The 126,538-nt window shown below is 35.6% G+C and overlaps 10 protein-coding genes, 1 non-coding gene and 2 pseudogenes across 12 annotated transcripts; 4 read left to right on the top strand and 9 right to left on the bottom strand.

Annotated features, from left to right (window-relative positions):
• Positions 1–12,325: 12,325 nt before the first annotated feature.
• On the bottom strand, positions 12,326–14,620 carry LOC116121054 (pentatricopeptide repeat-containing protein At5g47360-like). 2 transcript variants are annotated; one of them, XM_031407007.1, is made up of 3 exons: positions 14,314–14,620; positions 12,778–14,271; positions 12,326–12,363 (listed from the first exon to the last, which is right to left on the bottom strand). In XM_031407007.1, the coding sequence occupies exons 1-2, from the start codon at positions 14,543–14,545 to the stop codon at positions 13,046–13,048; spliced, it is 1,458 nt and encodes a 485-aa protein (XP_031262867.1). In that variant the 5' UTR covers positions 14,546–14,620; the 3' UTR covers positions 12,326–12,363; positions 12,778–13,045. The 2 variants fall into 2 exon arrangements, with proteins under 2 accessions (XP_031262867.1, XP_031262866.1); XM_031407006.1 differs by having other exon boundaries at positions 12,778–14,620.
• A 27,395-nt stretch (positions 14,621–42,015) lies between these two features.
• On the bottom strand, positions 42,016–42,423 carry LOC116121052. The gene is made up of 2 exons (XM_031407004.1): positions 42,259–42,423; positions 42,016–42,207 (listed from the first exon to the last, which is right to left on the bottom strand). The coding sequence occupies exons 1-2, from the start codon at positions 42,421–42,423 to the stop codon at positions 42,016–42,018; spliced, it is 357 nt and encodes a 118-aa protein (XP_031262864.1).
• A 14,046-nt stretch (positions 42,424–56,469) lies between these two features.
• On the top strand, positions 56,470–56,594 carry LOC116121059. The gene has a single exon (XR_004126646.1). It is a non-coding gene; the product is annotated as a small nucleolar RNA snoR77 (small nucleolar RNA).
• A 467-nt stretch (positions 56,595–57,061) lies between these two features.
• Positions 57,062–58,280, bottom strand: LOC116121057 (glycosyltransferase family protein 64 C3-like). The gene has a single exon (XM_031407009.1). The coding sequence runs from the start codon at positions 58,270–58,272 to the stop codon at positions 57,253–57,255; it is 1,020 nt and encodes a 339-aa protein (XP_031262869.1). The 5' UTR covers positions 58,273–58,280; the 3' UTR covers positions 57,062–57,252.
• LOC116121058 lies at positions 58,161–59,294 on the top strand. Its single transcript, XM_031407010.1, has 3 exons — positions 58,161–58,638; positions 58,727–58,858; positions 58,949–59,294. The coding sequence occupies exons 1-3, from the start codon at positions 58,486–58,488 to the stop codon at positions 59,033–59,035; spliced, it is 372 nt and encodes a 123-aa protein (XP_031262870.1). The 5' UTR covers positions 58,161–58,485; the 3' UTR covers positions 59,036–59,294.
• Positions 59,295–62,713: 3,419 nt separating this feature from the next.
• LOC116121047 (auxin-responsive protein SAUR72-like) lies at positions 62,714–63,342 on the bottom strand. Its single transcript, XM_031407000.1, has one exon. The coding sequence runs from the start codon at positions 63,314–63,316 to the stop codon at positions 62,714–62,716; it is 603 nt and encodes a 200-aa protein (XP_031262860.1). The 5' UTR covers positions 63,317–63,342.
• A 10,542-nt stretch (positions 63,343–73,884) lies between these two features.
• LOC116121056 lies at positions 73,885–76,332 on the top strand. Its single transcript, XM_031407008.1, has 3 exons — positions 73,885–73,997; positions 74,716–74,945; positions 75,705–76,332. The coding sequence occupies exons 2-3, from the start codon at positions 74,778–74,780 to the stop codon at positions 76,242–76,244; spliced, it is 708 nt and encodes a 235-aa protein (XP_031262868.1). The 5' UTR covers positions 73,885–73,997; positions 74,716–74,777; the 3' UTR covers positions 76,245–76,332.
• Positions 76,333–80,788: 4,456 nt separating this feature from the next.
• LOC116121053 (basic leucine zipper 9) lies at positions 80,789–82,334 on the top strand. The gene is made up of 4 exons (XM_031407005.1): positions 80,789–81,094; positions 81,353–81,639; positions 81,715–81,790; positions 81,876–82,334. The coding sequence occupies exons 1-4, from the start codon at positions 80,831–80,833 to the stop codon at positions 82,302–82,304; spliced, it is 1,056 nt and encodes a 351-aa protein (XP_031262865.1). The 5' UTR covers positions 80,789–80,830; the 3' UTR covers positions 82,305–82,334.
• Positions 82,335–82,467: 133 nt separating this feature from the next.
• On the bottom strand, positions 82,468–83,254 carry LOC116121046 (calmodulin-like protein 2). Its single transcript, XM_031406999.1, has one exon. It carries the CDS (start codon positions 83,199–83,201, stop codon positions 82,668–82,670), a length of 534 nt encoding a protein of 177 aa, XP_031262859.1. The 5' UTR covers positions 83,202–83,254; the 3' UTR covers positions 82,468–82,667.
• Positions 83,255–84,228: 974 nt separating this feature from the next.
• LOC116121051 lies at positions 84,229–92,324 on the bottom strand (annotated as a pseudogene).
• Positions 92,325–96,027: 3,703 nt separating this feature from the next.
• On the bottom strand, positions 96,028–105,657 carry LOC116121050 (annotated as a pseudogene).
• A 6,270-nt stretch (positions 105,658–111,927) lies between these two features.
• LOC116121049 (protochlorophyllide-dependent translocon component 52, chloroplastic-like) lies at positions 111,928–115,496 on the bottom strand. The gene is made up of 7 exons (XM_031407003.1): positions 114,990–115,496; positions 113,774–113,961; positions 113,589–113,678; positions 113,147–113,351; positions 112,855–113,043; positions 112,438–112,628; positions 111,928–112,346 (listed from the first exon to the last, which is right to left on the bottom strand). The coding sequence occupies exons 1-7, from the start codon at positions 115,494–115,496 to the stop codon at positions 112,091–112,093; spliced, it is 1,626 nt and encodes a 541-aa protein (XP_031262863.1). The 3' UTR covers positions 111,928–112,090.
• Positions 115,497–116,903: 1,407 nt separating this feature from the next.
• On the bottom strand, positions 116,904–120,933 carry LOC116121048 (protochlorophyllide-dependent translocon component 52, chloroplastic-like). Its single transcript, XM_031407002.1, has 7 exons — positions 120,430–120,933; positions 118,991–119,178; positions 118,699–118,784; positions 118,433–118,611; positions 118,132–118,317; positions 117,495–117,682; positions 116,904–117,246 (listed from the first exon to the last, which is right to left on the bottom strand). Exons 1-7 carry the CDS (start codon positions 120,931–120,933, stop codon positions 116,991–116,993), a joined length of 1,587 nt encoding a protein of 528 aa, XP_031262862.1. The 3' UTR covers positions 116,904–116,990.
• Positions 120,934–126,538: the final 5,605 nt, after the last annotated feature.

Genomic DNA, 126,538 nt, shown 5'->3' with positions numbered 1-126,538 from the left:
TTTGTTTTTTTTTTTTTTTTGGGATTTTTGGAAGACTGCGAAAAGGGGGAGAAAGAAACGGAGTGGAAGCAAAATGGGGGAAGAAAAAAATATTTTGAGTCAAGTGGAGTTCATTTATAATTTCTTTTTAACTGTTATTTTTTTACTAGAGGGCAAATAAGTAAATTGCTATTTACATTAAATAAAATTGTATTTATCTTCTAATAAATAAAATTTAAATTATAAAGTTATAACATTTGCAAAAAAAAAATCATATTATAAAGTTTTATATTTTATAATAATACACATTCTGATTTATCGTTGTTATAGAGATTTTTGTTATTTTAAAAACTTTATAAAGATTTACGTAATTAAATAAAATTAGAGAGTTTACAGGTTTCGTGTTCGATATTATAAATTTGTCGTTCCATGTTTCTAGTCAAATGTAACTTCCACAACTACCAACCCATTAACTAATTTTTTTCTTTCTTTTTCCTAATCTGCTTATCTTGTTTCTTCCTAGCATCGACATCTTCTTCTTTATTAATAATTGGTCAATGTTAGTTTTATGATTGAAGCCGTAGTCAAAGTTTTGGTATTTTTTTGTCCTATTGCATCGAAGAATTGCTTGATTTTTTAATATCGAAAATAAATAAATAAAAATGAGTCAAAATAAAATATCTTTACAAGAATATTCCCACGAGATCTCAAATTGTAATATCGAAATCTAATCATAGATTGAGAATTCAATATATATCTCAAATATATTAATATTAATAAAAACAAATAAATACATTATTATGAGATGAAGAAAAAATTATAGGCTATGAAAATATACCACAAATGTCACACTCAAATCAACCCATGGGCCTGGTCAAAGTCCATCACAAGTGGAACTTAATCAATCCATGGGCCTAGTCAAAGTCCATCATAACTGGACCATAATCAACCCGTGGACCTGCCCTAAGTATACCACTAGTGAATCTTAACAAGCCCATGGGCCTGAAAGAGTCCACCATAACTGAATCTTGATTAACCCATGGGCCTGGTCAAAGTCCATCATAACTGGACCATAATCAACCCATGGGCCTGGTCAAAGTCCATCATAACTGGACCAAAATCAACCCGTGGACCTGGCAAAAGTATACCACGAGTGAATCTTAACAAGCCGATAGGCCTGAAAGAGTCCACCATAACTGAATCTTGATCAACCCATAGAAAATTTATACAAATGATTTATTATTATTCGTATACATAAATTATTTTGGGTAATACTATACTTACAACCTAAAATCATAAACTTTTTCTCATAACCTCGATATGGCAGCTCGTAATACGTCATGTCTGCTCAACAATGGGTTCCACCTGCCCAATTGTGAGCTACTATGTCGGGATTATAAAAAAAAGTTTCTAAGTTTAGATTGTGATTCAATCTTTATTGAATTGTTTTTATTAAATGTAACTTCAATCTCTTAAAATATATTTATCCATAATTCAACTTCAAAATACTCCCAAAGGTTTGGTTTAGTGTAAGAGAGCTCATTCAACTTTGGCAAAGTCCTAATATAATATGATCTAGAGTTACCTATTACAAAGTTGCAATAATGAATCATAAAAACTAGGGGTGTTCAAAAGAACCCATTGGAACTGGAATCGGTGGGTACCTAGGGTTTGGTTACGTTTCCTACCCGAAACAGGCCGTCAACGGGTAGGTTCCTGTTCCGAATTTTTGGAACTGTTACTATGCGGTTCCGGTTCTTATAGTTAGGAATCGAAACCGAAACTGAAACCGGGAACCGAGACTAATATAAAATAAAATTAAAGAGTAGGGGGTTAATAAAAAATTTTATAAAAAAAAATAATGTGAATATATTTATATTTATATTTCATAACATTTAAAATAAGTTGGTTTGACTTTTGAGAATCCATCTTTATAAAGTAATGGAGTTTGTAATTTTGAATTTATAATTTGTGATTTTATTTTTGTTAACAAGTTTCAGGGGGGTATTTGTAAGTTTTTAAGGGTTTTTTTGCTATTTTAAAAACTTTTTCGAGATCATTGTAATTTTATAGGGTACCCAAAACCGGAATTGGAACCATTGTTACAGGTTTTGATTATGGGTACCTAGGAACTGGAGCCATCAGTTCCGATTCCGATTCCAAATGTAACGATCAGCATGGTGGTCCACTACTAACCGGCCACGGAGTTCACACAGCTCCCTACTAGCCTGATGGTACTCACCGTACTTCCCAATTGACTATAGTCCATTGGTATTGGGTTCGAGTGGTGAGGAAGGCGAAAGAAATCTCCTTAAAGGGGGGAAAGATATCCTGCCATGCTGTGTGATCATGGCCGGTCACCTATGTGGGGCCGTTACACCAAATTTCAAGGAACTGTCGGTTTCGGTTCCTTAAAAAAATGTAGGGTACACAGAACCAAACACTCCTACTAAAAACCATAAATCTAACAATATTATACTCCATCCCCCTTTGATCTATTTAATTTGTTGAATATCACAATTTCACCCTAAATTTTTTGTCAATTTTATTGTAATTCTTCGTTGTATTTACACATTAACGTAAAATTTATAATCTCATAATCAGGGGCATAGCCAAAGTGTGATCAATGAGGTCAAGTAACCCCATTGAAATTCTAAAATTAATAAAAATAAGTATATATTATATAGTAATTAACAATTCCAGTTCTTCCCCCTTTATTTGGATTAATCAATGAAGAAAATTACCCATATTTGATTGTAAAATTTTCAGAATATAAAAAATCATCGATAACAATTATAAAATTGATAATTTGATATGTAAAACTTTTAAAATTATATTTTTATTCTTATTACTTCGATATATATTTTAGAGTAAACGACATATTTCCACCCAAGGTTTGACGAAATCCCAGTTGGTACCTCAAGTTTTATTTATTCCAGATTCTCACCCTTAAAATAACACTGTTAACATTTTTTGGGATAGTAAGGGTTCAATTACCATAATGCCCTTAACCCTAAATTAATAAATTATGTTTTAACCCCTAAATTACTAAAATTATAATTAACCATCTTATTTTGAAATTACTTAAATTACACCCTCAGTGACTGCGCACAGTCTCGGTTTTCACCGGATCTGGGCTATTTCCGATGGCGGCGAAACCCTTGGTCACCTCCATCAACTTCCCCATCGTCCATCGTCCAAAACCCCTCTGGTTCCCGATTCATTGGGCCCTCCAATCGCCGGCGCCGTCAGGCTTAGGTTTTCGTCATTCTTCGCTGGATTCCGGTCGATTTCTACGATGAAAATCTAATTCGACGTCACCACTGCAACCAGCATCTCCTAATCTATAAAACCCCTATGTCCTAGCACCCATTTAGTGGCCATTCACCGGTGGAGACCAATGAAAACCAATAGCATGTGGCGGCTGTCATGGCTAGCGATCGACGAGTGATGAGGGGTTGTCAAGGGTAAGGTTTTATAGATGGGAGGATGGGGGTTCGAATGATGGTGACAATGGTGATTTTGAGTGGAAGAATCGCTGGAAAAGGGCAAAAACGTTGGCGGTGAGATTGGCTAACATGCACTGGAGCTTTGTTAGGGGCGGCGATCTGTTAATGTGCGTCTCCTTTGTGAAATGACCAATTTACCCTTGAGCTGTTATATCTAACAATTTTTTGTTACTTTAATGGTAAAAATATGGAATAAATGAAACTTGGGTACCAACTTAGGATTTCGTAAAACTTTGGGTACGACTACGTCGTTTACTCTATATTTTATTATATATATATTCATTAAAATACAAAAGTATTAAGTGGGCACAACAAAACCAGTCACGTGGACCGCCGAAGCACTAACTCCCATTCACATTCAAATGGTTTTATCAAAAGCATTTAAGACGGGTTGGTTTTTGTCTTTTTTTAATGCATCATGCAGAACGTGTTTTTTGTTGACCTTATCTTAAGTTGATCATGATAGAGACTCCCCCACTCAAATTTATCAAAGTTAGAAGAAAAAGATAAAATGTTTTTAATTTTTTTTTTTAAACTCCAAATTATTTAAAATTATTAATTATTATTAAATTAAATACATGTATTGACTTATGATTCCATATTAACGTTAATAATCACTTTATATATTTTGGTTTTTAAAATATTAGTACAAGAACTAAAATATCAATTTAATAATATAATTCTATGTGAAAATTAATCGATACGTATTTCTAGAATCCATACAATATTATCAAAGTGTTGACCGCATTAAAAGATAAAATTTTAGTAAAAAAAAATTTCGCATTAGAAATGTTGGATGAATTAAAAAATAAATATTGCCATTATAATAAGAGCAACCTTATTTATGATTATTTAAAATCAAATATAGATATATGATAAATATTATAAACTTATAATATCTTGAAATTAAATTTGTTTTTTATAACCAAGGTGTCTGACAGTCAAGAGACTCAAGATTAGTACGATAATCCACAAAGTCATTGTCTTTCACTTAAATCGTAGATATTCAAATGAGGAATCGAGTCTGAGATTATATGTCTATCCGCGTTATTATTAATTCACTCTAATAATTTAGACTATCCACGAATGCTAATAGATATTATTTTAAAAAAAAAAAAAGATTGGGACAAAGTATTTGGCTTTTTTTTTTTAATTAAATCCTACAACCCACATGCAATATTCTCCAAATAAAGAATAAATTTCTTTTAAAAGTTTTAAAGAGTGTGTGTGTCACCGAAGCACTTAGAAAATTGTGCCTTGTCAACTTTGGACCACATTACACGCCACCAATAAAACAAATTAAAGATAAAAAATAAAAACAATTATAAAATATTTAATTATATAAAAAGAAAAATATTATTTTATTTATTTTAATATAATTATGCATGGCAAATGTGAGATGGTTGCATATTAGTTTAGGTGTGGGCCATTCTCAGGTGAAAGAATGGGAGCTGTCACTTGAGCCAAAAGGCCGCATGGGCGGTGGTGAGATTTAAGAAAACAATGTGCTATAAATTAATTATTTAATAATTCTGATTATAATATTATTAAATTAATATATTTGATTTAACATATATTATTTTAGTTTACAACATGTTATAAGATTCCGCCGAATACGTGATTTAATAGATAAATTTAATTTAATTAATTATCACAAGGAATTATTTTATTCATTTTAACTTTAATTTTATAGGTTTTTTTTTTTTTTTGTGGAAAAGGTTTTGGTAGAATTAAAAATGCATAAATATTTAGTTAGTATCTTATAAATAGGACACAATGCTTGGATTATGGATAGTGTCCACATCCACAACGTAATGAAAGTAGTTTTGAGGGTTATGCGTGTTTGGCACCCCAAAAGCAAAAATAAGTTGTAAAGAGGGGTTAAAATGACAAACGTTTACTTGGTTACACTCGGTGTGTGTACCAAAAGGTATCAAACAAAGTTACTTCGATGTATAATGTGACCAAATCACTAGGGCAAGGGCAGAAGTAGGGGGGGGGGGGGGGGTTTTTTTTGGGGGGTTTTTGTGGGGTTTTTTTTGTTTTTTTTTTTTTTTTTTTTTGGGGGGGGGGGGGGGGGGGGGGGGGGAAGGAGGTGGGAAATTTATTACACAATAAAAGACAAAAGTGAGGTTTCATAAAACTCCTTAATTTGAATGATCCCTGTTTTAATAAGAGTGTCAATAGGATTGACAGTTCTACGTCTCTCGGGATTATTGAGGTGGTACAGTTGATCCACACCGTTGATATAAAAAAAAAAAAATGCACCAATTAAATCGAATGTAAGTACATATTATATTATAGAATTGGATCTACCCTCAGTGCATGAGTGAATGAATGGACTAAAAAGTATTATCTGAACTCTATAATATGCTCTTGTAATATTATTACAAAACTTGTAAGGCTGGTAGTGAAAATTTAATAAGAGCCACCAACAGTTAGGACCACCTATATATTTTATGAAAATAATTTAAATAAATAATTTCATGATATTATATTATATTCATGATGTGTGCTTGTCTACTAAAAATACAAATAAGAAAATTGTAAGAATAGATGTGAATTAATAGAGAAATTAAATTGAATTAGATTAATTTTGTAATGAAACGAACGAATTTTTTTCTACTACTTTTAGTTTCAAAAACTAACAATATCACCACCTTTCTCAGATAAACTTTAACATTGACCTGTTTATGACACCAAGAAAGGTTCTGTCATCTTTATGTTAAATATGAAAACTTACTAATTATTATGACATAAAATAATAAAATTATAGTGAAATTTACTTGTATGCTAATATTTTACATTGTTTTTAAAACTTAGATATTGCAGTTTATCAATATGTATGAATTAAAGCTTGATTAAGTCAAAATTTAAGTTACCATGCGTGGATGCTGGATCATATGTATCAATAACCCGAAACCAAGTCAAGGTCAAATTTGTCTTTTTAAAATTCAAAAATTGACAATGTCTCCCAATTTCTAAATAAGAGAAAAAGTTAACCAAAAAAAAGGGGTAATAATTTAATATATGAAAGCTAGAGGGGGTAGGGTAATTATGACAAGTAAGGGGTAAAAAATAATTTTATACCACCGCGCCAAAACTCAATTCAACCTGGCAGAACTTACGACAAACAAAATAATAAAAAAACTCAAAACGCCACGAGCCCACGATTTTCCTGGTGAACGGTTCACTCACCAGTCACAACTAACAAGATAAAAGTTTCACGATTCCCGCACGTGTCGGCTCAGCGTCAATAAACGCCCCCAAGCTTTCACACATACGAAAACCACATCTTAAAGTTGGCGGACGCACGTGGTTCCTCACCGCGCAAATCCCGGTCGCAAACGGATCACCCGGTCACTTAGAACTTTAATAATCGACGGTCCACATCTTCCATGTGATAAATAAGTCAAATTTCTCAAATCACATTTTAAATATTCCTCCTTTTCAGCTTCGTCTTTTCTTCTTTCTCTGTCCACTGAAACGAATTATTTTTCTTTCTTCGTTGAATCAAATGCGTACGTCGTCGTTTTGTTTTGAGATGGGAGAGAGTTTTCTCGGGTTGGGCTCTAAGAATTCTCCGCTTACTGTGAAAGAAGAGGCCTTGACGGCGCTAAGGAGTCAGGTAGCTTATATGTTTTCGTATATTCACTGAATTTCTGGATGTCATCTCCAGTTGATGTAAATTTCTTCGTTTTCTCTGTAACAAACATATGGTAAGGAACATCAAAATTGATGTAGAAGCTGCTCCGGTTGGTGTGATTTTTAACAAACTAAACTTGAGAAAGAAAATTAATATTTCTTAATTTTCTCTGAAACAAACAGAAAATAACAGAAAGGAAAGGACGAAAATATAGAATCATACTTTGTTCGAACAATTCAAATGTCTGAATTTACTTTAGGTTAAACAAACAAACAGACTTGAGGTAGAATTAAAGCATTGTTTTTTATCTTTTACTGTGGAATTTTTTTTTACTGTCGAAGTTAGTAGTAGGTTAGTAAATATTCAAGATTTGCACATTCTTTTAAAAAAAAATTACTTATGGAGGGATTCTAACGTGCGCTTTGAGTGCGGGGTACACCGAAGGTCAAATGGTCAAAGCCTCGGTTGCGAAAACGTTGTAAATATTTTATTGATGACAGGTTTTTGGTTTGGTAATGGCGAAGGGGTTGGAATTTCAGTGTCAATTTTAATGTGTCATGTTGAGTGCTTTTGATTAAATGAATTAAAAAGAGAAAATGTGTAATAATGTGTTGAAGAGAAGTTGCCAGCCTGTTGCAAATAAGCTTAAGTGTGATAATAAGTTGAAAACTAAGAAAGGAGGGAAGTGCAAATGGCAAGTGAAATAAGATATTAATGTGAGATGTATGAGTTTAAGTATAGTAATAAATAAATGAATAGTATTGTCTAGATTGCGGTAGCACCTACACTTTTATTATAAATATGTTGAAATAGTATATGTAATAAGTTGAGGAATTGTATAGAATTGGCCTCAACATCAGGGCCAAGAGCTCAAAGTTATGCCATTGATTGGCTCTAAAGGGCATTATATAAGGGTTAATATAACCGGGCGTTGGATCACTTTACCTTGATCTTGTAGACGAAATATATTATAAAAAAATAAACCATCAAAAGTTTGCTTGTGACTAGACAATTACATTGGATGCCTTAAATATATGAATATATGTTTTGAGAATGCTACTCAATATTGTACATGAGGATTCTTCTTGGTGGCCTTAAACCAAAAGCTTGTTAATTACTGTTTAGCGTTTAGTTTAATATAAAAGCAATTTGGATGGATTTGGTAATTTTTTTTTTTTTTTTTTTTTTTTTTTTTTTTTTTTTAATGACATTAGATCTCAAGTTTAGGGGACTTTGATTATGGACTGTACTAAATGAGCATCTTGTTACTGTGTAGCATCAGTGAGAGTTCAGGGATGCATTTGTCTTTCCAAACAAGGTTTTGCCGTTCCTCAGTTTCTGTCTTTCAAGGCTCCTCAAGAAGACAGGTCAAGAAAATGGCTCATGATTCCTAGTCTCATCTGGATTATGTCTGTATCTACCGCTGACGCTTTTGATTGCAACAGAAACCTTATTCTGCACAGTCCAGGTTTGTTTCTCTGCAATTTGTAGTTCCTGGTGTGAGACGTCAGCATTGATTGATACTTGAATACGTTATATTTACCTGTATTTGACATGCTTTGTGTAAACTGAATTTTTTCCCTTCCTTTTGGATTATCTATCGTAGAAAAATACAATTCTGATAAGGGGGAAACCACTATGTGATGTTGTGTGCAAACCAAGTTCAAAGGCCTCAGGAAATGAGGATGTTCCCAATCTCCAGCAAACCAACCAAACAATTGCTGTTTCTATGACCACTCCAGTTCTTACTCCACCTTACCTCACTGGACAGAGTGTGGCTGGTAATACGTTAACCCGAAACCTCTTGGAGGAGTTTCAATCATCCCTGTTTCTGTTCTTCCCCACAAGTTCATCATGGTACCACTGATCTTAGGTATCTTTATTTCTTAGAAGGCAAATTTTACTGAACGTTTGATAGATGTTTTTGGATGAAACAAGAGATGGCTAAAATGAAATTGAATTTTTGTGTAGGAAGCTTCCAAACCTAATGGGGCACTGCTCAGTTGACCATCTTCTATAATGGTTCTGTGTGCGTCTATGATGATGTGTCACCTCAGAAGGTATAGATATATATCTGCTTTTACCTTTTTTTCTCCTTTCTGCCCCTTTGTTGAACATAAGTGGACTTTTTACTTGTTCTCTGTCCAGGCTCAGGCTATCATGTTTGGCTGGAAACGGGTCCTCTCTGACTAATAATAAGACACTTCCTGCTGCACAGATGCAACACATCTATCCCGGGTCATCTGTAGGTGATGGTTATATTGGGAAAAATTCCCATATTACATCACCCTGCCCAGGCTTCCAGGCACTATTTCTATGACCTCCCATGTGCCTCGCAGTCGTGGAGGACCAGTACACTAAAGAATAACAAGGTGAAACCAATATCAGTTCTGGCTTCTAATAACCAACCGGAGCCTGCCAAAGCAATTAGTTCAGTGGGATCTGCAGCTCCATCTCTTCATTCAAAGGTAATTAATTGTGCATTTTACTTCAGCTTCTTCTAAGTGTTATTATTATTATTTTTTTTGATGAGAGTGATTGGTATGTTTTAATTGTTGGATGTCATGTAACAAAATCATTGTTCTCCTTGTAGTGGCTGTGCCTCAGGCTCGTAAAGCATCCTGGCACGATTTTGGAGAAGCGCAAAGAAAGGTATGTACCATTGTTCTTAACTTGGTGATGGTTATTTTACTTTGTATAGTGTGTCTGTCTATTGAGAGTTGGCTGTGTATTACACTACAACTAGGATGGGTAATAGAGTTCAAGAAACACTTTGTGAATTTAAATTTATGGGAAAACACTTAGTTGATAAGGTATCCTTTAGGTGTACAAAAGGAATCTGATATAAATCCACTCACACTCAGGCATGGAATAAGTTCAGTATTGCATGCATACGAAACAATCATTCAACTGCTATTCATTTCATGTAAACCACTTGTGTGCCTGGGATCCTTTCCTGTTGTGATTGTGATGTCTTGTATTACTTGTGCCCAAAGACCTACATATGCACACCAAAAAACCTACTGTAAACTGATTAATTCGAATTCAGATAGAGCGGGCATTAAAACTTAAAAAAAAAAAACCATGAAGTCTTAGTCTGTTTTCCTTCATGCAGTCTGATCTCCCATCTGTCGCTTCATTTCTTGTGTTTATTTGTGTATCTTATTAATAGAACAATGATAATAAATGAAGAGAAACATGTGGTTTATGGACATGCTAAACTTGTCTTTATGGTGTCGCAAAATTAACTATCTCAGCATAAACTTTTTCTGTACATTCAGGGTGGTTGAGCACCTCGCATATAAAATGTCAACAGGAAATCTCCAGAATGCAGCCCTGGATATCAGGGGTTAAGTTTGTCAGCAATTCTTGGGTCTTGTCTTCTTTCGCCCATAATTAGCCGTAAAGAACCAACACGGGCATGACATGGGAGACCAAAATCGAACACCAAATGTAAGGAGAAGAAGCCTCAAAATTATTTTTGCTCGACTATAAGCTCAATTCTTTCTACTTCATTAAATTTTTAGTTCCATAGGTACATGGTATATTTTTGTTTGTTCGTTTTTTATTCTGCTCGGAGTTGTTTCTTCCGACAACATTATGAAACCCTTACCATAATATGCTGTAAAAGTACTTCAAACACATTAGAATTATATTTTCATTTTCACAGTCTCCCTGTATTTAATTTTTGTAGGCCCTTTGACAGTCAAATAAAACCGGTTGTAGAAATGCCATTTGATACATACTTTTGTTGATGCTGTTTTGTATCAAATGTTGTATGTAATGAGCATTCTGTGAGCAATTTCTTTTACAATAATAAGCAATGAAACAAAGCTGGCAAAAGCTCTATCTCCTCTTTCCTCCTCAAAACAACTCACCTCTCTAGATGGCCAAGAATGGAGCCTTCTAAACTTTGCCTTCTGAGCTGCCGGGCGAGTCACCACCGGAAGCAGTTTCGAGTCCTTGTGGGGTGGCTTGGGAGAGTTTGCAGAAGAAGGGTCTTCATGGGGTTAATGATGTAAGGAGAAAGGCATTCATGTCTACGGTGTGTTGGGAGTTTTTTAGTTGAAATGTGAACCTTCTCTCGCAAGGTGGTTTGGAGAGGACTGTGCTTCATGTTAGCAGCATAAGATCTTAGTCATTATAGCTGTAATAAAAAGGTTTATTTCTGGCTATCGTTGCAAGAAATTATTTCTAATTGAAGCTAGCAATGAAGAAGATGTTATTACGGAGCAATTTTGGAAGTTTCCAATGAGGTACCTGAGATCTCTTCGCATGTTATCTCTAGTGCAAGATCATCAGTAACCATGGGTGTAAGGGGTCAAATTGGGGGACTAAAAACAATTGTTTTGGTTAACTCTAAGCGCAATCATAATTTTATAAGTGAAGAATTTGCCAAAAAAGTGGGCTTAGAATCGAAAGGAGGAGGGAGAATTGAGATTGTAGCTCTGTTTTAAAAACCGGACTAGACCAATCCGGCCGAGACTCGACAGCTTTTTCGATCCTGTTCAGGTCTTAGGGAGGTTTTTGTAATATTTCAAAATTATAAGGGTTAACTGTAATTTTATAAGGGTGTTTTGAAGATATATCAAAAGTTTAAAGATTTATTGGTTATTTTTTGGGGTATTTCAAAATAAATAAAAAATTTAGGGACTAATTTAAACTCTTTAGGAGAATTTTTGTAACATATTAAAATTTAAAGGATCAATAGCACTTTTTAAAAAATAAAATTATCGCTGACATCTTCGATCCAACCGGTTGGACCCGTGACCCAAGCAGCAAAACAGGTTGCCCTCCGGTCCAGGTTGTAGTAGACTCTAGTGAAAAACTCCCAAGTCAAGGTAAATGCTCCGACATACTGGCTCGAGCAAAAGTAAAAATTTGAACTTGAACTGTATTTACAAGACAAAATTCAACTTGAAAAATACTGGGTGATAAATAAATCGCTTGAGCAACTCAAAAGTAAAAAATTTGAACCAAGTTCGACGTTGCTGTGACTACATTTGTTTATGGTCAAGTATGTTCATCAGTCTCATCAATCATCCAAAATTGTGAACCAAGATAGCAATGTCGTTGCTACATTTGTTCATAGTCAAGTGTGTTCATAGTCGATCATCTAATTTGACACCATACAAGATGAAACTCAAATGGAAGATTTTACCAACAATTGCATTCATCTGACACATTCTCAAAGAATCTCGGCCAGCTATTGGGACAATATTCAGAAGTCTACCTACAGAAGGAAGTGCCAATAAGAGAAAAGAATACAGTATAATGTACTAAATAAGAACAGTAACTTTTAAATTTAGCATCCCCAAGATCTGTGTAAAGATTTAACGAATAATCAACTTAAAAAAAAACAACAACGAGAGGTGGGTGGTAGAGGTTTCTCACATATTCTTTTCCAACTTGGTAGAGGTTATTTCAGGATATGTCACCTGAGTCATATTTACAGAAATTTTAATTGACAAACAGAGCTCTACACTTTTTTTGTCCTACTCCCCAGAATAAACAAGTAGTAAAAGATCAAAAATATAATTTGAAAGGTAGCAATAAAGAATAATTTCAAAACAAAAAATCATTAACTGATTTGCCTGAGCAGTCTTAAGAATAGGTAAGTTGAGGGGAAAAAGAAAGAGTTACCTCAAAGCAGGCTCCAAACTGAAAGACATGCCCGGGTAGGAATCTCATTTAGACCTGGATCATGAGTTTTAGGCCAATTTATATTCAGATTGGAATGGCAACACTATTTCACTTCTGCTCCAAGTTACACATTTTTAATGCTAATCTGGAAGTGACTTAGTAGTCCACGAAACTCTACAGACTAAAACTGAGTAAGTTCTTAATTCAAAAGTTTCAGACTTTACTATCACAACCCTGTTCTCAGACAGCAAAGAGGAGCCCCCCAACGCTAACAATTTTTTTTGTTTGCATAACACCCCCCTCCAATCCTAGTGAGATGTGTAATTAGATCCTTGTCTCTAGATTTCTTCAAGTGTTTGAGTATTTTATCAACATATGGAGCTTGCAGCCGAATTCTTTTTTCCAGCATAAATCTTGCAAGCTTTGAAGCTTCCAACGAATGGCTTTCTTGACAAAGCCCATCTAAGAGGATAGAATGAATGTCAGAGTCAATTGTAGATAAGCATCCAAGCTTCTCAATTTCCTCGTATAAGTAGAAACCATCCACTACTTGTCCCTTTAAACAAAGTTCTTTAATCATAACACTACATACCAAACCATCAGGTTTCATACCACTAGCTAACATCTTCCTAAAGAGCTTATCAGCTTCATTAAGTCTTTTAATCCTAACCAGTGCAAACACTAGAGAACTGTAGCAATCTCCGTATGAAACACTACCCCCTGCAACAACTTTATCAATGAACTTATATGCTTCCTCTATATTGCCGTCAAGGCAAAGACCCATAATCAAAGGATTTATTGTGACACGACTAGGAGCACAACCATAAGCTTCCATTCTATCCAAAACCCTCAATCCCTCCATTACCATACCCCTTTCGCAAAATCTCTGAATGACAGATGTATAAGTGATAACATTAGGACTCCAATTCCCACCTTCTTTCTCCATTTCCCCTAACAATTCCAATGCCTTCTGCATTCTCCCTAACTTAAAAATTCCATCAAGAAGAGTTGAATATGCAACTGTATTGGGAGGACAACCATGTCCTCTCATGGCCTTAAGCAACGCACAAGCATCCTCTAACCTATCTACATTGCAAAACCCTTTAATCATTGACACATTTGTGATCATATCGGGGTAAAGATCAATCAAACCCATCTCTTTCATCAAGTTATCAGCCATAACCATATCACCCTTTTCACAAAACAACCTGATAACCATATTATACATCACAGTATCAGCTCTTAAATTGAATTCAGGCAGTTTCCTCAATACCCACAAAGCCTCGTTAGCAAGCCTAGCTTTTTTACATAAATTTAAAAGCACTTTCATCGTCTTCACGCTGACAACACACTCTTCTTTCTTATAAGCTTCAATAACATCAATAATAATTCTAGAGTTCTGCTTAATTTTTAGCAATTTACAAGCTTTTTCATACATGAACGAACTGTGACGATAACTAGATTGAAGACCAGCCCATATGAAGAAACGAATACCTAATTGAGATTGACGGGAAGCCCTTATGAAGAAACGAATACCTAATTGAGATTGACGGGGAAGACACCTTTGTAACACGTCATTCACACAAGTGGGGTCCAATTTCGCCTTGACGGTGGGTAGGGTTTTCTCAATGTTGTTAGGGTTGTTTTGCAAGTGAAGGTAGAACTTATCAGCTGATCTAGCAGTAGTAGTGAAGTGCAAAGTTAAGATTTTGGATTTCTGAGCATGGATTGGAAGTAATAAAAAGCGAGAAAGAGAAAATCGTGTCATGGATTTTGTGCAGGGTTTTAGGATTTTGTGTGTAAAAATAGAGAAAACCCCTAACTTTAGAAGTGTACCTGTTTGAAATAAATATAGCTGAGTGCCTGAGGCTGAGGCTGAGGGAGTGAGATCGGAGTCCGTTCCAACCGACTGAGCCGCTTCGGCGCTTCCTGTCGACTGAGTAAGACTGCCCCGGGTCAAGTTGGGGAGGGTTTACAGGATGGAATTGGACTATTTTTTTAACAGCAATGTTATAGACACCGGTGTTTTTACACCGAAATTTTGTACCGGCTGATGTGTGTGCTGACTCAACCATCCAACGTATTTTGGCGTTATTAAATTTGATCTAATGAACGGCCATCCATAAGTTCACTCATATGGACCCCCGTCCATATAATATGGACGGGGGTCCATTTACTACGGACGGACGTCCTGATTTAGGGGACGCCCGTCCATTGCTAAATAAAAATAAAAAATATTAAAAAAAATTAGGGACGGTCGTTCACAGGTCATGACCGGCCGTCCATAAACATTGGATGGGCGTTCATATGTTAATGGACGTCTGTCCTTTAATTTTGGATGGTTTTTAAAATATAAAAAATTAAAAAAAATCTGGGATGCTCGTCCACAAATTGTGGACGGGCGTCCCTAATGTGTGGACGGGCGTCCGTATAGAATGGACGCCCGTCCACAATTTTGTTTAAAAATTTAAAAAAAAATATTTGGACGGTCGTCCCATTCCTTAGGGACAGGCGTCCCTTAAGTATGGATGGCCGTCCATAATTAAGGGATGCCCGTCCAATCCTTAGGGACGGGCCATACTTAAGGGACGCCCGTCCCTAAGGAATGGGACGACCGTCCCACCTCTAATTAAAATAAAAAAAAAGAAATTAAAAAGTTTTGGGTTTATTTAAAACTTTTAAAATCAAAAATTAGAATTAAAAAAGTTTTAGGTTTATTTAAAACTTTTTGGGAAAGCGTTTGAAAAAAAAGGGGCAGCGGTCTTCTTCTTCTTTCTTCCATCTGAGCTCTGGTTCGTCGGGTTCTTCATCCCATCTGCGCGCTCTGGTTCATCGTCTTCTTCATCTCAAAAAAACAAATCAGCCGCGGTAATAAGATACTTCCNTAAACTCTTGAATCTTCTCATGCACTCTATCCACTGTTCTATACTCTGCTTCAAACAACCTTGTAAACTCTCCCCAAGTCATAGCAACAATATCATGAGTATCTTCCATCAATTCCCACCAAATTCGGGCATCACCCCGAAACAAGAAACTAGCATACCAGATCTTCTCCCGGTCAGTCATAGGAAACAATGCTGTCGTGCGCTCAACGGACCTAAGCCACTCTTCTGCCACTAGAGGGTATGTTGTCCCCCTAAATTCTGATGGCTAATGTTGACTTGGCAACCCATATATAGGCTCAATACGGGTCTGCCTTGTCGGGGGTATCGACCTCTCTCTTTCTCCTCTAGTGACCGGTACATGGGTTGGGGTTTCCTCTCTTTTGGGCTCAACTCTTCCCCGGTTCTCACCTAACACTTGTTGTATAATATCCCGAATTCTTGCTTCATTAAGGGTAGGCGGAGTAGGGTCTGGCGGATTGGAAGATTCTCCTATGCTCCTCATATTCCTACCTCTTGCTCGGGTTCCACATCTTATCTACAACAATAACATTTTACATCAACTCACATAATCCTTCTACTAAAAGTAAGGAAAGAAATAACTTACAATGGTCGGCTTTGAAACTTTAATGAGGCAGAAGAGGCACACTGTCAACTAAAACCCCCAAAATCGTTACTATGATACCAAAAATGTACTCAAAAATAAGTAGAAAACTGACTGAAGAAGCTATATAATAGATATATAAATACAAATCTTTGAGTACAAAATATGGGCCCATTTCCTTCTATACAAAAACTTTCGTAAAGTTTCTCAAAAGTGTTGATAGTGTGGGCACTTCCTCCACTCCTTGACACTCTTTCCGACCGTTCCTCACCTTCTACTTGCAAAACATTGAAAACAATGGGGTGAGCACTAATTGCTCAGTAAGTAAACCCTCTACGCTAACCCAATCTACCTCCGTTGTCCATATATTAAAATTCTTTCCTTACCACACATTTCTTTCTCTTTTTCCCTTTTCTACTCTTTTTCTGCTCTTTTTTCTGTCTCTCTGTTCTTTCTCGGTTTTGTTCCTCACTTACTAACAAGTAAGCATAAACAGAGAACTAATTCTGAATGATATGAATGCCATGATACATATGCATAAATGCATAAAGAATGGAGTTTCTTTTCTGTTTTCTGTTTCTCCTCTTTCTTTCTATTATGTTCTTTCTATTCTACTCTTTCTGTTCTATGCTTTCTGTTCTATTCTTTTTATTCTATTCTGTTCTTTTTGTTCTATTCTTTTTGTTCTATTCTTTCTATTCTATTCTATGCCGATCGGACTCGGTTGAGGCATAAACAGAGAACCCTGGCTAACAAGTAAGCATAAACAGAGAACTAATTCTGAATGATATGAATGCCATGATGCATATGCATAAATGCATAAAGAATGGAGTTTCTTTTCTGTTTTCTATTTCTCCTCTTTCTTTCTATTATGTTCTTTCTATTCTACTCTTTCTGTTCTACGCTTTCTGTTTTATTCTTTTTATTCTATTCTGTTCTTTTTGTTCTATTCTTTCTGTTCTATTCTTTCTATTCTATTCTATGCCGATCGGACTCGGTTGAGGCATGGGCTTGGAACCCTGGCTAATGAGTGGGCACAATCCCCATCTACATGCACCGCTGTCAGACTATACATTTTTCTTTCTAATTCTGTGGCCACTCGCTGAAGGTGGCATGCATGTAGGGCTATTCTGTTGGTATAGTTCTCATCCACATACACTTCTGTCAAACTGCATTCTTATTTCTTTCTAATTATGGGGCATCTCACTAATGGTGGCGTGTATGTGAGACTATTCTTTCTATCACTCACGGGTCCCCATCACAACAACCTATTTTGTTTTCTTTCTATTCTTCTTTAATAGCTTTCTTTCTTTCTCCTTATTCTTTAATGCCATTTACTACTCTTTAATGTTTTTGTGAGTATGTATGCATGTAAATGGCTCATGTAGCTTATTCTTTCTATGTAGATGTAACAATGCAATGTAGCATAAAAGTAAATTTCTCTCTAACATCTACCATTACATCTCACAACATCAAGTAAAAACAACATATAAGTATGCATGCATTTCTCTTGGGCATTTCATCAAACAACTTGCATGCATTCACTCATTCTACATAAGCTACATTTCTATTACTTTCTCAAACTACCAAACTGGAGCAAACTTCTCCAAAATCAACATCAAAACCTGGCCAAACATTACACTTCGTAATACTACTCAAATCCATGCCCAATCCAACCAATCTCCATCAATCACCACAAAGGCAAAACTCATGGCTGAATTTACACTTATCACTGAACTTTAATCTCATGAAAATATCTCAAAAACATAAGCACCTAGTTACACATCCAAATCTCTACAAACTTTCTCAAATCAAGATTAGGGTTGGGTTTACTTACCTTGAAAGTGGACAACTCAACCCTTTGGTCTTCTTTTAGCACAATAATCTACCTCTTACACCTTAACAACAACAACAAGAAGTTTCAACACCTTAACTAGCATTAAAAATTCAAATCTTGGTGTAAGAGACTTACCTTGGGGCTTAAAAGTGGAGATCCACCTAATTGAGACCAAGATCTATTAAATTCCTTGAAATTGGATTGAAGGAATTTGAGAGGAATGTGTAGAGAGTGGCGCGAGGGCTGAAGAAAATGGGTAGGGTTTCTTCATTGCACTCTTCATATTAATGAAATTTATGTATAGTTTCCCATTTTACCCTTACACTTTTATGAAAGTTCCATCTATGTCCCCTAGGCAGTGACCATAATGACCTCATATCCAAGCATTCTCCATGAACTTTTATGACTTTTCACTCCCCACATGTCCAATTAATTCTGGGTGGAAAGACCATTTTGCCCTTAAGCAAGTTTGTCCCCAAAATTCACTAAACAAAATTCTGTCTCCTTCGCCACGGCTAAAAATTACCGAGAGAACGTCGCCCCGGCGAAGAACTTCCTTCGCCGCGGCGAAGTCTGTAACTCTTTCATTCCTAGATTTTCATGCATTATAAAGACATACCAACTAAAGAACATAAGGAAAAAGTCACATACCTCTATGTGGGTGTTACACTTTCCCTATAAAGTAGTATAACACATTAATAATCCAGTAAATATTACTATAAACTAAAGTAAATAATGTTTAAAAAACAAATATCATGTCAGAATGGGTGTATAACTCATACCAAGTCTTTGTTTTCGCAATTTTTTATTTTTAGCCCTACGTACAATTTTGTCAACCTTCGGTTGCTTTCTTCTGCATGGAGGATGACCTTTGCTGCGAGCTACCCATGGACTAATAATTAGACTATTCCCCTATTTCGGAGGATTGTCCCCCTTTTTACTACCAAGCCCTCCCTCACTTTCCTTCTGCTCCAACTGATTTTTCATGCCAGTCATCAATTCTATCAACATGTTATAGTCTTCCTCATTGTTTGATGCCATATCAGCTACTTTCAGCATTAGATTAGACAACTTCTCAAAACGCTGTCCTCCAATGTTTGTGCTCCACCTATTATAACTTACCTTGATTTTTGTATGACATCTTTTTATGTTTTTCCTCCAACACCATAGAATGTACTTATCTAGAATGTGTGAAACCCTTTTATGAATCAACACAATAATGGCATGTCTGCATAAAATCCCTTTGAACTCAAACAAATGACAATTACAATGAACATCACATGAACTTTCTTCAAAGTATACCAGAAAGGGAACACGCCGATTACTATCTCCAAACCAAACATCTTCTAAAACTTGATACTCCTCATACGAATCAGACTTTTTCACAAAAGATAATTCACAATAAATCTTCCTCTCAATCTCTTCTTGAAACTCTTTAAATTTTGCAGTTGTGTATGCATTTTGAAATTGTTTCTTAATAGGGTAATTAGTTATGCATGGTATCCAAGACTTGAAAGATCTAAAATCAGCCTCCCTTTCTTTTTCCACTTTATCTCCCAATGCATTATCATATTGTTCCACAAATTGTTTCAATGTTGTTTTGGAATTTACAAATCCATCGAAAAATGCATGCATACTTTCACTACGTTAGGTAGTAGACATACCTGCCCAGAAAGTATCTTTAAGAAATGCAGGCACCCAACGTACTCTTTCTTTATACAATCCAGAAAACCATTCATTCTCATGAAGGCTATACACATCAATGAATTTGTTCCACCGTTCTTCGAACTCTTCACTTGTCAACGAATCATACACAATATTTTTTAACGTAAACTTTATAGTTTCATATTAGTTATACCCTCTTAACTTCTCAAACAGTTTCTTCATTATATGCCACAAACACCACCTATGTCTTGTACCGGGGAAAACAATCTCAATTGCATTTTGCATGGCCTTATCTTGATTAGTAATAATTACATTAGGAGCAACATCCATGCATTCAAGCCAAGAACGAAATAGCCATACAAATGTCTTTGTGTCCTCATGTAAAATTAACCCATAACCTAACAATGTCGAATTTCCATGATGATCAACCCCCACAAAAGCAGCAAATGGCATATCATACTTGTTCGTTAGATACATTGTGTCAAAGGTCACAACGTCACCAAAATATTTATATGTGGCCTTACATCTAGCATCAACCCATAGCACATTCTTTAATCAACTCTCTTCATCTACATCAATCATGTTGTAATGACTTCTTTCTACTATCATATTCATATAATATATTAATAGAAATACAAGTATACTTATCAAAATAGTTGGGCCCAAAAAAAAATTTCTTTACTTAATATATACATTCTTTACATAGTACAATATCATTTGTACAAAAAGACTCTCAAAACAGTGGACAGTGTAGCCAAGTCTCCCCGCTTGCCGACGTCCATCCAACCACGTCCTCACCTATGCCCTGCAAAAACATAGAAAACAATGGGGTGAGCACAAAGATACTCAGTAAGTAAATCCTCTACTCCACTATCCTCGTGTATCACTCTTCAATTCTTTCCGTACTCTTGTCACTTTCTCTTATTCAATCTCTCTTGTTCTTTCTCTGTTTCTTATTCTCACTGTTCTTTTCTTTCTTTCTATTCTTTCTTTCTCTCGGCTCTTTCTTTCTTTCTACTCTTTCTTTCTCTCTATTCTCATCACCCATGAGAGATATCATGATAACATTCATGGATGAGATGCATATGCACTAATGCAAAGCAATGCATTTTCTCTCTCGTCTTTTCTTTCTATTCTTTTCTTATTCTTTTCTCATGTTTTCTCATTCTTTCTCATTCTTATTCTTTACCAATCGGTCTTGGTTGATGCATGGATTCGGAACCCTTGGCCATGTGTGTGTACTCTCTCTCGTGTATAGCCCTCATCCGTATGTATTCTTACGGGCTATACGAATTTTTTTCTCATTCTCATTCCGCTCTCTCATGGAGGAGACCGCTCTCTCATGGCACATGCGGGTAATTCTACACTCACAGGTTCCCCATCGCACAACCTATTCTCTTTTCTCTTCTTTAGCACTTTTTATTCATTTTATTCTCTAGTGCTAATTCTTTCTTTCTCTTTATTCTAAGAGAATTAGTTCTTTTCTTTATCTTTATTCTTAGAGTGTTTCTTTCTCATTACTCATATTTCTTTCTTTGATGATTACACATATAAACATATGCATATGGATGGCTCATGCCTAGAATCTTTCTTATATGCACTCATGAAATGCAAATATGCTATGTTGCATAAAGTAAGGTTCTCTACTTCTACTCATGCTTCTCTTAGGCATTTCATCAAACAATATGTGTGCATACATAAACTCTACTCTAACTATAATTGCCTCAAACTAAAACAATTGGAGTAAACTTCTCCAAAATAACATCAAAACCTGGCCAACATTACATTTCATAATACTACTCAATCCATACCATCAACCATCTCATTAATCACCACAAAGGCAAAACTCATGGCTGAATTTACACTTATCACTGAACTTTAATCTCATGAAAATATCTCAAAAACATAAGCACTAGTTACACATCCAAATCTCTACAAACTTGCTCAAATCAAGCTTAGGTTGGGTTTACTTACCTTGAAAGTGGACAACTCAACCCTTTGGTCTTCTTTTAGCACAATAATACTACCTCTACACCTTAACAACAACAAAAGAAGTTTCAACATTTAACTAGCATTAAAAATTCAAATCTTGGTGAAAAGACTTACCTTGGGGCTTAAAAGTGGAGGTCCACCCAATTGAGACCAAGATCTATTAAATTCCTTGAAATTGGATTGAAGGAATTTGAGAGAGATCTGTAGAGAGTGGCGGTGAGGGCTGAAAAGAAAAATGGGTAGGTTTCTTCATTGAACTTTCATATTAATGAAATTCATGTTAGTTTCCATTTTACCCTTACATTTTATGGAAATTCCATCTATTCCCCTAGGCAATGACCATAATGACCTCATATCCAAGCATTCTCCATGAACTTTTATGACTTTTCACTCCCATATGTCCAACTAATTCTAGGTGGAAAACCATTTGCCCTTAAGCAAGTTGTCCCCAAAATTCACTAAACAAAATTTTTCTCCTTCGCCCGCGAGAACTCCTTCGCCGCGCAAAGTCTGTAACTCTTTCTTCCTACATTTTCATGCATTTCACTACATAAAGACATACCAACTAAAGAACATAAGGAAAAAGTCACATACCTTATGTGGGTGTTACAATTCCCTCCCCCTTCTTACGAGAATTTTGTCCCCGAAATTTAGGTGAATAATTCAGGAGGTGGTCTGCATATTCTGTTCTATTCCCATGTTGCTTTTTCTACCTTATGATTCCTCCGTAAGACTTTCACAAGTGGGATACTCTTATTCCGGAGCTCTTTAATCTTTCATCCAATATCTGAACTGATCGCTCCTATACCCCAATTGTCTTCTACTTCCACATCTTCTACTCTCAATATATGTGAGGGATCATTAACATACTTTCGAAGCATCGAAATATGGAAAACATTGTGCACCCTGTCCATACTAAGAGGTAAGGCCAATTATAAGCCACATTCCCTACTCGTTGTAACACTTCAAAAGGTCAATATCTTGGTGCCAATTTTCCTTTACCACCAAACCACATCACTCTCTTGTAGGGGAAACTTTAACAAATACTTTATCACCCACTTCGAACTCACATCCTCTCTTCAAATCTGCATAACTTTTTTGGCTATCTGAGCTGCTTCATTCTGTGTCGGATTAATTAAATATCTTCTATTATTTTCTATGTAAGTCTGCCTAAGTGCCATATTCAACTCATCCTTCCTTCTACTTCATCCCATGCAGTAGAGATCTACATCGTCTACCATACAAGGCCTCGTAAGGAGCCATATTAATCGTAGAGGTAGCTATTGTTATAAGAAAACTCCATTAAGGGAAATCTCGTGCCAGGATTGTCTATAATCCATGCAACAAACTCTCAACATATCCTCGAGCACTTGATTCGTTCTCTTAGTCTGGCCATCTGTCTGAGGATGATAGGCGGTAAACTAGTCAAGAAAGCTGAGACAAATCTCACATCTCTGCCTGATACTATGGCCTTGGGTACTCCATGCAACCTTACCACTTCCTGATATAAATCTGGGCTAGTTGATCAGAAGTATGCTCTCCTTGACTGGAAGAAATAGGCTGATTTAGTTAATCTGTCTACTATCACCCATATTGCATTATAACTTCTTTGAACCCGTGGAAGGCTTATAATGAAATCCATGGAAATATTTCCCATTCTATTCAGGAATGCTTAGAGGCTGAAGCAAACATGATGGCCTCTGATGTTCAGCTTTCACCTGTTGCAAATCAAACATTTAGCCACATAATCACCAATGTCTTTCTTCATACCTGGCCACCAATAACCTTTCTTTGGCATCTTGATACATCTTGGTTCCTCCAGGATGAGCAGTATATGGTATCTCATTGCCTCCACAAGAATCTTCTCTTCAACTCAGTATCTTAGGATACATAACCGATTCCGAAAACGAAGGACACCGTCCAACAAGTGAAATTCTGATGTCTTGCCTTCCATCACTTGCTGCCTTATCTTTGACACCACTCTCATCAGTTTGTTTCCCTTTAATCTCTCCCATAAGTTGACTGACTCTCCAATCTAGCAGTCTTCCACCGGTACCCTCATTTGCTCTTTACACAATTCCTCTATCAATTCTTTTGGTTTGGTGAGTTGTGACAAGTAGGCCTTTCTACTCAAAGCATCGGTTACAACATTGGCCTTTCTAGGCTGATATTTAATCTCATAATCATAATCTTTAACCAGCTCTAACCACCTCCTTGTCTCATATTTAGCTCCTTTGAGTGAAAAAGTACTTCAAACTCTTATGATCAGTGTAGATATTACTTTTGCCACCATAAAGATAATGCCTCTATATCTTTAATGCAAGACTACAGCAGCCAACTCTAAATCATGCATTGGGTATCTTGTCTCGTATTCTTTTAACTGTCGAGACGTATAAGCTATCGCCCTACCCGACTACATCAATCACGCACCCGCTGTTAATGAGGCATCTATAAAAATATAATATCTACACCCTCTTGTGGTAGCACAAGGATAGGAACTGTGGCCATCTGCTCTTAAGCTTCTGAAACTTTCTTCACAGGCACCCGACCATATAAAAGGAGTTTTTCTGCTTTGTTAGAGTTGTAAGCAGCTTAGCTAACTGAGAAACCTGCTCACAAACACTTGTAGTAGCCTACTAACCCCAAGAAACTTCTGATCTTCCTTTACTGTCTTTCGCCTTTGCCATTCTAAAATTGCTTCACTTTACTCGGATCCACTGAGATACCATCCCTAGAAATTGTATGCCCTAGGAAGATAACTTGATTCAACCAAAACTCACACTTAGAAAATTTTGCATACAGCTTCCTCTTTCTCAATCGCTGTAGCACAAATTTTAAGTGTTGCTCATGCTCTTAGCTGTCTTAGAATAAACAAAAATGTCATCAATGAACACTACTATATATCGATCAAGACAATCCTAGAATACTCGGTTCATCAAGTCCATAACACTGCTGGGGCATTCGTTAACCCAAAAGGCATCACCACAATCTCGTAGTGCCCACATCTGGTTCGGAAAGCAGTCTTACTAATATTATGTTCTTGCAACACTCATTTGATGGTAACCCGACCTCAAATCAATCTTGGAAAACACAACTGCCCCTTTAAATGATCAAACAAATCATCTATGCAAGGTATATGTACTTATTCTTATGTACTTTATTCAGCTCTCTGTAATCGATACACATCCATAGGATCCATCTTTCTTTACAAACACAATCGGAGCACCCAGAAGAATGGCTAAGGTGATAAAACCTTGTCTAAAAGCTCCTGAAACCGCTTCTTCAATTCCTGTAGTTCGGCTGGGCCATTAATATGGGGCTTTCAAAATTGGTGTTTGTCCCTAGTGCCAATTCTATGCTAAACTCAACTTCTCTTTCTGGAGGAAACCAAGCAAATCTTTGGAAACACATCTAGAAATTCCCAGACTACTGGTACCTTCTAAATCTCTGTTTGTGGGACCTCACTACGATGCACCACGTGGGCAATATACCCCGAGCACCCTTTCTCAACATCTTTCTAGCCTTAAAATACTAATCAACATACTAAGTTGGTGGCCCTCACTGAAACTAAACTTGTCGCCACCCTCTAAATTAAATCTTGCTTTCTCTTCGGCAATCAATCTGTACTCCATTTCTCCCAAGGAATTCCATGCCTAAAATGACATCAAAGTCAGGCACATCAAATACTATCAATTCTACTGGTATTCCCTTCCCTGGATCACTATGAACTCAGCTGGTAGATCTCCCTAAGTCACCAAGTAAACCCCCTCCAGCAGGTATCCTTTGAATACCCTCAAAGAGAATCCCGAGGATACATGTCTGGAGAAGAGTTGTATTTAGAAAAAATCTGTATAAGGATAATATAATAATATCCAAAACATGCATATAAAATTCACGCAGGATCCAAATTATAATTTACAAACTTTAAGAATTACACAATCAAAACATATTTATAGGGTGGAAGCTTCCAGACGTATTTCACAAATATTTATCATTTACATATTTATATCAAGATAAAAACATCTAGAGCAATAAATCATTTCCCCTCCGTGTAGTCCCGCTGTCTCTAGCATCCTCGCTTCTAGTCTACCTGCAAGCAAGCAACAATGAAAGGGTGGCGGCTAACGCTCAGTAAGGAAGATATGTTTCATTAATGTACTATTTGATCTTTATTTAACATATTTGTTAACACACCAATTACCTTTTACATCTAGGTGTGCTTCCCTTCTTTCTAATTCTTATGCTTTCATCATTTATCCATGGCTATATAAACATCAATGTGTACACGTACAAATGAGTATGTAACATAGTACACACACATCACATATCTGACATAACATCTAAAATCATCTCATGATGTAAATAATATCATAACTCCTGTAATGCAACTAAATGCATATGAAACATTTAACGTCTTAGCCGATCGGACTTTTCTTAGCATCTTAAGCACTTCATATCATCTTGCCTCAGTTCATCTAGAGTTTCATATCATTGGGAGGCGGCTGCTTATGTGTATTTAACATCTAAAGCATTTATTTATCTTTTCTCTCATCAAGCCTCAAATTCATCTAGAGCTCATATCATCGGGAGGCATGCTTACGCGTTATTTAGCATCTAAGCATATGTTCATCATTCCTAATCAGATACGAGGATATGCTAACGCGTAATTAGCATCTAAAGCATATTCATCAGCTCAAATTCATCTAGAGCTCATATCATCGAGAGGCACGCTTACACGTTATTTAGCATCTAAGCATATGTTCATCATTCCTCAATCAGAATACGAGGATATGCTAACGCGTTAATTGCATCTAAAGCATATTCATCTAGCCTCAAATTCATCTAGAGCTCATATCTCGAGAGGTGTTACACGTTTTTAGCATCTAAAGCATATGTTCATCATTCCTCAATCAGAATACGAGGATATGCTAACGGTTAATTAGCATCTAAAGCATATATTCATCTAGCCTCAATTCATTAAGTCATATCATCGAGAGGCATGCTTACACGTTTATTAGCATCTAAACATATGTTCATCATTCCTCAATCAGAATACGAGGATATGCAACGCGTTAATTAGCATTAAAGCATATATTCATCTAGCCAAATTATCTAGAGCTCAATCATCGAGAGGCATGCTATGCGTTATTTGGCCTCTAAAGCATATATTCATCTTTCCTCAACCAGTATACGAGGATATGCTTACGTGTTTTCCATCATGTCTATAGCATCTCTATCATGTCTATTTGCATCTCTAACATCTTGTGGCATTAATACATATTTTGGTGAGCTTAATACTTTTAATTCATCTATGGATATCAATCCATTTACATTACTCTTGCTCACATACATCATCTTAAACATGTATTACATTGCAACTTCATGCCATTTCATAACATTAATCAGTTATTAACATCATGACATGTATATCTTCAAATATCATCTAACTGATGGGTAAACATTAGTACATGGCATACTTACAATAATACATAATAATCAATTCTAATCATAGAATTGATTATGTTAAATCTTAAACTTTAATAACAGTTTATGCTTCAGGCCATTTTCCATCCTTTTCTCAACGAATGGCTCTTGGCATAAACATAAAGTTATAGGTCTGGTCTTTAGATTTCTAATTCTTCAAGAATCATCTCATTTCGATTTATAACTCAAGTTATGGTCAAAATACTGAAGCAGGGTTAACAAACCCCTAGCCACTAAATCCGAATTTCATATTTACTATGCCACATCAATTCCTATTAACATTAACCAATAGGTTAACTTATGGGTCAAATAAACCTCCCCTTAATAGGCTTTAACATCTTAAAGGAGTGTAAAATCTCATTCCCATAATCATCCATTATTGCTATAACATTGTAAGCTAATGCAAACAACACATCACACTTCTAATAGCAACCATTCAACACATGTGGCCTCCATACTACAAGTTTTGCCACAATAGCCATCTACACTTCATTTTCTTCAATCAAAATAACACTCATAAAACATAAATAGCCATAACTTCATGTATTTGATTCAAGGCAATAAGTAGAAAAATAAGTTCAACTACACTTGCCATCAACTAATTCTATGCCTTAAGTTTAATTTAAGGTTTCATAAAAATCACAAACCTAGCATAAACCCTAAAGTCATGGGGTTCTTCCTTACCTTTTTAAAGACTTCTCCAACAAATCCTTTGCTTTGACTTCTTTTACACCTTAATCCTACATATATAACATTATACCTCAACTATACTTCAAATCTTCAAATCACATCAAAACTAAGTTTTTAATCCTTACCTTAAACCCTTCTAATTGAAGATCCAAGGCTCCTATCTTGTTTCTCTTGAAAAATATGCAAAAACTCCTTGAAAACCTAGAGAAGAAAGCTTGTTTCATGGAAGATTTGAGAGAAAATGAGAAGAAATGTTGAAGAAAGGCTCTCTCCTTTGGCTTGAACGAATTTCATCTCATTTACAGGAAAATATTTCATTTATTTTCCAAAATTATGCATTGGCCCAATATTTTAATTGTATAACTCATAAGTCCTTAATTCTTCATATAAGGGCATTTTGGTCATTTCACACTAGACATAATTATTACTTAATGAATGCCATTAAAGCAATGAAGCCTACTCATTCTTGACTTTTTCAATGCTTTCCATAGGCAAAATAACCATTTTGCCCCTAAGCCTCTCTATGGATAATTGATTCATTCCGTTCCAAATGAATTGACTATTTGCCCTTAATTAGATTTTATGCTTTTTAACATAAAATTAACATCTAAAGGACTAATTTGAGTTAGGAACATACCTTTGATCTTGGGTATTACATTTCCTCCCCCCTTACAATAATTTCGTCCTCGAAATTATAGAAACAGCTTGGATATCGACTTCTCATATCTTGCTTCATTTCTAAGCAGTCTTCTATTTTGTGATTCCTCCAAAGCACTTTAACAGTGGAATTGCTGTTTCTAAGCTTTTAACTTTCTGTCAAGGATTGAATTGGGCAATCATCAACGCCAAATTATCCTGTAATTCCACTTCCTCCATCTGAAGCACAGTGAAGGATCACTAACATACTTAGCAACAAGAGACATGGAAACATTATGGACTCTTTCCATGCTCATTGGCAGTGCAAGTCTATAAGCTACTTTGCCTAACCTTTCCAATACTCAAAGGTCTAACGTAACGTGGAGAGAGCTTGCCTTTCTTTCCAAATCTCATATATGTTTATAAGGCACAACTTTTACAAAACTTTGTCGCCCACTGGAATTCCACTTCTTTTCTTTTTAGTAGCATAGCTCTTTTGTTGGTCTTGAGCTTGCTTATTCTTTCTCTAATAAGCTTAACATCTTCAATCATTTTCTGGGTCATCTCTGGTCAACTGCTTGAATCAGAGTCTTTTTCTCAATATATCCCATACAAAGGGGATCTGCACTTTCTTCCATATAATGCTTCATATGGGGCCATTGGATAGTGGATTGGTAGCTGTTGTTATAGGCAAATTCTATTAGTGGAAGTACATCACTCCATTTGCCTTGTGATCCATACAACAAGTTCTCTGCATGTCTTAATCACCTAGTTAGTCCTTTCAGTTTGGCCATCAGTTTGAGGATGATAAGCCGTACTGAAGGCTAACTTTGTACCCAAAGCTCTCTGCATTCCAACCCCAGAAAGCTGATATGAACCTGGTATCTCGTCGATACGATCGTCTGGTACTCCATGTAATCTCACAATCTCTTTGACATATAATTGCCCAATCGAAATGCATCTATTTATCCGTATAGGTAGAAAATGAGCTGTCTTGGTCAACTATCAACCACCACCCAGATGCATATATATCCTTGCTGAACTTTAGGAAGTCCACAATGAAGTCCATTGAGATATCCTCCCATTTCCATTTAGGAATCTCTAAGGGTTGGAGTAATCCTGATGGTCTTTGATGCTCTGTCTTTACTGTTGACATGTTAAACATCTGGAACATAATCGGCAATGTCGTTTTCATACCTGACACACAATAACTTTCTTCACATCTTGATACATCTTTACACTCCCAGGGTGGGCTGTATAAAGTGTATTGTGTGCCTCACTAAGGATTTTATTCCTTAGTCATCATCTTGAGGTACACATATTCTATCTCTAAACATCAGTGCCCTATTGACTATTTTAAAGTCTGTCTCTTTACCCTATTATCCGTTGGCAGATTATCTTGCAAGTATCATCTTACCTTTTTCATCTAGATCTCCTCCACCAAAGTGGGTTTGATCTCCATTTGGGCCAACCTCCTTTGATCACAATTCAATCCTTCTTGGAGGATCTCCTGCGTAATTGTCCCTGTACAGTGATTTGAGATAAAGAGACTTTTCTACTAAGGGCATCTGCTACTGCATTAGCTTTCCCTGGATGGTATCTGATGTCACAATCATAGTTTGTCACAATTCTAACCATCTCCTCTGTCTCATATTCAACTCTTTTTGAGTAAAGAAATACTCAAACTCTTATGGTCCATGTATATGTGCATTTCACTCCATACAAATAGTGTCGCCATATCTTCAAAGCAAAAACACTGCTAATTCCAAGTCATGGGTAGGATATTACTTCATAGTCTTTCAGTGTCTAGAGGCACAAGCAATAACTTTCCCTTGCGCAAACACTGCTCCCAAACCATTATGGGAGGCATCAACGTAAATATCATAATCAATGCCTTCTTTGGCAATGTAAGAATTGCAGCCGTAGTTAATTTTTCTTTAACTCCTGAAAGCTTTGTCGCATGCCTCAGTCCATTCAAATGGTACTTCTTTCTGGTGGAGTGTAAGTGGTCTGGCTATCTTTGCAAAGCCTTCCGAAACTTCCTATAGTACCCTACTAAGCCCAGAAAACTTAACCTCTACTTTACTAGGATCCACTGATACACCGTCTTTAGAGATCACATGACCAAAAAGGAACTCGATCCAACCAAAACTCACATTTGAAAATTGGCATATAGGTGTTCTTTTTAATCTTTGAACACAAATCTCAAGTATTGCCATGTTCTTCTAAAGTCTTGGATAAAACTAGGATATCATCAATAAACACCATTATGAACTTGTAATGAAATCATGGAAAACTCTGTATCAAGTCCAAAAATTACAGGTGCATTAGTCAATTCGAATGGCATCACAACAAATTCGTAATGCCCATACCTGTTCGGAAAGCCTTTCGTATATCTTCCTTAGCCACTCTAACCTGATGGTATCCTGACCTTAGTCAATTTTGAAAACACTGAGGCACCTTTCAAATGGTCAACAAATATCTACCTGGGCAATGGGGACTTATTCTTTATATACTTTATTCAGTTACGGTAATCTATACACATCCATCAATACATCCTTCTTTTTTACAAATAGGATTGGAGCACCCCATGGGGAATAACTTGGCTTGTAAAAGCCCTTGTCTAATAACTCTTGTAGTAACTGATCTCACCTTTCTCTACTAGCCCTTTTTTTTTTTTTTTTTTTTTTCTTTCCAGTCCTTCCTGTTGGCTTTAGGTGGGACTCCTTTCTTGCCTTTACCATTGTCCTGCCAACAACTTGTTTTAACACTACTGGATCATTAGTGCCACTAAATTCTGGAGGTGTGTTTACTTGAGAGGCCATAAATTGGTTCAATCTTTAGGGCAACCAATGCTTCTAGAGTACTCGTCCCTGCTGCTTGACTGGTACACATTGGTTGTCACGTTGTCCCGGATACTTGTAATTTCAGTGGGGTTCCTTAAAGCTCTATTAACAGCCTCTTGGATCATAGCTCCAATGTTGCAACATCAACTCGGAGTGCTGAAGTAGCAACTGCTGGGTTAGGAACTTTAGGTGCAGTTGGAACATCTTATGCATTTGAAGCATCACTGTGACCTGGATCTGTTCTCTGGTTTTCCTCATATTTATTCCCTTTCACTATCACACATATAACGTAATATCTAATCAATCTTACTAAAATCAGGTGACATACTACAGCGATTGGACAACTTGAGCAGCGGAACTTTACATGAGGGATATTGTCATCAACTCTCATAAATGCCTGATTCGAAATAGAAAACATCTCAAAACACCCTTTTTAAGTAAAAAAAATACTTGCTCGATACCAAAAGTAAAACCCCCTCCAGTCAGGTATCCTTTGAATATCCCTCAAAGAGAATCCCGAGGATACATGTCTGGAGAACGAGTTGTATTTAGAAAAATCTGTATAAGGATAATAATAATAATATCCAAAACATGCATATAAAGTCACGCAGGATCCAAACTTATAATTTACAAACTTTAAGAAATTACACAATCAAAACATATTATAGGGTGGAAGTCTCCAGGGGTATTTCACAAATATTATCATTTACATTATTTATATCAGATAAAAACATCTAGATGACAATAAATCATTTCCCCTCACGTGTAGTCCCGCTGTCTCTAGCATCCCTCGCTTCTAGTCTACCTGCAAAGCAATCAACAATGAAAGGGTGAGCGCTAATCGCTCAGTAAGGAATGATCTGTTTCATTCTAAAGTACTATTTGTCTTATTTAAACATATTTGTTAACACACCACTACCTTACATCTAGGTGTGTTCCCTTTTCTTACTAATTCTTAGCTTTCATCATTTATCCATGGCTATATAAACAATCAATGTGTACACGTACAAATGAGTAGTAAACATAGTACACACACATCACCTATCATGACATAACATCTAAAATATCTCATGATGTAAATAATATCATAACTCTGTAATGCAACTAAATGCATATGAAACATTTAACGTCTAGCCGATCGGACTTTTCTTAGCATCTTAAGCACTTCATATCTCTTGCCTCAAGTTCATCTAGAGTTCATATCATTGGGAGGCGTGCTGTGTTATTTAACATTAAGCATTTATTTATCTTTCTCTCATCTAGCCTCAAATTCATCTAGAGCTCATAATCGGGAGGCATGCTTACGCGGTATTTAGCATCTAAAGCATATGTTCATCATTCCTCAATCAGAATACGAGGATATGCTAACGCGTTAATAGTCTAAAGCATATATCATCTAGCCTCAAATTCATCTAGAGCTCATATCACGAGAGGCACGCTTACACGTTATTTAGCATCTAAAGCATATGTTCATCCATTCCTCAATCAGAATACGAGGATATGCTAACGCGTTAATTAGCATCTAAAGCATATATTCATCTAGCTAAATTCATCTAGAGATATCATCGAGAGGCATGTTAACGTTATTTAGCATCTAAAGCATAGTTCATCATCTCAATCGAATACGAGGATATGCTAACGCGTTAATTAGCATCAAAGCATATATTCATCTAGCCTCAAATTCATCTAGAGCTCATATCATCGAGAGGATGCTTAGCGTTATTTGGCCTCTAAGATAATTCATCTTTCCTCAACCAGTATACGAGGATATGTTACGTGTTTTCCATCATGTCTATATGATCTCTATCATGTCATTTGCATCTCAACATCTTGTGGCATGTAAATAACATATTTGGTGAGCTAATACTTTTAATTCATCTATGGATTATCAATCCATTTACATTACCTCTTGCTCACATACATCATCTTAAAACATGTATTACATTGCAACTTCATGCCATTTCATAACATTAATCAGTATTAACACATGACCATGTATATCTTTCAAATATCATTAAATGATGGGTAAACATTAGTACATGGCATACTTACAATAATACATTAATAATCAATTCATAATCATAAGAATTGATTATGTTAATCTTAAACTTAATAACCAGTTTATGCTTCAGGCCATTTCCACCTTTTCTCAAACGAATTGGCTCTTGGCATAAACATAAAAGTTATAGGTTGTGTCTAGATTTCTAATTCTTCAAGAATCATTCATTTCGATTTTTATAACTCAAGTTATGGTCAAATACTTAAGCAGGGTTAACAAAACCCCTAAGCCCACTAAATCCGAATTCATATTTACTATGCCACATCAATTCCTATAACATTAACCAATAGGTTAACTTATGGGTCAAATAAACCTCCCTTAATAGGCTTTAACATCTTAAAGGAAGTGTAAAATCTCATTCCCATAATCATCCATATTGCTATAACATTGTAAGCTAATGCAAACAACACATCAACACTTCTAATAGCAAACCATTCAACACCATGTGGCCCATACTACAGTTTTGCCACAATCAGCATTACACTTCATTTTTTCAATCAAACATAACAACTCATAAAACATAAATAGCCATAACTTCATGTATATTGAATTCAAGGCAATAAGTGAATAATAAGAATTCAACTCACTTGCCATCAACTAATTCTATGCCTTAAGCTTTAATTTAAGGTTTCATAAAATCTACAAACCCTAGCATAAACCCTAAAGTCATGGGAGGTTCTTCCTTACCTTTTTAAAGACTTCCTCCAACAAATCCTTTGCCTTTGCTCTCTTTACACCTTAATCCTACATATATAACATTATACCTCAACATCTACTTCAAATCTTCAAATCACATCAAAACTAAAGTTTTTAATCCTTACCTTAAACCCTTCTAATTGAAGATCCAAGGCTCCTATCTTGTTCTTTTGAAAAAATATGCAAAACTCCTTGAAACCTAGAGAAAGAAAGCTTGTTTCATGGAAGATTTGAGAGAAAATGAAGAAATGTTGAAGAAAGGCTCTCTCCTTTGGTTGACGAATTTCATCTCATTTACAGGAAAATATTTCATTTATTTTCCAAAATATGCAATTGGCCCAATTATTTTAATTGTATAAATCATAAGTCCTTAATTCTTCATATAAGGGCATTTTGGTCATACACTAGACATAATTATTACTTAATTAATGCCATTAAATGCAATGAAGCCTACTCATCCTTGACTTTTTCAATGCTTATCCATAGGCAAAATAACCATTTGCCCCTAAGTCTCTATGGATAATTGATTCATACCGTTCCAAATGAATTGACTATTTTGCTTAATTAGATTTTATGCTTTTTAACATAAAATTAACATCTAAAGGATAATTTGAGTTAGGAACATACCTTTGATATCTTGGGTATTAGACCACACTCACACCATTTGGTAATCTATCTTAATATGGCAATCACTAACTTAGGTTTCAAACCTAACCTCTCTACATTCCATGTGCAATAAATGAATGTGTGGCTCCAGAATCAATTAAAGCATAAAAGGGACAAGAGTGAAATAATAACTAACCAATAACGGCAGAAGGACTAGCTTCAGTTTAATTCTGAGCTACGGTGACACCGAGCATTGGTGCCTTGGCTTCAGCATCATAACAAACATTTTGGCCCAAATCTCTTAAACATTCCTAGAAGATTCCTTCACATTTTAACATTGGGGAACTTCAACATTTCTCGGCTTTTTATCTGCCAATCCCTCATGTTTTTTCTTAGGCTGGAATCTCTTCTTATTTCATGTCATATATTGGAAGAACCCCTCTATCTCCTTGTGGCATAGGAGGAGAAGCACTAGTGGTACCCCTAATGATGGCACTGCAGGGGTTAACTTATTCAAAAAAAATTCAGCTTGCAAGGCACGCTCCAATGCCACTGTAAGTTTTAAGGGGGCTGGGCACTGGCCATTACATCCCGGGCTATTTCTTGCTTCAGCCCATGCACAAATTTATCTCTTCTTAATTCTAGTGTCCTCACTACACCAGTGCAAACCTTGCCAGTGAATTAAACTTTACTGAATCTACTCTTCACTGAATCAACCCCCTGTTGCAAGCTAATAAAACTTGAATCTCTCTTGCACTCTATCCACTGTTCTATACTCTGCTTCAAACAACTTGTAAACTCTCCCCAAGTCAGCAACAATATCATGAGTATCTTCCATCAATTCCACCAATCGGGCATCCACCGAAACAAGAAACTAGCATACAGATCTTCTCCGGTCAGTCATAGGAAACAATGCGTGTGCGCTCAACGGACCAAGCCACTCTTCTGCCACTAGAGGGTATGTTGTCCCCCTAAATTCTGATGGCTAATGTTGACTTGGCAACCCATATTAGGCTCAATACGGGTCTGCCTTGTCGGGGTATCGACCTCTCTCTTTCTCTCTAGTGACCGGTACAGGGTTGGGGTTTCCTCCTTTTGGGCTCAACTCTTCCGGTTCTCACTAACACTTGTTGTATAATATCCCGAATTCTTGCTTCATTAAGGGTAGGCGGAGTAGGGTCTGGCGGATTGGAAGATTCTCCATGCTCCTCATATTCTACCTCTTGCTCGGGTTCCACATCTTATCTACAACAATAACATTTTACATCAACTCACATAATCTCTACTAAAAGTAAGGAAAGAAATAACTACAATGGTCGGCTTTGAAACTTAATGAGGCAGAAGAGGCACACTGTCAACTAAAACCCCCAAAATCGTTACTATGATACCAAAAATGTACTCAAAAATAAGTAGAAAACTGACTGAAGAAGCTATATAATAGATATATAATACAAATCTTTGAGTACAAAATATGGGCCCATTCCTCTATACAAAAACTTTCGTAAAGTTTCTCAAAAGTGTTGATAGTGTGGGACTTCCTCATCCTTGACACTCTTTCGACCGTTCCTCCACCTTCTACTTGCAAAACATTGAAAACAATGGGGTGAGCACTAATTGCTCAGTAAAAACCCTCTACGCTAACCCATCTACCTCCGTTGTCCATATATTAAAATTCTTCCTTACCACACATTTTCTCTTTTCCCTTTTCTACTCTTTTCTGCTCTTTTTTCTGTCTCTCTGTTCTTTCTCGGTTTTGTTCCTCACTTACTAACAAGTAAGCATAAACAGAGAACTAATTCTGAATGATATGAATGCTGATACATATCATAAATGCATAAAGAATGGAGTTTTTTCTGTTTTCTGTTTCTCTCTTTCTTTCTATTATGTTCTTTCTATTCTACTCTTTCTGTTCTATGCTTTCTGTTCTATTCTTTTTATTCTATTCTGTTCTTTTGTTCTATTCTTTTTGTTCTATTCTTTCTATTCATTCTATGCCGATCGGACTCGGTTGAGGCATAAACAGAGAACCTGGCTAACAAGTAAGCATAAACAGAGAACTAATTCTGAATGATATGAATGCCATGATGCATATGCATAAATGCCTAAAAGATGGAGTTTCTTTCTGTTTCTATTTCTCCTCTTCTTTCTATTATGTTCTTTCTTTCTACTCTTTCTGTTTTACGCTTTTGTTTTATTCTTTTATTCTATTCTGTTCTTTTGTTCTATTCTTTCTGTTCTATTCTTTATTCTATTCTATGCGATCGGCGGTTGAGGCATGGGCTTGGAAACTGGCTAATGAGTGGGCACAATCCCCATCTACATGCACCGCTGTCAGACTTACATTTTTCTTTCAATTCTGTGGCCACTCGCTGAAGGTGGCATGCATGTAGGGCTATTCTGTTGGTATAGTTCTCATCCACATACACTTCTGTCAAACTGCATTCTTATTCTTTTCTAATTATGGGGCATCACCTAATGGGGGTGTATGTGAGACTATTCTTTCTATCACTACGGGTCCCCATCACAACAACCTATTTTGTTTTCTTTATATCTCTTAATAGCTTTCTTTCTTTCCTTATTCTTTAATGCCATTTACTACTCTTTAATGTTTTTGTGAGTATGTATGCATGTAAATGGCTCATGTAGCTTATTCTTTCTATGTAGATGTAACAATGCAATGTAGCATAAAAGTAAATTTCTCTCTAAAATCTACCATTACATCTCACAACATCAAGTAAAAACAACATATAAGTATGCATGCATTTCTCTTGGGCATTTCATCAAACAACTTGCATGCATCACCATCTATAAGCTACATTTCTATTACTTTCCAAACTACCAAACTGGAGCAAACTTCTCCAAAATCAACACAAAACCTGGCCAAACATTACACTTCGTAATACTACTCAAATCCATGCCCAATCCAACAATCTCCATCAATCACCACAAAGGCAAAACCATGGCTGAATTTACACTTATCACTGAACTTTAATCTCATGAAAATATCCAAAACATAAGCACCTAGTTAACATCCAAATCTCTACAAACTTTCTCAATCAAGATTAGGGTTGGGTTTCTTACCTTGAAAGTGGACAACTACAACCTTTGGTCTTCTTTTAGCACAATAATCTACCTCTTACACCTTAACAACAACAACAAGAATTCAAAACCTTAACTAGCATTAAAAATTCAAATCTTGGTGTAAGAGACTTACCTTGGGGCTAAAAGTGGAGATCACCTAATTGAGACCAGATCTATTAAATTCCTTGAAATTGGATTGAAGGAATTGAGAGGAATGTGTAGAGAGTGGCGCGAGGGCTGAAGAAAATGGGTAGGGTTTCTTCATTGCACTCTCATATTAATGAATTTATGTATAGTTTCCCATTTTACCCTTACACTTTATGAAAGTTCCATCTATGTCCCCTAGGCAGTGACCATAATGACCTCATATCCAAGCATTCCCATGAACTTTTATGATTTTCACTCCCCACATGTCAATTAATTCTGGTGGAAAGACCATTTTGCCCTTAGCAAGTTTGTCCCCAAATTCACTAAACAAATTCTGTCTCCTTCGCCACGGCTAAAAATTACCGAGAGACGTCGCCCCGGCGAAGAAATTCCTTCGCCGCGGCGAAGTCTGTAACTCTTCATTCCTAGATTTCATGCATTATAAAGAACTACCAACTAAAGAACATAAGGAAAAAGTCACATACCTCTATGTGGGTGTTACACTTTCCCTATAAAGTAGTATAACACTTAATAATCCAGTAAATATTACTATAAACTAAAGTAAATAATGTTTAAAAAACAAATATCATGTCAGAAGGGTGTATACCTACCAGTCTTTGTTTCGCAATTTTTTATTTTAGCCCTACGTACAATTTTGTCAACCTCGGTTGCTTTCTTCTGCATGGAGGAGACCTTTGCTGCGAGCTACCCATGACTAATAATTAGACTATATTCAATTAATTTTTTATTTCTCTTTTAAAAGAAAAACACACACAACAGCCCCTCTCAATACACTCCCACGACAGAAACACTTTAGGCCTAAAAATCAATTCAATTGATTTGCTTTCTTCTTAATCTTGAAGCCAAAGAGGATCTAGCAAATCCCTCTTTGGTTCTTTTGAGATTGTCTTCGTGTGGACTACGTGGGTTCGATCCAACACTTGGATTGGTAGCAAAACATTCGTTGACAAATTTGGAAGAGCCTCCAACGTGTGTATGTTTCTCTTAACTCATGATTAATATTTCTGCAGATTCTTATTATGATAAAATTGTAAAATTATACCCTTGATCTTGGCTCATGTAAACAATCTCTATATTATATTTGTTTTTGTTTCCGCTGTGTATATGAGACCGTTTACTTATAGATTATGTTTGCCACAGTATCATATCATTAATTATTGTTTAATACATATCTGAATGCTCATGTATATGTAATACTAAACTTACCAAAAGACATATCAAAATTAAAATCTGAAATGAAATGTAGAATAATATATATTGAAATGTGACGATAATATGTACTGAAAACATTCAGAATAAGGATAATATATACATTTACGTTATTATTATGAATTCAGCACCCTACAACCAATAGCCTACTCCTACCCAACCAACAACAAAAATAATAAAAACAAAACAACTGAATCAGCATATAGCTCAACTGCATTCGTCAGAAATTAACCACAACGCGAATAATTTCTACCAAATACAAATGTATATGCTTCAACCGGTTAACAATATCAAATCTCTCCCAACGAAACATGTTCATCATTTGCATCCTCCTGTCTAGTACATAAATTACTATTTCCTGTGAGATTCTGAACCGGACCAGTGGAACACTGTCAATGTTTAATAACCACAATTTAGCACATGTTATAGAAAACTTAAGGTTTTTACAATTATACAACATACATAACACATACCTAAGTAGCAACAACATCATTTGACAACATTTGAGTTCCCGGTACACTTTTAGCAATGTTGTCTAGCTCTGCTGATGATTCTTTCTATAACTCTACTATTTACTAGCTAGTGTACTCAGAAATAAGTAGAAAACTGACTGAAGAAGCTATATAATGTATATATAAATACAAATGTTTGAGTACAAAATATGGGCCCATTTCTTTGTATACAAAAACTTTCGTAAAGTTTCTTAAAAGTTTTGACAGTGTTGCCGCTTCCTCCATTCCTTGACATTCTTTCTGATCGTTCCTCACCTTCTACCAGCAAAAAATTGAAAACAACGAGGTGAGTACTAATTGCTCAGTAAGTAAACCCTCTAGGCTAACCCATTCTACCTCCGTTGTCCATATACTAAAATTCTTTCCTTACCACACATTTCTTTCTCTTTTTCTCTTTTTCTACTCTTTTTATGCTCTTTTTTCTGTCTATCTGTTCTTTCTCGGTTCTTGTTCCTCACTTACTAACAAGTAAGCATAAACGGAGAACTAATTCTGAATTACATGAATGCCATGATGCATATGCATAAATACATAAAGAATGGAGTTTCTTTTCTGTTTTTTGTTTCTCCTCTTTCTTTCTATTATGTTCTTTCTATTCTACTCTTTTCTGTTCTATGCTTTTTGTTCTATTCTTTTTATTCTATTATGTTCTTTCTGTTCTATTCTGTTCTTTCTATTCTATTCTATTCTTTTTGTTCTATTCTATGCCGATCGGACTCGGTTGAGGCATGGACTTGGAACCCTGGCTAATGAGTGGGTACAATCCCCATCTACATGCACCGCTGTCAGACTGTACACTTTTCTTTCTAATTTTGTGGCCACTCGCTGAAGGTGGCATGCATGTAGGACTATCTTGTTGGTACAGTTCTCATCCACATACACTTATGTCGAATTGCACTCTTATTTCTTTCTAATTCTGGGGCCACTCACTAAACGTGGCATGTATGTGGGACTATTCTTTCTATCACTCACGGGTTCCCCATCACAACAACCTATTTTCTTTTCTTTCTATTCTTCTTTAATAGCTTTCTTTCTTTCTCCTTATTCTTTAATGCCATTTACTACTCTTTAATGTTTTTGTGAGTATGTATGCATGTAAATTGCTCATGTAGCTTATTCTTTCTATGTAGATGTAACAATGCAATGTAGCATAAAAGTAAATTTCTCTCTAACATCTACCATTACATCTCACAACATCAAGTAAAAACAACATATAAGTATGCATGCATTTCTCTTGGGCATTTTATCAAACAACTTGCATGCATTCACTCATTCTACATAAGCTACATTTCTATTCTGGTCTCAAACTAACAAATTGGAGTAAACTTCTCCAAAATCAACATCAAAACTGGCCAACACACTTCATAATACTACACAAATCCATACCCAATCCAACCAATCTCATTATCACCACAAAGGCAAAACTCATGGCTGAATTTACACTTATCATGAACTTTAATCTCATGAAAATATCTCAAAAACAAAGCACCTAGTTACACATCCAAATCTCTACAACTTGCTCAAATCAAGCTTAGGGTTGGGTTTTACTACCTTGAAAGTGGACAACTCACCCTTTGGTCTTCTTTAGCACAATAATCTACCTCTTACACCTTAACAACATAACAACAGAAGTTTCAACACTTTAACTAGCATTAAAAATTCAAATCTTGGTGTAAAGACTTACCTTGGCTTAAAAGTGGAGGTCCACCCAATTGAGACCAAGATCTATTAAATTCCTTGAAATTGGATGAAGGAATTTGAGAGGATGTGTAGAGAGTGTGTGAGGGCTGAAGAGAAAATGGGTAGGGTTTCTTCATTGAACTCTTCATTTAATGAAATTCATATAGTTTCCCATTTTACCCTTACACTTTTATGGAAATTCCATCATGTCCCCTAGCAATGACCATAATGACCTCATCCAAGCATTCTCCATGACTTTTATGACTTTTCACTCCCTATATGTCCACTAATTCTAGGTGGAAAACCATTGCCCTTAAGCAAGTTTGTCCCCAAAATTCACTAACAAAAATTCTGTCTCCTTCGCCGCAGCAAAGTCTGTAACTCTTTCCTTCCTACATTTTCATGCATTTCTACTTGACATAAAGACATACCAACTAGAACATAAGGAAAAAGTCACATACCTCTATGTGGGTGTTACAATTCCCCCCCCCCCCAATTTCTTACGAGAATTGTGTCCCCGAAATTTAGGTGAATAATTCCAGATGGCGGTTCCGCATATTCTGTTCTACTTCCCATGTTGCTTTTTCTACCTTATGATTCCTCCGTAAGACTTTCAAAGTGGGATCTCTTATTCCGGAGCTCTTTAATCTTTCTATCCAGTATCTGAATTGATCGCTCCCATACCCCATGGTCTTCTACTTCCACATCTTTTACTCTTAATATAGTGGAAGGATCATTAACATACTTCGAAGCATCGAAACGAAAAACATTGTGCACCCTGTCCTACTAAGAGGTAAGGCCAGTTTATAAGCCACATTCCCCACTCGTTGAAACCTTCAAAAGGTCCATATATCCTTGTGCCAATTTTCCTTTACCACCAAACCGCATCACTCTCTTGTAGGGGGAAACTTTAACAAATACTTTATCACCCACTTCGAACTCAACATCCTTCCTCTTCAAATCTGCATAACTTTTTTGGCTATCTTGAGCTTGCTTCATTCTGTGTCGGATAATTAAATATCTCTATTATTTTTCTATGTTAAGTCGGGCTAAGTGCCATATTCAGTCATCCTTCCTCCCACTTGTACACCCAACATGAGGTACATGATTTAATTATGCTGTATAGCCCTTAGTTAAATTTTGTTAGAATTTATTTAAGAGATATAAAGAAAATGCCCTAAACTTGCATTAAGGGTAAAATAGTCTTTTCACTCAAAACTAGTTGATTTTGTGGGGAGTGAAAAGATAGAAAATCATAGAGAATCACATAAAAGTGAAGGCATTTTGGTAATTGACTAGGGACAAAGATGGAATTTCTTTCTAAGGGACAAAGATGGAATTTCTTTTTAAGGGACAAAATGGAATTTCTAAAAGAGTAAGGGCAAAATGGGAAAGTGGGTTTATAAACTAAAATGTTAGGGTTTGAAACCCTTATTTCGTTCATATCAACCCCACACATCCTCCTCCTTTTCCCTCAAATTTCATTCACTTTTCCAAGGAATTTGAGGGCTTTCGAGTAGATTTCATAGGGTTTTGATTCAAGGCATCAAAAGGCAAGATTCATGCTCTTTATCATGTTTATTTTGTGTAAAGTTGAGTTCTTATGAAGTTTATGCTTAGGGTTAAGAGAAGATTTGAATCCAACAAGGTAAGAGCTTAGGAGAGACTACTCAAGCAAAAGGTAAGTAAATTCCACTCAAATCCAACTCAAGCAAATTTAAGAATTCAAGTGAGTAGAGATTATTTTAAATATGCATATGTTGTGATTATTGAGAAATTGAGATGAAATTGATGAATTATTGAGGGTTTGATGATTATTAATGAGTAGAATTTGCCATGAGAAGTGGTTTTGGTTGTATGATGATTCATTGAAGTTTGGTTGAAGTTAGAAGAGTTGAGTAGAATTTTGGGAGTGTATTGTTTTGGCAGGTTTAGTAGTTGTTTGCTGGAGTTTTTCCCAAATTTGGTGACTTGAGAAAGAGATAGAATGGTAGCCAAATTCGGATTGAGTATGCATGCAATATGTTTTGAAAAGCCTAAGTGAAAAACTGCCCTGTCACGTCTGGGACCTTCTGAGTGCTTTTGGGGTATCTTGAGATTGAACTGGGTTGAGACCAAAACATAAAAGTTATAGCCCTGTCTCTAAGCTTTAAAATGACACACAAAATCGTAGCAATCCAATGTGTATAACTCAAGTTATTCCTTCTTGAATAAGACTTGTGCAGAATGACTATCTTTGGGCAACATTGCATTTGTGCATTTCATAAGTGCATTTAGTAAGAAATTTTAAACATTGCCTCCATATGTATATATTGTGTATTTGTAAACATAGGAAAGAATAAAGAATAAATAATAAAGAATAAAGAATAAAGAAAGAAAGAATAAACACTCTAAGATAAAAGAAAGGAAGAATAAGCATTAAAGAATTAAAGAGTGTTAGAAAAGTAAAGAATAGGTTGGTTGGATGGGGAACCGTGAGTGTAAGAAGAATTCCCACATACACGTCACCTTAATTGAGTGGCATAGAAGAAGAAGAATTTATGACCCGTAAGAGTAAGTTTGGATGAGGTTGTACCAGAAGATTCCTACATGCATGCCCCTTAATTGAGTGGCCTAAGAAGAAAGAAAATTTGTATGGTCCATAAGTGCATGTAGATGAGGACTGTACTCCCTCACAGGCCAAGGTTCTGAATCCATACATCAACCGAGTCTGATCAGCAAAGATAAGAAAAGAAAGAAAAAGAAGAATAGAACAAGAAAATAGAGATAAGAAAGAAAAAGCATTTTTGTGCATTATTGCTATGCATTTATTCATGTACATTGCCATGAATTTCAACATGGTTAGGAAGAATAGAAAGAATAAAAAGAAAGAATAGAGAGTAGAAGAAAGAAAAGAACAGTGAGAGTAGAAACAGAAAGAAAAAGAAGACAAAGAGTAGAGTAAGGAAAGAATTAAAGAGTGATGCACGGGGATAGCAGAGTAGAGGATTTACTTACTGAGCATTTTTGTGCTCACCTCGTTGCTTTCTATGTTTTTGTAGGAAATAGGTGAGGATGCGGTCGGATGGACATCGGCAAGCGGAGAGACATGGCTACACTATCCACCATTTTGATAGTTTTTGTATATGTTATTTTTGTACTGTGTAAAGAATGTATATATTAAGTAAAAAAAAAAAAAAAAACTTGGGCCCAACTACTTTTTAGTCTATATATATGTATTTTTATTAAGTATCTTTGTTGAGCATATTAGTAGAAAGAAGTCATTACACTACTTCATCCCAATGCAGTAGAGATCTACATCGTCTACCATACAAGGCCTCGTAAGGAGCCATCTTAATCGTAGACTGGTAGCTATTGTTATAAGCAAACTCCATTAAGGGTAACATCTCGTGCCAGGATTGTCTATAATCCATGCAACAAACTCTCAACATATCCTCGAGCACTTGATTCGTTCTCTTAGTCTGGCCATCTGTCTGAGGATGATAGGCGGTACTAAAAGCCAACCTCATACCCAAGTTCCTCTGTAAACTAGTCAAGAAAGCTGAGACAAATCTCGAATCTCTGCCTGATACTATGGCATTGGGTACTCCATGCAACCTTACCACTTCCTTGATATAAATCTGGGCTAGTTGATCAGAACTAGTGCTCTCCTTAAGTGGAAGAAAATGGGCTGATTTAGTTAATCTGTCTACTATCACCCATATTGCATTATAACTTCTTTGAACCCGTGGAAGGCTTATAATGAAATCCATGGAAATACTTTCCCATTTCTATTTAGGAATGCTTAGCAGCTGAAGCAAACATGATGGCCTCTGATGTTCAGCTTTCACCTGTTGACAAATCAAACATTTAGCCACATAATCACCAATGTCTTTCTTCATACCTGGCCACCAATAACCTTTCTTTGCATCTTGATACATCTTGGTTCCTCCAGGATGAGCAGTATATGGTATCTCATGTGCCTCCACAAGAATCTTCTTCTTCAACTCAGTATCTTGGGGAATACATAACCGATTCCGAAAACGAAGGACACCGTCCAACAAGTGAAATTCTGATGTCTTGCCTTTCATCACTTGCTGCCTTATCTTTTGACACCACTCGTCATCAGCTTGTTTCCCTTTAATCTCTTCCAGTAAAGTTGACTGAATCTCCAATCTAGTAAGTCTTCCCGGTGACACCTCTATTTGCTCTTTACACAACTCCTCTATCAATTCTTTTGGTTTGGTGAGTTGTGACAAGTAGGCCTTTCTACTCAAAGCATTGGTTACAACATTGGCCTTTCCAGGCTGATATTTAATCTCATAATCATAATCTTTAACCAGCTCTAACCACCTCCTTTGTCTCATATTTAGCTCCCTTTGAGTGAAAAAGTACTTCAAACTCTTATGATCAGTGTAGATATTACTTTTTGCACCATAAAGGTAATGCCTCTATATCTTTAATGCAAATACTACAGCGGCCAACTCTAAATCATGCATAGGGTATCTTGTCTCGTATTCTTTTAACTGTCGAGATGTATAAGCTATCACCCTACCCGACTACATCAATACTGCACCCAGTCCTTGTAACGAGGCATCTGTAAAAATATCATAATCTACACCCTCTTGTGGTAGCACAAGGATAGGAACTGTGGTCAATCTGCTTTTAAGCTCTCGAAAACTTTCTTCACAGGCACCCGACCATATAAAAGGAGTTTTCTGCTTTGTTAGAGTTGTAAGCATCTTAGCTAACTGAGTAAACCCTGCTACAAACCGCTTGTAGTAGCCTACTAACCCCAAGAAACTTCTGACTTCCTTTATTGTCTTTCGCCTTTGCCATTCTAAAATTGCTTCCATTTTACTCGGATCCACTGAGATACCATCCCTAGAAATTGTATGCCCTAGGAAGATAACTTGATTCAACCAAAACTCACACTTAGAAAATTTTGCATACAGCTTCCTCTTTCTCAATCGCTGTAGCACAAATTTTAAGTGTTGCTCATGCTCTTTAGCTGTCTTAGAATAAACAAAAATGTCATCAATGAACACTACTATATATCGATCAAGACAATCCTAGAATACTCGGTTCATCAAGTCCATAAACACTGCTGGGGCATTCGTTAACCCAAAAGGCATCACCACAATCTCGTAGTGCCCACATCTGGTTCGGAAAGCAGTCTTACTAATATTATGTTCTGCAACACTCATTTGATGGTAACCCGACCTCAAATCAATCTTGGAAAACACAACTGTCCCTTCAAACTGATCAAACAAATCATCTATGCAAGGTAACATGTACTTATTCTTACTGTTACTTTATTCAGCTCTCTGTAATCGATACACATCCATAAGAATCCATCTTTCTTCTTTACAAACACAATCGGAGCACCCCAGAGAGAATGGCTAAGGCGAATAAAACCCTTGTCTAAAAGCTCCTGAAACCGCTTCTTCAATTCCTGTAGTTCGGCTGGGGCCATTCAATATGGGGCTTTCAAAATTGGTGTTGTCCCTAGTGCCAATTCTATGCTAAACTCAACTTCTCTTTCTGGAGGTAAACCAAGCAAATCTTTTGGAAACACATCTAGAAATTCCCAGACTACTGGTACCTTCTAAATCTCTGTTTGTGGGACCTCACTACGATGCACCACGTGGGCAATATACCCCAAGCACCCTTTTCTCAACATCTTTCTAGCCTTAAAATTACTAATCAACATACTAAGTTGGTGGCCCTCACCGAAACTAAACTTGTCGCCATCCTCTAAATTAAACCTTGCTTTCTTCTTCTGGCAATCAATCTGTACTCCATTTCTCCCAAGGAATTCCATGCCTAAAATTACATCAAAGTTAGGCACATCAAATACTATCAATTCTACTGGTAGCTCCCTTCCCTGGATCACTATGAACTCAGCTGGTAGCATCTCCTGAGTCACCACACTCACACCATCTGGTAATTCTATCTTAATAAGGCAATTCACTAACTTAGGTTTCAAACCTAACCTCTCTACAATTCCATGTGCAATAAATGAATATGTGGCTCCAGAATCAATTAATGCATAAAAGGGAACAGAGTGATATAATAACTAACCAATAACGGCAGAAGGACTAGCTTCAGTTTAATTTTGAACTACGGTGAACACCCGAGCATTGATGCCTTGGCTGTCGGCATCTATAACACACATTTTGGCCCAAATCTCTTAAACATTCCCTAGAATGATTCCTTCCACATTTCTGACATTGGGGAACTTCAACATTTCTCGGCTTTTTATTCTGCCAATCCCTCATGTTTTTCTTAGGTTGGAATCGCTTCTTATTTCTCATGTCCCTATTATTGGAAGCAACCCCTCTATCTCCTTGTGGCATAGGAGGAGAAGCACTAGGTGGTACCCCTACTGATGGCACTGCAGGGGTTAACTTATTCAAAAAAATTTCAGCTCGCAAGGCACGCTCCAATGCCTCACTGTAAGTTTGAGGGGGCTGGGCACCGGCCATTACATCCCGGGCTATTTCTGGCTTCAGCCCACGCACAAATTTATCTCTTCTTAATTCTAGTGTGCTCACTACACCCGGTGCAAACCTTGCCAGTGAATTAAACTTTACTGAATACTCTTTCACTGAATCAACCCCCTGTTGCAAGTTAATAAACTCTTGAATCTTCTCATGCACTCTATCCACTGTTCTATACTCTGCTTCAAACAACCTTGTAAACTCTCCCCAAGTCATAGCAACAATATCATGAGTATCTTCCATCAATTCCCACCAAATTCGGGCATCACCCCTAAACAAGAAACTAGCATACCAGATCTTCTCCCGGTCAGTCATAGGAAACAATGTTGTCGTGCATTCAACGGACCTAAACCACTTTTCTGCCACTAGAGGGTATGTTTTCCCCCTAAATTCTGACGGCTAATGTTGACTTGGTAGCCCATATATAGGGTCAATATGGGTCTGCCCTGTCGGGGGTATCGGCCTCTCTCTTTCTCCTCTAGTGATCAGTACATAGGTTGGGGTTTCCTCTCTTTCGGGCTCAACTCTTCCCCGGTTCTCACCTAACACTTATTGTATAATATCCCAAATTCTCGCTTCATTAAGGGTAGGCGGAGTAGGGTCTGGCAGATTGGAAGATTCTCCTATGCTCCTCATATTCCTACCTCTTGCTCGGGTTTGAAATAACTTACAATGGTCGGCTTTGAAACTTTAATGAGGCAGAAGAGGCACATTGTCAACTAAAACCCCCAAAATCGTTGCTCTGATACCAAAAATGTAACACTACTATTTACTAGCTAATGTACTCAGAAATAAGTAGAAAACTGACTGAAGAAGCTATATAATAGATATATAAATACAAATGTTTGAGTACAAAATATGGGCCTATTTCCTTCTATACAAAAACTTTCGTAAAGTTTCTCAAAAATGTTGATAGTGTGGGCGCTTCCTCCACTCCTTGACACTCTTTTCGATCGTTCCTCACCTTCTACTTGTAAAACATTGAAAACAATGGGGTGAGCACTAATTGCTTAGTAAGTAACCCTCTACGCTAACCTATTCTACCTCCGTTGTCCATATATTAAAATTCTTTCCTTACCACACATTTCTTTCTCTTTTTCTCTTTTTCTACTCTTTTTCTGCTCTTTTTTCTTTCTCTCTGTTCTTTCTCGATTTTGTTCCTCACTTACTAACAAGTAAGCATAAACAGAGAACTAATTCTGAATGATATGAATGCCATGATGCATACGCATAAATGCATAAAGAATGGAGTTTCTTTTCTGTTTTCTGTTTCTCCTCTTTCTTTCTATTCTACTCTTTCTGTTCTATGCTTTTTGTTTTATTCTTTTTATTATATTCTGTTCTTTTTGTTCTATTCTTTTTGTTCCATTCTTTCTATTCTATTCTATGACGATCGGACTCGGTTGAGGCATGGACTTGGAACCCTGGCTAATGAGTGGGCACAATCCCCATCTACATGCACTGCTGTCAGACTATACATTTTTCTTTCTAATTCTGTGGCCACTCGCTGAAGGTGGCATGCATGTATGGCTATTCTGTTGGTACAGTTCTCATCCACATACACTTCTGTCAAACTGCATTCTTATTTCTTTCTAATTATGGGGCATCTCACTAATGGTGGCGTGTATGTGAGACTATTCTTTCTATCACTCACGGGTTCCCCATCGCAACAACCTATTTTCTTTTCTTTCTATTCTTCTTTAATAGCTTTCTTTCTTTCTCCTTATTCTTTAATGCCATTTACTACTCTTTAATGTTTTTGTGAGTATGTATGCATGTAAATTGCTCATGTAGCTTATTCTTTCTATGTAGATGTAACAATGCAATGTAGCATAAAAGTAAATTTCTCTCTAACATCTACCATTACATCTCACAACATCAAGTAAAAACAACATATAAGTATGCATGCATTTCTCTTGGGCATTTTATCAAACAACTTGCATGCATTCACTCATTCTACATAAGCTACATTTCTATTACTGTCTCAAACTAACAAATTGGAGTAAACTTCTCCAAAATCAACATCAAAACCTGGCCAAACATTACACTTCATAATACTACTCAAATCCATTCCCAATCCAACCAATCTCCATTAATCACCACAAAGGTAAAACTCATGGCTGAATTTACACTTATCACTGAACTTTAATCTCATGAAAATATCTCAAAAACATAAGCACCTAGTTACACATCCAAATCTCTACAAACTTTCTCAAATCAAGCTTAGGGTTGGGTTTACTTACCTTGAAAGTGGACAACTCAACCCTTTGGTTTTCTTTTAGCACAATAATCTACCTCTTACACCTTAACAACAACAACAAGAAGTTTCAACACTTTAACTAGCATTAAAAATTCAAATCTTGGTGTAAAAGACTTACCTTGGGGCTTAAAAGTGGAGATCCACCCAATTGAGACCAAGATCTATTAAATTCCTTGAAATTGGATTGAAGGAATTTGAGAGGAATGTGTAGAGAGTGGTGTGAGGGCTAAAGAGAAAAATGGGTAGGGTTTCTTCATTGCACTCTTCATATTAATGAAATTCATGTATAGTTTCCCATTTTACCCTTACACTTTTATGAAAATTTCATCTATGTCCCCTAGGCAGTGACCATAATGACCTCATATCCAAGCATTCTTCATGAACTTTTATGACTTTTCACTCCCCACATGTCCAACTAATTCTGGGTGGAAAGACCATTTTGCCCTTAACCAAGTTTGTCCCCAAAATTCACTAAACAAAATTCTGTCTCCTTCGCCACGGCTAAAAATTACAGAGAGGACGTCGCCCTGGCGAAGAACTTCCTTCACCGCGGCGAAGTCTGTAACTCTTTCATTCCTACATTTTCATGCATTATAAAGACATACCAACTAAAGAACATAAGGAAAAAGTCACATACCTCTATGTGGGTGTTACACTTTCCCTATAAAGTAGCATAACACATTAATAATCAAGTAAATATTACTATAAACTAAAGTAAATAATGTTTAAAAAACAAATATCATGTCAGAATGGGTGTATAACTCATACCAAGTCTTTGTTTTCGCAATTTTTTATTTTTAGCCCTACGTACAATTTCGCCAACCTTCGGTTGCTTTCTTCGGCATGGAGGATGACCTTTGCTGCGAGCTACCCATGGAGTAATAATTAGACTATTCCCCTCTTTCGGAGGATTGTCCCCCTTTTTACAACCAAGCCCTCCCTCACTTTCCTTCTGCTCCAACTGATTTTTCATGCCAGTCATCAATTCTATCAATATGTTATAGTCTTCCTCATTGTTTGATGCCATATCAGCTACTGTCAGCATTAGATTAGACAACTTCTCAAAACGCTGTCCTCCAACGTTTGTGCTCTACCTATTATAACTTACCTTGATTTTTGTATGACATCTTTTTATGTTTTTCCTCCAACACCGTAGAATGTACTTATCTAGAATGTGTGAAACCCTTTTATGAATCAACACAATAATGGTATATCTGCATAAAATCCCTTTGAACTCAAACAAATGACAATTACAATGAACATCACATGAACTTTCTTCAAAGTATACCAGAAAGGGAACACGCCGATTACTGTCTCCAAACCAAACATCTTCTAAAACTTGATACTCCTCATACGAATCAGACTTTTTCAGAAAAGATAATTCACAATAAATCTTCCTCTCAATCTCTTCTTGAAACTCTTTAAATTTTGCAGTTGTGTATGCATTTTGAAATTGTTTCTCAATAGGGTAATTAGTTATGCATGGTATCCAAGACTTGAAAGATCTAAAATCAGCCTCCCTTTCTTTTTCCACTTTATCTCCCAATGCATTATCATATTGTTCCACAAATTGTTTCAATGTTGTTTTGGAATTTGCAAATCCATCGAAAAATGCATGCATACTTTCACTACGTTGGGTAGTAGACATACCTACCCAGAAAGTATCTTTAAGAAATGCAGGCACCTAACGTACTCTTTCTTTATACAATCCAGAAAACCATTCATTCTCATGAAGGCTATACACATCAATGAATTTGTTCCACCATTCTTCGAACTCTTCACTTGTCAACGAATCATACACAATATTTTTTAACGTAAACTTTATAGTTTCATATTAGTTATACCCTCTTAACTTCTCAAACAGTTTCTTCATTATATGCCACAAACACCACCTATGTCTTGTACCGGGGAAAACAATCTCAATTGCATTTTGCATGGCCTCATCTTGATTAGTAATAATTACATTAGGAGCAACATCCATGCATTCAAGCCAAGAACGAAATAGCCATACAAATGTCTTTGTGTCCTCATATGAAATTAACCCACAACCTAACAATGTCGAATTTCCATGATGATCAACCCCCACAAAAGCAGCAAATGGCATATCATACTTGTTCATCAGATACGTTGTGTCAAAGGTCACAACGTCACCAAAATATTTATATGTGGCCTTACATCTAGCATCAACCCATAGCACATTCTTTAATCAACTCTCTTCACCTACATCAATCATGTTGTAATGACTTCTTTCTACTATCATATTCATATAATATATTAATAGAAATACAAGTATACTTATCAAAATAGTTGGGCCCAAAAAAAAATTTCTTTACTTAATATATACATTCTTTACATAGTACAATATCATTTGTACAAAAAGACTCTCAATACAGTGGACAGTGTAGCCAAGTCTCCCTGCTTGCTGACGTCCATCCAACCACGTCCTCACCTATGTCCTACAAAAACATAGAAAACAATGGGGTGAGCACAAAGATGCTCAGTAAGTAAATCCTCTACTCCACTATCCTCGTGTATCACTCTTCAATTCTTTCCTTACTTTTGTCACTTTCTCTTATTCAATCTCTCTTGTTCTTTCTCTGTTTCTTATTCTCACTGTTCTTTTCTTTCTTTCTATTCTTTCTTTCTCTCGGCTCTTTCTTTCTTTCTACTCTTTCTTTCTCTCTATTCTCATCACCCATGAGAGATATCATGATAACATTCATGGATGAGATGCATATGCACTAATGCAAAGCAATGCATTTTCTCTCTCGTCTTTTCTTTCTATTCTTTTCTTATTCTTTTCTCATGTTTTCTCATTCTTTCTCATTCTTATTCTTTACCAATCGGTCTTGGTTGATGCATGGATTCGGAACCCTTGGCCATGTGTGTGTACTCTCTCTCGTGTATAGCCCTCATCCGTATGTATTCTTACGGGCTATACGAATTNAGGTAAGGATTAAGGCATGAAGCTGGGAGAGGATTCCGAGGGACGCTATGAGCATGAAGGGATGTTTTAATTATGACTTTTGAATGGTTTTGCTAGTATTTAGTGTAGTAATTATGTTTATATCTCATAATGCAGTAAATATGTCCATGTTATTATGGAGTATATATGTTTGTGTTAATAAAAGAAATCAAATTGATAGTAAATTTTATAAAAGTGTGTATGTTCTAGTAAGTATTACTATGGATTTCATAATTTACTCCAAGAAAGGAAATTATATTTTTTTGATTATACAATGAACTCATTATAGTTAAGAAAAAAAAAATTAAACACATATATCTATATATATGTTTTAAACTGCAAGTTTATTCTTTAAATAGGATTTTAAAATAAACTTCTTTCCTAGGCGTGCGTTTTCTAGGTTCTCAATGGCCAAGGGATACTTAGGAAATACCCGGCTAGGGAGGGGTTTTACGGTCACAACGCCACCGAATTCTTTATATGCAGCCCTACATCTAGCATCAACCCATAACACATTCTTTTATCGACTCTCTTCATCTACATCAATCATGTACCATAAATTTGAATTCTCTTTTTGCATTTTCATAGAATACTCGAGTACTACCGAAGCATCTCCAACTCCAAGTCATAGCCTTCTAACTTTTTCAATGTAGTTCCTACAATCTTTTTATAGAAATGTCAAATTCTCTACACCTCCTGCCTCAATTGAACATGACTAAAAATTTTTACACGGTCTAATCTCAGCCTGATCATTAACTTTAAGCTTCATTTTCACAAAAGGTTGTATCGTTCAGTTTACCTTGAAATATCTTCCTTTCGTCGGACTTGTAAGATCATGGTTATGTTCAAGCACAATTGATTTAATTTCTCATTTGCATTCACCATTCAAAGCTACACTAATTCGACTCTTACAATTTATTTTGCAACAGGTTGTTTTTTCAAGGTATTTCTGGATTTATTTCTCTCCTTCCCAGAATAAGAACATGTCATTGTCACATATCTCATCGCCCCATCATCTCTTTTCTTTGACGTACATATCATTGCTTCAAAACCCATTTTATTCCCATACCTTCTGTAATACTTCACCAAACTATCAACTAAATTAAAAGCCATTCCAATATGAGGCTCCACTTCTTCCTCTGCACATCCTGTATCTTCTAATTCATCACATTCATTTTCCCGATTTAATGGTTTTATAATAAATAAAATTAGAATGTACTAATACAACACATCATAAGAAACAATACAATACAACATATTTAAAATCATGTTAACGACAAAGTTAAAGTTTCAAACACAATTTACCTCAACATCATTGAAACGAGGCAAACTGGACTCTTTCATATTCCGTAATTTCATGCACAACTAATACCAGTTTTTGCGTTCACGAATCTAGTTCACAACAGTTGCCAACAAATATTATCTATCAATTATTTTGTATTGTAAAAGATATTCAATCCAATATAGAATATGAAACTAAATAAATATATAAAATAAGTCAAAAATTCTTTACCTTATGAGCTTTGAAATGTTTGAGTTCCTTATTTCCCTTTCAACGCTAAACGAGTATGTCTATAAAAAGAGGTGGCTTTCTTGTGAAAAAACTATAAACAATTGCTACTGCTTGGCTGTTGAGGAAGAAACCGGCGTCGAAGAGTAAGCAGAAGACAACAAGCAAACGAAAGAGAAGAGAAGAAAAACAAATAAAAATGAAAGTTTTTTTTCCCCTTACTTCACATAAAATTTTGGCGCTTATTTGTAAAGTGTATTAGACAAGCTATTGATTTTTATTTTTAAAAAAAAAAAATTAACAAAGTATGGACGCTAGTCCATCTAATTCGGACAACCGTCCATATACAAGGGATGGCTGTCCACACTAGATGGACTAGCGTTTATATTGTGTGCATTTTTATTTTAAAATTATGTGTTTAAATTTTTTTTTTTTTTGACTAAGTATGGACGCCAGTCAATCTCATGCGGACGGTCGTCCCTTGTAGATGGACTGACGTCCATCTAGTGTGCTTATTTGGATGGTCGTTCATATAATTTGGATGCTCGTCCCTAGTATTTGGATAGGAGTCCATTGATTTTTAATTTAGTTTTAAATATTTTTTCTGGACCCTCATCCATTCCTGAATGAATGGCCATCTAGAAAATATGGACGGGCGTCCAAAAATGTTGGACGATCGTCCATTCACGAAAGTCTTGTATCTTGTCCTATGTGGCGACATCCAAGCTAGGTGTCACGTATATTGGTGCAAAATTTTGATACCAACTTTTGGTGTCTGTAACACTGTTGTAATATTATAGAAATGGTAGGGTATTATAGACCTTTCGACTTCTTTATTTTTCAAATAAAATGGAAAAGGACAATAAGATGATCTACCCACCCTTGGGTGGTCTGATGAAACGATAGAGACTTTTGAGTGTATTATTCAAAAGTTTTAAGTTTGATTATTCTCGATTATTAGTAGAGGTGACCATTGAAAGATATACCCTATCTTTAATTTCAAGATTCCATATTGACCCTTACACTCTGAATCACAAAATAAATAAATAAGACGATCTAAGAATATGTCTTCATCTTACTAACTTATCACTTATTAAATATACACTAATTATTCCATGCTATAAGTAATTTAGGAAAAATAAAATGTTAAAAAATTTAAATTAAAAGTCTGTAATTTTATTTTTTCTTTTTCTAATAATAATTAGATCGGCTTGATTGGATTAAAAATTTTATTGGACAATCTAAAATTTATCGAGACGTATGACTATATGGGTATGCCAATACTTGCGCCATTTCATTAAAAAAGTAATAAAAATAAAAAATTGAATAATGAGACAAGTGAGGGCAAAGTGGTCCTTTCAGTTGAAAGAAAGGGTTTTATCAGGGCACGCTCCGCTTATATATTAGTCCTCTACTCTGAGTGGCGATAGATTTATCTAGGGTTTCATCTAAACCTCAATGAGATGAGCAGTCTTACGCCAAGGCGGCTCAGAGAGGAAGCCAGCGGACGCAAACACGATGTAGAAGTCGTCCGATTTCATGGTTAACTGAAAGTGATTTCAAGTGTTTCGTTCATTTTTCTTTTTTCTTTTTTGAGAAATTATGGTTTTAAAATAGATTTTGATATAGGGTGGATGATATGATAAAAATGGGGCTGGAGTTTGGCTCTTTGGCTAAAATCACCGTGCCTTAGTGATGAATGCAGCTCCCTATATCAACCCTTTTGACCAAAGTTCGCCCCGACTTAATATTTGTGTTTGTGGCGAATTCATTTGGTATGAATGGTACATATATATTGTTTTTGAATTATAGAATCGAGTAGTAATTCAGGCAGCCTCTTTGTAATGTAAAATGGCAAATGAGGTGTTAAACTGCTCGTAAATCAATTTGCTTATGCTCTTCAGATTTGCTGAGATTCGTCCTTGAAGCTGGTCTAGTAGGCATAAGCACATCTTTTTCATATCATATTAACTAAAGGTTTAAAGATGTTCAAAGGGGAATTTATTAATTGAATTGCAGTTCTGTATTTAATTTCTTCCATGAACCAGATAATTCAAATTATCTCAGCTTTATCATCAACCAAATTTCAGGATCTCTGACAAGATGGAGCTAAGCATTTGCAAACAACAGATCCAAGTAATTTGTGGTCATTATTACAGTAAAATTGACAAATGAGATGAGATGATACGCGAAGCAGTTGATGTTACAAATGGTGTGTTTGATACAAGGAACAGTCAAGCAGCCCTCTCCTCCGCATGGTGTGTTTGATGGGTTACAAAAACAGCCAAGCAGCCCTCTCCGCCTCTGGGCAGTACCTACGACTGCTTGCGAGCAGTCAGAATAATAAAATACAATCGCCACCTAATTTCATTTGAATAAATTACTAATCACCTAAATAGATTATTTTGGACCCTCGCAAATCATCAATTTTCATTTTATATTCAAATACTATCTGAATCATGCCTGTTCTTTAGCGTTGCCTCTAAAACTAGTTATTACAGCCCAATATATCCAACTTTGATGTTGCTATCTTTTGCAGAAAAATGGAAAACATTGATAGTTGAGAGTTTTTGAAGCTTTATAATACAGTAGTTGTGAATCCTATTCCTTGCTATACTTGATCACAAAACACCAACTTGCCTCCTTTCTTACACAAACCTTGTTCACCAACTGAATTAACAACTTTCCCATAACTATACTTGAGAGGCATTCTCCCCAACACTCTATGAAACTCCCTTATACACTTCCCTCTCCTCTTTCTGTGTTCCATTCCCCTACTACTCAATCCGACTGCACTTATTCTACTCCTCAATTTCCGCCCTCCATCTTTATCTTTATCTCCATCTCCATCATTTCTTGCATCCCCCCAATCTCTTACTCTCTCTGCCCCCACCATTACGGGTCCCGCGTTCGTTACATCAGCTACCACGAAATTCATCAGTATGTCCTCGCAGTTACGCATTTCGTCAACTATATTTCGCATCTCACTCATCTCCTTCCCACCTCCACAACTGTACTTAAACAAATAACTGCTCTTCAAAATCATGAATTTAGTTAAAATCATGGAGTACTTATCTGGATGCACCGTATAAATCCACTCTTTTCTGATCAAATCAATATCATGTGACCTCACGAACACCCCTATCAAACGCTCACTGTTCGATTGCCATACTCTGAAGGCAAATTCGAATGATTTAGGATCCATCTCCACGTCATCGTCGCAAATTAAGACGGCATGGGTCCCGATTGATGATCTGGGGAGGAACCGGGTGTTGAGGCTAGCGGATGGTTGGCGGTGCAGGGAGATTGATGCAGTGCCCAAGGAGGAGAATGAGAGATTGTGGGCCAATTGGGAGAGTGTTTGGGTTGGGGTGGAGGGGTTTCCCCAGAGGACTAGCACAGAGGACACCAGTGGGGACGCGGAGTACGTGGCGGCTATTGACTGAAGAAGAGGGATGCGATACTCTGAGTATCCGTTGATGAGAACCGTGATCTGGTGCCATCGAAGTGTTCGCAGGTCCCGCTGATTTGTGAGGTGGCATGGGTCCGACGATGAGAGTGTACGAACAGAAAGCACGGTATCATAAAGTGTTGCAGAAAACAGAAAGAAAAGAAAGCGTATCGGATTCATCCCCTCCCCTCCCCTCCCCGCGCGGTGCCGGTGGTGTTCTACTATGCTATACAATGACTAAATAAAAATAGCTGAATGGGGTGGCAGTTTCGTAAAACTGCGTTATTTTTTTCTTGTGGCAATTTTGAAATATTGTAGCGAAATGAGGTTCATTATTTGGGATTATGTGGATAATGGAAGGAGGGAGGGACTGAGTGGTTGTATCGTTAGGCGATGGTGAAGGCACTAGCAGTAGCTTCATCTTCCCCAGGCAGGATGAATTTTATGCGGATAATGCCGTCAAGTTCAAGGCCAAATTATTTGTTAAATTTAAAACTGAAACCCACTGGCGCAGCCCAGTGTGCACCAGCTCCACTTTCACAAGAGGTAACAAAACTTTTGATTTGATGAATCTTAATTTGTATGTCATCAGTCCTGGTTATTCTTACATATTTTCGGTTGAGTTGTATTGAAGGTTGATGTGGGGATAATATGTGAACCTTGCAATGGTAGAGGATGGTTGCTCTGTGATTTTTGTCAAGGGCAAAAAACCAATGTTAAAGCTCAAAATAATCGCATTTATCGTCGCTGTCCTTCTTGTAGAGCCGTAAGTGTCTGCCCCTATCAATTATTAATTGATATAATAAATTAATCTTTCAGAAACAAATCAAATCCAAGTACCCTTGTTTTGCTGCAGGTTGGATATGTTTTGTGTTCAAAGTGCAAAGTTTTCAAATGTGTGACCTTCCCAAATTATGATGATGGTGAGGATTTAGTCCTATAACTATCAGCCTATGTACTCTTGTCGTTGACATTCATTGTTTTCAGAAGCTCACATGCAGGTTTTCTTCTATTCCTTTGTGTAATTTTCCTCTCATGAGAATCAAGTTTCTCATAGAGGCATCAATGTAATGGTAATGTGCATATTGAGAGTAAAAAATTGGTTGAATACCTCACCATTCACATATAATTTGTTCCTTTATCGATGTAAAGAGAGTTACTGAATACGAGAGTTGAAAGGCTTTCATTTTTTGTGGACTTAATTAAATATTTTAGATAACTAAGTGGGCTGAACCAGGTGGGCCAAGGCCATGTTACAAAATTGTCCACTGTCTTATTTTCCTTCTTGAAAATTGTTATTCTCCGTATCAGAAAGGTGTTGGTCATAATTTGTGCATCTTTTCAGCCTTTGATTATGCTCCATTTATATTCATGTATATTTCACTAACCAGAGTATGTACTTCTGACCCTTCAATTTTTTACCTTAAAACCATTAGATAAGCAATAAATCTATTTTCTTTAGTTGCTTGAATTAGTTGTGTAGTGGAATATTTTTGTATGCAATTATACATACACCCTTGTGCAATTTACCTTTGTTTTCTGCTTACTCGATTTGTTCTTGTTCAAACTTGTTGCTTTGTGCTTATACACACCTAAAGTTTGTTTCCAGCGTCATGACATGAAGTATCAATCAGTTATTCTAGAATTATAAAAGCTCAATGTATATCCAAATACATGGAATATATAAATAGTTAAACCTGAATTTCATATTATTAAATTTCTGTAAAATTTTTTGGATGAATTTGTTTTGACCAAGCTTATACCTAATTTAGAATAGATTGCTTGTGCTCAATGTTTTTTGGTTCACCGGGGATTATTTTGCTTCACTATCTTGTCAGATCATTATTTTTAAAGTTTCTTTACCTTGTTTCAGATTAGGGTGTTCAGATTTGCATTTCTCAAACACATGGCTCTCCATTGAAATTTGTATCTATTTTTAATTTTTTTGTGGAATTAAATTTGTTCTTGTCGGTGAATGCTGATAAATTTCTTACAGCAAATGCCAGAAGGCTTCTAAAACCATATTTTTTTACTGTCTTTTAAGTTTTTCCTTTGCCTGATATACCTATCTTTCTAACTGACAACAATGGCCTTTGCTCCCAGAGGAAAGCCTCTGTGATCACTTTGGGTAGCATTGATTGGATCATCTAATTTGATGTTACCCCTTGTGCTTTCTGAGTCAGCAAACAACCTTTACTTTTTGTTACTTGCCATTTTCTCCAAAAAATATGGCAATGCTGTTTTGACTTGGAAAATCTGCACTTTCTTTAAAACCAGGATTTGGCAATCAATTGCATGATGGCCCATGTTACCTTATCCATCTAGTACAATACAACTTTACTTCATGAAGACTTTTTACACTTTGATATGCAAAAACGATAAGAAATTTATAAAAAGGAAAATCACACATCAAAATGTTATATTAGCTTACAGATGATATGTCAAAGAATTTCATTACTAGAGCTTCACTAAATGTTTGTGACAGTTATAGTAGATTTTCTTTTCAATATCCTAAAACTTCATAAAATCTTTATCAGCTGATGTCAAAAGAAAAAGTCGTATTTCTTAATAATGTTGTTACTTTTTTCCTGCTAACTTGTGGCATACTTTTAACAAGTGGAAGTCCTAATTGGAATAGCATTAATCCTTTTCACTTTTGGCATTTGAGCTGGATCATACTCATGTTAATTACATAGGAGAATGATAGGGTTATCCTTTCTGTTTTGCTTTTCTTCTTAGTATTGTCTGAATGGAGATGTGTAGGGTGAATAGATGCATATCTAGCAGACTGGCACTAGGTCTCACAAATTGACTGTTGCACTACATGGTTACTGATTTAGTCCCTTAAAGAGATCCAAGTGTCATTAATTTCTAAATCTAGGTGTACTATAAGCATTTATGAATTCTGGATGCTTAGTGTATGAAAACTGTAAAGTTTGGCTTGTAATGTTTCTGTTTATTGAATCTAACTCTGGCCTTTTGACTGGGGCACAAATTATGCACAAAATAATGTGGATAAACACCTCTTAGCGTTTGGTAGTTTAGAGAAGGTTGATGAGTCATGGTTAACATGTGATTCCTGTAGTTAGAAATCAATGGATGCATGTGCATTGATTGATCAAGCTTGAAATTGTCCTATTTAAATGCTTAGTGTTACTTGATCTGAGTGCAAGTGGCTATAAGATGATATTTTAATGCATTACAATACCTTTGAAACATTTGTTTCCGCAATCAAACACATAGGATACTGTACTTTCTTACTGTGGTTGCTAATACATTTTTCTATCTCTCTCTATCTCTCTCCATCCTTTTAGTTTTGACGAAGTCAAGCACGTGTTTGCTTGTGATGCAATCACATATTATGAAATGTTGCATATTCACTAGAGGACGATTCCGTAGTAATTTATCTGTGCAGTACGCATTACTGAATCTGACTGACTTGTGCTTTAATGCATTTCATACATAGTTTATTCTCAGAGCTAATGAAGTTGATGACTAAAACCCCTATTATCAAGACAAAGTCATTTTATTGTCAATATTTGTGTTAAACATTTGTGTAGAAGTGATGTTTTCAGCCCTACTCTGCTATGAGTCAAAACATTTGTCCATGTGAATCATAATTCTATAGACTACAGCTTCTTCTTCGATCAGGGTATTTTGTCTTTTTATTTTGACGGAGGAAAATGTGTCTGTGTCCAATTACAAAGAGAAACTATACTTTCAAAAGACTGGCTGAAAAGGACATGAAAAAGACGTATTCCCCCACCTCAATCTTGAGAATTTTACAGGGATAAAGAAAAGAAAATAGAATAGAATATTTAAACAAATCATTTTGAAAGACTTGTTTGAATGATAGTTCAGTGGTTATGGTTTCTACATCACAATTAGTTAGGCTCATCATTTAGGCTATTTTGGATGGTAAGTTGGTACTAGAAGTTCTTTAAGTAATTATAATCCTCTTCGTTTTCTTTTAATATATTCTCTGTTGGTTGGTATTTTATTATTCTAGGCCAATGGGTGAGCACATCCTGATTCCTGAAATGAAATGCAGTTGGTTGGAGAACTTTGCATTAGTTTGATGCTGTTCTATCAATTTGATGCCTCTCATAATATGTTAGAATTGAAAACGTAGGGGGCTGGTTTGACTTATAGAACATGTATATTCCTTTGCCCTGTCCTATTGCCTAACTATCTAGAATCCAGCAGATTTAGCCAAAATTGTGTTCAGGGAACTAGACCTGATCGCAATCATCTCTTCTGGATATTTACGGGTACCTTTATGCATTAAAGCTCTGTGTGAAAACTACATTTTGAGTTGAAGGTTCATAGGGCTGAATTGGGATAGGTAATAGAGTAGCTTTCTATCAAACAAAGTCGATCAAAGATTCATGTGGATTAAGGAATTCAGGTAGTGCCAGAAAGAGAGAAATAATGCAGGAGCAGAATATAAAGTTGTTTGTATCTTTAATTTCATTCATTCTCAAGCGGTTCTCTTACACTTCTACATCATCTTATTGATCATTCTCTATCTCTCATACATGGCCGCAATCAACAAAAGAAGTAAAAAAAAGAACAAAAAGTTCAATATGACTTAGAAGAGAAGGGGGGGAAAAAAAAAAAACTATCTGCACATTGGACTTTGAGGATGAGGATGATGAGATGGAGTTAGTGGGCATTCTGATGAGCAATAACTCTTACTATCATCCACATTGAACCAGCATTCCTGCTCGAAGAACGTATCTTTCTTTTCCTCCACCAGCTTCACAATATTCTCGAAAACAGATACTTGACAAGGAATCCTGAGAACACCTGTTTGTTGAAACCCAAATTCCTCTTCAGCTTCTCTTAGTAAAATGTGAAATGCTTGATGACTCAAATACTCAGTTGGGATGATGAATCTCTTTAGTTCTTCTCCAACGCAAACAGCTAGATACCCTTTTGGGACAACATTGCTTGATGCTTCACGAACTGGGTTATCTGATAAGGATAGTGTCCTTTTCAGAAACTTGATGCTTTTACTTCCATTGTTATTACTATTGGTGTTGGTGTTGTTGATGGCGCTTGTTGTTTTTGATGAATTTGCAAGCTTTCTCCATTTCTTGAGGATCTGTTGAAGCCTAACGATATCTCTGATCTTGTTAGACTTCTTGGACTCCATGGCTTGAATTTGATTACCTGCAAATCTCTCTCCTTGACGATTGGTTGCTAATAATGCCAATGTCATAAGGGTGATTCCATTTTATAGAGAGGTTGAGGTGTTAGGGTTATAAAACTATTATAATAATAACAAAAATAATATTAAAGGAAAGGAAAAACCATGAGAGAAAGAGGTTGGGGTTTGAGTGGTTGCTTCTCTTGGTTGCATAAATTGTCAGTTACTGAGCTTATAAATCTGAGTCTCTCTCTTGGATTGCCAATAATGACACGTACTGAGATTCTAATAATAATAATAATTAATGAAGAGTTTAAATTAGAATTAGAATCTGTGAATGTGATTGCTTTAATTTCCAAAGCAAACTGCCCCAACAGTCAAGGTACCTCGTACAATTCAATCGTACTGTGTTCTGTATTTTAATATTTATCTTTCATGGTTAACTCTGAGAATGACCCAGCTTACAATTTCAAGAGAACCCTATGTGAACATCATCTACTAATTTTGTCATATCATTCCATTTTATATTCATATTCACACTATAGTAAGTTTTGGGGTTCCAAACAGAGCAATGCTGTCTATCATAATCCTAGTTAGTAAATACGGATACAACAAAAAAAAAATACAAGAATTTTATGAGTATGATATGACAAATGGTAAAAAATACGTTTGTAAAAATTCGGTCATAAAATTTAGATACAGAAAAAATACGATATGGGTATATATGGGTTTAATACGACACATTGTCAATAATACGTTGTAAAAAATACGGCAATATCAATTCTAGTTTTAACACTTTTCATGGGCTAATTGGTTAAAATCTATATAACATTTCAAATATACGGGTACGAGAAAAAAAGGGTACAAAAATTTTACGGGTATGATATGAAAAATAGTGAAAAATACGTTTATAAAAATTCAGCAAAAATTCAGATACGGGAATAATTCACGAATAATACGGTTGAGCTTTTAAAATATGGCTGTTCGCGAATAATACGCGAATTATACGGGTGGGCATATAATTCGCGAATTTACTAACTAAGGTGAGAATAAGTTTGAAAGAGGCTTCTTCTTTCATATTGCACTAAATTATCATAAGAAGAGCAAAAGAGGAGTTGACTTGGGCAGAGACTAGGGCAACCCACTGTGAGCAACACTGTATACAAGGTGGGATAAGAGATAGATATGAAACCTTACAAAATGAGATGGATAAAACAATACGCAACGGTCGTAACTCTTTAAATCTTATAGATAAATCTACATAATGTAAAAATAGCGTAAGAAGAGGAAGAGGGCAGCTCATGGAATTGTTTAAGTAGAATTGGATTAATAGTTAATCCAGATGAGAAAACAAAGGTAAGTTGGGTAAAATAACATGGGGTCATGTGATGCGATGTGACAATAACTTGTTACATGTATAATGTATTATGATTTATGAATACAAAGTATATATATATATTACATAGATCATTCTTGGAGTATATGTATCCCTATATGAATATGAATATAGATTTGACTATGATTATGATTATTCTGTTAATAGCTATGATTTGGGGATAATTAATATTTAATTAACAAGGACAACGTGATCCGCACTTCGTTCTCTTAATTGTTTGAAGTTGAGACAAACTTTAACATGGAATAATTCCCAAATCCCAACTTTAATTTTACTTTCTTCATGATTTCCAGGTTCCATATTAATATTTGGATCATTCAGTGCTTCACATGTGCACCTTCAACATGGTATGTGTTTCCAAATGGACGGTTTGGGTTATAGTACTATAAAACCCAAAAGATTTGATTCGAAGAGTCAACCAATTGCATTATTATGCTACTTAAATAAATAATTATCATAATCCATAATTAGTTGGATAGGATTGATTGATGGGAATGAATTTTCTGGGAACTAACACTTTTTCTTTGGTTTAGTTGATAAACACTTGAATTATTGAGGTTCAGCCAGCAAAGAGCTTGAAAAAATAATGCTAAATTAGCTGTCTTGTATGATATAGTAAGCTGCTAAATGGATCAAAAGTTGGAGGCTATAAATCATTGAATCTGATTTCCCATCTATAAAATTCTCTCTTTTCTCATTCTTCAACTGCTATGCCTGAGAAAGTAGGACTGACGTCGGACCTTGTCAACAAGAGCGGTCAAAACTTAAGAAGGTTCTACAATCGCTCAGGTGTAGCTACGTCGCGTGATGACACAAGCAGCATGCCCCTGCCGGTGCAGTGGGTATGCGCCAGATTAGCGAAAGGCTAGAAAATGTCCACGTGTCCAATCCCTGCACAAGTCGAGGAAATCACTCGGGCAGGTGAGCAATAGGATGCAAAGAAGGATTTGCACGGCATCTGCCCCACTCACAAATTTAGTAATCATTACCTTAATTCATCCCACTATAAATAGAGGGCTCCCCTTCCATTTGTGGAATTGGCTAATTTTACTTTGAAGTAACATATTTTTCTCTCCCTCTTGTATTCTCTAAACTATAATTCAGCTCGTTGAACGCGACCTGACTTCATACATTAATACAATACCAGTGGACGTAGGATTTGCCTTGTGAGCATCCGAACCACTTTAAATATTATTCTTCACCCCTTATTCAATCAACTAAATCCATCCATAATCACATGTGACTTCTGAACCCACTCAGTATTTCTCACGTGTGAATAGTTGGTGTCAAAATCGAGCATCAAGATCATAATTGGAGATGTCAATGGAATGGAATGGGGCTCTATATCTTTGTGAAGGGGGATCTTCTAATTGTAATTAATTAAATTTTGGGTAAACATTATTTTAAGATAAGAAAACAAAGGGCAGGGTTTGACCTACAAGAAAACAATCATGTTCATGTGTCTCGATAACTCCACTTGGTGCGCCCCCTGAATGCCCACTTAGAGACCAGTTTGGTAATGGTTTAATTAAGCATCAATTAATTTATTCTAGAATTTTGTGGGCTTACGTTATGATGCATAACAAAATATAGGAAGGGCCTAAATTAGTGGACCTATCAACTTTCTACATGATAAACAGCCTTTCTATGGGGGCTGGATTTGGCCCGATTGAACCATTGCAGCCGAGCTATTTTTACCATAGAGTAATTCTACAGTTATCAAAAAGAGCGCATCAAATTCATATACAAAATAACGTAACATAATCCTGATCATTGATTAATATCAATTCATAATTAATCAATGATCAGGATTGTGTCACGTCATTAGTACATAAATTCGGTACGCTACTTTCGATGACTGTATTATTTTCCTTTACCATAATAAACAGCCTTTCTATGTATAGAATTTCCGTCTCAAAGTTCTAAACCAGAAAAAACTTGTTTGGGATGATGATGTCTCAGTCTTACTAATCTATTTTATTTTGAGAGAATATCATAAACTACCCAAAAAGTTGTTGAATTTATCATTTGGATGATAATTTTGACACTTTTTATCAAATAAACCCTCAAAATTTGAAAATTGTAACACTAATACCTCTTTGTTCTTACTCTGTTATATTGCCATTTTAGTATTAGATGGCTAAAATAATAACTCTAGTCTTATAAGAAAGTGTTTTGTAAACATAACAGCAATGTAACCGAATTAGGGCAAAAGGGTATCAGTGATTTAATTTTTTTTTAAACTTTGAGGGTTCATTTCATAAGGCAATGAGTGTATTAGTGATATATTATTCAAATTTTGAGAATCTATTTGTTTTGATAGAAAGTGCCAAAGTTGTTCTTCAAATTAATATTCTCCAATTTTATTTTCTTTATTTGATGAGTTCATCATCCAATTAAATGATAACACCTATTATTACAATTAAAATGTCAAAAAAAAAAAAAAAAAGGGGATAACTAGGCTACGTTTGTTTCTCTATTCTATTCATATTCTACCCAAAATACATATTTGCTTCCCTATTCTCAAAATTCAATCATATTCTATTCAACTATTTTTAAACATCCTAAGTTTATTAATTTAGTTAAACACTCCCTATAATAAAATATTAAAAATTAACAAAAACACCCCTCGGCCACCCTCTAGCAGTGGTGGCCGACTACCTGTATTTAATGGGTGGGTGGATGTATTTTTGTTAATTTTCAATGTTTTATTCTAAAGGAAGTTTAGCTAAATTAACAAAGTTAAAGAGTGTTTTTGTTAATTTTTAAATCTTATCCTCGTAATAACAACTCAACTCAATTTTTTTTAAATAATACTCAAAATAATAAAACAAAGACGACCGATCTCATGTTAGAAGAAGGCTCAAAGTCAACTCAAGCTTAGCAGAGTAATCCTATAATAAGGTTCTGTAAATGGGATATGTCCAAGTGATATTATGAGTGAATGTCAAATCTGGATAAGAGAAAGAATATTCTGAAAATGGGTAAGAATATATTCAGAGCACTAAAACTTAATGGTCGAGTAATATTTTATACATGAGAAAATGGGTGGAGTGGAGTATATAGTATATGGTTCAATTTCCATGCCAAAATTAAATTGAAGTAGCTATAATAATCAATATTATTGACTTTGTTATGTTAGGTTAGGTGATTAAGCACTAGAGGCAACATGGTTATATGTGGAGTTTTAGTGATTTAAATTTTTTAAACTTTGAGGGTTCATTTCATAAGGCAATGAGGGTATTAGTGATATATTATTCAAAATTTGAGAATCTATTTGTTTGGATAGAAAGTGCCAAAGTTGTTCTTCAACTGAGTAGTCTATAATATTCTCCAATTTTATTTTATTTATTTGATGAGTTCATCATCCAATTAAATGATAACACCTATTATTACAATTAAAATGTCAAAAAAAAAAAAAAAAAAAAAAGGAATAACTATGGGAGTATTTGTCTAAGCTTATAAACTGATCAAACTAGCTTATAATAAGCTTAAAATTAATCTGTTTGTTTATAACTTTTTTAAGCTTATAAGCCAAAAAAAGTTTATAAGTTAGGGGGTGTTTGTCTAAGCTTATAAGCTGGTCAAACTAGTTTATAAGCTCCAAAATTAGGCTGATCTGTTTGTTTATAACTTTTTTGAGCTTATAAGTTGAGCTTATAAGCCAAAAAAATAAGTTGGGGAGAGGTACTTTTTTTTTTTTTAGCTTATAAGCACTCTGCTTATAAGCTAGTTTGATCAAGTATATTACCATATTATCCTTGTTTAATTTTAAAATTCCATAGTATACCCTAATTTAATGTAATACCCTTTTTAGTCATTTTATAATAAAATGTACTTATAAGCCATATTTTACCAAACACGTCAACTACTTATCAGTAACTTATAAATACTTTAACCAAACACGTAATTGCTTAAAATTTTAAATGCTTATAAGCTAAAATTGGCTTATAAGCACTTGATGCTTATAAGCTAATTTTCATAAGCTCAGACAAACACCCCCTTAGTTTGACCAAGTATATTATCTCATTATCCTTATTTAATTTTAAAATTTTATAGTATACCCTTGTTTAATGTAGTACCATTTTTAATTGTTTTATAATAAAATGTACTTATAAGCCACATTTTACCAAACACGTCAACTACTTATCAATCACTTATAAGTACTTTAATCAAACACGTAATTGCTTAAAATTTCAAATGCTTATAAGTAAAAAATTAGTGCTTATAAGCTAATTTGCATAAACTCAGACAAACACCTCATATATCATCTTCTAACAATTACTTATAAACTAATTTGCATAAACTCATCCAAACACCTCATCTATCATCTCATGTTAGAAGAAGGCTAAAAGTCAACTCATGTCTGCTTATCATAGTAATCCTATAATAAGGTTCTGTAAATGGGATATGTCCAAGTGATGTTCTGAGTGAATGTCAAATCTGGATAAGAGAAATAATATTTGATAATGGGTAAGAATATATTTAGAGCACTAAAACTTAATGGTCGAGTAATATTTTATACATGAGAAAATGGGTAGAGTATATAGTATATGGTTCAATTTCCATGCCAAAATTAAACTGAAGTAGCCATAATAATGAATATTATTGACTTTGTTTATGTTAGGTTAGGTTAGGTGATTAAGCACTAGTCACTAGAGGCAAGATGGTCATATGTGGACCACATCACATAAACCAATAAACTCATAACTCTGCTGATCTGCTGGCCACCACTTGCAGCCAAAGCATGCTTGCCTTCCTGCACCACCTCATTAACCATTAACCCCTCATTTCATTTAATAACATGATCTCCTTTGTTGGAAAATCTATGTATATGTTATCTGTATTTGTATTATTATATTATTTTTGGGTTTAAGACATGTTAATTGGGGGTGTTCAAAAGAACCTGATAGAATCAGAATTGACAGATACCAGAGATTTGATTCCGGTTCTTACCCAGAACTGATCGTCAACGGATAGGTTTCGGTTTCAAATTTTTAAAACTGTTACTGTACGGTTCCGGTTCCGGTTCCTATAGTTAGGAATCATAACCAGAACCAGAAACCAGGAACCGAGACTAATATTATTATATATTGGGGGGGTTAATAAAGACTTTTATAGAAAAAATAATGTGAATACATTTATAGTTATATATCATAACATTTAAAGTAAGTTGGTTTGACTGTTGAGAATCTACCTTTACAAAGTAATGGAGATTGTAATTTTAAATTTTATTTTTGTTAACAAGTGCGAAGTGGGGGGGTATTTGTAAGTTTTTTAGAGTTTTTTTACCATTTTAAAAACTTTTGGGGGGTCCTTGAATTTTACAGGGTACCCAGAACCGGAACCGGAACCGTTGTTAGAGGTTCTGGTTCTTGGTACCTAGGAACCAGAACCGTCGGTTCCGATTCTGGTTCCAAATTTTAAGGAACAGTCGGTTCCGATTTCGGTTCCTTCAAAAAATACAGGGTACTCGGAACTGAACACCCCTAAATTGTTAATTGTATTATTATATTTAGGTTTAAGCTCAATGTATAGTCTAGTGTTTCCTAATTATTTTTGTGTCTCACATCATTAATTAAGTTAGTGAGATCACCATTCCTATTTAACAATATATATGTGTACTATCAATGTTCTGAAAACTGGATCAGACCTTGATTCAGTCAACGGCCCGGTCGGATTGATGACGTTAGCAATTCCAGTATATTTGAAATCTAGTAAACACAACCCTACAAAATTCCATTAGTCCCTACATGTTTGAAATCCAGCAAACACACCCCTACAAAATTCCATTAATCCCTACATGATTGAAATCCATCAAAAACACCCCTACAAAGGTCGAACAACGTCAGAATATGTCAGAATCAGGGAGGAAGACCGTCGGTTGCATGAGCAAAATGTGGAGAGTGAAGTGTGAAGTGAAGTGGACCAGACCTTGATTTCAAACCATTAACCCCTCATTTCATTTAATAACATGATCTCCTTTGTTGGAAAATCTATGTATATGTTATCTGTAATTGTATTATTATATTATTTTTGGGTTTAAGCAATGTTAAATGTATTATTATATTTAGGTTTAAGCTCACTATATAGTCTAGTGTTTCTTAATTATTTTTGTGTCTCACATCACTAATTAAGTTAGTGGGATCATCATTCGTATTTAACAGTATATAGTGTATTATCAATGTTCTGAAAACTGGACCAGACCTTGATTCAGTGAAGGGCCCGGTCGGACCGATGACATTAGCAATTTCAGTATATTTGAAATCTAGCAAACACACGCCTACAAAATTCTATTAGTCCCTACATGTTTGAAATCCAGCAAACACACCCCTATAAAATTCCATTAATCCCTATATGATTGAAATCCATCAAAAACACCCCTACAAAACTATACACACATCCCTATAGGTTTGAAATATAGAAAAAACACCCTTGTGATATGGGCAGTCGCGCGAAGATATTGGTAGTGGCGAACACGATTGGTGGACAATCAGAGTTTAGGATGACGAGTCCTTTGATGTGGAGATGAAGGCGATTCTTATGGTGGTGTCATCGACGTCGAACAACGTCATAATATGTCAGAATCGGGGAGGAAGACCGTCGGTTGCATGAACAAAAGGTGGAGAGTGAAGTGAAGTGGTTATGCCGGAGTCAACTGNGTTCCGATTTCGGTTCCTTCAAAAAATACAGGGTACTCGGAACTGAACACCCCTAAATTGTTAATTGTATTATTATATTTAGGTTTAAGCTCAATGTATAGTCTAGTGTTTCCTAATTATTTTTGTGTCTCACATCATTAATTAAGTTAGTGAGATCACCATTCCTATTTAACAATATATATGTGTACTATCAATGTTCTGAAAACTGGATCAGACCTTGATTCAGTCAACGGCCCGGTCGGATTGATGACGTTAGCAATTCCAGTATATTTGAAATCTAGTAAACACAACCCTACAAAATTCCATTAGTCCCTACATGTTTGAAATCCAGCAAACACACCCCTACAAAATTCCATTAATCCCTACATGATTGAAATCCATCAAAAACACCCCTACAAAGGTCGAACAACGTCAGAATATGTCAGAATCAGGGAGGAAGACCGTCGGTTGCATGACCAAATGTGGAGAGTGAAGTGTGAAGTGAAGTGGACCAGACCTTGATTTCAAACCATTAACCCCTCATTTCATTTAATAACATGATCTCCTTTGTTGGAAAATCTATGTATATGTTATCTGTAATTGTATTATTATATTATTTTTGGGTTTAAGCAATGTTAAATGTATTATTATATTTAGGTTTAAGCTCACTATATAGTCTAGTGTTTCTTAATTATTTTTGTGTCTCACATCACTAATTAAGTTAGTGGGATCATCATTCGTATTTAACAGTATATAGTGTATTATCAATGTTCTGAAAACTGGACCAGACCTTGATTCAGTGAAGGGCCCGGTCGGACCGATGACATTAGCAATTTCAGTATATTTGAAATCTAGCAAACACACGCCTACAAAATTCTATTAGTCCCTACATGTTTGAAATCCAGCAAACACACCCCTATAAAATTCCATTAATCCCTATATGATTGAAATCCATCAAAAACACCCCTACAAAACTATACACACATCCCTATAGGTTTGAAATATAGAAAAAACACCCTTGTGATATGGGCAGTCGCGCGAAGATATTGGTAGTGGCGAACACGATTGGTGGACAATCAGAGTTTAGGATGACGAGTCCTTTGATGTGGAGATGAAGGCGATTCTTATGGTGGTGTCATCGACGTCGAACAACGTCATAATATGTCAGAATCGGGGAGGAAGACCGTCGGTTGCATGAACAAAAGGTGGAGAGTGAAGTGAAGTGGTTATGCCGGAGTCAACTGCGACACTGGAGTAATTGGTGTGGTTATGCCGGAGTCAACTGCGACACTGGAGTAATTGGAGGCCGCCAAAATAGACTCTTTTCACCCAAAAATTAACTGTATAATTATGTAGTTAAATGAATTTCATAATAATTAAGATATTAAACATATTCTTAATCATTGTTTCGTTGATTGCATACCTTTCAAACTTTTTTTTATTTTATTTTTTAATTTATTTGCATTCATATATACAACTATTAGTCTATTAACTATACTATACTTTGCATGGCTTACCATAATTTAAAACAACAAAAATAATACTGGAGGCAGCACCTTTTTGACTAATTAATTTATTTAATTAAGTCACTATTGCCATTTAGACCACCAATAAACAACATCAAATCAAATGATGAATTTCTTACTTTATATATTAATTTTCATTTGTCTTTACCTTCTTTTTTTCCTCTTCAATCGATCACTACTTTTACAAAAGAAACAAAGTAGAAAAAGTGCTGAAAAACAAATGACATAAAGAGTTAATTTGACAAACAAAAAATCATGTAATTACACTTCGTACATTATCATGCTTTGTATTTATGAGACAAATATTGAGATTCTCGATGGTAGATTCATGAAAGTTTGAGTCGATCCATTTGTTCAGGAGAAAGGTGAATAGACAATCCATGGTTGTTGGGATTTTTCCACTAATATGTAGGGTTTAAATGAGGATAAATTCACTAAGGAAGGTGTGCTCCTTTGTTTGGTAATTAAGTAGTGTGATCTTCAATATTGGGTGGATATTGAATATGATTCCAACATGTTTTTTCCCCCCACATTTTATTCTTCTGCCGCCCACAGTTCACTTCTAATTTGTCCCGCCACTTTCTTACCCTAATCTTGTTTATTCCAGTACAGCTCCTCTAAATTAAATTAATAAAAGAAAACTAGAGAATTAACGCCACGGTTCTTACTGTCCAAATCGAAGAATAAGTTAACCTATATATAATATATTATATTCTGCTGATATCCATATGCTAATTCTTCCCATCTAAATGATTCTTACGGTTACAAAAGATAGAAAATTCCTGAACCACTTTTTAATGAAGAACAAATTAGGTTAACAATATGATAAATAAGAATATCCACTTGGCCATTTCCATGCCAGAAAAGAAAAAGAAAACCCTAATAGTGTATTATTATTCACTTGCCTAATATGAATAAGTGTAAAACCATCTATAACTGACTTACAAAAAAGGCTTCGTACACGTGTATAACACCATTGAATTCTGTTGGCTAATTAAAAAAATATTATGAGAGAAGAGTTGTTGTCTTATATCTTCGTTGGTTGGTGCACAAAACAATGAGTTTATCCCAACACTTCAATCCAATAATAACAGTAATAACATTTTTTGCCGGCGTCCTGCAAGTTTGCTCGAAATTTTTTGAGTATAATGACAAGAGGATTCTTGGCCAAAAGAGGGATTGAAATTAAGGTACGTAAGTTAGTGTTATAGACTTAGAAACGTCTCTTCTTTAATTCTTTCTTTTGAATCCGGATTTCAATGCGTGCAAACACCATGATTTGTATATATCTACAAAGAGAATTGTGTTGGTGTTGGTGTTGGTTGTTGGTTGTTGGTGTTGGTGATGGTGATGAGAATGAGAAAGACATATAAATGATGTGGCCTTTTGAGTTTGTTTTCGGTCGCTTTATATCATAATTTCTTTATTAATTTGGGCCTCGTCAGACTCTCACTTCTTGAGTAGTATCACCTTCTAGTATTGATCTTCTTATCACCAAACCCCATTATTTCCACCTCCAACATTATATCTAAACAATTCCAAGTACTGAATTACTATTTGTAAAACTTATATTTTTATTTTTATTTTTTTCTTATTTATAATTATTTGTATAGAATATAAATATATATATATATATCTTTACATTTTTTAATTCCTCATTGATTCAGTGCTTCCTCTGGTATTAGTTATATTAGGTTAAACGTTTCATTAGAATAAAACGAAGAAGAAATAAAAAGGAAAGCAAGTGGGGAGTGGGACACAATTCCCACGTATTCATATTATTTGTAAGTTAGTGTAATAAAGGGAGGAAGTTGCTTTTTTTTTCATTGAATTCCGCATTCAAATAGGTCTACATTCACTCCAAATATTGCTTATATATAGAGCTGATTATAACAAGAAATTTTATAGGGAACGAATTAGAAGCAAGTAAAGGAGAGAAGAAGAAGAAGAAGAAGAAGAAGACATCGATCATGGAATGGAGGAAGTCCTACTTGGATGTCATACTGGTTCCACTAGGCTTCTCAATAACCATCGCTTATCACGTTTGGTTATGGCATAAAGTCCGAACTCAACCTCTCACCACCACTCTTGGTACTAATTCTAGAGGCAGGAGTTACTGGGTTGCTGCAATGATGAAGGTACCTCTTTTTTATTTATCTTCTTCACATATAAATCTTACTATGAATAATGTATCTTTATATATATGCGAAGTAAATGCTTAACTAGAGGAGATTAAAACCCCTTCTTTCCTCTTTTTCTGGGGCAATTACTTCAATAATTAATTTGTTCATGAACTTTCAGTAGATGCATTTTCCAGTTTTTATTAATGAAATTATATGCAGAAAACTCTGAGACCATACCTTTGCATATGTAGTTGAAGAGATCTTTGTCTTCTAGAAAACGAAAGTAGGCAGGCAATATTAGTGATAAATCTACAAGATATATAAGTGGGGATGCAGTCATTAATGGTGCAAGAATATCCGAATTATAGCAGGTTACACGTCATGGTGTCATTAGTGTCAATTATTGCAGGTTACAAATGGGAAACATGAAAATCATTTTCATAGAAAGCTGGGTATCAGTAATCCTGATATACTATATCTTGCTTTCTGAGGTGTATGATAATCTTTACCAGTTTTTTCAACTTCGTTATCACGTTGTGGCCTTGCTCATCCATGTGCACTACCATCACATTCCATGGAAAAAAATCAGCTTTTCCTTTCTATAAATAATAACAAAGACAGGTGCAAATGCTGCACAATTAATGGCAAGAGTGCATGTCAATTTGTTCATTCTCAGCCCTCCAACATATAATCTGTTAGTAAAAAAATTTGCTATTTCAATTGTATTATGTACATAATTGGTAACTTTAGTTGGAATTTGATTTGTGGGTGCAGGACAATGACAAGAAAAACATCTTGGCCGTTCAAACGATAAGAAACATGATAATGGGATCAACTCTAATGGCAACAACATCGATACTCCTTTGCACGGGTCTTGCAGCAGTTATAAGTAGCACATATTCTGTGAAAAAGCCACTAAATGATGCGGTTTATGGGGGTCACGGAGAATTTATGCTGGCATTAAAATATGTGTCTCTTCTCACAATCTTCCTATTCTCATTTTTTTGCCACTCATTGTCCATTAGGTTTGTAAACCAAGTGAACATCCTCATTAACACTCCACCAGACCCATCGGGCATAGTGACTCCAGAGTATGTGAGTGAACTACTAGAGAAAGGTTTTCTTTTAAACACTGTTGGAAACAGACTTTTCTATGCAGCATTACCTCTTCTTCTTTGGATCTTTGGACCAGTCTTAGTCTTCTTGTGTTCTTTAACAATGGTCCCGGTGCTTTACAATCTTGACTTTCTTTTGGTGAGTCGAAAAGGAAAGCATGCTGTCAATGGATCAGATAGGGATTTTGAATGTGTGTAATCATGTACATATATATATCGATGTATAATCACATGAACTTCTAGTGCATGTTCATGTATGCATGAATGCTTTCTATATATAAATATATATATATATATATTTCTCCCTTGATTTGAGCCCCATTTTGTTAATTTTTCTTCTGTTCTTGATTTGAATTACAACCTTTTATTTACCTAAGTAACATCATATCAAAAAAGAATTGCAGTGGTGTTTCGTAATCTTGACATAGTGATTATTATATATAATTATTTATAATATCGGTGGAAATCAGGGGAAAGATTGATGGGAATGGAAGTATATATTATAATGTGAGGTTCAAGAATGAACATATCCCTGTAATAAGGTTATGTACATGATGACATTAATTATAAATCATTCAGCATTATGGATCGACAACGTTTGTCTTGTTCATTCTAATGCTTTATATCGTTAATTAATTTATCATCTTCTTTGAATGTAACAGAAAAGGTGCTCTTTTCGCTGCTCCAATGGAGCTATAAAGTGGCAAACTTTAATTTACTATTTGTCTATTTCCAAAAGCAAAGTATATTTTTATGCTTTGTGATAACATGCAGTAATATTATTACTCATATTATAAATTTACTTAATTAAAAAAGTATGACTAAAGTTGTACGTAATTATTGATTCATTATTTACAATCACATTTAATAAGATCATGAATCAATAGAATTAAATAAACGAGAATACTATGCCAAGCTCGATTTAGAGATGGTTAGCCACACGGGAATACAACAAGGAACTTGGGATATTGAGGGTGCATTGGTTTATTATTTTGATACTTTTTACAATAATATTTTGAAAAAGATAAAATTGGGTGGGTATTACGATGTAGGATTTAAAAATTAATAAAAATATTCCCCTACGTTTGTTTGTTTATTAAACACCCCTATAATAAAATATTAAAAATTAACAAAAACACTCTCACCCACCCATTAAATACCAACAGCTGGTCACTACTGCCAGAACGTGGCCGAAGTCGCCGTATCGGCGCATGATAGGCTGGATTTGGCCGGTCGTGCGCCGATATGACCTTTTCTTGCCAGATCCACAGTGGATTTGGTTGAAAAATGCTAGATCTACGACTAGATCGACCAGATCTGACCGTATTTTGGTCGTTAATAACGACCAAAGATATGACTGTCGTTAATGACTGGCTACGGCCAGATCATTAGCCGTAGATCTGGTCAGAAAAGGCTAGATTGGCGTACTATTAGCCAGATCCAATGGTAGTGTACCATTATACCAGATTCTGGTGGTGGTAGCCAGAATTTGGCAAATGTGGGTTGTTGGGGTGTTTTTGTCAATTTCTAAATTTTTTTGGGGGGTGTTTCGTTAAATTAACAAATTTAGGGGGTTTAAAAGGAATTGAATAATATAAAATAATATTTTGAGAATAAGGAAATAAATATGTATTTTGGATAGAATAGGGAATAGAGTAGTGAAAATTTGTGTACCACAGGGGCCACTTAAACTATGATACTTTAACTTAATCAAATCACTTTTTAATTCTAGAAATTAATTATTAGTTCATCTATAAACTTGGAGAAGAGGAGCATCGTCTTTTGACTGCAATAGTTGTTTTCGTTTCTGATATGTGTGTAGTGATAAAATTTACGCTAACCAGTTGTAGAATAATTATCTCCCTATATATGCGGGACTGCAATCTGAGTTGGTAGAAGATGATAGAATTTGAGGTGAGTTTGACTCCTCACCCAATAAGGCCTATAAACCAGTAGAGAGAATTCTAACACTCCCCCTCACGGTTAAACTCAAATGTTGGATCATGCCTGGTTAAGCACCCAGTTCAACTGAACCTAGCTTTGGTAGGATGATAGAATTTGAAGTGAGCCTGACTCCTCATCCAATAAGACATTTTTAAATGGGAGGATTATTCTCTCTTATAAACTAGTAGGTTTGAGCGTGCCTAGTCGGTGTGTGACTCCAACGGAAGAGAAGAACTGCTTTTGGATTTTGGCATCCACATATTGTGGGAGAATGAAGCTGCTACTGACTAGAAGTGAAGGTCAGGAGAAGTTGGCAAAATTAACATTTATTTTATTTCGATGATCATGTAATATGCCTCACACCAAATGACCAAGAAACAGCTTCCTATTATTCAGAAAGTTTAACTTGTGGATACAAGCTGAAGCAACCACTACATCTTCCATCATGAGATGATGAGACTTAACCATCAAGACACGAAATTATGTATATATGGTGACAGTTGACAGATTTATGTCACATCCATCAATCAATATGCATGGTTTAATTTATCATTTCTATAAACTATAGAGTATGCACCATATATATTTCTCAATTCGCAAGCTATCTCCTTTCATATATTTCTTAAATGCAGACATTAGAACTAACCTTGAATGGCTTTAACTAAATGGATTGAATGAGTAAATTTTGAAGAAGAAAACAATTTAGAACTTGGACAAAGGTCGTGGACAGCCTACCCTCTTATTGAAGCCCAGAAATTTGAGAAGATCAGCCCAAAGCAATTAAAGCTACTGGGCTGTGCAATAGTAATGGGTGCGTTTGACTTATTATTTTTATCCATATTTCTAATCCTATTTTTCAAATGTTATTTGGTACGTTATTCTCAAAATATTAGTCTATTTTTTTAATTATGTTGAGACCCTATAAATTTATTAATTTCATTAAATACCCGGTAAAAAAGTTTAAAAACTAACAAAAACACCTCCACCCACCAATACCTGCCAGATTCCGACAACCACTGCCGGTGGTAGTCGAAATCTATCACAATAGTCACACAGCCACCAAAAATAGCCGGTAATGGCCAGATCTTCCGTCAACGACGGCCAAAGAAATGGTCGTCGTTTTAGCCTTTTCTGATCGTTATAGCCACAGCAGTTCGTAGATCTAGCCTTTTCCAGTCAGATCCGTGGTGGATCTGGCCGGAAAAGGCTATAACGACGCGTTACGGCACATATCCGATCGGTCTGTGTCGTAATGAAATTTTCCGGCCAGATTCTGGTGGTGGTGGCCGGAATCTGGTACTGCAGGTGGTGGGGTTTTTTTGTCATTTTATATATTAGGGTCTTTAATTAAATTAGTAAACCTAAGGGCTTTTTCATAAATTTTTAAAGTTTACCTCGTAATACTCTCTTATCCAACAACCCAATACTATCCAAAAATTTTATCCAAAATAATAAACCAAACGTAACCAATAGTACCATATGTATCTCTATTAACGATTTGGTGTTTATTAAAAAATTCAAGCACAAAATCTTTTCAGGAATAAGAGAATCAATGCAGCAGCAACAACACAGAAATTTAATTGGTAATAAAAATTGAAGAGAGAGTAGTAGTGGGGGCAAGCTTGGTAAATCACTGTCGGTAGTTAGGTATTTACCTTTACGACCCATGAAAAGAAAAAGAAAGTGGAGTTAAGACCCTTTTTTTTTAGCTTAATATATAAAAGTATGCATTCATTCATCACCATACTTTATTTTTTTGTATTAAACGTCGGTGCCTGTCTACGTACCTTTTTCACTTTCATTGCACCACTTGTCTCTTTTCTTTTAATTTATCTTTCTGTATTTACTAAAACACCCCACCTTTCTTAATGCTTGGGCAATCTAATTAATAAGAGTGTGTTTATTTTATTATTTTGAGTAGTATTTTTGAAATATTATTGGTAAATAGAGTTGGGTGATTATTACGAGGTAGAATTTAAAAATTAATAAAAAAATCATTTAAGTTTGATAATTTAACTAAACACTTCAATATATAAATTTTTTGTAACATGATAAAAACACTCTCACCCACCCACAGTGGCCAGATTCCGACTACTACCGTCGGAATCTGGCATTATGGTGTACGACCGGTCGAATTTGGTCAGTTGTTCGCCGATCTGGTATTTTCCAGCCAAATCCCAATGGTACTTATGTTACTTGGCCAAGGTATAAGTCATGAGGAATATGTTTATAAAGTGGAAAAAGGACCATGAAGCGAAACAAAACCGTGAGGATCCGAAGGAGTTGTGGCTAGAAGGACCCAAAGCGGATAATACCTTAGATGTGTCCAACACACGGGAAAAGCCCTTGTGCCTGAACCGACCAGTTTCGACTGGTAGTGCGTCGTTGTGACAGATTTTGGCCACTATCGACGATGGTTATCAAAATCTGGCAACTATGGATATATAAAAGTGTTTTTGTTAACTTATAAAAAAAATTTGTTAGGGATGTTTTTATCTATTAACAAATTTAGAGGGTTTCTTTTTAATTTAAGATATGGTTTTGAAAATAAGGAAACAAAGTCGCATTTGTATTTGAAATAATTAAATAATATTTTGATGGCTGAATATTATACCTTTACGTGTTTGTTAAGAAATAGAAAGAAGAAGAAGGGCATTTTAGTAATATTGATATTAATGAATGAATATGAACCTACGTCAAATTAACTTTTAAGTTGTTGTATGTGATGTGGGTGGGTTTAGCTTTTGTTAGTTGTTGTCGTGATATGAGAAAGGTGTTAATATAAATAACAGGACTCACTTACATGAATTCCCCCCCTCCTTTCTCTTTTTTCTCTCGTTAATGGAGAATCAAGCAGCAGGTGAAACTTCATCCACTGAGTCCCAAATCACTTCCATCCACCCTCCTCCTCCTCCTCCTCCTCCTCCTGCCGCCCTCGGAGGAAACCACATGAAACGGAGTCCATCAGAATTAGCGATGGCGGAGCTTTTTAATTTTAACGCAGCATCAGACCTGACTCAAAACAGCATTTTCTATCACCAAACTTTCCATGAACTTACCGACCAGCTTTTGGCTGAAGATCTTTCCTTTGGTTTCAAGAATCGGGTAATTACTTCTTCTTCTTCTTCTTCTTTATTTATTTATTATTTAATGATTAATTAAATAATTAGGTAGAGTGTGATAATTACAGAAATAATTTGTCTAAGAATCTAGGACTCTGATATGTTCGTCGTGAATGAGCTTTAATAAGAAATGATTTGTCGTTTTTCAGTTGGCTTATTTATCATGATGAGTACGTATCCATGTTGTCGTACACGAGATTATTTTGGTCTATAATTGTATTAATTTTGTGCATGCAAACAGGAAATGATGAACGGGTTTCCGAGCGATAATGTGTGGGCAGAAAATCCCACACCACATAAGCGAACCAGGATCAATATTGCAGCAGCCATTGATTCTCAGTCATCCATATGTGGCAGAGGAAACTGGTCAGGTGGAAGTGATCATAAACCCAAAAAATGTAGCGAAGAAAGTGAAATAATGGCAAGAGGAACAAGCAGTGGTTCATCGGCCGGGGATCAATTATCTGATGATGAAGTTGGTCCATGCGAGCAAAGCCTTGATCCTACTCATTTGAAACGCATTAGAAGGTAATTAATTAATTAATTAATTTGTTGCAAAGTAAGTAGGGTTATTAATTTGTGAGGTTGCACTAATTAATCCAGGATGGTCTCCAACCGAGAGTCTGCAAGGCGATCAAGGAAAAGAAAACAAGCACATATGGCTGACCTTGAAACCCAGGTATAAATATAATCAATTAAATTAATACACAATAAAATTAATTATATTTAAGTTTTTTAATTTGTGTGTTTGATGGATGGATCAGGTTGATCGACTGAGAGGAGAAAATTCATCTCTGTACAAGCAATTTTCAAATGCAACTCAACACTATCGAGAGGCTGATACAAATAATAGAGTGCTTAAATCGGATGTGGAAGCTCTCAGAGCCAAGGTTAAGTTAGCAGAAGATATAGTGACTCGAGGGTCACTTACGTGTGGATTGAATCAACTTCTTCAAAGTCATTTAAGCACACCACAACCTGCAGTAACCAATCAAAATAATCTACGTCAATTATCAAACGTACCAGTATCAGTTTCAGTCTCTCCAACAATTACTGTTCATGGAGATAATAATGCAAATTCATCTTCATATGCTACTGGGATGCCTCACAATTCCTCACTCAATGCTTCTGATATCAACAATGGAATCCTTAATAGCGATGCTGCAAGCTGTGTCTCTGAGATTTGGCATTGAATTAATAAAAATGGAGACTTTTTTTTTTTTTTTAGTTTCTTCTTGTACGGGAGATGATATATATATATATATAATATAATGTAGTTTCATACCAGACAGTCTGTGTACATTAATTTCTTTAGTTTATTATTTGTCTAGTCTTCTTCTACAAAATTATGTTTGTAATTAAGATGAGATCCATCACTTCTGAAATAAGTCTGAGACAGGGGAGCTAGCCTGCTTTGGATGGGCAAGTTTTGATCAACTCTATAAGAAAGAAGACATTATTGTGAAGAACTTGCTGTGAAATTTTATTTCTGACAAAATTAATTGAAAGAAAGAATGATGAATATACAATTAGGCGTGTGATTTAGAACAAAGATTTCAGCCCATCATTAATTCGAACTCGCCAAAATCAACCTTTCCGTCAAGATTCAAATCCACAACCTTCAACATCTTTTCGATTTCAGAAATATTCCATCCTTTATCCAATCCGAGACATTCCAGCACCCTCTTCAACTCTGTTGCTTCTATATAACCATTGCCATCTTCATCAAATATCTTAAACGCTTCACGTAGTAATTCATTGCGCTTTTTCTCATCTTCCAGTTCTCCAAGTGCCTCTTCTACCGGCACTTCTTCTTCACCAGGCAGGTCGAAACTTGACTTCTCTTCTTCTCCATATATCAACCCAAGTTTCTCCACAACCCGCCTTGCTTTTTCTTTCTTTATCTTCCCATTGTCCTCCATTCCGAAAACTGCAGTAAGTGCCCGCAGCATCAACTCATCAATCTGACGTTCATTCGCTGGTTTACAAGTAGAATTCGGAGCAATGTGAGTCGAGTTTGATCTCGAAACTCCTAACACTTGCACCAACTCCCCAATGATTCTGGAACACACACCACTTATGCCCAACATTTTCTTTTTTTAACAATTGAAGCAAGCTCTCAGGCTAAAACAAGAAAATGGAAATGGAAGCACTTGATTTCATTTTCTCTGGTGCAGAATACCTGAATTTATATACTGAAAGACTTGAAATTACACCCCTGGTTGTTGATAATAATCACTTGAATGCCCTCATTTCATATCCTAATTTACTATTATTATTTGCTCGAATCCGATCAATCTTAATAATATAAAAAAAATGAAAGCTGGCAAAATGGATCGAATATATTTTAGTTATTGGAGAATGAGTACATGGTGCAAAGATAATATTAAATTAGTTCATGAGTGCATTAAACAGGCCTGTAAACTTAATCAGAATATGTTATTTGGAATTGGATCCAGTTGTTAGCAATTCACACAGCAGGTGCAGGTACATGAATTTTATAAATCTCAAGTGGGTTTAATTAATTTTTCTGATATATTTGGAGATGGTGATTGTACTGCCTCATTACCCATGAAGATGAACCCCACTGTACGCTGTAGACATCAGGGAGACAAGCATATTTTAGAGAAAGACTTTATATATTAAGCATTCTCGTGATACCAACGGCTTCATACAATTGATAAATAAAATGTTGTCTATTGGTACCTTCCTTGAATCTTCACACTGTCTATTGGTATCTTCCTTGAAGCATCACAGTGTCTCTGCTTCAAAATACAGAATCAAAATCTCCATAGAATCTTCAGAATAATGGAGGAAAACCATTTAAAACTAGTTTATACAGCACATGAGATGAGAAGGCAGAAGCTGCAGTCGTAGGTGTACCGAGTAAAATTATTTGCTGATTAAATACTGTTAAGTTTCCTCTAGCATACATCACATGGATCCACGGAATTGATTCTTGCTGGGTAAAGAAACCGTATCCCTTTGTTGTTAAAATTTAAGAAGATTTTATGAGTACATTTCTACATAACAATGGTAAGCTTCTCAATTGATAACCAAATACATATAAGAAATTGGACTTGAAAGTATGAAGATGGAACTAACCCAGAAGAAAACTCATAAAAAGTTAAGATCAACACTCTTATCTGAATATATATCATCACTACAAAGAGTTTAATAAATCTTCTACATTATTTTCCGAATCTCACCCCCTAATTATAAAACACAGGTGGCAAAGAAACAGCTCATTTTGTCTTCCCCTATCCATTATAATTTGCTTGTACTTAATGAAAAATAATCACTAAAAATGTTTACATACTTCCTCTGTGGAAGCAATGTTTGATTTGGTTTATATAGTCGTGGCATGATTAAATCCAAAGGAGATACAAAGATATTCTATCATTTTCAGTTAATGAGAGGCTTCTCTAGATCCCGAACAGATGAATACTCCACAGGCTGTGGGATATTTAACTCTGAACAAACTAACTCAATGATTTTTGCAGTTACCGTACCAAATGACATTTTGTTCAAGGTCACCACTATAGCAAACCTGTTTGTTATATCACAGAAACCTGTTGATCCGCCCATGCCCGAGTGCCCAAAACCAATGAATGATCCATCCTTCGCCCTATACCTCTTAAACCCCAGTCCAAATTGCCCATTTGGTAAGGCCAGATTCCCATATTCACCCACACCCAAGAATGCATCATGAATTCTAGGGTTATCGAAAATCTTGCTGACATTATCATTATAGACAGTAACAATGCTATTGCTTACGCTTGTGTTATTACTACCACTATTGCAGCCATTATCAAGCCTAGTGTAACCATCACCACTAGCGTCTCTTTTATGACTACCTTCTTTGAAATCTTTACTGTATTTCTTCTGCTCATGATTTTTTGTTTGGTTGTTTGAAGCAGCAGTTACCTCCTTGCTTTTCTTAGCTTTTGATTTTTTTGAGTTCTGTAAAGAATATTTGGGGATGTGGGTATGACTACCAAGTGGTGGCTTGGATAAAGAGGAATGCGGGGGTGGGACCACCCCGCCATCAACTAGGGCTGCATAGTAGCGTGCAAGGGCACGAGCTGAGCAATGTCCGTTAGCAGCAGGTATGATGGCACGACGAGTGTTCAGTATGTTAAATAACACTGGCATGGTGGTAGCGAGCTGTGCAATTTTGTCAATCTGGAATGTAGAGGGTAGTTCAGGACGAGGAGATCTCTCTGGCAGCTTGTTGAGATCATCTGTATCTAAGGTAAGGGTTGCAAGCCGAGATTCCACACCTGGAAGGGAACCATTGAAAGGCACGATAAAGCCATTGATAACAGTTACTTCAGTTTCAAAGTAATAGTAGACTAAATAGTTCTATTCAAATGAAGAACAGAACTAGTGAACAATATATCAGCTTGAAGGAACATTACGGGGCATTTTCACTTAAACCAACATTTTTGTGCTAGGTGACTAGAGAAGATTTAAAAAGTGAAGTTTCATATGTACCTGGTGGAATTCCAACATATAGCTCGCCTTCAATATTTAGGGGTCGAATAAATGCTTCTTCAAGAATCTCCTGAAATTTCTTCCCAGACGCACGCTATTTATCAAAACATATCATTAGAACAGGGGACTACATAGGGAATTTGAAAATATAGTCAAATTCTTTGATCAGTCTGAAGGCCAACAGAAAATCAAACTCACAATCAATCCTAGCTGGCATACCTAGGATCACATGGTATCTATACACATCACCACATAAATATAGGCTAGACATTTGTTATCAATAGATTGCAGGGTTCATCAGGAAATAAGAGATGCACAAAAAATCATCTCGATAGGCCAGATGACATCTTAGAACGAACAGGACATGCTCAATCATTCATTTAGGGAAAGCTTCAGGACAAACCATATTTGACAAGTTATATTAAATTGAAGCAGCATTAGTTATAATACCTCAATTATTCCACCACAAAGCCAGCCGAAAGACAGATAGTGATAGAACTGCTGTTGGCCCGGTTCAGTTTCAGGTACTGACATGGCAATCCGGTTCAAACATTCATCCCAGTCAGCCATTAGCAAAGGATTTTCTGCTCCAAGCTCAGCCAAAGCATTGTGCAAACCACTCGTATGGTTAAGCACATGATGGACCTAACATCGAATAACCAAGTTATATTGAGTACAAATATAGAAGATTTACTGACATAAGAACTGTGGCTACCCATAGGAATGTTTAAAAGGTCATAGGATAAGATAACACCTTTATGAGATCTTTTCCATTTGATCCAAATTCTGGCCAAATGTTAGCAACATTCTCCTCAAACTTAAGTTTCTGCAAGACAAAATGCCAAAATTTGTAAGATTAGACAAACTTAACTCGAACATCTGATCCCACAATGGCCACTTCTATACCAAAGTACATTAATCTGAGAATCTTATTGATCGATTTGCTCATCTGGTTAGTTCAGAATCATGGTCAAATTCAGTGAATATTATGGGGTACCACAGAATAATTCAGTACAAACTGCAGGCATATAATTTCAACTCCACCTATTAAATATATCAAATTACACCATGTGGGACATAATGAAAGAAACTCCAAAATCCACAATTGAGCCTTAACAATAGATTTTTGCTATTTTGTTTGGAAGAATGACATGAAATGCACCAATATACTTGAATCTTGAGTTACTATGAGTAACAACATTCAATCAAACTAGAGATTAATACTAGTTAGGACATCTACAATGCACAACTGTATTAGCTTCAAAAATCGGAGGTTATATTGTATTACAGAGTCATCTTCTCTTCATTTACCAATTATTGGAAAGGACTCATATTTCTTCCAAAATCAAAAGGTACAGATCTGGTACAGACATCCATATTTTGGGTCATGTCAACTATATCAAAAAATGCCATGATTCTAAATGAAACAGATATGCTATATTTCCAAAAATAGGACAAGAAAGAACACCGCAAAATGATCAAAATTCCAAAAAGATCAGGCAGGTAATCTCTATCCATGTCAACATTTAGTTTTGCTAGATCATATTGAACAACCAATCCCTGGACTATTTCCTCTGGCATGCAGTTGATGTGAACCCTCCAAAACATCAGCATAATCATGTGAACAATTTAATAAAAACTTCCCACATTATGTCTAGCCAACCTCAACAACATAAATTAGAAACCTAAGAATTAGCTGTAACAGCTATAAATGGGCATATATACACTATCAATAAAACTTCTGTGCAACAAAGCAGGAAGATTCAAGAACATAAAGCTTAAGAAAAATACATACCCATTGTCAACCAGCCAATGTAACATTCCTGCAGTGACCCCTTTGTGTCGAAAAACATTAAAAGACTATCAGGCTGAACAGGACGAGGATCATATCTACCAAGCACTCCAGCAGCAGTATCTATAATGACCTCACCATCTTTGTAGCACAAACTTAAGACATCATTAATGAAAATCTCATAAAAAGTGAATAATGATCTAAGCCCAAATTTTGGCTTTTCATGTTTTGGCATCCAAAAATAGAGAAATTAGCTTAGTAAATCATCCTACAATTGTCAATATGAATTTCAAACTAGAAAGTAGTATAAAATACAGTGAACCAGCTAACGGATCAGAAACTGAAGAATAATTCATCTTTGAGATAGCACCCATTTCATTTATTGGATGCTATAAACTCTTTTTGCAAAATTAAAATAGGTGCAAACCTGTATTCCAAGTATTTATTATCATTCCCCAGCTAACTAAAAACTGCCTCAGTTAGCCTCCACACAGAATGGACTGGAGTATCATAAATCCACTGTGGATTTACGCTGGTCCCTTATAGGTTTCTAAGAAGTTAAATCACATTGTCGTCAGATATGAACCAGTAAAAAATAATGAAGTGACAGATCAAGTTAGAATGGACTCACCCTATTAGAACAGATTCAGCAAACGGTCTCATAATATCCAGATATACTATGCGAACATTCATGGTGGATGAAAGCCCTGAACAATTGCAGATTAGAGTTAAAAGTGCCCAGTTAGTCAAAACAAGGTAAGGAATGGAGATCTCTATCCCATACCTCTAAGAAGATTAAGGACCGTGAAAATATACAATGTACCAGGAAAAGCATAACCTGGAACCAAAGTGTACAACCATATTAACAATATGAATGAAATTTGAATGAACATCTCAAAGAAACATAGAGATAAAAGGAGATGATCTGGCACAGGATTAAAGCGTTTAACTTCTTTTTGGCTAAGCTTCATCTTTTCCTGTATGACCTTCATGTTTGTTCTTTGCTCAGACAAATTTTTCATGGTTTCCTGTACGCAGGGAGATAGCAAGAGGTAAAAAAAAAAAAAAAAAAAAAAAAAAAAAATTAACTTCGAAGAAACTCCAAGTAGTGCAAACTTACGTGAGCTCATTTGCTGGTGTGGAATTACGGAAGAACACAGTTGTAACCTCCATAGCCTGCTCAGGCAGGTCTAGACGCAGCTTAAGTCCCATCTCTGCGAAGGCAGACAAAAGAGCTACATGGTCCCCCTTTGACAAAGACAAAAATAATTATTCCTTAATCTGGAAAGAGATATGGTTTGAGTGATGTGGAAAAGGCAGACATTGGTAATAAATAAATTGGCAGAAATCAAGATAGTGAATTGAGATATCGTCCCTCATAAAATAAAGCTAGTAACATTATGACAATACTTTCAAGCTAAGATAAATAATAGTCTAGGATGCATTCATCAAATAATGACAATGAGAGAAGTAATAATGCCCTAAAGTAGAAAGCACGACTCTTTCACACCAGAGCGATTAACTCATGACAAAACATGTATCAAAATTGTGTCATCAGATAATTCTCAATTTCTACATATCTTTAAAATATTTATTCTAACAAGAAAAAAAAAAAAAAAGGTAACGCAAACCTCTGCAGATGCCAAGAAATTTTTGTAGCGCGTGTTTCACAGAGTTTGATAATTTCTTTGTGAGCCCAAAGTCGAGCAAAATTGGACGATGAGGAGACTCCTTGCTAACAAGAAAAATTCCTGCATTAAAACACAAAGAAAGCCTGGAATAGGTGGAGGGAATTGATTGTTGCACAAGTGCATATGTGGCAGAAAAGAACAACTTTTTTGGAACATTAATATTATGACTTAACCCAAGCAAACAAAATTTCATGACAACAAAGGTAATAGAAGAAACAGGGAAAAAAGTACCAGGATGAGGGTCACCATTGAAAATCCATCAACATAAATTTGGTGGGCATATGCACGTGTAATTTCTTCTACAATCTTCTGCTTGTCAACACCAAAAGCTTCCAGAGATTCAGAGTCATTTAAACGTATACCATCCATATACTCCAGAATGAGGACAGCTTCACTCGACTGTGAATCGCAAAAACAAGATGCACAGTTAGATATTTGAAACTAAAAAGGCAGTGTTCTCTATTCTAAGTAAGTCAAGTTCTAATGTAAACACTAGATCAAAGTCCAACACCAGTAACAATGGAAACCACCAATAAAAACCAAAAAAAAAGGTACCCCTCTTCCCCAATACGTAAAACATGGAATGTGCATTATAGAAGGACAAATTACAATATATCAGATCCTGGGAAGTACTTACATATAAATCTAATAGTTATAGCCCAAAGTTAAGCCCATTTGTTAAGATAGTATGCTGGATACAATTGCTGGATATTGAGTAATAAAAATTGAACTGTTTCTTCAGGAGACGCTTTTCTGTTTCTCTAAGTCATAACTTATGATAACAAAGACAACAATAAAATATCAGATTCCATCCTTCAAATTTAAAACTATTGCCGACTAGCACATAAATCTAAAGAATTGTAAAATCATGCCTGAATAACTTCGGGAATGAGAACATCAACTTTATTGGCAGGCTTCTATCTTCACATCTGTTTGTGCAGCCAAGATTCTAGACACAACTCTAGTATTTTCTACCAACACAAACAAGCATCATAAGAAAAATAAGTGCATGCTGAACAGATGAAAACATTTCACAGGATGTTTTTATATGTCCAAATTGAATGCGAAATCGGGAGAAGGGACCTGAGAATGTTTCCTTTGATATCATGATAAAAGAAATGTTTTGACATGTTGAATTGAGAGGGCCACATTTACATTAAAATTCACTCAATTTGGGGTGGTCTAGTTTCACTCCATAAGGACTCAAAAAGGGAAAAAGGCCAATTTCACCATTGCCACAACCTCCAAGCCCATCACCTCATAATACAACTAAACCAGATTCCACCAGCCATGGAATACCACTAGAGCCAACCAAATAGCCACATTACTATGCTGTGATTAGTCAATGCTACCACCACAGCCAATGGTCCTGTCTCCTTTACCGCGTGAATGCTACAGCTGTTGCCAAATGGTTTGGCAGCAGAACTATCACAAACATGTGCCTTGCACCAACTCTGTCTACTCTGAAGTCCAGAAGCACCACCACCAGAATTCCACATAATGCCTTGCTACTACCAGCACATATGCCTCGGCCAAAATTTACCGCCATCACTACAACCTGTGCTAATTGGCAATTGTAAAACTTATCCACTCAATGGAAGTGCAAATCGTGATTTACTTCTGTCAATCAAATTCCACTAGTGAACCAATTATTAATTGAAACTCATCCTCATATCACATTTGCCACAGACCATAACAGAAAACAACTAGTTTTATTACAAAAATATGTGAATTGATTTGGTCCATTCATGTAAAAATATATCATACCAGCTTCAAGATGAAGTAATTTTTTGGAGCTTCTTGCACCATTCATCTATCATGGGATTGAAGTCAAATTGCGGTTCAGCCCATGCTATCCAGTCAACAATTGATTTTGCATCCTTTAAGTCCTATACAATTATATATACCCAATAACCATTTAATAACTGCGGTCTTATTGTTCAAATATTTTTTTTTTATAATAAAAAAAGCATTAAAACCTCCAATATAATAGTCTTGTGTCCTGATGTTGAACTTTGACAACACCTCCCGCCCATCAATCAGAGTGGCACGATGGACTTGTGCAATCTGCATAGCATACAACATGACAATCATATTTATTCCCAGAATGTACTTACTGTCCCAACAGCTCACACTAGATCCTAATACTAATTAATTTGAGGATCTTACTGATGCTGTTGCCAAAGGATTTTTGACAAAATCCTGAAGAGAACATCCATAGATTGACCCAACTCTTTCTCTATGGTCTGAGTAACCTGTGCAAGCAAAAACTTACCATTAGTCAATCAAGTCTTAGATATTCTGAAGATGGAGGAAATATATGCCATACATAGACAAAGTAAGAGAAGAGGCATAGGAGATAATCATTTTAAAACTTGTTCAGAGAAATATATTCTACAAAAGGAAGAAGATGAATTAAGTAATTAGAATTATTAATCAGTTCTTCTGAGCTAGAACTCCCTCTTGCTCATCATACACCCACTTCAATGGTCAAAGACTAAGGTTATATTTCTTCTCAACAAACCCTTACAATCCAATTAATGAATCTGATATCCCTCGTATGGATGGAGAGCATGGTGTTGGCCGGTACTTATCACTACAGAAAAATCTAAAATTCTAGTCCTAATGTAAAAGATTTTCCAACAATGATTTTCTTGTTTTCACCTGAGAGTAAGATACATCATGATACAGCGTGACTAGTACCAATAACCTAAAACGAAATACATTATGCAAGCAAACAGACATATCCAAACCAATAATCTTTAATCTTCCATATTCACAGTGACAATATCAGCAAAGCAACATCAGTTCAGACTGCACTATCTGCAATATAGAACATTCAAAGGTAGATGAACAATCACTCCTGTAAAGGGGGGAGGAGGAAGCGAGTCCGCAACGCTTGAGAAGAGATATATATGCCCCCGGAAGCAAATCCGCACGTGTGGATAAGTACTGTCCAAGTTTCACCCATAAGCCCTCCAACTCTATAATCAGATTGAGAACACGCTTAGCATTGCGCTCGTGAGCCTTCTCCCATAAAGCAGATCTTTTGGTTTGCTAGTAGTCATTCTCTCTTTGCGCACAGCTTAGTAAAAACAACATATAAGGCAATAAGATTCCCATCCAGTTGATTTCAAAATAGTGAGTAAGCAGTAACAACAGAACTTTACCTTATAGTCCAGGTAAACCACAAAGCCATTGTGAATAACATGCGTCTTCTGGAATGTTCCCATCCCATCTGAAGTAACTAAGTCCAAAGTTGGCACTAAGAAAAAACTACTTACACCACCCTTCACCGAAAAAAAAAAAAAAAAAAATGTATAAGTGAGTCTAAGGAAGCATATATAATAAAATGACACTTCCATTGTTCTGACTTTTTTTAAAGGCAATTGCACACCACGCAAAAGTTCCTCTCTATGTAATTAATAAGTGATGGCAATATTAAGCTAAAAGAGCAGAGTAATAATTCTTAAAAAAAAAAAAAGCAACATTCATTTCAAAATATGATTAAAATTAATTTCAGTAGCAGCAGGCAGTTTTAATGAAGAAAAACATATAGACTAACGATAATTCAAGGAAAGAGTTCATTAATCCATAATAATTTGATTGATAACTACACTTCTCTTGATTGGAATAATTAAAAATTTTAAACAACTGTGTCTTCCTGATATCAGACGACACCTAAAAACATCAAATAAAATGATTAGCTGGAATTGAAGAATGATAAAATCAAAATAATTTCTACAGAAACAAAAGTCAATGAATGAATAAACAACACGGCCTTCAACGATTTAAAGCAACAGATTATTTCTTCAAAAGAAAAATACACAGAAGGTCTGAAGTTTAGTTGATCAAAGAGAGAATGCGGTATAGAATTTATTGAAATTATCGTCGTTTTACAAGGGGAGAACTTGTTATTTTTTGTCCGCGTCATCACCGCACATTTCATAAAAAACAAGCGTCATTTTCATCAAGGAAAAGTGCAAAACAGGTCCAATCGTAAGCGAAAACGTCATTAACTATTCAACACAAGAGAAGACGTGGGGACATTCATTGAAGGATGATGGTAGGGGCAGGTAAATGAAACTGAGATGGGACAGATATCGCGTGGATAAAGAGGAAGGGATATTAGATACTAGCCGTTGGATGATAAGGGGATGGAATCTGGGCCGTGAAGTTATTTGAAAGGCGTGGCTTAAAGCTAGCCATGGTCCACTAAGATGCTGGGGGAAATCAAGCCTGCACTCCGATACCACCCATTTTAATTTTCGACATTCCAGAAGTTCAAAACCATCCATCACCATCACCGTTTATGAAAAATGTTGCATTCTGCATGTTTCGTTTCAAAGATATGGATTTCAATTAATTCAACAGGCAGAAAAGTAATTTAATTAGGCTCGAGTTATTCATGCCATAAATCACTTTCTAAACCTCATAATAAATAAAATTATTTTTTAAATTGAATTTAAAATCTTATATTTATTACAAAATTGTCCTTCTCTAATTTTTTTTGGTCTTTTTAAATTTCTTTGCTAACCATCTATAGTGGTGGTAAAAACGGTTTACCGAACCGAAAAATCGGTTCAAACAAAATTATGCTTAAACCGATTTTAAACTGAACCGTATAACCAGTTCGGAAAAAACAGTAACTGGTTTTGAATTAAAAACAAAATATTTGCATTTGAAATTCAAAGTTTGAAACTTTTAAGCAGGACCCAAATAGGCCGGAGGGATCAATAATGTGGGCTATCAAATCACTTTCAGAAAGATAAAAGTAGACTCAAAAACATATATTGCAGACCCATTTCCATTGAAGATTAAAAACCTGGAAATTTACAAGTAGACCAGCCACCCGAGTGAGACATGAAAGACTCTAGTTGAAGAACGTTAAAAGTAAACAGAAGGAAGAAAGGCACTTTGAATTAAAGAGAAAAATGGGACACCATGTACTTGTTGTCAAAAGATTTATATGTAGAAGACTCGAGATTTAGTATACCTCTGTGAAGAGACTCTGTTTAGAGACGAGAAGAGAGGGGGTTTAGAGAGAACGTGATTTGGAGGGACCCTTAAAACGAAGGAAAGTGACAAGAGTGTGAAAGCAAAGATTGAAAGGGAAATCATAAAGCACAAAGAGAAGCCGATTTTGATTTGAAGCAGCCGAAGACTGAAGAGTGAATAACGGCGGTGACTTCGACCATTCGACGGGCCGGCAAGCGACGGTGACTGGAGAATACTCGGAAACCGGTGACCGTTGGTGAAGGATCTTGGCAGTTGGTCAGCAGCGGCGCAGCAAGCAAAAATGAAAAATTGAAAATGGTTTAGGGTAAAATTTGGTTTAATGTATTGTGGATTTTAAAAAAATCGGTTTACATATCTGGTTCTGGTTAACCGGTTATAATATTATTGAACTGAAACGGAGCCGATAATGGTGTTTTTTTTTAATTTTGGCAAACGAACCAATTTTAAAAAAAAAAACTGAATTTCAGACCGGTTTCAACTGGTTTTTCGGGTTTTTTTCCCACCCTTACCATCAACCTGTTTTTTTCTACTGAGTTAAATTTATTATTTCAATCGCTATTTTTTTTGTTGTACGAGGAGTGTTAGGGTCAATTTACGCACACCTCAACTAACTCATAAGACTTTAAAACTATCGATCGAATAAAAACTCCAGTTGTTATCTATATTAACAATCAAAATGAATTTTACGATTTTTCGAGTAATAAGTCAAATACATAATTGACAATTAGCCACTGTACATTCAGTTGCTATTTTGTCAACTCAACTATCTCTATTTTTCTCTTTAAGTTAAATTTTCAATGGCCCTTTTTTTTTCTCGTAAAATCATAGTTCAGTTTTGACAATTTATTCCTATCCAGATACTTATACACATATTTTTATTCAAATCAACTAACTTTTCTCGAGAATTATGAAAATAAAATATTGAAATTCTTTTATAATATGAATGTTAAAATATTTTTCTCACCGTTCTCCTAATATCACAAAAATTATATTGCGTTTGGCTCCCTATTTTTATCCATTTCCCAATCCTATTCTCCAATAATGTTTGGCACACTATTCTAGAAATATTATATATATTTTTTTATTTACTTTTAGACCCCATAAGGTTATTAATTTCACTAAATACCCCCTATTTTTTTTAAAAATTAACAAAAACCCCCCCATCAACTCAACTTGTCAGATTCTGGCAACCACCGTCGGTGATAGCAGAATCTGTACAACGGCCTAAATTCCAACCATAAATGGCGGAATTACACCGATCTGGCCTTTCCGGCCAGATCCACCACGGATCTGGCCGTATCTTGGTCGTCGTGACCGAAAACGACGGCCACATCTTGGCCGCGTTTTGGCCTTTCCGACCGTCGACGGCCATAACAGGCCGTAGATCTGGCCTTTTCGGCCAAATCGTGGTGGATCTGGCCGGAAAAGCCATAATGATGCGTTACGACACAGATCCGATCGGTCTGTGCCGTAATGAAATTTTTTGGCAGATTTCGGCGGTGGCGGCCAAAATCTGACACTGCAGGTGGTGGGGGTGTTTGTCATTTTTAGTAGGGTCTTAATTAATTAGTAAACCTAAGGGCTTTTTCATAAATTTTTCAAATTTACCTCGTAAACTCCCTATCCAACAAACAATACATCCTCAAAATCATCCAAATACTACACCAAACGCACCCAGTAGTTTAAAAGAGTTAAATTGTCTTCGTTAATCAAACCTTAAGCGAGAATGTTTACTTCTTCCTCTTTGGAAGCAATGTTTGATTTGGCTTTTATAGTCGATGCATGATTAAATACAAAGGAGATACAAGATATTCTACATTTTCAGTTAATCAGAGGCTTCTGTAGATCCTGAACAGATGAATACTCCACCGGCTGTGGATATTTAGCTCTGAACAAACTAACTCAATGATTTGTCAGTTACCGTACCAAATGACATTTGTTCAAGGTCACCACTATAGCAAATCTGTTTTTTATGTCACAGAAAACAGTTGATCCGCCCATGCCCGAGTGCCCAAAACCAAGAATGATCCATCCTCCGCCGTATACCTTTTAAACCCGAGTCCAATGTCCATTGGGTAGGCCAGATTCCCATATTCACCCACACCCAAGAATGCATCATGAATTCTGGGTTATCGAAAATCTTGCTGGCATTATCATGATAGTAGTAATAAGCTGTTGCAGCCTTATCCAGCGGAGTGTAACGATCACCACTAGCCTCTCTTTTATGACTACCAACTTGAAATCTTACTGTATATGTTCTGCTCATGATTTTTTGTTTTGTTATTTGAAGCAGGAGTTACCTCGCTTTTCTTCCATTCGATTTTTAGGTTCTGTAAAGAAAATTTGGGGATGTGGGTATGACTACCAAGTGGTGGCTTGGATAAGAGGAATGCGGAGGTGGGACCACCCCACCACAACTAGGGCTGCATAGTAGCGTGCAAGGGCACGAGCGAGCAATGTCCATTAGCAGCAGGTTCGATGGCACGACGAGTGTTCAGCATGTTAAATAAAAGTGGCACAGTGGTAGCGAGCTGTGCAATTTTGTCAATCTGGAATGTAGAAGGTAGTTCAGGACGAGGAGATCTCTCTGACAGCTTGTTGAGATCATCGTTATCTAAGGTAGGTTGCAAGTCGAGATTCCACACCTGGAAGGGAGCCATTGAAAGACATGATAACACCATTGATAACAGACTTCAGTTTCCAAGTAATAGTAGACTAACTGTTCCATTCATAAGAAACAGAACTAGTGAACAATATCAGCTTGAAAGAACATACAGTGTGTGCATATTTCACATAAACCAACAGAACTAGTGAACAATATATCAGCTTGAAAGAACATACAGTGGTGCATATTTCACATAAACCAATATGTTGTGACTAGGGAACTTGAGAAGAGTTAAGAATGAAGTTTGACAAGTACCTGGTGGAATTCCAACATATAGCTCGCCTTCATATTTAGGGGTCGAATGAAAGCTTCTTCGAGAATCTCCTGAAAATTCTTCCCAGACGCATGTGATATATCAAAAAGTATCATTAGAACGGGGGAAACGTAGGAATTTGAAAATATAGTCAAATTCTTTGATCAATCTTAAGGCCAGCAGAAAGACCAAACTCACAATCAATCCTAGCTGGCATACCTAGGATCACATGGTATCTATACACATCACCATAATTAGGCTAGAAATTGGTATCAATAGATTGCAGGGTTCATAAGGAAATAATAGATGCACAAAAATCATCTCCATGGCCAGATGACATCTTAGAACGAACAGGACATGCTCAATCATTCATTAGGGAAAGCTTCAGGCCAAACCATATTTGACAACTTATATTCAATTGAAGCAGCATTAGCATGTTTAAAACCTCAATTATTCCACCACAAAGCCAGCCGAAAGACAGATAGTGATAGAACTGCTGTTGGCCCGGTTCAGTTCAGTATGGACAGGCAACCCGGTTCAAACATTCATCCCAGTCAGCCATTAGCAAAGGATTTTCTGCTCCAAGCTCAGCCAAAGCATTGTGCAAACCACTCGTATGGTTAAGCACATGATGGACCTAACATGGAAAACCAAGTTATACTGAGTACAAATATAGAAGATTTACTGACATAAGAACTGTGGCTACCCATAGGAATGTTTAAAAGGTCATAGGATAAGATATACACCTTTATGAGATCTTTTCCGTTTGATCCAAAATCTGGCCAAATGTTAGCAACATTCTCCTCTAACTTGAGTTTTCTGCAAGACAAAATGCCGAAATTTGTAAGATTAAACAAACAGTTAAAGTAACTCCAACAATCTTAGATCCCACAAGGCCACTTCTGTATCAAAGTATCCATTAATCTGAGAATATTTTTGCCTATCTCGGCTAGTTCAGAATCATAGTCAAATCCAGTGAATCTTTTTGAAATTCTATAGGGGTACCACTGAACTCCACCTATTTAAATATCTCAAATTACACCATGTGGGACATAATGAAAGAAGCTCCAAAATCCACAATTTGAGCCTCTTAACAAATAGATTTTTGCTATTTTTGTTTGAGAAGAATGACATGAAATGCACCAATATACTTGAAATCTTGAGTTAATATGAGTAACAACATTCAATCAAACTAGAGATTAATACTAGTTAGGACATCTACAATTGCACAACTTTATTAGCTTCAAAAATCTGGAGTTATATTGTATTACATAGTCATCTTCTCTTAATTTACCCAATTACTGGAAAGAACTCTATATTTCTTCCAAAATCAAAAGGTACAGATCTGAGTACAGACATCCATATTTTGGGTCATGTCCAACTATATCAAAAAATGCCATGATTCTAAATGAAATAGATATGCTATATTTCCAAAAATAGGACAAAAAAAGAACCACCGCAAAATGATCAAAATTCCAAAAAGATCACGCAGGTAAATCTCTATCCATGTCAACATTTAGTTCTGCTAGATCATATTGAACTAACCAATCCCTGTAACTATTTCATCTGGCATCCAGAACTGTAACTATTTCCTCTGGCATGGAGAACCATCCAAAACCACAGCTTAATCATGTGAACAATCTAATAAAAACTCCCCACATTATGTCTAGCCAGACCTCAACAACATAAATTAGAAACCTAAGAATTAAGAAAATTTCATATCACTATTCCAATAAAACTTCTGCGCAACGAAGCAGGAAGATTCACGAACATAAAGCTTAAGAAAAATACATACCCATTGTCAACCAGCCAATGTAACATTCCTGCAGTGACACCCTTTGTTGTCGAAAAAACATTAAAAAGACTATCAGGCTGAACAGGACGAGGATCATATCTACCAAGCACTCCAGCAGCAGTATCTATAATGACCTCACCATCTTTGTACGCACAAACCTTAAGACATCATTAATGAAAATCTCATAAAAAGTGAATAATGAGCTAAGCCCAATTTTGGCTTTTTCATGTTTTGGCATCCAAAAATAGAGAAATTAGCTTAGTAATCATTCCACAATTGTCAATATGAATTTCAAACTAGAAATTTAGTATAAAATACAGGTGAACCAATTAACGGATACAGAAACTGAAGTAATAATTCATATTGGAGATACCACTCAATTTCATTTATTGAATGCTATAAATTTCTTTTTGCAAAATTAAAATAGGTGCAAACCTGAATTCCAAGTATTTTATTATCATTCCCCAGCTCAACTAATAACTGCCTCAACTTAGCCTCCACACCAGAATGGACTGGAGTATCATAAATCCACCGTGGATTTACTGCTGGTCCCTTATTAAGGTTTCTAAGAAGTTAAATCACATTTTAGTCAGATATGAGCCAGTAAGAAAAATAATGAAGTGACAGATCAAGTTAGAATGGACTCACCCTATTAGAACAGATTCAGCAAACGGTCTCATTATATCCAGATATACTATGCGAACATTCATGGTGGATGAAATCCCTGAACAAATGTTAGATTATGAGTTAAAAGTGCCCAGTCAGTCAAAACAAGGTAAGGAATGGAGATCTCTATCCCATACCTCTAAGAAGAATAAGGACCCGTGAAAATATTACAATGTCACCAGGAAAAGCATCAACCTGGAACCAAAGTGTATAACCATATTAACAATATGAATGAAATTTTGTATGAATATCTCAAGGAAACATAGAGATAAAAGGAGATGATCTGGCCTTACAGGATTAAAGTGTTTAACTTCTTTTTGGCTAAGCTTCATCTTTTCCTGTATAGCCTTCATGTTTTTTGTTCTTTTCTCAGTCAATTTTTTCATGGTTTCCTGTACGCAGGGAGATCAGCAAGAGGTAAAAAAAAAATTAAGTTGAGAAGGAACTCCGAGTAGTGCAAGCTTACTTGAGCTTCATTTGCTGGTGTGGAATTACGGAAGAACACAGTTGTAACTTCCATAGCTTGCTCAGGCAGGTCTAGACGCAGCTTAAGTCCCATCTCTGCGAAGGCAGACAAAAGAGCTACATGGTCCCCCTTTGAGAAAGACAAAAATAATTATTACTTAATCTGGAAAGATAGATGGTTTGAAGTGAATAAATTTGCCACAAATCAAGATAGTGAAATTGAGATATCGTCCCTCATAAAATAAAGCTAGTATCATTATGATAACTTCTTTCAAGCTAAGTATAAAATAATAGGTCTAGCCTGCTGCATTCTATCAAAATAATGACAATTGAAAGCAATAAAATGCTCCTAAAGTAGAAAGAACGACTATTTCACACCAGAGCGATTAACTCATAGACACAAACACAGTATCAATACATTGTGTCATCAGATAACTCTCCCAATTTCTACATATCTTTAGAATTTTTATTCTAACATAGAATATAAATAACAAAATGTTAACGCAAACCTCTGCAGATGCCAAGAACATTTTTGCTAGCGCTTGTTTCAAGGAGTTTGATAGTTTCTTTGTGAGCCCAAAGTCGAGCAAAATTGGACGATGAGGAGACTCCTTGCTAACAAGAAAATTTCCTGCATTAAAGCAAAAAAGAAAGCATTGGAATAGGTGGAGGGAATTGATTGTTGCACAAGTGGCATATTGTGGCTAGAAAAGAACAACTTCTATCGGAACATTAATATTATGACTCAACCCAAAGGCGAAACAAAATTTCAAGACAACAAAGGTAAAAAGGTGAAAAGAAGTACCAGGATGAGGGTCACCATTGAAAAATCCATCAACAAAAATTTGGTGGGCATATGCACGTGTAATTTCTTCTACAATCTTCTGCTTGTCGACACCAAAAGCTTCCAGAGATTCAGAGTCACTTAAACGTATACCATCCATATACTCCAAAATGAGGACAGCTTCACTCGACTGTCAATCGCAAAAACAAGATGCACAGTTAGATATTTGAAACTAAAAAGGCAGTGTTCTCTATTCTAAGGCAAGTTCCAATGTAAACACTAGATCAAAGTCTAACACCAGTACCAAATTGGAAAGCCAACAAAAAAAAAAAAAAAAAAAAAAAAAAAAAAGGTACTCCCTCTTCCCCAGGTTGCATGATAGGAGGACATATATACAATATATCAGATCCTTGGAAGTACTTACATTTAAAATTCCAATAGTTATAGCCAAAAGTTAAGCCGATTTGTTAAGATAGTATGTGTGAAATATAATTGTTGGATATTGAGTAATAAAACTTGAACTTGTTTCTTCAGGACCAAACTTTTTTTCTGTTTCTCTAAGTCATAACTTATGATAACACAAGACTAACAATAAATATTCCGGATTCCTTATCCTTCAAATTTAAAACTATTGCAGACTCAGCACATTAAATCTAAAGAATAGTTAAAATCATGCCTGAATAACTTCTGGAATAAGAACATCAACTTTATTGGCAGGCTTCTTATCTTCACATCTGTTTGTGCAGCCAAGATTTCTAGACACAACTCTAGTATTTTCTACCAACACAAAACAAGCATCATCAGAAAAATAAGTGCATGGTGAACAGATGAAAGACATTTCACATGATGTTTTTAGATGTCCAAATTGAATGGGAAATTCTGGCAGAAGGGACTTGAGAATGTATTCCTTTGATATCATGATAAAAGAAATGGTTTTGACATGCTGAATTGAGAGGGCCACATTCTACATTAAAATTCACTCAATTTGAGGACTTCTAGTTTCACTTCCACAAGGACTCAAAAAGGGAAAAGGGCTAATTTCACCATTGCCACAACCTCCAAGCCCATCACCCTCATACTACAACTAACACAGATTCCACTAGCCATGGAACACCACTAGAACCAACCAAATACAGCCACATTACTATTGCTGTGATTATTGTCAATGCTACCACCACAGCCAATGGTCCTGTCTCCTTTACCGCGTGAATGCTACAGCTGTTGCCAATTAGGTTTGGCAGCAGAACTATCACAGACATGTACCTTAGCACCAACTCCGTCTACTCTGAAGTCCACGAGCACCACAACCAGAACGCCACCATAATGCCTCTGCTACTACCAGCACAAATGCCTCGGCCAAAATTTACCGCCATCACCACATCCTGTTGCTAATTGGCAATTGTAAAATTTATCCACTCAATGGAATGCAAATCCGTGATTTACTTCTGTCAATTCAAATTCCACAAGTGAACCAATTATCTAATTGAAACTCATCCTCATATCACATTTGCCACAGACAAGAACAGAAAACAAATAGTTTCTTATTACAAAAATATGATGAATTGTATTTGGTCCATTCATGTAAAAATATATCATACCAGCTTCAAGATTGAAGTCCAGTTCTTTTGGAGGTTCTTTGCACCATTCATCTATAATGGGATTGAAGTCAAATTGCGGTTCAGCCCATGCTATCCAGCCAAGAATTGATTTTGCATCCTTTATGTCCTGTACAATTATAGCAGATCCAATAACCATTTAATAAGTGCAGGTCTTATTTTGCGTCCAATATTTTTTTTAAGAAAAAAAAGCATGTAAAACCTCCAATATAATTGTCTTGATGCCCTGATGTTGAACTTTGACAACCACCTCCCGCCCATCAATCAGAGTGGCACGATGGACTTGTGCAATCTGCAGAGCATACAACATGACAATCAATAATTTATTCCCAGAATGTACTTACTGTCCCAATAGCTCATACTAGATCCTAATACTAATTAATTTGAGGATCTTACTGATGCTGTTGCCAAAGGATTTTTGACAAAATCCGTGAAGAGAACATCCATAGATTGACCCAACTCTTTCTCTATGGTCTGAGTAACCTGTGCAAGCAAAAACTTACCACTTAATCAAGTACTTAGATATTCTGAAGATGTAGGAAATATATGCACGTCTTCAGAATATTTTTTGTAATGTTTATTTTTTTGTGTCAATTACTATTGCATGTCGGACTCATTGTATCGAATATTACACTAAAAAAGAATATTATTTAAAATATTTTATTTCTTTTTCTTTTATGATAATAATTAACAATTAATCTATTTTACCAATTATTTATATATATATTAATTAAATATTAAAAATAATATTTTATTAAATAATAATTATTTTAAAAATTATACTAATTTAATAAATTTAAAATTTTATTTAATCAAATAAACATTACATTTAATAAAGAAAAACGTTACATTTAATATAAAATGATACAAAAAAAAAAAAAAGACAACAACAACACAAAAGTAAAATTCCATATTTATAGTAACTTAATTTTCTAAATTAGTATATTTTTCTCACAAATGATCTATTAATGCATTTCAAAGAACATAATGAGCTTTTATATCCTTGATTTGTTTATTCAAGGGTTTGAATTTCATAACCGATCCAAGCCTACGTGAGTTTTTTCAAAATGAGCAATCAAGAATTATGCAAAAAAGAGCTCAACAACAAGGTCAAGGATCTCAAAATAACTCTAATATTTTTCAATATTTTAATGATCTTAGACGATTCGAAACTAATCTACCGGAATACTAAATTATTATTTTAGTTTATATTGTATTTTTTTTTAATTTTAGTGTTTTTAAATTAGTGTTAATTTTTATTTTGAGTTATTGTAGTTTAATATTTGTATTGAATAAAGTTTTGTTTATAATTTTTCATCGAATTATATAATTATTATGGATTTATTATTATAAATATTAATATAAATAATAATCAAATTAACTTAAATACAAATAAAAAAATTAATAAAATATATTTTTTATACTGTTTAAACAGTATCAAGCCAAATTAGTGTGCATAAACAGTGTTACACCAAATTTAGCATGGTACTATAGATGGAGACCAAATTAGTGCAAAAATTGACGCAGGTTGGAGGCTTCTTTTACGTTATTTTGGTGTTCTGGATTGGAGATGCCCTTAAAAGACTAAGGTTTTTATTTCTTCTCAACAAACACTCACAATCCAATTAATGAATCAGACATCCCTGGTATGGATGGAGAGCATAGCGTTGGCCAGTACTCATCACTACAGAAAAATCTGAAATTTTAGTGCTAATGTAAAAGATTTTCAAACAAAAATTTTCTTGTTTTCTCCTGAGAGTAATATACACTCATGATACTGTGTGACTAATACCAATAAAACACCCAGGACGAAATACATTATGCAAGCAAACAGACATATCTAAACCACTAATCTTTAATCTTTCATATTCACAATGACAATATCAGCAAAGCAACATCAGATTCAGACTTCCACTATCTGGCAATATATATATAGAGAGAGAGTTCAAGGGTAGACGAACAATCACCTCCTGTAATGGGCGAGGAGGAAGCGAGTCCTGCAACTGCTTGAGAAGAGATATATATGCCCCCGGAAGCACATCAGCACGTGTGGATAAGTACTGCCCAAATTTCACCCATAACCCCTCCAACTCGATAAACAGATTGAGAAGACGCTTAGCATTGCGCTTGTGAGCCTTCTCCCATAAAGCAGATCTTTTTGATTTTCTAGTCCATTTCTCTCTTTGCTGTACAGCCTTTAGTAAAAACAACATATAAGGCAATAAGATTCTCGTCCAGTTGATTTCAAAATAGTAAGTAAGCAGTAGTAACAATGGAACTTTACCTTATAGTCCAGGTAAATCAGCAAAGCCATTGTGAATACTCGTATGCGTCTTCCGTNTTTTTTTCAATATTTTGATGATCTTAAAAGATCCGGAACTAATCTACCGGAATACTAAGTTGTTATTTTAGTTTATGTTGTATTTTATTTTTATTTTAATATTTTTAAATTACTGTTAATTTTTATTTTGAGTTATTGTAGTTTAATATTTGCATTGAATAAAATTTTATTTTTAATTTTTTATCATTTTTTTAATTATATAATTATTATAAATTTATTATTATAAATATTAATATAAATAATAATCAAATTAACTTAAATACAAATAACAAAAAAAAAATTATACTGTTTAAACAGTGCCACGCCAAATTTTAGTGTTAATGTAAAAGATTTTCAAACAAAAATTTTCTTGTTTTCTCCTGAGAGTAATATACACTCATGATACTGTGCGACTAATACCAATAAAACACCCAAGACGAAATACATTATGCAAGCAAACAGACATATCTAAACCACTAATCTTTAATCTTTCATATTCACAATGACAATATCAGCAAAGCAATGTCAGATTCAGACTTCCACTATCTGGCAATATATATATAGAAAGTTCAAAGGTAGATGAACAATCACCTCTTGTAAAGGGCGAGGAGGAAGCGAGTCCTGCAACTGCTTGAGAAGAGATATATATGCCCCCGGAAGCACATCAGCACGTGTGGATAAGTACTGCCCAAATTTCACCCATAACCCCTCCAACTCGATAAACAGATTGAGAAGACGCTTAGCATTGCGCTTGTGATCCTTCTCCCATAAAGCAGATCTTTTTGATTTTCTAGTCCATTTCTCTCTTTGCTGTACAGCCTTTAGTAAAAACAACATATAAGGCAATAAGATTCTCGTCCAGTTGATTTCAAAATAGTAAGTAAGCAGTAGTAACAATGGAACTTTACCTTATAGTCCAGGTAAATCAGCAAAGCCATTGTGAATACTCGTATGCGTCTTCCGTAAATATTTCCCCGTCCCATCTGAAATAACTTACTCCAAAGTTGGCACTAAGAATCAAAAAACTACTTACACCACCAAAAACATAACTGAACAGGTGAGCCTAAGACAGCTTTTATATAATAACATTGAAGGATTGGATTGATAAGGGGACGGAATCTGGGCCGTGAAGTAATTTGAAAGGCGTGGCTTAAAGCTAGCCATTGGCTCACTGAGATGCTGGTGGAAGTCGGTGGAACCATGGAAGTCAAGTCTGCGCTTAGATAGGCAGCCATTTTAATTTTCAACATTACAGAAGTTGAAACCATCTGCAATCGAATGACATGATAAAATTTGCACCATTGATTAATATTAAGTTACAATTAATAGATAATCAGGATTTCGTTACGTCATTTAGTGCACAAATTCGGTATACTACTCCCGGTATCTCTATTATTTTCCATCACAAAAAGTTATCAAACATGTTGCATGATTCAACAGGGCAGAAAAGTAATTTCATTTGACTAGAGTTATTCAAATCAAGCCCGCTAAATCTCTTTCTATTTCTAAGCCTCAATAATAAATAAAATTATTTTAAAAATTGAATTTATAAATATCTTATATCCCATTACAAAATTGTCCTTCTCTAATTTTTTTTTTTCTTTTAAATTTCTTTGTTAACCCCATCATCCTTATTATTATTTTTTTTTTTACTGAATTAAATTTCATTATTTCAATAGCTATTTTTGTGAAAATTAATAAAAAGGGTATACTAAAAGAATAAATTCCCTTTTAGATAATTATTAATTTATAAAAATTAATATTGAGACTTAAAAAAAAAAAATAGTGGGTTTAAATAATACTAGTCTTTGATTTTGATTTTAGAATGCATTTCAACAGGCTGAAAATTTTGACCAATTTGGATTTGAAGGAAATGGACCACTCACATATTCCATTTGGGGGAGGCTATGGGCCGATGGTTCCAAATATAAACTTGCATGAGCCCTCAATTAGCTACAAAGGTAGGCACCTGAATTGGTAGAGTCTTGCCCATAATATAATATAAAGTTGCTTATAGCTAGTATAATTAAATTCATTTATGGACACTCTTAATAACTTAATTATTTTTATGCAGGATATATTGTATCCCAAAAGGCTATTTAAATACTATATTGTTCAGTAGTATATTAATTTAGGGTAATTAATGTACCATGAAGTTTTCATTGCTGATAACAACTTCTCCACTTGCGTTTCTTCTTGGTGTACCTAATTTCATTATCTTATCTTTGTAATTCTTTCTAGGGCAAGATTTATCATATTAGGTGTATTAATATATGCATTTTTATTATTATTATTATTATTATTATTGAGGATGTTCAAATCAATTTATGACGTATCTCATTAGTCTTTGGAGACGACCAGACCAATTCTAATGATCATATCTATTTGTGAAGGTAAGTAAAACAGCAATCGACATATATAATCATAATGGATTTGAAATTTAATGAATGGATATAAGAATAGGATAAGGATTATCTTAATTAATTATTGATTTGACAGATAAATGAAAATCAATACACTGAAGGGTCCCTTCCCTACCACTAGTGAATTAATTGTTTGAATATGTATATAAAAGCTTTAACATCCATGACCAAACAAACATGTATCACAAGACTTTGAATAAGAGAATCAAAATCTTGAATTTAAATATATAGCAAATAGCAGTAGAGAAAAGAAGGGATATATTAGATGAGCTAGATATTATTGTAGAAGGAAATGGCTTTGAATATTATTCTTATTCTACCTCATGATGATGGTTTTGAGCTTGAGACAGTTGACCTTGTAAATAAATTAACACTTCAAAATAAAGATCAAAAGAGTGTCGGCCACCTTCTTCTCATCTGGCAGCCAAGTACTACTCAAAAATTCGGCGCAGTCTTGTTCTTAATTCAACTAATCTTCATGTTTGCCTTTATAAAAAGAAATAAAGTCATTGCAAAGTGCAAACTCTATGAAAGAATGGAGTGATGAGGTTCACGGTGGCAAGTGGGAAGCTAAGCGGCGAACTGTAGCGGAATGTACAGAAAAAGGCCACGTAAAAGAAAGCATTATTGAAGCATAAAGCTGTAAAGGATGCTGAGAAAGAGCAACAAAAAATTGCAGTAGCTGATTATCTTGGGATGCCTTTACCTTTTCTCTGCGTGTGTTCCCATGCCAGCTACTATCCCATTTAATTTTCTTTGTTCTTTCTTAGCTAATTACCTTCATCATCCCACTTTAATTTGTCCTTTAATTGCCTTAACCCTTTCAGCTCATCATTCACTGTAATTACTGTCATCTTATGATAAGATATCTACTCAAAAAAATGAAATATCATTGGGGTTAGGTCGACACATACTGCTGAAAAGGCATATCTATTTAGATTCTATTCCAATGACTTTTTTAAAGGAAAGTGGACCCAAAATCTTAAACTGGGTCCATGTTGGTAATCCAATTGAGTAGAGTCTTGAACAGATATTACTAAATACAAACGCAAATATCAGAATTTTTCATGAGCAAGCATTTATCATAGTCTGGCCTTCGGCTGGCACCAAGACCACTTCCTTTTTTTGGGAACTTTCATGATGCCTCCGACATACTTTAATTAGGCTGACAACACTATGGGTACTCAAACTCATAGTTTTACTATATAAGAGTACATAAAAAAAAACATGAAAATATATGTTGTAATTGATTGACTGCCCATCTGAAACGCTTGCATGAAGAGGCAGAGAGCGTGGTGCAGCCAAGGATGACTTGCCGGCAGTATTAATTAACTGCCGATTTGCCATGCAGTATTAGAGTATGCCTTTTTGGCATGTCCTTCATATTTGCGGCCGGCAAGAGTGTCCTTGGCTACACTACGCTCTCTTCTTCTCATGTAAGGCCTCTATGGACAAAATTATGCATCTATATATATTAATTCCTGGCGATCAAGAAGTAGTTCGAAGAATTAATTAGTGTCTGTCAAAAGAGCCTTGCCTGAAGATGTAGAGAGTTGAACGCAGCCAAGGATGACTTGCCGGTATTCGCAACAGCGAACAAGAAAAGAATACCAGCAGCTAGCTAGCTGATGATCAGTTCCCGGCAAGTTGTCTTTGGCTACATTTGATTCTCTTCTTCTCATGTAAGGCTTCAATTGGCGTTTAATTAACTTCTGCAACAATTTGGCGTAGCTGATCGCTGCTGCGTATAGTCATGAACAGTACTCCCCTATGCTAGCTTTTATATATATATATGTGTGCGTGTGTGAAGAAACGTGTCCCATTGATGGTGTAGCTGATCGCTGCTGCCCCACGTTATCTTTGGCAATTTCATGTAAGATTAATTAATTATATGATTTGTCGTTGTCACTCACTATTCCAAACAGGCATAGACAAAAGCGAGGAGCAGGTGAATATGCAATAATCATGTGGATGTTTACGTACTTCATCACCATGCGTGCTTGTCATTCTTTGTCTCTCTTTTTCCTCTTCTATATTTTTCTTTTTTTTCACTTTATCTCACTTTTTACTGCAGCAAATTGAACTTGTACTTCGAGAAATAAAAATCCAACGGCAGGAGAAAAGCTTGGAGGGAATGGAAAACGACAGCTGTCCCACACCTCACCGAAAAATAGCAGGGATTCAGGAAACTCACAGTGATGAGACATTATGCTGGAAAAAGAGCATGGATAATGTCAATCTACTTACTGGTGAGATTTTCATTTGAACCATATATTCACACAAAAACAAACACCGTGTGTTACGGACGGTTCTCTTTTGTTCTCTACGATATAAAGTTGATTAGCTAGCTGTCTTTCAAACTAGCTGGCTAGGTAGCATCGTCTGATTGATTTGGTTTTGTTGCAACCTGCCACCGCCTATCTACAGAATTTTAGCCCCACCTGATCACAGTGATACGTACCTTGATCTTGATTAATTAATTGATCTAGCCCGCATTTTTAAAGATTAACTGTAAATGGTTTCATGAACAGCTTCCCAGCAACTAGTGGAAGAGAAATTACTTTGCCATTGATCAGAATTTGAGTGGCTACTAACAGCGAGATCATAAATTTTTGATACAATTTAAGAACTAGTCCAAAGGAGGGTTAAGCGTGCAACCCCAAAATTTAAGTGGTATTAATAAGAGGACAATATTATAAAGAATATTGTATGTATCATGCATGAGGTAAACCCGTATAAATAAATCATGTTATAATTCACTCAGATTTATACCTGTTCATGAGTAGCCCAATGGTAAGGGCGAATCAAGGGGGGCATGGCTTCATCAACCAACAATCCCATATTTGATTCCCACCCAGGATGAGTATCCCATCAATATATAAAGCTGACGCAGCGAATTAGCGTAATAAAACAAGGCTAGCACTCGGTTACATTTTTAGAACTGATAATAAGTCTCAATTATAGAAACTTAAACCTTAAATCTGAAAAATTCATTCAATATTCTATATTTTCAGAAGAATAATATGTTCATAGAGGGTGGTTACAACCAACGCTAACAAAACTCTAATTAAACAAGGAAATAAAATCCTACTTAAACACGAAAATTAAAACAAGAAATCTAACTGTTGACTAAATATAAAATAAAAAAATAAAATTTAACTAAATTAAAACTTCCTAAATCAACTAAACTCCTAATTAAAATAGAAAACTACTTGAATTCATAATATGAAACCCTAAATAAATAAGAAAATCAAATAAAGAAAGGGAAACAAAATTAAATCTTAATTTAACACTATTTTCCTTACATCATACTCCCCCTCTTAAAAATAAACTCGTCCTCAAGTTTCAATCTAGTGGGTGATACTTGAAGTAGAGTAATAAGTCCTCATTTGGAGCAAATAAATATCCTTTGTCATTGATCTTCCGAGGAGAGTTGTCACGCACTATAGTCTTCAAGTCGAAATTGAATGTCATCGATGTTTCATCCTTTTGATCCTTAACTTGTATGTAATCTTCTTGCTTAAGCTTCTCCTTTAGGACAACTTACTTTTGCTCAAGCTTCTCCTTTAGGACAGTTTGCTTTTGCTCCTGTTCAATCTTCTCTTCTTGGAGAACTCGTTCAGCTTCAATGTCTATTTTATGCTCAATCTCCTTTGATGTGTGATCCTCAATTTGTAACATCTCAAGATCTTCTTTGACTTTAAGAATTTCTTTAGGAAGTGCTTGATGCTTCTTGTCTTCTTCCATAACTGGTGAGGCATGTATTCTCTGAAGAAGAATTCTTTTTTTTTTTTAATTCTTAATTGTGATTCTACATCAAAGGTTAATTGAAGAACATCAAACAATGTATGGTCATGTCGTAAATCAATTTGAGCTCGTATGTTTACATTCAACCCATTAAAGAATCTTAAAGCTACTCTATATGGATGTTCATTGTAGTCAAGGTGGAGTAACAACTGTCAATATTCAGCAATATATTTGTGGACAAATCTCTGACTCTGATGGCATCTCTGGTATTGTTGGAACAAGATCTGTTGAGATTTCTTGAATATTTTCAAAATATCATGTAATCTCTTAATTTTGTCAGTTTTAGGATACTCATAATATTTTTGATATCCTGTAATCTCTTAATTATGTCGATATATTGTAATTGACATAATTATGAGATTCTGTAGATTGTATCTCCCCTATATAAAGCCTATAACTATCAGTGTAAATATCAATGAATTGAAATATCCAATTTTTCACATGGTATCATATCCACTCTCTGATCTAAAAAAAAAAAAAAAAAAAAAATTCCTCATTGTAGAGCAGTCACCAAAAGAAATCACTAGCAAGTAAACATCCATCCAGTCGTCGTCAATCCAAGAAGGAGAAAATGACACAATCAATCAAACCTTCAACTTTGGTCACCGGAAAACACCATCCTACCCATATCAAACCTGCCAAATACACATATCAACCATCTTCAATCAAAACCATCAACCTCAAACCACACCATCAAATTGCCATTTCAACATCACCAAATTTATCTAATCATCAACAGCGAAAAAAAAAGGGGCATTCTATTGATGTCTCAACCGCTGCTGTCTCAAACCTAATCGCGAAAGAATCGGCGTTCTGCTATTGTCTCAACCGCTGTTGTTGCCAATCTAGTCAAGAAAACTCTGATCTTCCTTTGATCTGTTGTTGCCGTCATTAATTTGCCACCGACAACTCCGACTTGCCGTCGATTTGCTGTTGCCATTTTCCTATCACAAAATGAGAAATTTTATTGGCATCTCTTGTTAATAGCATTAACAAAGCAATCAACTCAGCCGTGCCATCTAATTTTGCGTCAAGAGCATACTTGTATTGCCTTTTTATATACTATACACAAATAGGCCATCAAATATGAATGGTTTCGTGTACAGGTGCGCATCATGTCAGCTCGTGATTGGATGGTTACATATACGTTTGTCCTACTGAAAGACCTTCTAATGGTACACTGGTTTCACTCAACAAGGGCATGGTTATAATCATGGAAATGAAAATTTTTGTAAATGAAATGGGACAGCCATTTTGAAGCAGCAAAGCAAAGTATCGCCGTGGAAACCAATGTGATCCTAGCAGTTGCTGGCATCTTGTGCTTAGTTGCAGCGACGACCCCTATGGAAATTATGGACACGACCTGCAGTGCAACCTCAAGTAAACCAAGACCTTTATGCGCCACGCTACAGCTGCGACAATTCACCACATGAGACCAGTACCTGGAAGAAAACATGAACAACTATCAGTATGAACATGAGTTAAATTCTGAAGATTAGATTCGAGATAATTAATTGCAAACTTGGAGGTTACCTATCCATTAGTTGCTCTTTGGGAATGGGGGGAAGGGCAAGATCGAATTTGAACTTATCTCCCCAGTTAATTTGACCACCTGAGTACTTGTTCAACCATTTTCTGAAAGCAACCACATTGGCATCGGATTTTGTTGGCACAAAACAAGCCTTTTGCCAATTTGAAGGGCCTACAGCCATTATCTTGCGCTCCTGAATGGTAACCGTAAGATCAAGAAATGTTTCAAAAATAATTGGTGTATAGCAATCAGAAAAGTATATCAATTCTTTGGAAGAACAGGCCAGAACAATAGTAGAACAAAAAATCTTGAAAAGTGATTTAATTAAAAAAAAAAAAAAAAACCTCTTTTAACTTATTACTTATAGATAAGCCCAATTAAACTGGCATTAAATATTTGTACTCTGCGAAGGGTATTACCTCCAAATGAAGAAAGTACAAATCTGAATCAAGAACAAGATTTTGGTTCAAATGAAATATCCATCTAGGAAAAATTCGGTCAATCCAAACTGCAAAATTTCTTGGAAAGCACCATATTACTCTGCTTTTCCCTGGGCTAACTGGAACACAGATAAAGATTAGAACAACCCTTCGTTGCACAGGAGGCTCCTGAACCAACAAAAATATATAAGCAAAGAAAGAAATCCACACTGCAGTAAAAAGAAAAGAAAATCTCATTTGAGCTAAAAGATAAAAGCCTGCTGCTTTTTACTTTTTTGTTTTCTGCTGGTGACGCTGAGCCATTTCTTCCATCAGGTACACTACCTTCATCTGTAACAACTTCAGGAAAAGCGTAATAAACACAAGGAGCGATGAATTTGCTACCACCCCATGCACGCTTTGAAGTGAAACCGCTTATTCCTAAGCCTTGTGCGCTCATTTCAATCGGCACACCTCCTTCTTTATCAGCCTTAACTGTGAAACAAGTCAAGAACTTAGTATCAATCATTTGAAGAATTCCTAAGTGTGGAAGCCCACATTTGACTGACTTTTTTTTTTTTTTTTTACAATGAATGACGTTAGTCAATCATTTACCGGCGTCATCTAATGAGACCTGTAGTTTTTAAAAATGTGGACGTCCGCAAGACTGACAGACTGTATAAAGAGATATAGAACATAATAAGGAAAAGTAAAGTTGAATCAGCAGTTCTTATCTGTCTTTGGCTTGTGGAATTCTCATTATCTTATAATGTGCATATGGCACATGAGCCGGGTCCATTAGATTTTCAATTAAGACCTCATACCTGAAAAATTCCTTTGAATTCAATCCCTTTTTTTCAGCAGATGGAATAGAAAAATAGAAAGTGTGGCAGAGGATAAAATATATATTTTTGCGTACCCGTAAGGCATGTCTCTATTTCCAATTGATTTGGTGTATGAAGGGTCATCCATTTCTGGCATGTTTGGAGGTTTTTTCTTCAGCAGAATATCTTTGTATTGTGGTTCAGAGTTTGGCCAAAACCACACAATACCATTCTGCACAGTGCTTGGATAAGCATTTACACATGCTTTCTTGAATGTGTGAACCTGGAAATTGATCAAATCGTCAATTAAACTCGCATTTCACCAAAAATTCATCACTCTAAATCATGAAAGTGAAAGAAAAATCCATACGTAGCTCAACATTTTCAACCGAGTAACAAGAAATTAGCAAAGAACATCAATGAGATAGGGCAATATGAAATATCTTAAGCCATTTTGCACCCAACAATAGCATTTAGGCCTTGAAATATCCTCGATCTCCTGGACCGAACAAAAAATGCAGGGAATCCTGACACTCAAATATGGTTAGAGACTCAGGGAGAAATTAAAACATCATAAAAATTCTGGATCAGATTGGCTGAGCAACTAGATAAGCTAACAAATATGGTCCCGTAATAGTAATTTATCTCTAAGATTGCGAACCAAACTGAGCGTAGAAAAGTTCTGAAAGAAGAAGAAACTGGCTGTATCTGATTGATAAGCAACAGCAATTCACTGATAAGCTTGGAATGAACAGAACCACAGCAATAACAACTACGAAGCACAAACTATAACTTCATAAAACCTCTTCATCAAATTGGTCTGCTATCAAGTTAAGTGATCACCAAACGAAAAGCATAAGAAGACAATAATCAACACAAATTCAATGATAATCCGAGAATCAGAACAACAACAAAACATAAATTAAAACATCATAAAACCTGTTGATCAAATCGACCAAACACCACGATAAGAACCACCAAACCAAAACCTTAACCGGACAAACAAATTCATTTTTAACATGAGAATCAGAAACAGCAACAACAATGCGCGAACCATCAGAGCATCATATAACTGCTTGATCAAATTAAGCTGATACTACGTTAAGAAACCATTAAACCAAGACCTTAACCTAACAGTATCTAACACAAATTCACCATTAATCACAGAATCAGAAACAACATCCAATCGCTTAGATACTACATTAAGATACCACAAAACCAAAAGCTTAAGAATCACAAGCAAGACGCCACCATCAAGAACAAGAACAAGAACAAGAACAAGAAAAATAAATGAAGCACAAGGACTCTTACCGGAGGGCCATCAGGGGGAGCCTGGGGGATGAATTTACAGTCACCAGAGCCGTTGAAACACCAACCATGGTACACACATTGCAACCTGCCCCACTGATCGATCCTCCCTTCTGACAAAGGAGCCAATCTATGAGGACACGAGTCGTCAAAAACTCTCCATCCACTCTCATTCTTATCCCACCACACCACCACATCAAGCCCCAAAACCCTCTTAGCATGTGGCACTCTCTTGTCCAAGTCACACACTGGCATCACGGGATACCACTGCGCAAACCAGTCAAATTTCTCTCCAGTTTCAAGCTCATCAACATCAACGTCAGCTGAGACTGTTGTTGCTGCCGCTGACGATGAAAGGGTTGTGTAAAGTTTTGATTTTGATGGCAAGTTTTTGTGAGTTATTGAGAATGGTGAAGTGGTCAACAACGGTTTTGTGAGTTGTTGAAGTTTGTTAAGTGAAGTAGTTGACTTGTGAAGTGCAGGGAATAAGGAAGCTGTTAAAGCTTCCATTTTGTTGCTTGTTTTGAAAGGCTGTAAGAGAGTTGAATGTACAAGTTTGAGAAAATTTATTTATTAAGGATGTTTTGCTAGTTGGATGGATAATATGTGGAAGACGTTTATATACTTTTTGTGAATGAAAATGAGTGGATGGCTCTGCTTGTTGCTTGAAGCTGAACTGTTACTGTCACCGTATCAGAGGTGGAGAGAGTATACAAATTATTTGTTTATTTTTCAAGCCTTCAGTATTTCTTTTATTTTCTGCAACATTACAAATATCATTGAATGTGATGAGTGATGAGCGATGACTGATGAGAACCCACTCCCAACACTCAACCAAAACAGTAACATAATAACAGCCAGCGGCCAAATAGGAAGAAAGTGGATGTGTCATATGTGTATTGATATTCAACAAACGAGTTAACGAACTTTTCTCACCCAAATAATGTTTTAAAAGTATTTCTTATCCGTAAATTTTGAAATATCATTTTATTATCTAAATTTTTATTTCAACAACGGACAAAAAGCAAACTCAATCTAAGTTATTAAGACTTTTAAATAGAGGACGCCAATGAGTTTTTTTGTGACGGAGGTTGAATTTTAGTGATTGGAATTATCAGAATTTGACTTGAAATGGACCGTTATGTAAACCTTATTCGCTCAATTCTCGGTGATTGGCAAAGTCAACGAGAGTAGAGTTTAAGGTGTTTTAATAAGTGATTATCGGGGAAAAGAATAATAATGGTATGAGGTCGCACAAATGCCACAATAAAAAATAAAACATAAATTTAGATAATAAATTAATATTTTAAAAATTTATGGGTGAAAAAATCTCATTAAATCATTATTTGGGTGGGAAAATGTCATTTACTCTTCAACAAATTGATAAGAATGGCAGCAAAACAACAAAATACACCCAACACATCAACAAAAGGACAAAATCAAAATAAGAAAGGAAAAACAATGCTGGACTTCGAGGGTTAGCTCCTCCCAAAATTCCCTATCTTCTTCCCTCCTCTAATCTGCTCTCTCCCTCTCTTTTTATCCTCAAGCTCAAGCTCTCTCTCTCTCTCTCTCTTCCTAACTGAATTCCTTTGCTGTCCCAACCCCCAATCAGCACTTGTCCCAGCCTAAATCCATGGAAGTTTCCTGCCAACATCCCCTTAATCCACTACTGGCTACCTTATTTCACTTTTCCTACACCCTCATTGTCCAGGTCTTATCAGAATGTTACTGAAATGACATCAAAAATATCCCAGAACATAACTAATCCCAGTTGTTAAAGTAATCAACTCTTCTATTAAGGTCATAAAGTCCATTCATTTCTCGTATAAATCTTGTGCATTTGTCAAATAAGTTCCGTTGAAATTTGAGAAACTTCATACCAAAGTGTAACATGTTTTTCTATATAACTATATGTAAGTTACATTGATCTTAAATGTGCAAACATGGGAGATAAATCATAAATGTTATTTACATTCTTTAATCAGTGGTTAGAAACTGATTTCAGCGAAGAGCGTGGTTATAGTCATGATAATGAAAAATTTTGTAGATGAAATGAGCCAACCATTTTGAAGCTGCAAAGCAAACTACTGCCAGTGAGACCACGGTAGTTCTCACGGCCGCTGACATCATATTTTGCTTGGTGGCAGCAACAATCCCAATTGAGACAATGGAGATGACCTGCAGTATCACCTCAAGTGCATTGAGACTCTTGTGTGCAGCATTGCAACTGCTGCAGTTCACCACATGGGACCAGTACCTGCAAAATTATGAACAAAATAACAACAATTCAGAGTTCTTGCAAGCGACAAACTTTACAGAACTATCGAAATTTTTTGTTGTCCTTAATTTTTTCGTTCTTAAGGCACACATGAAATCAAAGTTTTAATGGTAAGAGTACAGTGTTTTGGTGTTCATAATGTGCCTAAAAAAGCCGACTGTAGATATACGGGGAAAACGTTTGATAATGAAGCATAAAAGCTCATTTGTTATCTGTGCTTTCATTACCTGTCCAGCAGCTGTTCTCTTGGTGGTGTTGGTGGAAGAGTGCCATCGAATTTTCCTCTCCAATCAATTTGACCACCTGCATATTTGTTTAACCATCTCCTGAAACCAACCACAAAGGCATCTGCCTTAGTAGGCACAAAACATGCTTTCTGCCAATTGGCAGAGCCGAAATCCATTATCTTACGCTCCTGCAATGACAAAACCAAGAGTCAGGTAATACCATTGAATATCAGAAGCTGGTCCTACCGCTAACGCTATATGGTTAATTACAACTGGAAGCAAGAGCAACAATGGACAGGGGTTCAGTTCTCTTATTGTCAGTTCTCTTATTGTTGAAGAGAAGACCTTCAAGCGTACACTTGAATGCTCGCGAGAGTTTTGAGAAGTCTCAAAATTTAATAACAACATACATTAACAGCAGTCCACTTGGTATTTAACATGAATGTAGATAAAGATGGAAAAGATATGTGCATAGATCTTGAAAAAGAAAAAAAAAAGGTTCCACCAACTGTTTGATTTAAAATAAAACAGAAAATAGTTCATGCAAAATGAGGTGGCGCAGTGAGAACAGCCATTTTGCAGTCTAGTGCCTACAAGAATGGAAAATCACCTTTCCAGTAAAAGAGATGGAAATTACCTCAACATGGAGAAGATATAAATCTGAATCCAGAATCAAGTTTTGTCCAATATGAAACATCCATCGGGGTACGATTTTATCAATCCAAACCCCGAAGTTTCTTGGGAAAGTCCATATCAATCTGCTATTACCCGGACTAACTGGAACACATATAAAAATCAAAGCCATTCGACGTTGCTCTGACTGCTGCAGCAAGTAAGATGTAATTGGATTTTAACTGAAAAAAATAATAATAAAAAGTAAAAGTAAAGTGGAAAATCAGCATCTATCAGCTCAAGATAACAAAATCTATTGACTTCACCTTTTTGGCTTCTGCCGGTTGTGCAGATCCATTACCTTGATCCAGATCAGAATAAGCATAAAAGATACAAGGTGCAATAAATTTGCTACTGCCCCACTCTTGCTTCCCAATGAAACCATTTTTGTCATATTGCTTAACACTCAACTCAATTGGTCTGCCCCCCTCTCTGTCCTTCTTCTCTGCTAAGCAAATTTTGTATTGGACTTATATGTCTATAGAGGACAGAAATGAATTAAAACAAGGTTTATCCAGAAGTTCTTATCTACCTTTGGGTTGCCGAGTTTGCATTATTCCATAATGTGCATATGGAACATGGGATGGGTCCATAAGATTTTCAATTAAGACCTCATACCTGAAAGTGCAATTAACTTAGAACTTAAAAAGAAGATCGTTTCTTAAATCTAACTGGTTATTCATACCTTCGCAGTAAAGATATTCCTTTTCAAAAAACAAGAATCAGCAATAACATCAAGGGTGCTGAAGTCTAGAGAAAAAGCACTTTAAACTTCAAGTACAAGTTTATGTAAGTAAAAAATGGAAGACCAGGTTTTGACATACCCGTAAGGAATATCTCGATTTCCCATCAGCTTTGTATATGAAGGGTCATCAAGTTCTGGGAGGTAAGGTGGTTTCTTAGTCATAATAATATCTTTGTACTGAGGATCAGTGTTAGGCCAGAACCACACAATGTCATGGTGCACAGTACTTGGATAAACTGCTGCGCATGCTTTCTTGAATGTGTTGACCTGCATAATTGGATGAAAACATCAGTTAAAAGTCTTTTTTTTTTTCCCAGAATTTTATAACGAAATGTTTATTCCACCTTTAGTACATCACCCTTATGTTCTCGTGAAGGACAAATGATAAACATGATTATATTAGATATTCAAGTCGATAAATACACAGAAACTGAGATTAATGATTGGTAAAGTAGCAATCTCCATTTCATATGACACATAAAATCTTTTATATATGCATGATAAAATCTCAAGAATTCACTCTAGTCAATAGTTTCTTTAAGCTCGTTTTTCCCCTTTTTTTTTTAATTATTATTATTCTTTGGAATTAGAGATCTTTTAGTTCTAAAAAACACAATATTACATTCTAAAGCCAAATTCTTCCCTGTACCTTGAAGAGGAGTATGAGAATATAACACTGTCATGCCATGTTCCTTTTAATGCAAAAAAGCAGTAATGTGGCAGGGGAATGGAATATATTTTAGCAAGTGGAAAAAGGAAAAAGTGAACAACTTGTTAAAAGCATAGAAGAAACACTAAACAAGTTAGAATAATTTGACAACCTTTTACTACAAGGAGAGAATTAAACTGATAGTTCATCTCAACAGTCCTCACATAAGAAAACTCTATACAAACTTAACCATTGTTTAATACCCAGAAATCCAAAGTCCCCCAAATAAGTGGCTCTAAGGGAAAAGAAACTTAAGTGTAAGAAAATTAACCAGTTTCTGAGAGAAATTGATAGTTGCAATCAGCATACCAGGTCATTATGACACCCATTTGACAAACTCTTGATAAATATTCTATTAAATTATTTCCACCCATACCAATCATAATGGTAGTTGACTAGATGAAAGAAAAGGCCAATACATAGACATTATTAAACGGACCTATAGATAACATGATATGCATTCAAATTAAACTAGCTAAGCCTAAACATAGATTCCAACAAACCAAAACTAAAGCAACGAAATAGCATACATAAGAATTCTTCCACTTAAAGTTGAGGAAATTTACTCCAAAAGTTGAATCTTGATACATAATCGTTCATTTTTAAACTTACCAATCATTATGGTGATTCATTAGATCAAATTTTATTGGAAGGGCATACTAATAAAAATGATACGCCTTCACTACCGAACAAGGTAAGCCTATAAGAAGAAGCCAACAAGCAAACTAAAGCAATAAAAATATCAAATATAATAATTAGTCTATTGATCTTCCACTTAAAATTGAATCTTCAAAATCAAGAGAACTTACAGGAGGGCCATCAGGAGGAGCTTGAGGGATAAACTTACAATCACCAGAACCATTGAAACACCAGCCATGGTACACACACTGCAGCCTCCCCCACTGGTCAATTCTTCCCTCAGACAAAGGAGCCAATCTATGAGGACACGAGTCATCAAAAACTCTCCATGCATTCTCATTTCTGTCCCACCACACCACCACATCAAGCCCCAAAACCTTCTTTGCATGTGGCTTTCTCTTGTCCAAGTCACACACTGGCATCACTGGGTACCATTCTGCAAACCACTCAAACTTCTCTTCTTCTACTTCGGCTTCAGCCTCAGCCTCCAGCTGTGGCTCATAGGGCTGCGCAGTTTCTGATAAAGTGGTGAAGAGTTTGCATGGTTTTGGAGGGTTAGTCTTGTAGGATGATGAGAATGGTGAAGTGGGGAGGAAAATATTGGGGGGTTTGTGGAAGGTTTTTGTTTTTGGGGTGTTAAATGAAGAAAATGAAAGTAGTTTGAGAGCTTCCATGGGATCAGTTTGAGCTCATGCACTTTGAACAATATCAAGTGATGAAATTAAAAGAGATGTAAAGAGTTAAACAAAGTTGAGGCTGTGAATGGCAGCTGAGACTGAGAGTATTATAAGAAATGGACGTTAGCTTTTGAGGCCATGAATTGGCCAACATGCCATAAGAGACACAAGTTTGGGGTTGTGGTTGTTTTCGTGTCAGAAATAATTGTCTAGACTTTCTCAATATTTCTAAAATATTACGTAGTCTTTTAATTTTGTCAAGGATACTCATAATATTTTTAATATCATGTAATCTCTTAATTATATCAGTATATTATAATTGATATAATTATGAGATTTTATAGATTATATCTCCCTTATATAAAGCCTGTAACTATCAGTATAAATATCAATGAATTGAAATATCTAATTTTTCACATGGTATCAGAGCCACTCTTTGATCTAAAATAAAAAAAATAAAAAAAAAAATTGCTCATTATAGAGCAGTCATCGAAAAAAATCACCGGCAAGTAAACATCCATCTAGTCATCGTCAATCCAAGAAAGAGAAAACGACATAATCAATCAAACCCACCAACCAAACCTCCAACTTTGGTCACCGGAAAACACCAGCATGCCCATATCAAATCTGCCAAATACGCATATCAACCATCTTCAATCAAAACCATCATTCTCAAACAACACCATCAAATTGCCATTCAACGTCACCAAGATTATCCGATCATCAACAACAAAAAAAAAAAAAAACCAGCGTTTTATTGATGTCTCAACCGCTGTCATTGCCAACCCAACCGAGAAAACTCCAATCTTCCTTTGATCTGCTGCTATTGTCACTTATCTGCCACCGACAACTCCAACCTATCGTCGATTTGCTGCTGCAGTCGTCTCCAAAAAAAAGAAGTTTGTGTTTTTTTATCTTTCAAATCTCTTATTCAATTTTTTTTTTCTTTTATCTTTAACAAAAAAAAAAAAAAAAAGCCAAATAGTCAAGGAGTCAAAATAAAAAAATAAAAAAAAAAAAAAAAGCCAAATAGTCAAGGAGTCAAAATAAAAAAATAAAAAATGTGTGGAGAAATTCTACACAAAAAACCCGGTTCCAAATTTGGAAGCAAGTTACTCAGAAGTTAGACGAGAGGCGACTAAACCCGACATGCTCAACAAAAATAAAAGTTCTACTAATGCTGTTGTGGAAAAGAAAGCAGATGTCACACAGTCCTCATCATTTGTAGCCACTGCTGGAAATGATGGTAAGTCTTTACGTATGTGTACATCTGTTTCTAATAGTGCATGGATAATTGATTTTGGTGCTACTGATCATATGACATTTGATTCTAGGCATGTTTCTAATCTTAAGTCATCCTCACAAAACTTTGTTTCTACAGCCAATGGTGAATCTAACCAGGTCCTTGGAGGAAGGATCATTAACCCTTAAAAACTCCATACACTTAGATTCTGTCTTAATTGTCCCATCCTTAAATTATAACTTGTAGTCAGTCTCCAAAATAATCAAAGCCTTATCTTGTGAGTGATTTTTTGGCTTGAATTTTGTAAGTTTAAGAACATTCAAACTAAACATACTATTTGTCATGGTATTAGATGGGGGCAATTGTATTACTTGGATTTAGAGTCAAAAAGCTCTTCCATGTTACAGCAGGCTTTGACAGTAGATTACTCTAAAAGGGATAAACAAAAATTTGACATCTGGTTATGGCATCGGCGCCTCAGACATGCTTTGTTCAGTTATCTGAAGAAACTTTTTCCAAGTTTGTTTGAAAAAAATGATATCAATAACTTCTGCTGTGACATTTGTGAACTATCAAAAAGCCATCAAGTCTCATTCCCAATAATATTAAACAAAAGTCCAAGTCCTTTTATGCTTATACATTCAAATGTTTGGGGGCTATCACAAGTTACTACTTTAGGTGGATCCCGTTGGTTTGTTACCTTTATTGATGACTGTACAAGGATGACTTGGATATATTTAATGAAATCCAAAAGGGAGATTAATTTGCTCTTTCAAAGATTTTTACAAAATAGTTCATACGCAGTATAATGCACAGATTCAGGTCCTCTGAAGTGATAATGGAGGAGAATATCAAAGTTCATATCTTCAACAGTACTTAGCAACACATGGTATCATTCATCAGATTAGTTATCCCAACACACCCCAACAAAACGGTGTTGTTGAGCAAAAAAATAGGCACTTATTGGAGGTCATTCGTGCCTCATTAATAGAAGCTCACATGTCATTATCTTTTTAGGGAAAAACACTTACTTCTGTAGCCTACCTAATCAATCGGGTACCTTCTAGTTCTATTGGGTTCCAAACACCTTTTCAAGCTCTTGGTAAAGCAGTGAATGCTCCAACGGTCCTGAACTTACCACCTCATGTTTTTTGTTGTATCGCCTTTGTTCACCTCCATAAACATCAATATAACAAGTTGTCTCCTCGTGCATTGAAATGTGTTTTCGTTGGGTATGCTGTTCATCAAAAGGGATATCGATGTTATCATTCTCCAACTCAACAAACGTTTGTGACGGTGGATGTTGTTTTCCATGAAGAATTAATGTATTTTCCTTCTGGGTCTAAACTTCAGGGGGAGTATTGTGAGGAAGAAATTTAGACTCTTGACTATGTTGTTCAAGATATGGGAGACTATGAGTCACAAACTAGACTTGTTGTTCAACAAGAAGATGAAGTGGATGATGAAAATGTGGAGGTGGTATCAAACCCGTCTATAGAAACTTCTCAGTCCGAGTCTCTCAAATCCTGGTATGTCACAACCACCATCTGTTGAGAATATTCTTGATTTAGGTCTAAACCAATTAAGTCTAAACCAATTAGGAAATAGTTACCACCACGTAGTACTAGAGGGATTCCCAAACCAACATACGAACCTAAGCTATCTAGTAAGGTCAAATACCCCATGAGTCATTATGTGTCTAACCATCATTTGTCAGAATCAAATTTGTCATTTATGAATCAATTATCCACTGTATCTATTCCTGACAATGTGCAAGAAGCCTTATCTGATCCAAAATGGAAAGCTACCATGAATGAAGAGATGAAATCATTACAGAAGAATGAGACTTGGGAACTTGTTGATCGTCCACCAGGAAAGAAGACTGTTGGATGTCGATGGGTTTACATTGTGAAGTATAAAATTGATGGTATGATTGAACGATTTAAAGCAAGACTAGTAGCAAAGGGGTACACCCAAACTCATGGGATAGACTATATAAAGACATTTGCACATGTAGCCAAAATCAACACAGTACGTGTCTTGTTATTTTTTGCTGCAAACCTGGATTGGCCATTACAGCAGTTTGATGTGAAGAATGTTTTCCTACATGGAGAATTGTCAGAAGATATCTATATAGATCCTCTACCATGGTGTATTCTTCCAGAGAGGCATAGCCAAAAGGTTTGTATGTTAAAAAAGTCATTGTGTGGGTTAAAACAATCTTCGAGGGCATGGTTTAGGAGGTTCACCAAACCTAGGAAGTTTTTTGGCGACCATCAAAGCAATTCAGATCACGTACTGTTTCTTAAAAAATAGCAAGGAAAGATCACTGCACTTATTGTGTATGTGGATGATATGGTGGTTACAAGAAATGATCCAGAAAAAAGGAAGACTCTATAAAAGTACTTATCAGAAGAATTCGAGATGGAGGACTTAGGCTCTTTGAAGTATTTTCTCATAATCGAAGTGTCTCGATCTAACAAAGGTATATTTCTATCACAAAGAAAGTATGTCTTGGATGTACTGCAGTCAGCATGTCAACCAGTTAATACACCAATTGAAGAAGATTTAAAATTAGGAGTCGAGACTGATCAAGTACCAATTGACAAAGGGAGATACCATAGACTTGTGGGAAGATTGATGTACTTGTCTCACACTAGGCCAGATCTTGCTTATGCATTGAGTATAGTCAATCAGTTCATGCATAATCCTGGAGAGCAGCATATGAACGTAGCTATGCGTATCTTGAGATATTTAAAACATGCTCCTAGAAAGGGAATCTTATTTTCTAAAAACAAGGACTACCAAAATATGAATGCATATACTGATGCTAATTGGGCTGGAGCAGTGGATGATATATGATCTACTTCTGGTTATTTCACTTTTGTAGGAGGTAATCTAGTCACGTGGAGAAGAAAGAAACGGAATGTTGTGGCATGCTCAAGTGCTGAAGCAGAATTTAGGGGAATGGTACTTGGGATTTGTGAAGCCTTGTGACTAAGATTTCCACTGCAAGATTTGGGCTATCAATCTAATCAACAAATCCAGTTATATTGTGACAATAAAGCAGCATGTGATATTGCTCACAATCCAATTCAACATGATCGTACGAAGCATGTTGAAGTAGATAGATTTTTCATCAAAGAAAAACTAGGTGAAAAGATTATTGAATTGCCCAAGATTCGATCAGAGGATCAATTGGCCGATATTCTTACCAAAGCTGTCTCCAAACGTATTTTCTTACAAGTTTTAGACAAGTTGGGCATGTGTGACATCTACGCACCAACTTGAAGAGGAGTGTTGAAATTTCCTGAATATTTCCAAAATATTATGTAATCTCTTAATTTTGTCAGTTTTAGGATACTCATAATATTTTTGATATCCTGTAATCTCCTAATTATGTCGGTATATTGTAATTGACATAATTATGAGATTTTGTAGATTGTATCTCCCCTATATAAAGTCTATAACTATCAGTGTAAATATCAATAAATTGAAATATCCAATTTTTCACAATAATTTCATACCAAATTTTGGTTAAAAGTCACTTAATTGGTTATGTAATTTGATAATCTCTAATATATTAATATTATCATACAAGATATTATTTATCCATGGTTTATATGGATGAATAGGCAATATTACCTTATAGAGTATCAAATTTTCGTAAGTTATATAAAGGGATGATCCAATGGTACTAACACATTGTCAAGATATTATGGGATTTTGTCATTTACTCACTTCAAATAGTAAGACTTAAAACATGTTCCTCTTGAGTCTTGATCCGAACTTGGTTATTCATCCTTATCAATGATCAATAAAAAGGACACGTTCGAGCCTCACTATTTGAGGTGGAAAGGAGACAAAAATCTCACAATAATTTGACAGTGGATCGGAGTGTTAAATCAATCCTAAACCATTAATTGAACTTGACAAGTGTTCTAGCCCAATTAAAGGGTAACTCATGTCAATTTTATCACAAATTATTGGACCCATAAATTTCAACTATACTTATAATTCTGAATAAATTTTGTACGAAGTTCAGTACATTGAAAAATAGTTTTGATGATTCTAAAAATGGTCAATCTTTATAAATTTTTGTAAGTTATATTATCTGTTTTGGACCCATTTATACTTCACTGAAAATATTTTCAAAAAAAAAAAAAATGAATGAATTAGTCCTAAATATGTCATTATAACAATATTCAAAAAGTTCATAAATGAAGCATAGCAATCAAGTGTATACCATTTGCTTATTAATGCACGTTAACATTTTCTTCATAAATCTAACTTTGATACATCAAAAGTTACTTCATTAATACATCTTTTCTTAGATTTTTGGTCCCAAAAGTTATCTCT

This window comes from Pistacia vera, unplaced genomic scaffold, assembly GCF_008641045.1.
Source record: "Pistacia vera cultivar Batoury unplaced genomic scaffold, PisVer_v2 Contig958, whole genome shotgun sequence".
In the NCBI taxonomy this organism is placed as follows: domain Eukaryota; kingdom Viridiplantae; phylum Streptophyta; class Magnoliopsida; order Sapindales; family Anacardiaceae; genus Pistacia; species Pistacia vera.
This window is presented reverse-complemented; position numbering and strand designations above follow the sequence as displayed.

What these genes read in the sequence shown, in the direction of transcription:
- LOC116121048 (XM_031407002.1), bottom strand. Translation starts at nt 120,933, where the DNA reads ATGGAAGCTCTCAAACTACTTTCATTTTCTTCATTTAACACCCCAAAA. An exon ending in GCAAACTCGGCAACCCAAAG is followed by an intron (nt 118,612 to 118,698) that starts GTAGATAAGAAC and finishes TTTGCTTAGCAG; the next exon opens with AGAAGAAGGACAGAGAGGGG. An exon ending in AACCGGCAGAAGCCAAAAAG is followed by an intron (nt 118,318 to 118,432) that starts GTGAAGTCAATA and finishes TACTTGCTGCAG; the next exon opens with CAGTCAGAGCAACGTCGAAT.
- LOC116121054 (XM_031407006.1), bottom strand. Translation starts at nt 14,545, where the DNA reads ATGACACGATTTTCTCTTTCTCGCTTTTTATTACTTCCAATCCATGCT.
- LOC116121047 (XM_031407000.1), bottom strand. Translation starts at nt 63,316, where the DNA reads ATGACATTGGCATTATTAGCAACCAATCGTCAAGGAGAGAGATTTGCA.
- LOC116121056 (XM_031407008.1), top strand. Translation starts at nt 74,778, where the DNA reads ATGGAATGGAGGAAGTCCTACTTGGATGTCATACTGGTTCCACTAGGC. An exon ending in GGGTTGCTGCAATGATGAAG is followed by an intron (nt 74,946 to 75,704) that starts GTACCTCTTTTT and finishes TTGTGGGTGCAG; the next exon opens with GACAATGACAAGAAAAACAT.
- LOC116121049 (XM_031407003.1), bottom strand. Translation starts at nt 115,496, where the DNA reads ATGGAAGCTTTAACAGCTTCCTTATTCCCTGCACTTCACAAGTCAACT. An exon ending in AATAGAGACATGCCTTACGG is followed by an intron (nt 113,679 to 113,773) that starts GTACGCAAAAAT and finishes GGAATTTTTCAG; the next exon opens with GTATGAGGTCTTAATTGAAA. An exon ending in TGTACTTTCTTCATTTGGAG is followed by an intron (nt 112,629 to 112,854) that starts GTAATACCCTTC and finishes GTTACCATTCAG; the next exon opens with GAGCGCAAGATAATGGCTGT.
- LOC116121046 (XM_031406999.1), bottom strand. Translation starts at nt 83,201, where the DNA reads ATGTTGGGCATAAGTGGTGTGTGTTCCAGAATCATTGGGGAGTTGGTG.
- LOC116121053 (XM_031407005.1), top strand. Translation starts at nt 80,831, where the DNA reads ATGGAGAATCAAGCAGCAGGTGAAACTTCATCCACTGAGTCCCAAATC. An exon ending in CATTTGAAACGCATTAGAAG is followed by an intron (nt 81,640 to 81,714) that starts GTAATTAATTAA and finishes TAATTAATCCAG; the next exon opens with GATGGTCTCCAACCGAGAGT. An exon ending in TGGCTGACCTTGAAACCCAG is followed by an intron (nt 81,791 to 81,875) that starts GTATAAATATAA and finishes TGGATGGATCAG; the next exon opens with GTTGATCGACTGAGAGGAGA.
- LOC116121057 (XM_031407009.1), bottom strand. Translation starts at nt 58,272, where the DNA reads ATGAATCCGATACGCTTTCTTTTCTTTCTGTTTTCTGCAACACTTTAT.
- LOC116121058 (XM_031407010.1), top strand. Translation starts at nt 58,486, where the DNA reads ATGGTGAAGGCACTAGCAGTAGCTTCATCTTCCCCAGGCAGGATGAAT. An exon ending in CAGCTCCACTTTCACAAGAG is followed by an intron (nt 58,639 to 58,726) that starts GTAACAAAACTT and finishes GTTGTATTGAAG; the next exon opens with GTTGATGTGGGGATAATATG. An exon ending in GCTGTCCTTCTTGTAGAGCC is followed by an intron (nt 58,859 to 58,948) that starts GTAAGTGTCTGC and finishes GTTTTGCTGCAG; the next exon opens with GTTGGATATGTTTTGTGTTC.
- LOC116121052 (XM_031407004.1), bottom strand. Translation starts at nt 42,423, where the DNA reads ATGAAGCAAGCTCAAGATAGCCAAAAAAGTTATGCAGATTTGAAGAGG. An exon ending in GATATATGGACCTTTTGAAG is followed by an intron (nt 42,208 to 42,258) that starts GTTTCAACGAGT and finishes ACCTCTTAGTAG; the next exon opens with GACAGGGTGCACAATGTTTT.